At 39.8% G+C, this 109,636-nt stretch overlaps 8 protein-coding genes across 17 annotated transcripts; 4 read left to right on the top strand and 4 right to left on the bottom strand.

The window, feature by feature from the left end:
* Positions 1 to 12,023: 12,023 nt before the first annotated feature.
* Nt5b (5' nucleotidase B) lies at positions 12,024 to 31,696 on the top strand. Of its 4 annotated transcripts, XM_070288079.1 has the most exons (10): positions 12,024 to 12,510; positions 14,339 to 14,382; positions 14,600 to 14,881; positions 15,462 to 15,550; positions 28,532 to 28,605; positions 28,975 to 29,188; positions 29,252 to 29,398; positions 29,922 to 30,042; positions 30,116 to 31,090; positions 31,164 to 31,696. In XM_070288079.1, exons 3-10 carry the CDS (start codon positions 14,795 to 14,797, stop codon positions 31,302 to 31,304), a joined length of 1,848 nt encoding a protein of 615 aa, XP_070144180.1. In that variant the 5' UTR covers positions 12,024 to 12,510; positions 14,339 to 14,382; positions 14,600 to 14,794; the 3' UTR covers positions 31,305 to 31,696. The 4 variants fall into 4 exon arrangements, with proteins under 4 accessions (XP_070144180.1, XP_017034903.1, XP_017034900.3 ...); XM_017179414.3 differs by lacking the exon at positions 14,600 to 14,881 and having other exon boundaries at positions 12,025 to 12,510; XM_017179411.3 differs by lacking the exons at positions 12,024 to 12,510; positions 14,339 to 14,382 and having other exon boundaries at positions 14,549 to 14,881.
* Positions 31,697 to 31,986: 290 nt separating this feature from the next.
* Tsf1 (Transferrin 1) lies at positions 31,987 to 34,283 on the bottom strand. The gene is made up of 5 exons (XM_017179458.2): positions 34,134 to 34,283; positions 33,832 to 34,074; positions 32,673 to 33,768; positions 32,214 to 32,598; positions 31,987 to 32,136 (listed from the first exon to the last, which is right to left on the bottom strand). The coding sequence occupies exons 1-5, from the start codon at positions 34,228 to 34,230 to the stop codon at positions 32,035 to 32,037; spliced, it is 1,923 nt and encodes a 640-aa protein (XP_017034947.1). The 5' UTR covers positions 34,231 to 34,283; the 3' UTR covers positions 31,987 to 32,034.
* A 3,396-nt stretch (positions 34,284 to 37,679) lies between these two features.
* Positions 37,680 to 41,248, top strand: betaCOP (coatomer subunit beta). The gene is made up of 6 exons (XM_017179405.3): positions 37,680 to 39,463; positions 39,528 to 40,186; positions 40,256 to 40,417; positions 40,480 to 40,753; positions 40,829 to 40,934; positions 41,012 to 41,248. Exons 1-6 carry the CDS (start codon positions 37,845 to 37,847, stop codon positions 41,075 to 41,077), a joined length of 2,886 nt encoding a protein of 961 aa, XP_017034894.1. The 5' UTR covers positions 37,680 to 37,844; the 3' UTR covers positions 41,078 to 41,248.
* Positions 41,249 to 41,729: 481 nt separating this feature from the next.
* Positions 41,730 to 43,282, bottom strand: LOC108083353 (nitric oxide synthase-interacting protein homolog). Its single transcript, XM_017179097.3, has 3 exons — positions 42,468 to 43,282; positions 42,298 to 42,406; positions 41,730 to 42,238 (listed from the first exon to the last, which is right to left on the bottom strand). The coding sequence occupies exons 1-3, from the start codon at positions 43,205 to 43,207 to the stop codon at positions 42,167 to 42,169; spliced, it is 921 nt and encodes a 306-aa protein (XP_017034586.1). The 5' UTR covers positions 43,208 to 43,282; the 3' UTR covers positions 41,730 to 42,166.
* Positions 43,283 to 45,728: 2,446 nt separating this feature from the next.
* Positions 45,729 to 47,619, top strand: por (Protein-serine O-palmitoleoyltransferase por). Its single transcript, XM_017179471.3, has one exon. The coding sequence runs from the start codon at positions 45,841 to 45,843 to the stop codon at positions 47,434 to 47,436; it is 1,596 nt and encodes a 531-aa protein (XP_017034960.1). The 5' UTR covers positions 45,729 to 45,840; the 3' UTR covers positions 47,437 to 47,619.
* A 364-nt stretch (positions 47,620 to 47,983) lies between these two features.
* On the bottom strand, positions 47,984 to 58,486 carry CrebB (Cyclic-AMP response element binding protein B). 7 transcript variants are annotated; one of them, XM_017179328.3, is made up of 6 exons: positions 58,334 to 58,486; positions 53,139 to 53,528; positions 52,742 to 52,930; positions 52,505 to 52,676; positions 50,693 to 50,830; positions 47,984 to 50,301 (listed from the first exon to the last, which is right to left on the bottom strand). In XM_017179328.3, exons 2-6 carry the CDS (start codon positions 53,424 to 53,426, stop codon positions 50,093 to 50,095), a joined length of 996 nt encoding a protein of 331 aa, XP_017034817.1. In that variant the 5' UTR covers positions 53,427 to 53,528; positions 58,334 to 58,486; the 3' UTR covers positions 47,984 to 50,092. The 7 variants fall into 7 exon arrangements, with proteins under 7 accessions (XP_017034817.1, XP_017034819.1, XP_017034815.1 ...); XM_017179330.3 differs by lacking the exon at positions 58,334 to 58,486 and adding an exon at positions 57,815 to 58,317; XM_017179326.3 differs by lacking the exon at positions 58,334 to 58,486 and adding an exon at positions 53,934 to 54,618.
* A 3,775-nt stretch (positions 58,487 to 62,261) lies between these two features.
* LOC108083380 (allantoinase) lies at positions 62,262 to 64,616 on the bottom strand. Its single transcript, XM_017179127.3, has 4 exons — positions 64,418 to 64,616; positions 63,865 to 64,355; positions 63,280 to 63,805; positions 62,262 to 62,671 (listed from the first exon to the last, which is right to left on the bottom strand). Exons 1-4 carry the CDS (start codon positions 64,524 to 64,526, stop codon positions 62,337 to 62,339), a joined length of 1,461 nt encoding a protein of 486 aa, XP_017034616.1. The 5' UTR covers positions 64,527 to 64,616; the 3' UTR covers positions 62,262 to 62,336.
* A 6,269-nt stretch (positions 64,617 to 70,885) lies between these two features.
* kairos lies at positions 70,886 to 103,264 on the top strand. The gene is made up of 5 exons (XM_017179149.2): positions 70,886 to 70,961; positions 98,291 to 98,438; positions 98,566 to 99,091; positions 99,276 to 100,675; positions 102,591 to 103,264. The coding sequence occupies exons 2-4, from the start codon at positions 98,435 to 98,437 to the stop codon at positions 100,609 to 100,611; spliced, it is 1,866 nt and encodes a 621-aa protein (XP_017034638.1). The 5' UTR covers positions 70,886 to 70,961; positions 98,291 to 98,434; the 3' UTR covers positions 100,612 to 100,675; positions 102,591 to 103,264.
* Positions 103,265 to 109,636: the final 6,372 nt, after the last annotated feature.

Raw genomic sequence — 109,636 nt, 5'->3', positions numbered from 1 at the left:
TCGTTCGAATCAAAGCTCTTCGATTGTTTAATTGGAAATTTGTCGGCAGCGCCGGCACTTGTCCCCCGAATGCGGCAGAAGGAAGTACCTCCGATCCACTCCCATTGAACTCTTGGGTTAGGTTTTCAGTTAAGAGTTAACTATAGTTAGCTGACATTTTTAATAACAATGAAACACAGTTTGGAAGTCACTGTACTATGGCCTGAACTGGGAATTGAAAGCAGCAAAATTTTATGGAAGTTATTATATTAAATAGCTTTAGTTATTAAAGAAAATATGTTGCTATAGGTCCACGATTCTAGGCTAAAAAAAAAACTTTGGAAAGCCGAATTTTTATATAACCTTGCAGTGGGCCATAGGTTCAAGGCAATGAATCCAAAACTGATTATAACTAAGCCAAAAATGCATTCATTTTAATTTTGAATGCTTTTCTAAGTTAGTTTTTAGAAAAGTAAATCTAATCTTCATACTAAATTAAAAATTTTATTTTATATTTTTTTTATACCATTTTTTTTTTTTGACAAATGAAAATGTCAAAAAATCTTAACATCGTCAAAAAGCAATTCATTTCAATTCGGAAAGCTTTGTTATGTTAGTTTTTATTAGGCTAACAAATTTGCATACCAAATTTAAAATCTAAAACATTTTAAAACTAGCCAATTTTTGAGAATTTTAAATTTTGAAAAAATTTCAACAAATACAATATATTTATATATATTTTCCATTTTAATTATTTAATTTATTTATAAATCAGTAAATTTATAATCACATATATGATATATTATAGCTGTATATATTTTATTTATATTAATTTATTCCAGGACCCTTTAAACTTTTACTTTTTTTGTATTTCCCAGAGATTTAAACTCTATAGACTCTAGTTCTTGGATTATCGCTTCTCACAAAATATCATTCACGTGGCTCTTGTCAAGTGTTTTTATTAATGGCCCCGATTTTCAATTTTCTTTTTTTTTTTGCCATTTTCCGTTTTTCTACACCGCACCGCACCCTGGTGCGTGCACATTTTCCAAGCCCAGCCTGCACACATTTTTTTGCCCCAAACTTTTTTGGTGTTTTGGTTGGGGCCAAAAAATATACGGTTTTTGTGATACCCTGGAAATATGTAACTATGGTTTTGAAAGGGAATATATATTGCAGATTATTAGAAATACAGAATAAAAATAAGTTTTAATTAATAATGATTTATAAATATATAAAAAAAATTAATATAATTCTATATTCAATTCCTAAAATTAATTTTGGGGGATTTTTTAAATAAATTTATTAAGAAATGTATTATTTATTATTATTTTGAAAGAGAGAGGAAGAGAGTTTTTATTAAATTTCTAACAAAAATATATATATAAATTATATATTTATTATATTATATATTTATGATGTAAATTTATATTTTATATTCATGAAATCGTACATAAATTATTATTATAATTTGTTTACTATATTATATATTTATATTTATATTTTATTTAAAAAAAATATAAATCGTATATAAATTATTATTATTATTTTTTAGTATATTATATAATTATATTTATATTTTATATTAAAATAACATAAATACATATTTTTTAAGCTTTTAACTATTTTCTATTAATTTAGTAAAATAATATTTGGCTGAGACATTAATTTATAAATTCCAAACGTCTAACGTTGAACGAAAGCTTTTTATAATAAGAAGAAATCTATTTAGATTTATTTATTTATAAAAAAAAAGTTTATAAAAAACTATAAAATTTGTAAAGGCTTTTTAAAATATCTTATTTAATAAATAAATTATTTCCAAATAAATCCAAAGTCAATCTTCTTAATGTTATAAGTCTTAGAAGGTATCTCTTGAACCGAATATCATTTGTTATGTGTCTTTTTTTTGCTGGTTCTCACGCAGCCACCGCCGAATGGGCGCGGAAATTGGGCAGCCAGATCGGATTGGATCGCTGCGAGTGGGAGCTTGGAGCTCGGAGCTCGGAGCTCGGAGCTGAGGACTTGCAGACCTGGCTAAGCGTTTCGAAAGGCAGCTCCAGCTGAAGTGGGCCGCAGACTGGGAGGCCTTTTGGCGATTGTGTGTTTTTTGATTTGCGATTTCTGATCCATGGCCCAAAGGCTGGTTAACAATTTTTTGTTTGTGGGTCGCGCGAGCGATTTATGCGCACTTTGTGCGTTGTCGTGACGAGGGACACTGCTAGCATATCTCTTATGTAATGCCCCAGTCCCAGTCCCAGTCCCAGTCTCAGCTGTACCCATATACTTACACACAGATTTCGATATTGGTTTCAGTTTTGATTTGGTTTTCGATTTCGCAACCAAGGCAATGCTGCTGCCGGAGGGGAAGAGTGCAGCCAACCTTGGGAATGGCAGATCCTTGAAGGAGTTAAGGCACAAGGAGGAGGTCATGAAAGCATTGCCCAAGTGAAGATGGCGCCACTACTTTTGACACTGCCAATACACACAAAGGACACACAAAGACGCCGAAGGAGCGAAGAGTCCTGCTGGTGGCACCAAGCACAAACTGCACGGCAAATAAAAATGAAGGGTAAATTCAGTCATTTATCTTAATAATTACTATTATTTAAAAAAAAAAGTATTTACACTTAATCATAAAATAGCATAGAAATTATCTATATTATATCATATATGTATATGTTACCTAGACTATTGTAAAAATTGCTCCTGTACAGTAACAGAAGAGAATATTTTACTGCACTTTTATTAAAGTTAATAAAAAATCGATATGTGAAGCGAAAATCGATATATAAACCAATATTTTAACGTTAGAATGTGCGCTAAACTGAATATTCATATAATAAAAAAAAAAAAAATAAATTTGACAAAACTGGTTAATGTATTTTTTTGATTGAACTTTGATATTTTAATGTTAAATGCGATAATTTATGATATTTGAAATTTAAATGTAACCAAATTCATAATATATTCCATATTATACCTATTGCTGTTGATACAAACAAAAGAATAGATGATGCTTTAACGTTTCAATATAATTATAATTATTATTATATAATATAATTATCGTATAATCCTGTGTTTGCCTTTTTCGGGTGTTATTGAGAACCTTAAGTAGATGTTACGAACCCCTGTAATCACCTTCATTTTTATATTTTTTTTAATTTTAGTTAATTTCTATTTATTTTTATTTATTTATATTTGTTTTTAATTAATTTTTTATTAATTTTTTTTTATTTTAATTTATTTTTTTATTTATTATTTTTTGTTTTATATATTTTAATTTATTTTATATTTATTTATTTTTATTAATTTGTATTTATTATTATTTTTTTTAATAATAAAATTGACGATTTTTTTTTCTTCCAGCCGGATATATATTTTGTTCTATACATTTTTTTCTAAAACCAAATCCAGCTCACTTATGTATATAACAGATATAGTTACCAAATAAATTAAATATTTATATAAATTAAATAAATATGTATACTTCTAAATAAGTAACCGTAAACATACATACATACAGGGACACATTAAACTTAAAATTATACTCAAACAGGCAAGATAAGTGAAAGCTTTTATATTTTAATAATTTCAAGAATCGAAAACTGTATAGATATATAATAAAATGCCTTTAATTATCTTAACCGCAATGCATTTCTTTTTATATATATTTTTTTTTTTAAGTGAAGTCAATTCCCCGATGCAGCGGCAATCATCGATTGTCATTGTTGATGAGCTCGAGCTTCCCTGGGCACTGCTCTAAATGCAGTCGCCCCTCCTCCACTCTCCTGTTGTGGTGGTTGTTAATGTTGTGCCATTGTGTAATGGCGTGATGTTTCAATTACCCGCTCCCCGCGATAAATGCTTACACAATGCCAGCTAGCATCGCATCGCATCGCATCGCATTGGACAATCTGCAAGCTTTTTGTCTCCGACATTAATTTGTATAATTGCACAGCCAATACAGGACAAGCTGGCGGAGTGCAGCGAGCCAATTCCTTTTGCCAGAGGACCAGCCCAACCGAGCAACCAGGCAACCCGCAACGCGTAGCCCCCCCCAACTGCCATGTCACCCGTCACGCTGTGGCGTCCAGTCAGGCGCAGCATTTCACGTCTATGTGGGTCACAAAGGCGCAGGCAGCGTTCCAAACAAAGCGAAACAAAGCCATCCACAAAATTCGAGATGGTTCAATATAGAAAATGGTATATCCTTCAGACAAACCATAGGAAAATGCCCTAGGGGTAGTAGGTTGTTTAGGTTTTAGCCCAGGTTTTTTTTAGTAACCCTAGTTAACCGTTTTATATTTTTAAAAATATTTATAAAGACATAACAAAAAGCAACCATAGATGGATAGATGAAACTTTTCTCTTACTACTTTCATTTCTCAACATCCAAGAAGGGTTATTTCAAATTAAAGGGTATCCTTGTAACTGACAACTTGAGTCGCTGTGGCTGCTGGTAAAACTGCTGTCCAGTCCTGTCATTGTTTCCATTCTCATTGTGGCTGCTTTTTGGGTGCTCTGTGTTTTCAGGGTTTTTGAGCCGGCGACATTTGCCTAAATACTTTCCCACACACACACAGAGAGAGACACCGCCAGCCATTATCACACATGCTGTATGCCACTTTTGTACATAGTTTGTCCCTACACTGGGCCGCCTTTTGTTGGCACTTGACGTGGAATTTCTAAACACGGCGAAGATTAATGACCGACAGCGCCCTGACAGAGCCGCGTCAGCGTGCCATCGATATCAATACCGATACATGGTGGAGAGAGAGAGAGGGGGTAGGGGGTTGACTGACCCGCTGGATGCCAGGGATGATGGCAGTAAATCATACTTTAACTTCAGGTTATGCCTGTGATTAAAGAGGTGTCCTGAATGGATTGCTACAGAGTATCCGGCATAATTTTAAGTTGAAGTTATATCGAACCCTATTTAGTAGATAATCTTGGGCTGAACTATCGTTAAGTTTTATTTGTATTTACAGATTTTCTTAACGGGAGGTAAAGGCTAAGACTAAGCTAGCACCACGTTTAACTTACAGCTAACTATATTTTTGAATTAAACCTTTGGAAACAAATACAATGTCTTGTAGCTCCTTCATTGATAATTAGAGATTGTATTGCAAATGTAGTGTGCTTAACCTCAGGTTAACTTTTACCGTGAGCTTCTGTATCTTATGTTATCATTTACAGAAACACTATCTTGTAAGTACATAAAAAATAACCAAAGATTATAAAATACTGCCAGCTGAACATAACCGCTAGTTAACATTAAACGCGAGTTTTGTTATGATTTTTATTAAGTTTTCAACTAAAACACTATATGGTAACTGCATCCTTCATAATTAGCGTTAAAATAAAATATAGATACATAAATTTAGAGTGCTTAACCTGAGGTTACCATTTAACTTGGGCTTTAGTTTGATTTTTTATACGTTATTAAAAACAAAAACATCTTCTTGTGTTTATATCAATAATAACCATAAATAATAAAATACTGTCAGTTAATATTAAATATGAGTTTATATTATAATATATTATTTTAAATTGATTATAAATACTAATCAGTGAGCTTAACCAGATGTTAACAATTAACATAAGCTTCATTATGATTTTTTATAGTTTCAACAGTAAGAACAATATCTTATTGCTACATCAGTGATAACAAAAGATAATTAAAAAATGTGCAGGTGAAATTTAGTGAGCTTTAACCGAGGCTAGAACTTAACCTGAGCTTCTGTTTATTTTTATTATGTTTTCAGTGAGCTTCCCTATGATTTTCATTGCTTTTTTTAACAACGAGAACACTATCTGTTCGCTGCACATCTAAGATACTGCCTGATATATATATGGCAAATTTAGTGCGCTTAACCTGAGCTCCAACGCGATTTAACCGACAGATTAAGCGGAAATGGCTGCGTGCTGTGCACATGATGCTCGCTTTAAATACCAACTGGAGGTGTTGAAAATGCCACTTATCACCGGGGTGTGTAGCAATAAAGAGCAACGAGCACCCGCTCTCTAGCCATGGCTGTGTGCAATTTTTAATGGCCAATTCGACGTTCTCAGTTAGTGGGCACCTTGGCCGACAGATGGCGCACGCCATCCTATTCCTGCCCAAAAGGGGGCAACAAACTTGCACGAGGGCGTGGCCACCAGCCCCCAAGCACGAAACGAACCGAAACTGGAGCAACGTCCTGGCATTACGCGCTATTAAGTGCACTAGCCAAGGCGACGAGGGCATTAAAATGTAACCTTCAATTACAAAATCAATAAGCAAAAAGGCGGCTGCCACACCTCCGAGCAGCGAGATCTATAGGCCAGATCCGAGCCGCTTTTGTGTGTCTGTGTGCCACGAGTGTTTTCATATTTTCTGAGCATTTTTTGTTTTTCTTGGTTCTCGATGCCGCAGCTGCGATATGGAAACGCCTGACAAGTGGGCTGTGCCACACCCACACGCCGCCTGCGTTAATTTGTTGTGCAATCTGCGCATTTATTATCTGCCAAATTCTTTGTTATTATTCCATTTCGGTAATGAGAATATTCAGAAAAATAAGAAATAAAGCCAGAGAATAATAATAACCTGATTTTTATTATGTTTTTTATTATTTTTTTTTTTTTATCATGGGTAGGTTTTGCTGTCTTGAAATTGTTTATACACCTTCACTGAGAGTCTGTCTCCACTTTAATTAAGGCTTTTTTCTACTCAGTCTTCGACATCGTTTCATGAGCCCCGCCAGCAATTAAAAATCACCACAAATTGTGCCTAAGTGCTGCAATTATCCACTTGGCTTGGGCAACGCTGCGTATACGCAACGCGAGTAATGCTGGTAGTCAGGGCTGCTGTCTTATTCTTGAATATATGGGGTATGAGTAATTTACAATGGATTTACAATGAATTTAAATATCATTTCATAAAAATAAAATAAAATATTAAGAGATATATTTATAGTTACAGAAAAAAATCTGAAGTTTCCAAGCTTTAAATTCTCAACTAAATATTCTTTGTTTGTCTTGTTGTTATATTTGCTTTTTTGGTGAGTTTAGTTTAGTCTCGATTGCCTGCTACCCTGGATGAGGGTAACGCTCACCGTCATCTAGGCTGTCAGCGGGTTATGTAAACGACGCGAATTAAGCGACAAATCACTCGAAGCATAAATAATTCCCCCCACAGCTTTTTGCATTGCAATTCCGAGACAACTTTCGGCGAGCGATTTTCACAATTTCCCAACCCACAGCAGGCCCGATCCCCTTTGGCATTTTAATTAAATTAGTTCATTTTCATTTTATTGATATTTTGCGAACGCAGATTTTTTTCGGCGACAAAGGCAGCCGCAAAAGTGCAAAGGCCAAAACGCAAATGGGTCAATATAGATATATATGTAGATATATTCACCCTTGCTGATATCCTTGCGAAAAAATAGGAAAATAATTTTATTTAATACTAAAGCTGGAAATTTTCTAAGAAAAACCCTAGGTAATTTGTAGAGAAACCCCCTATATACATATATACATCTTAGCTAGCCACTTTCTTAGCCTGATTTGTGTTATTTTTTGGTCTCAGCAGCCGTCTAATTGAGTTGGTTTATTAGTTGGGACACTGGATGGTTACCGGGAAGCCCTCCACATGCAGTGTTGCCCGGGGCAACGGACGGAGGCGGAAGGTAATGATGTCCATCTGATGGAACTCAAGGAACTGGACACCGCTGGGATAACAGCTCCTGCTCCTGCTGAGTTATGGCCTTGACTGTGGCATTTCAAACAGAGGGGGGGTGGAATGAACTCCTCCTCCTTCTTCGGCAGCTGCCTAATTCGCATATTTCATGTGTACGTACAGCTTCATGTTGTATAATTTATGAAACCATTACCATTTCGCTGTAGAGCTAAGCTTGGGGGCACCTTCAACGAGCCCCGAAAGGGGGGAAATTGATTAAAATTAAATAAAATGAATACATACACTTCTTTATACAAATATATATCAACTAGAATGCTAAAAAACCTGCTAACTTTAACTATCCAAAAATTGTATCAATAAATATTTAATGGCTCCGCACACTCGTTTGTTCATCAAACAAAAACTGTTTGCTTAAATACCAAAAATATGCTCTTGCCTGGCATCCTTTGGCTTGTGTGTCTTTCAATTATCAATTGAATTTTCGAATTCCCGGAAAAGCCCTCCCCCCCCCTTCGCTTTGGGGTTCTCATTGGTATGCGTTGTGCGTGGGTCGAGGCTTGTTGCTTGTTTCTTGTTGCTTTTCCTTGCCCCCGCATGTATCCTGCCAGGATATGGGCAGCTCTATATACTCGCCGTATTCCCTGGGGGCCATTTTCTGGCCCTGGGCCCCCTCATGAGATTATTGTTATTTGGGGGACTGTGTTTTCCCACCTGCATGTTCGCGGCCTTGCGTTTAAGTTTGATTTTGAGCGTTAATTACGCATACGCAGTGCGGTCCACAGACCCAAAGTCGTCTCATTAAAGCCAAGCCATAGCTATAGCCCCGAAAGAGGGCCAAAAAGCAATTAAGCTGCAACGGGCCACTAGTGGCAATTTTGACCAAAAATTCGCCGGCACACACGGCACATTCGATTGCACACACCGCATTTGGGCATGGGCCTGGCCAACTGGTTAGGCCGGGCTTTGGACTTGGCTCGAATCTGGGTCTGGTTGCTGTCCGGGCAATTAAGGGGGGATATACATGTAAACCAAGATTTTTTTGTCAATTTTTTTTTTTTTGTTTAAAAAATAGTTTATTTATTAAAGAATATACTGTGTAAGTTTCATTATCAAATTCCAGCTTTAAGTGCCTCAAATCAAGTATGCTCCCAAAGTATACAAGTGTCAACGTGGGCGCATCAAAAACTTTAAACGTCTCAGCTTCTAATTTTTGCATTTCTACCTATGCTATGGACACGATTCACAAAAAACTACATAACATATCGGAGTGAATCAAAAATTATTATGATCAGCATGAAATTATCTTCTATTTGAACCTACATGGTTGTTATAAAACTGAGTATTACTATTTTTTAAGAGGGTGCGAAGTGAAAACTGATCACCTGAAAATGGAATTTTTTCCTTCAAATCAAAATTTAATTTTTTTGTCTTGATTTCTTTTTGGTTTTTTAGGTTCAAATAGAAGATACAGGTGTAATGAATACAAAAAAAATTTAGTTTACGGATTTTGGACAGGAATTACGAGCTCTATCGTGTCCATAGCACGGCAACTCAAAGCTCGAGGCGCTACGGCATATGTTCCATAGGTCCGCCATTTTGTAAAATATTGTTTATAACAAAATTTTTTTATTATCTCCGATTCCACTTTTAACTATCTCCAAAGTTCCGCGAAGATTGATTGACTATTTCCTACATTAAAAAATTCACGAAAAATGTCTAAATTTTGACCATTTACATGTATATCCCCCCTTAAGCACTTTTGGCCCACAAATCCGAAAAACAGGCAATGTCGGGCCCTGCCTTTATCTTTTCCCGATTTTAGTTGTTGTTTTTTTTTTTTTTGTTAACTAACAAGTGGAGGAGGCAATCTGAATTATGGCCACAAAATATTGTTTATTGAAATTAGATAGTAATATGGATACTTTGGTAATGAAATTCGCTCTGACATAAATTAAACTGCATTAAATCCTCTTTTTTTCGTGTATTTTACATTAGTTTTTATATATGATAATATGAATAAATTATATTAAAACATTTAAGCCTGATTTATTATGCAGCCAAGAGCTGCTGACCAGCCGTTTACAGTTTTTAAAGTGCGTTTAATGAGGTGAAAAATAGTTTTAAGTTTGCTAAATCATTTAAAATCGTTGTATATCAAGAGAGAATTTTGCTGTGATCTATAGAAGGAAATATAGAGCTCAAAATCGTGTTGAAAATATCTTAAACTTTTGAAACATATATCGGAAATATAAAATAATATTAACCCATTTTATTTTTTTCCGATTAAAATGGTTTTGTGTAGAATATCGATTTATTTCACATGCTTTTAAGGTGATAGAAATTTTTTAAATATCGATAAAGCATATGGAGCTCAAAAACATATCGAAAATATCTTAACTATTGATATATTGTAGTTCCATAAACCGATAACTATGACATTTAATTTGAAAATATCGATATTATAGTATAATATGCAAAAAAAGTATTTAAGCTATCAAACAGAAAATCGATTTATTTCACATATGTATATCGAAATGATAAAAATATCGAATTATATAAAATCGTATCAATATTACCGTAAAATATGCCAGAAATATTATTTTATTTATTAGTTTTATTTTTTGGTAAAAAAAGTGTTTAAAGTATCAAACAGAAAATCGATTTATTAAACATATGTATATCAAAATGTTACAATATCGAAATATATATATAAGAGTGATATAAAGTATCAATATTACCGTAAAATATGCCAAAAATATAATTTTATTTATATTAGTTTTATTTTCACGTTAGAAAAAGTGTTTAATATATCAAACAAAAAATCGATTTATTACATAAAAGTATATCGCACTATATAAATATCGCATAATATGTATACATATGTACAAATTATACATAAAATCGTATATATTTCCAAGATACTACCAACTACTACTCCTTAACTTATATCACCCGCACCAAGTCGAGTATGAATGAACCAAGATTGGACATCCGTGCTCTAATTAGTTAGCAAAGTGTATTTATGACTCGAACGGTGGAGCCTGGAACTGGCCAACAGACTTGGCAACTTGGACTTGGCAAGAGGGCCAGTTTGTGCAAAGTGGTTGCCAGTGTGCGTCGCTTCCAGGCCACTTCACTTTATTTACCGGCGGCATTAAGTGCCGAGCAAAGCGAAAACAAAGCCAAAGGCATCGAACCAACCCGCTCCTAACCCGGCTCCTAACCGGGCTCCTTGTTTTTATGGCTCTGCGTTTATTGAAAGGCCGCCAAGCGTCGCGACGTGCGGCTACCAAGTTGCAGCACCACCAGCAACATGCAACGTGCAACCTGCAACCTGCTACTAGCAGTGGCATTGCGTTGCGTAAGGCGTCGATGATGGTCAATGGCCATTGGCCAAGTAGGGAATCCTGCCCAGGGGGATGTGGGAATGGGTGGGGAGTGATGGTAACATCCATCCACTTCCCACCTGACCAACGCGGGAGCACACAGGAACTGCACGGGCTCAAATACGCGGAAATGCAGGACGGGAGCTCGGCCTGGAGGTGTGGGTAATCCGGCGAGCACTAAAAGCATTGAAAGCGCACAAATTTATTGGAGCAGCTTGAGCGGAAAGGTGAGAGCCAGACTTGAACATGAAAGAAAATAGAAAGAACTATATATAAAATTGTGCAGGGGAAGTCGAAAAGGAGATATGGTTGAAGCCAAGATTGCTGCCAAAGTTAGTCCTTAAGTTAAGGAGTCTCTGCTCCTAAATCGTTCATTAATATGTAACCATTTAAGGACAAGTCTTAAAGAAAAGTACATGAGTTTAAGATATGTTATTATAATTTTGTTCTTAAGTCCATAATATTATTTAAATTTAATAAGCTTCTAAATAAATAATCTTGTATATATATTTACTTTATCAGAGTAGGGAAAATATAAAAGATATGTAAATACGATAGGCAAAATAACAAGAAGGGTGATCCTTAAATAAGAATTGTTTATTGAACGATCTCATTATAAATTTTATATACATTTTAGGTATATTTATACCATAATTTTGCAATTAATTTATAATTAATAACAAGTTATACGGGAATTTTAAACATTTTTATGACGCTTACACATTTTTGAATTCTTTGCGATTTGCGCCATATTCTGGGGGCACAGCACTGCCAGCTGTCACGAAAGTTCCCCGTTGTTTACAAACAAAGGGGAGCTTTTACCGGCAACTGCAATTCTATTCTCTCTCTCTTAGTCGCCATTCCTCTCTCGCCCCATCTTCGCCGCCCCCAATTGTTGTTGCTATCTTTATCCGAACCCATTTTTATCAGAGAGGGAGCGAGAGAGATTCGAAAAGAGAGCAGGGCGCATGCGCTTGAACTGTCAGAATTGCAGGCCAAAATGTAAACGAAAACCAAAGTAAAGGCAAATTGTCGAAATGTAAATCGCATCATCCGGCAAACTGAAAAGCGTAGTGAAGAAATCCAGCAGAAAACAAAAGACAGCCCACACAGCAAGCAAAAACAGTCCACGGCGCCACAGAAATAGGAAAACAACGAGTTCTATCACAGAGAAAAGCCAAGAAGGAAGCCAATAAAGCTTGGCACACATTCTGCACACACAAAGCGAAAAGCAACAACACAACACACGCTCTCTTTGCTCTGCTTCAGATGGAAATTTTGGAAAAGTTTTGAAAACGTTGAAAATATCGGGCAGTGTGTTATGAAACCGTCGCCGCGTGCGTAAGTGCGAGTGCAAGTGCGTCTAGTTGCTGGAATTAGGAAAGCCAAAATTAAAAAAAAACCGAAACCAAATCAAAAATCCCAGAAAGCCCAAGTGATAATCGTGCATCCCAGAAACTTCAGGTAACTGCAGTTAACCCATTCCATAGTTGTAAAGTTCCGTCCGCAGGAACACTGAAATTTGGCCCTAATTGCTGTTGGCCAGCAGATGACTCATACGCGGTTAGACAGTGTTGCCAACTCTTGCTTGAAATTAGATAGCTACATTTTTATAAATCTATGTACTAAAACCAAAACAATTTAAATTTACATAAAATTTACGTATGTATGAAGATTTTCCTCTTAAAAAACAAGTTGTATTATTTGTTTTTGGTTTTCCATTCAGTTAGTATTTACAAATTTTATTTTTTTAACTTAAAATTTAAAACTGATAAAGAGAAACTCATTATTTAAGTTATTTTTAAGTTTTAATATATTATTATATTATTCGTTAAAACTGTTATACATTCTCTTTATAATTCTATTAACTTCAAACATGGATTCAAGTTTTAAGAAACCTTATGTTTTTCCTTAATACTGTTATACATTTTCCCTTATGATATATTGAAAAACGTAAATTTTTACTTCAGAAAAAATGCAAACTTAAGTTGTAAGCCAATTAAAATATTTTTGTAGACAAAAAAACAAAGAAATAATTGATAAAAACATAAACATCATATATTCTAACAGCAAGCCTATTTTTTAAAAATAATTAAATCTGTCTACACAATCACTAAATTGGCATCACTGTCGCATTGATGTTGCAATTGTTGTTTTTTTTTTTTGTTTTTGTTTGGTGTTGCTGCTCACGGACATGGGTATATTTTTAGGGCCACCTTTTAGAGGTTTACGCCGATGGTTAAAGGCATCGGCGGCGGCGTAGAGGTCAAAATGACTCGGCGGCGGCGGCGTAGTAGTCAGAAAGAACCGGCGGCGGCGGCGCGTCAAATAAGGCAAAAAGGCCATTTTAATGAGTTATTTATTTTTTTTTAAGTTTTATAAAGAACAATGACACTGAAGGCCGCGCTGAAGCTGCGCCGATGCCGCACCAGCGGCGCGCCGCGGCGCGCCGTTATTTTCATAATTTGGCGGCGGCGCGTCAAATAAGGCAAAAATCGGCGGCGGCGGCGGCGTGGCGCGGCGGCGTATATGTCTACCACCTTTCTCCACCTGCCACAGTAATACTCGTCTCACCTACACCCTCAATTGGCCGCTGATAGATCGATACGTGTGTTGTTTAGACACACCGACCAAAGGCTGAGGGCGTCATGTGATTTTGTTTGCCGGCAATGGCACAACAAACACAAAAACAACAACACACTCGCACACCACTGGCGCATACACTTATTTTCTGCAATTACGCAGCAAAAAACAACCTGAGTAACGACAAAAACAAAAACAACAACAACGGTCGAGGCAAAAACACGATAAATTAGCTTAATCAGCACTTGGGTACCTCTGCTGGCGTCGCAGTCGCAGTCGGTGTTCAGGCGCTTCGAAAAAAACAAAAAAAAGCACTGCCTACTTTTGGGCAATGTTAGTTATTATTTGGATTTATGTGAGCCTCCTTTTTAGAATCCTATTTCTTTGCTTTTATACCTGGTACTTAAAATATATTTTAAGAGAATGCATTACTTTTTGTGGGATCAATTTTTAATATTTCCTTTTTTTTAAGATATCTAATTAATTACGTTTTAAAATTATTTAAAAAAAACGCTTTACATGACTATAAAATATTTAATTTCCAAAATAATTAAGTTTGGAAATAGATACCAATCTTAAAGATATAGTTACATCGGGAATATTACTACTATATATTAAGCTTCCAAATATTTATAGTCTAGTAACACATTTTCCTAAAATCTAACCTTATTTAAAAAAGTATTTCTTCTATTTTTCTTTACATATTTAGCCACTGGAAACTAATTATACCCAAAGTAATCGTTCAAGTACCAGGTAAGTTTAAAATTTGTAGGCGGTTAGTTCGATTTTATGTCATCATCATTGCTGTTGTTCATCAATCCCCTATGTACAGTCCTGCTTGCTCTAACACACACACACACACCAAACACCCACACACAGGCATTTTAATTTCGCACACACACACGCACACTTATCCCTGTTGGTTATGTTGGAAATGAGAAACTTATCTCGTTTAACAAACACTTTGCAGTACCGCCAATTAACAAGCAGAATCCAAACAGCAGGCACCGTAAGATATCCAACTAACACTGCTCCACCAGCTGCTCACTTGCGACAATTGTCAAGGAGCCAGGATTGTATCTCCTTCGGGACCCGGATCCGCCCCATTCACATTCGAGGTCCGTCAAATTGCCAGCGGAACTGCTCCTATGCCAGTTTAGGCAAAATGCAGGACACGCCCAGCCAAGATGCACGGTCCCCGGATCTGCTCAAGTCCTTTGAGAGGGACTATTGCGACCTGCCGCCCTACCAAGTAAGTACACTGAACAAAACAGTCCAGGAAGACATCTGAATTTGAAGAGAATTCAAACACAAAGTGAATGTTTTTCTATATTTAAAAAGGGATTGTACTAAAAGAAATAGGAAACTCTATAATTGCAGTTTAATTTAATGTCAAATTATTTAATAAATTTCTATAAATATTTTTAGCACTGCATTAAAAGTGTGTGGGGGAGGGACTTTGGGATCCCGAGACAGCAGCATATCAATCAGTTGCAGCAAAACTCATTAAACTTGTGCCAATTGTGTCAGTCAAAAGAGGTTGGCCAGAGTTGCCATCCCCACTACCCTTCTTTTTATTTGTTTCTAGTATATTGTTTTTGTTCCACAAGAACTTTGATTGCTTTGCCTGCACTGCACTGCCTGCGTTCTCAATTTCTTCTCATCATGCCCCATTCCCATCCCCATTCCTCCATATTTTCATTTTCAATCTTCCCGGTTTATAATCCCAGCGTGTGTATATGCGTGTTTGTGCGTGTGTGTGGGGGGGGGGGAGGGGTGTATATAAGACCTGCTTATTAACTAGCCAATTTTCTATTCTCCTTTTCTTTCAGTGCGACATGAGTGATTCTGCACCCAACACCCCAGGGCCCTGCTCAGCATCGACCCTGCCCAAAAAGTATTACCGCCATGCGGCCCACAGGTGAGTTCATGAAAGCCATTTTTGGGGTTTGTTTTGTAATAGGTCGTGGTTTATATGGGTGTTATTTATGGGTGGCAAACTATATCAGATGTTACGCATAGTTCCCCAATATTTGTCTCAGTGTATGCCATATTTCCCCCCAAAGAAAAAATTTAAAAAGTGAGGTATACAGAGTGAGAGAGAGAGAGTCCATTCCACGGTCAATGGCAAGTGCGAAGCGCTTTTCCACCACAACCTTATCGTCTTATCTCGCACCGAAAACAACAACAACCGTAAAAACATCCACTAGCTAGTTAATCCACACGAACCGGCGACTGTCGGCTTGACAACCTGACGTTGCTAGCGCCGCCCCATTAAATCAAGGGTATATTAGTTGTCTTTAAGGTTTCTTTTTCTTTTAGAAAATATAACATTAAAAAAAACATCTCCCACATGGCGTATGAGTGATATGAATTTAAATTATTTAAATATAATGAAATAAAAACTCTATGGAAATGTATAAACAAACCGTTTAAAAAATATTACATTTTTTAGAAAATATATCATTAAAAATGAAAATTCTGAAGGCAAGCTTACGTGGCGTATGAGTGATGTGTCTTTAAATTATAAAAGAATGAGATAGAAATTCTATAAAAATATTGTTAAAAAAAAGTTTAAAAAAATAGTATTCCTTGGGAAAGTAAAATTTATTTAATTTATATATTTTAGAGGGTATGCAGCTTGTCTAGTCATTACTATGCACCCTCTCTCTTCTCTTTTGCCATTTTTGTTTCTGCTGATTACAATATTCTGTGACGCTGCCCATTATCACCCGGTTTTTAGTGGCCCCCAAGCCTTTAAGAGGAGGCTGAAAGAGGTAGGTGGGGCAGAGGGGCAACCTGAATTGCTTGTTAGGCGTAGATGCAAGTGAGTGGGCACTTTGAGGCACTCGAGTGTCAACTGCAACTGCAGACACGTACTGGCAAGTGTGTGCGTTTATCTGTTGTTGTTTTTGTTTTACACATACATATATATGTATATGTATATTTTATTTTATTTTTTTCATTGACATTGACACGCTGCAAAGTGCAAAAGAGAGAGGGCTATAGATTCCCATAATATTTAACTCTGGATTTGTCCACGACTCGAAAAGGTGTGAAGTGAGTGGGCAGAAAAAAGGTCGGTGCTCTGTTTGCTTATATAATACCCAACCAAAGTGATCGATAACGATCCCCATCTCTATATCTCTCTCTCTCTCTCAAGAGAGAGATGAAATATGGAATGTGTGTGCCGGGCAAATGAATATGCAAATGGCTGATGAAATATTTATGAACTCGCCGCTCCCATCGCCATTATAATTGGGCCCATAATTAATGCATGACCATAATATCCACAGAAACGTAGACCATATCATGCTGCTGCTGTCACTCTGAAGGTGTTGCTGATATTTGCATATCAAAAACTATATATAAATACATATATGTTTGTATATATACATACATATATATGTATCCAGATGAAGACCAAATTTATGGCCTGTCAATAGACAGGTGGCAAGTGGAGAGCATTCAATTTATAATCTCTGCGGTATCTCTTTGCTAGCGAAAACTTATGAAAAATTCCATTTAGCCATGTCGCGAACCCCCACGCATTTAAAGGTACACTGGAAAAATAAAGTATAATAATGTAAAACATTACAGAGGTGCCGCCTAGTAGACTTGGGCTCAAATCGTTGTGTTTTAATACAAATTTATAATTAAGAAAATCACAATGTCTTCTGAAAAAAATGTATAAAACAATTTATTATTGTTTATAATTACTTATTATTATTAATATAATTCATTTTCGTTTTCCATTTCCTAAAATTAATTTAAGACTAAATAGATAATAGATTTGCATTTCGAATTTTAACTATTTATTATTTTTTAACTTATACATATACATAGGCATTTTTCGCCGTGTATTTAACTCAATGGGACTTGTTGAATGACTGAGGGATTGTGGGCCGTATTGCCATAAATAGTAAGAGCGTGCCACATAAAACAGTGGACAAACTGGGCTATAAAAATATGAATTTGTAAGTTTAGAGTCCCCTAGCAGGATTGTAACTTAACTGATAACAATACATTATTCTTTAGTTACTAGTTTTAAAAAAGGTTTTATTAAACAGTGTCACAATATTGCTAAAAATCAAACACTTTATGGTTTATAAACACCAATATTACCATAACTCTCATTTTTTTAACTGTTTGATATACAAATTCATGAACATTCCGCGTTGTTAGAGACAATTGTATGTCAATAGGTAGGTGGCAAGTGGAGAGCATTAATTGTATCAATTCCCAATAAATTATTTCCAAGAAAACTATAATTCCCAAGTTGAAAGTTGGTGATGATGGACTTAAGTAAAATTATATTTTTTGTAAATTTCCCAATTCCTAATATATTAATTCCAATTCCCAAGTGGAAAGTTAGATGCTATTTCTTAAGATACAATTACAGATATTTGCATTTTTATCGCCAAATCCGTTGCTATTTTCCCAACCGCCGCTGTGTGCGTGCGTGTATTGATATGGTTTGTATGTACATAATTTCATTTCTTCGCCGCTTTCCAAGCATTTTCTGTCTGACACACTAAAATTTCCATGCGCACAAGTGGGTGTAACGGTGTACTCATTGTTGCTGCTGCTATTTTGTTATTGTTTTCATGCCCACTGTTGTTGTGGTTGCTGTCTGTTTGCTGTTTGGCCTTTTGTTTTTGGGAGCTATTTTCAAGTGAGCAGCAAGCAGGGCGTGAAGATAAAGCGGCGAAGAGAGAGCCAGCTAACACAAGAGGAGCCAGGAGAAAGAGCTCGCAGAAAGAGAGAGTGCCGTTTGGCCGGCGTCTGGAGGGAGCGTAGGTGATGGAACTACTGATACCCCGCACAAATTGCAGCCGCCGTCAGGTGTCACTGATCGATCATTCATCCGGCGCAAGTGGTGGGTAGCAAAACAAAGTAGAAAACATCTTGTGTTTTATTGCATAAAAGGCATCAAAACAACACAGGCCGAGCACGTCTACGTTGACACCTACAAAGTCTACAGCTAGGCAGGCAGGCAGGCAGAGAGATTAAAGCTTTCGACGACGACGACAACGCCTCTGCCGGCAGTGTGAAAACAGAGAGAGAATCAAGTCGGTGGCGCACGCTCTCCCGCTGCTTTGCCAGCGGCTCTGCCAACGGCGGCTCTGCGCCGCCGCTTCCTTCCTCCATTTCCACATTGCACTTTCAGTTGAAATTCGAACGTTGACCGAAATTGTCGAGGAAAACTGAACGAGCTCTCTCGCCTTTTTGTTTTCTCCCCCTTCTGTTTTTGTTTTGTTTTGATCGTTAGATCGCGCGCGCCTCAAAAAGTGTGCTGTGAAAACTTGAGGAGAAGAGAGACTCCAAGAACCAAATACTCTGCCACGCACAAGATCGTACGGATCATTCCAGCGCTGCGCTGCTAATTTGCGAACAGCTGATAAGAGATATTTATCGCCACTCTATTGAAACTTCCAATTTCACTCCCACTTCGCGCTACCCCCGCTCTTCACACCCCCAGCTCTTCGCTATCAGCGGCAGCAGCGACGCGGCGCAGCATTTGTGGCCTTGTAATCCGCGGCAGCGTCAAGATGCCCCAGCAGAAGCAACCGCTGCAGAAACATTCCGATTCCAATTCCATTTCCAATATGACATCCACTTCGAGGTCCACTTCCAAGTCCAGCCCAAGTCCCCCCAATTCCATTTTGAATTCCAAGCGGGAACGGGAGCGCACACAGACCATCGGCGAAACGGACATGGATCAGTCGGTGCTCAATGGACTGGCGGCGAGCATCGATGGCTCTGCCGGCTACCACGGGCACAAACGTGAGCTGGGTCACAGGTGAGCAAAGCTCTTCAAATTTCGTCAGGGGGGGGGGGGGGGGGGGGAGAATAAATAAATTATATATATTTTTTAAATATGTAATAATTAAGAAAATTTCAAATCAACTAGATTGTGTTTTTTCTCTTTTTAAATCCAACATATATTTGTCCAGAAACTAAAAGATAAACATTAAGTTTTTACGGACAGATTGGGCGTTCAAGTATTTTTTAGACAAAATAACCAAGCTATATAAATTTGTACAATATATTATTTGCATATTAATTTTCTTATCATTCCTATGCTAGCTTTATAATAAGACCTCTGATTTTTGTAAAATTAAAAATTTAATTTTAATTTTACCCTAATTTACTTTGAGATATGAGTGATGATTTAAAAACATAACTAATTTCGAAGTAGATAAAGGTGGATCTACTTATTGGATAGTTTCAACCAGTTAGTATAGAAACTGACCCTCAGATAAACGACATAGGAACATGGCTAGATCGGTTCGGCTGGTAATGCTGATCATTCAGTGTTTTAAGATCAAATAAGTCTTTTTCAATGTATTGCTAACTTTCAAAAATAAAACCATAAATATAAATATAATAAATCTATATAAGAAAATCTACAGATAATCCCTCTATAAGAGATTTTTGAAAAAAGTATCATTGGTCACTATTAAAACGAGTATGATGTATAGCAAATATTTCTAGAAGCCTATGACACATCATCGATTGCACTTGACGCCATATTGACAACATTCATGCATTACAACAAGTGTCTTTCAAAAGGTGTAAAATTATTCTATTCTATTTGTGAAATATGAATATGAATATTATGGGTAAGACCCATTTCCCCATACCATTCCTTTAACTAGCGGTATCTCCTCGCTCTAATCTTGATTGAATCATGCACTCTTATCGTCTCGCCACCGTCTCCCATTGACTCACTTGGGTTTGGGTTTGGGTTTGGAGGTTCGGGATTAGCAGTGATATATATATCACATGGTGAATTTATTAGCATAGCCATATACATATGTATATACTTGCTAGCCCGGAAACCGAGGCTGCTTATCGGCTCTCTCTCAACCTTTGTCATCTGCTAGTTTTCCAATCAGACTGCCGGGCCTCTTATCTCAATTGCTACAACTACTACTATTTTTAGGGCTGCTGTTTACAGTTATGAGCATGCCCTTGACCATGTCACTGTGTTTCCCCCCCGCGCCCCATTCTTTTGGCATTCTGCCTAATTGCTGCCACCCCTTTTTCCACCCTTCGCTCGATCATTTAATTTGTGTTTGTATTTGATTTCATTGCTTGTGTGTCAATTAATGCAAATTTCTGGCTGTCGGACTGCCAGGCATTTGGTTTAATGAGTCGTCGCCAAACTAATCTCCGCTTCCAATCAAAGCAGATTAGCCTTCCCAAACCCTATATACCCATAGCCATACCCATTTATATTTCCATTCCCACCACCCCAACGTCTCCCTTTTGTAATTCCTCAATCATCGTTGAGTTAAATTGGCATATTTATGTTACTCAAGGCACTCGCTTAACCCCCAGCCAAGACCAAGCTGGGGTTTAATTCAGCTGCAGCTACGTGACCTGCACACCTCTCCTTATTCTTAGCCTTTGACTCTGGGACCAACTGCATCCATTCCCATTCCCTTTGGCGTCTTCAAATGCAAACAATGTCTTCTTCATCTTTCATCTTTGTCCCGCTGTGCACCTTTTGCTTTGTCGAAGGACAAGCACAACCTGTACCGGTTAACTTTACCTTTGCCACCTCATTCCACGATTGTCTTAAATCAGACATGCAGCTCGGCTCCTCCTCTGACTCCTCTGCTTTTTTCCAGATCTGATCAGATCGGAACCCCTTGCCGGTGGTCACGTAGTTGGCAACTTTTATTGCGTAGCCGGAACCGGAAGCGCCGCGAACATTCACGACAACCGACAGGGTAGGGATTGGAATGGCGATGGCAGGAACAAGGAAGGAGCAAGGGCAGAAGGATATGGAAATGGGGCAAGAGAAGAGTGTAGTCACTGCTGCTGCAGTGGCAGCCACAGGCATGGCGGAAAAAACTTTAATGCAATTTGCATTTCATTGAAATTCACATGCTAAATTTATTTTAATGCGAGCTGTTCTCTCTTCTGTTTCCATACACGCCATCCCAGTGGTGGCTTTTCCCATTTAATTGTCGCAACTTTTTGGCCAAAAACCTATTATTATTATTATTTGGGTAATTTATGCGCATTTTCCGGGGCTCTGGCCACTTGAATCTGGAAAATATTATATATATTTAAAATTTGAGAATTTAAGTAAAAGACTGAGCAACAAAGATAATATATAAATTATTAGCACAAAGAACATTTCACTGGGCCAAAGAAATGCGAAAGAATGCAGCTGCAGAGAAAGAGAATAACATAAACAAAAGAGCCAAGAACAAGAATTAAAAAAAAAAAAAAGAATAACAATAAATAATAATAACATTGATTGGCATAACAATTTCATTTCCATCAGAAATATGCGCATTTCATTTGAACAAAAAAAAAAAGAAATATGTAAATAGAAGAGGCCTATCATCAGGAATATATAGACACAACCGTAAAATCCACTTACCAAAGTCAAGGTCGATTACCACCCACTTGGACCCCCTGCGGCTGATTATGTTTTGATTGGACGCTGGCTAAATTATTTGATTAATGGGAAAATGCCAGAAAGCACACAAAATTTGTGGCAAATGTCACATTGCAAATTGGAAAATCTCCCCCATATTTACACTTGCATATATTTGCATCTTTTTCGGACATTATTACAGCAAACATATAGTTCAAACATATATTTACGTATCTAAACAGCGCAGAGAGATACGCAATTTGTGGTCAATATGAAATTTAATTTGACATTTCGTTCTCGATTATTTCGCGACTCTTGTTTATGGCTGATAAGTGGGCGTGGCAGCGGGCCTTCCTTTGGCCTTTGGCAACCTTGAGTCGCTTGCCTTGACATTGCATCATTAAAATGCAAATAACATTTTGCTTCTGGTTTAAGCGATGGCAACGCGTGTGGTACGTGTGTGCCGGAGCTAGCAACTCGGGGATTCGGAGCAGCTTCATCATCGTCTTCCACTCTGGGTTCCTGGTTTCAGGTGCAAATACTTGTAGTTTCCCAACAGTTGACAGCAGCAACTTGGCATTTAACGGAGGTTGGACATGTCCTGGATGGGAATTTATTTTGGTTTATATGCTATGTTGAAGAACTTTAAAATTAGCTATGGTCACATTTTATTGTATTAAATTCTAGGCTGGGCACTCTGAAATAGGTTTTTTAAAGATTTGAAATATGCAAGGAAGAAACCATTTAATAGTTTTCAATAAATATAATAATATAAGGGTTGTATACAGGAAATAAATCTGAATTAGTTATTACATTTGTGAAGTTTAACACGTGTTGTTGTGCTAGCAAGTCGGCGATCCGGAGCCATTTCATCATCGTCTTGCATTTTGGTTTCCTGGTTTCAGGTGCAAATAGTTTTCACAACAGTTGTTAGCAAAATTTAATCAGATTTCTATGATGTGTTACAGGGCTTCAAAATGAGCGATGGTCACATTTGTTACATTTCACTGAATTAAATTTAATGCTGGTCACTTTGTTGTATTTATTTTTTACCTAGAAACTCCATTTAATGTTAGAATTTCATGTATTTAAGTACAAAACTAAAACAAATGGGTTGAGTGAAATTAGTTAATATATTTGTAATTAAACAAATTGCATTTATCATATTAAATTCTATGCTGGTCACACTAATGTATTTATTTTTTAGCTTGGAACTCCATTCAATGTTAGAATTCCATGACTCTAAGTACAAAATTTCAAAATATATATATATTTAAATATGAGAGAAATTAGTTAATAGATTTTTAATGGCATACAAATAAGCTTTACCTAAAAGAAATAGATATTTAACTCAAAAAAATTTACCTAAAAGAATTAGATATTTAACTCAAAAAAATGCGAAATTTTCACAAAAGAAAATGTGACACCCTGATGCGATGTTCATACTTTGCGTGGGCCGGCAGAGGCCGGTAGGTGGAATTCACCGACCCGCGACTGATCTAAAATAAAATCCCAATCTAAAACCAAATTCAAAAACCCCACTGGAGCTCTGGCGGCTGCTCTTTCATCGTCGTCGTAGTGGCCGCCCGTCGTGAGTGGCCCTCTGAATTGGATTAACCTCAGCACAATGCAATTTGATTAAGTTCGTTTAGATCAAATTGGACGCCACAGCATCCCCCTGCTTTCGGTTGGCCCTTGCCGCCTAATTAAAGCCCACGGTTCACATGCTAAGCCGCCCTCAATCAATTTTGGGTAGCTACTTTACTCAAACCCCGCAACCCTTCAGCGGGCTGTCAAGGTCGCACGCGATGTCCGCCCAGCGCCTGGTTCGACCCCTGACAATGAAATTGAAAGTGAAAGAGAAACATCGGCAGGAGAGCACACAAATTGTCCCACGCATGACCATGATAACTACTATGATGACGACGGTGTCGAGGAGGGAGGCTCAGAAACGCAAGTTCCAATGGACTATGGACATAGAACTCGACAATGCTGGGTTTGTTTTGGGTTACGCTTTTTGGGGGCTCAGTTCGTGTTTGCCTCGAGCGCAGTCCAGGCGATTTTACCTCTGCAATTTCTAGACAATTTGCAGGATTCGTGAGCTGAGATCCCCCATACCTTTATACCTCCTCCAACTTCTTCGTCTTCTTCAACTGAGTGTGGGTGTGTGTGTGCTGGGTTGTGTGTGAGTTCGTGTGGCTGGCAATTAAGGCCATAATTAGACGTAAACTCGTGTCGGAAGTGAACTGCGAATTGCTTTGTCACAGTGCTCCGGACAGCTTACACTGGTCACCAAAAATAAAGGGATTTATATCGAGATCCAAGAATGTTTATCTTTAAAAGTGGATTGGTAAAAACGGCTAATGATTATAGAAAAGCAAGCTAAGGATGTACACAATAGCGATGTTGATTGGTGTAGCTTTTGTTGTTGTTGGTGTTGTGTTGGTGTTAATTGGTGTAGTTGGCGTTGGTTTGTTGTTGAAAGTGATTAATAATCTTGTGTGTTTTTGGGGGGTAACGTTAATGTTATAAGCCTAGCTAAGGAACCAAGTATCATACATTAAATAGTAAAAAAAAAGGTAAGGATGTACACAATTTCAGTTGGTTTTGTTTATAAGGTAATGAACTTGATAGAAAGCTTAAGAAGTCACACAATGTAGAACCCTTTTTATAATTTAATTAAGTTAGATTTTTACTTGATCTGATATTAAATAAGCATCCTTAGTGGCTTGGCTCTCAGTTTCTTATACTTTAAAGGTCTTTACTCTGCCAGTCTTATTGGAAACCCTCCCAAATTTAATTTTCTTTTTTAATTCTCGATTTAATGCCTCTTAAATAACTTAAAGAAGTCCTTAAAGTGACTTAAAAACCATAGAAACCCAGGCTAAATACCTCTCCAGCTCTGTTCAACTTTTGTGTTATCCAGTGTAGTAACACCACCATGTGCTGCTCTTATGTGCGTGCTTGGTGCTGCTGCAAAGACTATTTGGTTTTGTGGTTATGCTTATTAAGTCAATTATCGCCCAATTGCGCCGCCCTGGACCGCATAGGTGACCGCTGTTCGTTGGTCGGAAGCTTTGATGATTCTGTGTATGTGTGTTCGTCGGGATTTAGGGGATGCTGGTTTACTGGGGCTTAGTACTGGCACACAAGGGAGCTGGAAACTGGAAGGAGGCAGCCTTGGCCACACCTCAATTGTTTTGGTTGCCATTTTGATTTTAATTGGAGCCCAAAACACCAAAGGACCCTTGAAAGATTCCGACACGACCTTGTATGGAAGGAAGGAGAGCAATATTATCTCCCTAATGAATAGTGAGGTGGGGATTGCTGCGGATATGCTTATAATTGAATTTAGAGAGCTCACTTATCAATTGAGAGCCTGGGATAAAAGAGCTTAACCGCAACAATGATTGCTGCCCTTGAGGGTGGACTGTTGATTGGTTTTGTTGTTGTTGTTGGTGTTGATTGGTGTTGCTGTTGGAGCTGTGTTGATGTTGATTGGTGTCGTTGACGTTGGTTTGTTGTTGAAACTGATTTATAGTCTTTGTGTGTTTTTGGGTGGTACTCGAAATGTTAATGCTAGCTAAGGAACCAATCATCATATATTTAATATTGAATAAAGATAATTTTATAGCAAAAATAAAATCTTGTAACGGTTTTTAAAAGAACAGACCTAGGAAATCCTTGTTGAAAGTTGTACTTTAATCTTCACTAATTAAAAAGCTAATAAATAAGCTTTACTTTTCAAGCTTTCTGTTATTTTATTATAAAAACAGCATTTTGTATAAAATTTCCTTTAAAAAACCTTCTTTAAATCAAAAATTTTCTATACTGGGTCCTTTAAAAAAAAGGCTTTCCATCTACCTAAAGGGAAAATCCACAACACTACTCCCATAGTTATATTCTGCAATTTAATAATAGTTTTCTCCTGATAAAACCCCCCACTGAACTTGCTCAAATATAAATGTTTATTGGTATACAATCAGTGCTTTTATGCAATTGATAATGATGAGTGCCCAAAGTATGCCATTGTTGATAGCCAGCTCTGTCCACGTGCATGCCTGTAGTCTGGCTGCCACTTGTTAGCACACCTCCTGATTGGCTGCCAATTGTTGTCGTGTTCACCTGCCCATCTGGAGAGCATTCTGGTCAGCTCGTTTACGCTTTGTTGGCTCTACTGAAAGGGCAGTGGCACGTGGCAGTTGCACCAGCATCCTCATCAGCATCAACACCAACGTCACTGAATGTCTCGCAGTCTCAATTGCAAAGCTGCAACGACAATAATGACGATGATTGTGATGGCCACGGGCACTCTAGCTGAACTGAAAGCGGAAAGGAACTGCTGGTTGTGTGTTTGCTGATGAGGTTCAAAATAGAACCTGGGGGGAAGCAGGGAATTACGTGGCATTACCCATACGCAACGTTGCCCCGCCAAATTGATAAACTTGCATTGGCATGATATGAATTTTGATTTTACCAGCGAGTGCAATTCGACCCTCGGTTTTGCGCTGAGAGTTATGGCCATTAAGTGCTTAGATGCAGCGTGAATCTAATCAAGAGATTCAGCAGGGACCAATGTCCTTCGATGGCTATGGAATAACAACTCCAAAACATGGCAATCCCACTGGCGGGTGGTGGGGTGGCAAAAGCGATAAGCATTCAGCCATAAATTCCCATTTTCGACGGTGACAGAAGACGAAGCAGAAGGAGAAGCTGGAAAAAAAGAGAGAAAATTCGGACTTGAGCTAAGCAATTTCCCCAACACAATTTTCATTGTCAGTGTCAGGAAGCGTAAACAAGTTAAGAATGCATAATAATACCAACTTTCTCGAGCACAATTGCCTCAATGGCAGTTTGCATGCAACTGCAATGTCTGTCAGTGGCAACACCAGGACAGCTGCCACTGGCACTAAGATCCCAGCAGGAGCAGGAGGAGGAAAAGGAGGAGGTGGAGGTGGAGGTGGAGGAGCAGCATCTCCGGCGGCCTTGTGGCTGCAGCCACAGAACGCGTAAGTGATCTCTCTATCAGCCAGTGTCAATGGACCGATTAAGAACGAAAAAATATCATCAAAACAAAAGTAAATTACATGTAAATCATGGTGACCTCTGGCTGGGGGAAATGTGTGTTGAGCAAAACACAAGCAATCAGTTCGTTGACGCACTTTGAGTATTTCGAGTTCAAATCGAGAGCTACAAATTTGTGAAATAAAACAGAAAAACAGCAGCACAAATTCGCAGTTTGTTATCAATGCAAATGAATAGCAAACACAGCTGCAGCAGAAAATGCAGAGACCCCCCCCTGTGTGTGTGTCTCTCTATCAATCAATAATCCTTATAGGGGGGGGGGGTAATCTAACATTTCCCGGGTGAAGATTTACGGACGCGGGGCAACCTATTTAAAGATTTGCTAAATCAGGGCCATTAATTGACGCGCAGTGACAATTAAGCCGTGCATGCAGCGGTTTAGTGACATTTTATTTATGCATTTATTAGATTATTTTTAGACAGCCGACGATTGCTAATTAATCAGATTGCTCAGCTCTCTCACTCTCTCTCTCTCTCTCTCTCTGCCTGAGTGTGCTTAAGGAACTTGAATATTTGCGCATTGAATCGATTAAGACTTGGTAGAAAAAACTATAATTATTTACCCTGCAGTGTCTCAGATTTATGCGAATTTTTGTATGGACAGGACAACGAAAAGGTCAGCAAGGACGATGTAAAAAGTGGGTGAAAGGACCTATGCAACTTTCCCGCTTATTTGGCAAATGTTCAAGTGAACCAAAATTGCCAAAAAAGAGAAGGCAGAATAAATAAACGCACAGCAAGGGGGATATACCACAAACCCCTACATAAAAAAAAAAAATTGAATCCAATATTTAAGGAAGCCAAAAGACAAGGTCAAAACCGAAACGGGAATACCCTTTCCTTTTAAATTTAACCAAAGCTTTAGCTTTATGGCAGCTAAGAGAGAGAGTATTCACCAAAACCTTTTTGTTCGCTCCGCTAATGAGTTTTTCCACAAAAAAGAAGAAGGCTGGCGACTGTCCAAAAGGGGCGTGGCCTACACACAACACACAGAGAGACTGCTGGGTCTTGCCGCCCACAACAAGTTTCCCTACACTAATTGCTGACCGCAAAGCACTGGGTGGGGCGGGGCGGGGCAGCGTCAATAACCAACGACAAAGTTGAAAATTGAATGTCCCACGATTTTCACGCCATTTCCCCTCTCGTTTTTCATGCCTTTTTCATTTCGGTTTCCATATTTAGCAGTTGTGCTGATAACCCATTGACTTGCTTTTCAGATCGAACGATCGATCGATGACATTGATTATTGCACAAAATGAATAAACAACATTTGAGAGGGATTTAATTAAAAAAAAAAAGAAAAATAAACCCTCTCTAGAAATAATATCTAAGATCTAGCCTCTTTTTGGCTAGTAAATATTTTTCTAAATTTATTAATTATTAAATTAATTGAATTTTCCATTTATTTAATTTCAGAGTGTTTGTAAACAGATCCCTGCATTTGGAAAACATCAAGTACTATGGCTTTGACATGGACTATACCTTGGCAGGTGAGTTACACCAAAAATATAAATAAAATCAATAAGATGCAAAGCGTCAAACGAATTTTTAAGAGTTTTTAAAGAGGTTGGAGAAAGGAAGAGAGAAAATTAGCTTGAGCGTCACTCATCTTACTCGTAAAGAGAACATCTTTTGTGAATGTAAAAAGAATCTACAAAATTTATATTTCCGTAAATATTATCTATAACTTATTTATATTTTGTTATTCTATGTTATCTCCTTTGTATTTCAAAAGAGGTTAGAATTTACAGGTGGTAGAAAAAAAAATCCTAAAAAACCCCTAAAAGTACACACTTGTAAGGGATGACCCCTTTAAATTTCAGCTCACTAATGACATACGTTTTTCTCTGTGTGCACAGAATACAAATCCCCACAGTATGAACAACTTGGCTTTAATCTCGTCAAAGAGCGTCTGGTCCAAATGGGCTATCCTAAGGAGATCCTACAGTTCGAGTATGATCCCACGTTCCCCGTCCGTGGCCTCTGGTTCGACACGCTCTACGGCAATCTGCTTAAAGTCGATGCATACGGCAATATTCTGGTCTGTGTGCATGGCTTTGAGTTTATCAAGCAGTAAGTAAACACTTAATATTCCCATTATTTAATAATTAATATTGTTCTGCCTTAAATATATAGTCACCAGGTGTACGAGCTGTATCCCAACAAGTTCTTGAAGCTGGACGAGTCGCGCGTGTATGTCCTAAATACGCTCTTCAATCTGCCGGAAACCTATCTCCTGGCCTGTCTCACCGACTTTTTCACCAACAGCAGCGAGTTTGTTCGGTAAGGGAATAAGTAGGAATGGTTTCTCTATGGCATATTTTTCATAGCTCTCATGTAGGGGATGTGAAAAAATATATTAAAATACAAAAAAAATTGATTACAATCAAAAATAAAAAAACAAAAAAAAAACGGTTTATTGACAAAAATATATAAAAAATGTATATATCGATATTTTTGACTGATAAATATTATACAAAAAATTTCGATATATTGATCAACCCAAAAATATATCGATTTTTTTTTTATATTTTTGATATTTTGTCGATATTATTATTATTTTTTTTTATATTTTTTATTTTAATTAATTTTTTTTTATATTTATCAATTTGATATTTTACTAAAAAAAATCGATACGATATTTTTTATATATTTTCGCAATCCTACACTTCATGAGATCCATTGAGATCCCTTCAGCTTAACCCTGCATTCCCTTGTTTTCCCCTTCTCTCTGCTCTATCTCCGTGACATCTGTTTTCCCTTTTTCTCTGCTCTATTCTCTATTCCTCTTCTTTCCCCTCGACAGCGTTGAGCGCGGCATCAAAGCTGGCGATTTCCTTTTCACGTACAAGTCGATTTTCCAGGACGTGCGTCGTGCCGTCGACTGGGTGCATTCCGATGGCGACCTCAAGCGTCGCACCACGCAGGTGAGAAGAACTTCTCCTCTTCCTTTCCATATTTGAAACTCCATCTTAAATATGTTGTTTCCTTTGTCCTTAGAACATGGCTCACTATGTGAAGAAGGACGAACGTCTACCCACAGTCTTGTCCCGCATCCGGGAGTCGGGTGCCAAGCTATTCATGCTGACTAACAGCGATTATACGTACACCAATGAGATCATGACCTACCTGTTTGACTTCCCGCACGGCGCCACGCCCGAGGAACCGCATCGCGACTGGAAGAGCTACTTCGATGTGATTGTGGTGGATGCCCGAAAGCCGCTGTTCTTCGACGAGGGTACCGTTTTGCGGCAGGTGGACACAAAGACGGGCGGGCTGAAGATCGGCACTCACATTGGTCCGCTGCAGCCGGGACAGGTGTATTCGGGCGGCTCCTGTGAGCTCTTCACCAAGTTCATCAATGCCAAGGGCAAGGATGTGCTATACGTGGGCGATCACATTTTTGGGGATATCCTCAAGTCGAAGAAGATCCGGGGCTGGCGCACATTCCTCATAGTACCCGAGCTGGTGCGGGAGCTGCATGTGTGGACGGATGAGTGCCAGCTGTTTGCGGAGCTGCAGAACCTGGACATCAAACTGGGCGATCTGTATCGGGATCTCGACTCGAGTGCCAAGGTCAAACCAGATATATCGCAGCTGCGCACCTGCATTCGGGATGTGACACACAAAATGGACATGTCCTACGGCATGATGGGCTCACTCTTCCGCTCCGGCTCGCGCCAGACCTTCTTCTCCAGCCAGGTGGTACGATATGCCGACGTCTACGCGGCCACTCTGCTCAATCTCATCTACTACCCCTTCTCGTACATGTTCCGAGCACCGGCCATGCTCCTGCCCCACGAGTCGACCGTGGCCCATGATCAGGCCCACCAGCCGCCCCCAGCTTTGGCTCCCGCTCCTGCTCCAGTTACTGGTTCCTCCTCGGTGGCAGCATCACCCGATGAGCCAGCGCGCTCGGTAGCCGGTACAGAGCAAGTGAAAGAGTCCAAGGATGCCAAGGATCTGCATCGTGCGGTAAGTCATTCAATCGTCTTTTTTGGTAATTACCTTTTGTTGGTTCATGTATTAACCCTTTCGGTCGTTGCAGAGCTCCATTGTACACACTCGACCCTCCACGCCCACTGTGGTCACTCACACCCATGACGAGGACTACTCCGAGGAGGAGGAGACGCCCAGCGGTGCCGAGTCCTCCACTGAGCAGCCGCTGCGCGATGCTTCCGAGGACTAGAAGAAGGGCTAGGAATAAAGTCACCGCCACAGGAATGTTAGGATCAACGAATTTTCTTCTCAATAAAATACCCCTCCCGCCCCCAAACCCTATACTCTGTAACCTTGACCTTGAACGCTCCCGAAAACTGAATACGCGGTCTAAGGAATTGTAAAACGTACGATTTTCCCTGGCGATTTTACCGAAGCACAGATATGTGAAACTATATATATATATATATACCATATATGATATATACATTATACATTATACATTTAGCTGGTTCCATACATATAATGTGTGTGTGTTTTTTTTTAATTAAAACCATAAATTGCTGTAATTGAAAGAGAAAAAGTGAGTGGCTTACTTAAAAAGAGCGCGTTAAATGGGATTAAAAACTCTCTTCTCTTCAACTTGGTTTTTCTTCTCTTTTGGGATTACGCTCAGTGTTTTTTCAGAGAGACCAAATTGCTAAGCTCTCTCAGAGTGCAGCTAAAGGAGAACTCTCTCATTTGCATTAACTCTCTCTCGCTCTCGCGTTCGCTATATAGTTAAACAGAGAGGGAGAGAGAGAGAACAGTTCCAAGCTTAAGTAAGAATTAGTGATCTAAAGAGAGCAAACACTGCTCTCTCACTCTCTCTTAGTAGCGAACGAGAGAGTTTTTTTTTAAACTCTCATGTAAATAAGGATTCAAAACTAGACTTGCTTGTAATATTCATCTTAAAGTTTATTTATATCGAAAGGAGCTAATCACTGCTTGGCAATCTTGTTGCCATCGCACTGTAGCTCTCCGTAGATCTGTTCATCTTGGATTTCGCTCTTGATCTCCGTGGCCAGCTCCACGGCCTTGTCCTGTAGAGACACAAATATATCAAAACATGATCTTAGCCCTAAAATCAATCTAAACAGAAATAATGTTGGACACTTACATCGAAGTACACGTTCTGCTTGCCCTTCTGGAACTCTCCGAACAAGGCAAAGACATCCACCAACTTGCCGCGGGCCCCAAACTTGTCCGAGATCAGGGAGAACAAATGCTTGACGGTCTCCTGCTCCACGGGCGTGGTATCGGTGCTAATGAAAATGGCACGCGGCAGCTGCACATCCACATTGCAGGCCCGGAAATCGGTGACTGGTCGTCGCTCCAAACTGGGGCACACCAGCTGGGCATCCTTGTGCTTCTCCAGCTCGGTGGCGGGCACAATCTGCACAGTTCCATCGGCTGTGGACGAGATGCGGCAGGTGTCCAGGCCACGTCGCTTGTTCAAGAAGGCGGCGGCCAGGCGGGCGCGTTCAGAACCCTCATCGAATTTGCTATAAAATGGGATTTAAATGGGATTATTGGGGATCAAGGATAAGGACTTTTCATTTCCTCCACTTTCACTTACATTTCGGCCTTTTGGAGCGCCTCCCGTCCCACATTGGGGGCTGCCACTGCCACCAAGACATCGTCCTGGGCCCTCTGCTCGTAGACCAACGGCTGCAGTTTGTAGCGACGCGCCTCAGCATAACCCGAGGCTGGCAGGATGACTAGATCTGCCTCCTTCTTGGACATGGACTCCAGGCAATCGGTGGACTGGACGCACTCAAGCTCGGGCCGAGCATCGCGGGCATAGGCTGCCTGATGCAGAGCCTGGCACTTGGCATACTCATCATCGCCCTGGGCACACAGCCTGATCTTCCGGATGGCACTGCCGTCACGCTCGATCACATCCTTGTAGCCAGCCCGCTCCAAATAAACCTTGGGATCAATGGCCGCATCCTTGCTATGATAGACGGCACTCGGCTGGATGAGCAAATGGGCGGCGGCATCCTTGTTCTGCGCCTGCAGGCCGTTGGCAAAGAAGCGCTCCAGACGCGACTGCAGCTGATGCAGCTGCTCCGTGTTGTGGACAGCCTTCTCGTTGGAGATATAGCCGCTCCAGGGTCGCTGGGCCCAGGAGCAGGCCGGTCCTGTGATGGGCCTACGGCTGCCATCCTCGCACAAATACTCAAAGTCATCGGGATTGCCCTCCGCCTTGGGTGCATCCGGACCAGCGCCTGGCAGACCAAAGTACTTCTTGATGTACTGCACCTTGGAGAAGGCCACCTCGCCCTGGCCCTTGTCCAGGCAGCGAATGGCGCCATCGTAGCCACTGAACTTATCCGGATAGTTGCACTGCTCCGGCTTCTCGCACAGGGCGCACAGATTCGAATACTTCTTCTTCAGCAGACGATCCGTGTCGGGATGCGCCGAATAGGTGCCCACCAGGCAGGACTGGGTGAAGAACTCGGACAGGGACTTGAGCTCGCGTTCCGTGGCAGAGATTTGCGGATCGGCGGACACCTTGAGAACATGTGAGTTCTTTAGCTTGGTGATGGGGATCTTGTAGCCCACATTGCGTCCGAAACCGGTGTGGCAGGACTTGGCGCCGCGCAGCTGCTCCAAGGTGCGTATAGGTGAGGTCTTCTTTACCAGGATAATGCCCTCGTAGCGGAAGGCGGCTAAAGGGAGGGTAAGGTATATTTATTTTCATTTTTTGGGGGATGAGAGAACCTTGGACCCACCATCTTTGTCCTGCTGGGTGCGAATCTCTGACACCACCCGGTAATCCTCGTTCTTGCGATGGTAAGCAATGTACATGTCCTCCGGCTCTGTGGCCAGCACATCGGCCTTTCGCTGCTCGATCAACTCCAGGCAGTCCACTCGATCCCTTCCAGCCACGCACTCCATACGGATGCCCGCCTCCGAGGGATCGGCCAGCAGCTGCTGGCACTCGGCCAAATAGATCTGGGGCACGCACAAGCGGTCTGTAGGGGAAGACTAGATGTAAGCTAGATTTATTTAAGATGGCTTTAGGGGTACCTACAGATGGGCTCCTCAGCTTGGGCAACTCCCATAAGGAGTAAAAGGGCGGTGGCCGCCAAGGGCAGCAGCCAGTTGGTGGTCTCTCGCGGCGACGTCATCTCAGGAACAGTTGAAGCTCGACTGTGGAGAGGGCTAAGCCGGCCGGCAGCTTTTATAGCCGTCGCCAGTCAATCTCTCTGTGGCTTTTTTTTGCTCGCTTTGTTCTCTGCGATTCTATGTACTGAAATAATAATAATAATAAATAAACACAAAAAAAAGAAAAAAACAGAAAGAAAGACACTCCAATGGGACCGGTTTTTTCCCCTAGGTTCCTTTGGGAACGTGACTAGACCTAGGGTCTATAAGCTAAGGCAAATCGCTGTGTATATAAACTTATTATCCATGATCTACCTTAAGATCCCCTGCCAAGACACACAAAAAAGTGATTGATTTAGATCTATAAATTATTATATCTTAAAGATACTTCTCTGAATATATAAGCAGACTTTACAGAGATCTAAAACCTATATTTTCCATTAACTAGGGCGATCATAGAATATTGATAGCTTAGATCTAAAAGAGATCTAAAACCTATATTATCCATTAACTAAGCTGATCATATAGTATAGATAGCACAGATAAAGAGATCTAAAACCTATATTACCATTAAATAAGCTGATCATAGAATATTGATAGCTTAGATAAAGAAATCTAAAACATCTATTTTTCATTAGCAAAAGCTGATCATATAATTTAGATAAATGATCTCGCCCACAGACTAAACAGATCTCTTAAAAAAATTCACCTAACGCCTCTCTCTTCAGTTAATTGTCTTGGCACTTGATCTCCCAATCGATTGCTGGCTATATAGTACATATACTTGTCTGATCTCGGGGACTTACTGCTTGTACTATATGGAAGTTGTATATGAATTAAATAACTGATAAACCGAGCTGTTTGTTTGTGGTACTTATATTTTCCAGGAATTATTGAACCCCTTTTGAGGGGTATACTTACTTTAAATTCAATTCGAACTCACTTTCGTAGATTTTAGTTGAATTATACCAGCCTCTAATGATATCTTTAAATTTAATTTGCATTTCTTGGAATTGTGTATTTTAAAGTGCCATTTTATACACTACAAAGTGAAGAGTTTTGGCTTGAACTTGGATATATGTATGAGGATTTTAAAGTCATGATTATTTAAAAAAACAAACAGAAATTAGTAATAAGCACTCACAAAGATAAAACAATTTTTGATATAATTTATTAATAAATTAAAATGATTAAAAGGTTTATATTTAAGCTACCAATATCTAACTAATTATTTTAACAAAATATTTGTAATAATTTTATATTTCGATTGATATATCGAACTAATTTATACAAATATAAGATATATATAATATAATATATCTATCCTACATTTTTGTTCTTTCCGAAATTAATTATATTTTGTGTATATAATATTTTAATTCCTTATAAATCGATAATTAATTGAAAAAACAAAACAAATTGATTAAATATCGACATTTAAAAGTTCAATACGATATACCTCGATATTTCAAATATCTATTAATCAAAGTTTTCAATACCTTTGATATGATATTTAGTGCTACAATATTTTCTTCTCCACATATGTACCTCCCTTAATTGTTAGAGTATCCCATAGTCATTGTAAAATTTCCCTTTAGCTTATATTTATGAGGTTTTCGCTTAGTTCTGCCTACTCAGGCACAGAACCTGTTCAACGGCCGGGATTTGATGGGATCACCTCTAGGCACTCACCCGCAATTTTGAGCAGTGGAGTGCAGTGAAGGGAGGGACACCGCCAAGTGAAATTGGCGGCGATCTGCTTAAAATGCAGGGGGCGTGGTTGGATAACGAATGGGCCACAATAGGGTGATGTGGCGGGCTGTGTGGGTGCGGCTGGGGGATCTTTTTTCTGGGCAAGAGCATCGCATCGCGAATCGAATTAGATCGTTTGTTATGCCGCATACACTTGCAGGCGCTGGAATTGAGTATGCAACACAGGGACGGTCCGGTCAGCACTCTGCAAGGTCAAAAGTTGGTCGGGAATCTCCCACTGGAATCGCAATGGGTTTGGGATTTTTCCCGCCAATTGGATCCCTTATCTGCGTTCCCTGGATCGGAGGCAGGTAACCACAACAAACACTGATTTAAATAATAATAATTAGTTTTAATGTGGCTGACTTAACAAAGCCAACTGCCCGAGGAATAATAAATTTTAAGTCATGGGTGCGAACAGAACCTAGAATAGTTGAAAAAATTAAGCCTAAGCTCAGGTATTCCAACTTTATATTACAGATTATAATTATACATTTTAAGATTACAGACTTTCAATTAGCATTCAATTGAATTGCTTTTTAATTATATTTTATTCGTAAACATCGTTAAATATGGTTTTATAGTAAACTTAGATATTGAGGCAACTAATGTAAGAAGAATTAGAGTTGCTTCTGATCCATCTTCTGTCTTCCTTGTGTCCTTTTTTCTTTGCTTTTTTTTCAAAACCACTTTATACCTGGTTGATTTCCATTTAATGACATTCCATTTATCAACAACCGATCGCCCTAAAATGTACCATTATGGGGTAACCTTAGAACTTAAGGGGCCTACGTGTGAACTTGTATAAATGAAACGGTCACGTAGTTATTGGAAACAAGAAAAGAAACTAACATTGGAAAGCGAAAGTTTAAATACCCTATTTTTTTTTTAATTTTTGGGAAAAATCAAAACTAAACAAAGTTATAACTTAACCAAAAAAAACATTAAATTCAATTCAGTAAGAGGCTTTGTTCAGTTTTTATAAATAATTAATTAATCTATTAACCTTATAAAAAGTTAAACAAAGACTCCATACTCCATTTAGCGGTTTTTCTAATTTAATTTTGTTATTTTTAGATAAAAATCCAAATTTAAAAATCTATAATCAGCCAAAAAATGCGTACTAAATTTAAGATTATATCAATTTTCGACAATTTTAACGATGTATACAAATATTTTTAAATCTGTGACTCTGTGAACTGTCTCAGTTTTTTTAAGATTAATAAATTTGCATACTGAATTTAGTCATTTGTTAAATTCTATTTTTAGCCAATTTTCAAAAATGTTAACAATTTAATACAATTTTGAAAATTTTTTGATATTTTTGTATTCTTTTTTCGAAAACAATCAAATTTAACAAATCTATAATTTTGCCAAAAAAAAAAAAAATATATTAAATTCTATTTTATGACATCTAAGGTCGTAAATGACTCTGTTGCTGCTTTTTAAATTTTCTTACTTAAATTATAGTACATCTTCAACGGGTATAAAAACTTTTTTAAAGAAAACTAAATTAAACGTCCCTTTATAAAACATTTTACTCCCAATCAAGAAAGGAGAAGTTCCTTGCACACTGAAAAAGGCCGAACTCCTACCAAAATGCAGCCAACGTGTGAACGCGCCATAGTTTTCAAATATCGCGCAATCGCCACTATCGCAGTTCAAAAATCAATCGATGTTGCCGCCCAAAGAGGAGCTTTCGATGCTATCGATAGAGTAATCGACGTTGCCCCACCACTGGTTCAAGTGACACGTCGGAAACACTGCGTGTAAATTGAGAAATATTGAGAAAATTAAGGAATTCCGGCCACGAAACGCACCCATTCTGTGGCACCACTGATCCCGCTATTGTGCCACCAGCCTTGGACAGCCAGAAACCGCCACGATGACGTCGCAAGTGCCGTGCTACACGATTATCAACTCGCCGGACATGGAGGTGCCGAACGAGATGCAGCTGAAGCAGGAGCTGGAGAAGGGCGACACGAACGTGAAGATCGAGACTCTGAAGAAGGTGATCAAGCTGCTGCTGAACGGCGAGCGCTACCCGGGCCTGATCATGACCATTATCCGGTTCGTGCTGCCCGTGCAGAACCACACGGTGAAGAAGCTGCTGCTGATCTTCTGGGAGGTTGTGCCAAAGACCTCGGCGGATGGGAAGCTGTTGCAGGAGATGATCCTAGTGTGCGATGCCTACCGCAAGGATCTGCAGCATCCCAACGAGTTCCTGCGCGGCTCCACGTTGCGTTTCCTGTGCAAGCTGAAGGAGCCGGAGCTCCTCGAGCCACTGATGCCGGCCATCCGTGCCTGCTTGGATCACCGGCACTCGTATGTGCGTCGCAACGCCGTCCTGGCCATCTTCACCATCTACAAGAACTTCGATTGGCTGGTGCCAGACGGACCAGAGCTGATCGCCAGCTTCCTGGACACGCAGCAGGACATGAGCTGCAAGCGCAACGCCTTCCTCATGCTGCTGCACGCCGACCAGGAGCGTGCGCTCAACTACTTGGCCTCGTGCATCGACCAGGTGCACAGCTTCGGCGATATACTGCAGCTGGTGATCGTGGAGCTCATCTACAAGGTGTGCCACGCCAATCCGGCCGAGCGTTCGCGGTTTATCCGCTGCATCTACAACCTGTTGAACTCCAGCTCGAATGCTGTGCGCTACGAGTCCGCCGGCACCCTGATTACGCTCTCGCTAGCTCCCACCGCCATTAAGGCGGCGGCCAGCTGCTACATCGAGCTGGTGGTCAAGGAGAGTGATAACAATGTCAAGCTGATTGTCCTGGACCGCCTGGTGGCGATGAAGGAGCACGAGGGCATGGAGAAGGTCATGCAGGACCTGGTAATGGATGTCCTTCGAGTGCTGGCCGCTCCCGACATTGAGGTGCGTCGCAAGACCCTAGCCCTGGCCCTGGATCTGGTCTATTCGCGCAATATTGGCGAAATGGTATTGGTACTCAAGAAGGAGGTGGCCAAGACGCACAATGTGGAGCACGAGGACACTGGCAAGTACAGACAGCTGCTCGTCCGCACCCTGCACACCTGCTCCATCAAGTTCCCCGATGTGGCGGCCACTGTAATACCCGTGCTGGTGGAATTCCTTTCGGACACCAATGAGCTGGCCGCCGCCGATGTGTTGATCTTTATACGCGAGGCCATCCAAAAGTTCCCCGCCCTGCGGGCCCTTATCATTGAGAATCTGATTGAGGCCTTCCCCCAAATCAAGTCATCGAAAATCCATCGTGCCGCTGTTTGGATTCTGGGCGAGTATGTTGAGGGACCGCAGATACTCGAGGTGATCACTGTCATCCAGCAGACGCTGGGCGATGTGCCCATGGTGGAGGCAGAGCAGCGTCGCCTTACCGGCGAACAGAGCACCGAGGAGCAGCAGCAGGGGAGTACCAATTCAGCTGGCGAGGGTTCAACCACGGGCTCTGGCAATGCCAGCAACAAGGTCACCTCCGATGGAACCTATGCCACCCAAAGCGCCTACAGTTTGGCCCCGTAAGTTGGATGTACATTTTTGAGATCTATAAGAATTCCAGGAACTAAAACATACTTCATGCAGAGTGGCCAAGGCCGAGAAGCGTCCGCCGCTGCGTCAATACCTGATGGATGGTGACTTCTTTATTGGCGCCGCTCTATCCGCCACCCTGACCAAGCTGGCCCTGCGCTATGCCGAGCTGGAGCCAGAGGCTCGCTCGCAGAACCGCCTCACCACGCAAGTGATGCTGATCATGAGCTCCATTCTGCATCTGGGCAAGTCGGGATTCCCCAGCAAGCCGATAACCAACGATGACACCGATCGCATCTTCGTCTGCCTGCGGGCACTGAGCGAACGCACACCGGAGGCGGTGTCCGTATTCACTTTGTATTGCCGCGAGGCTTTGGGCAAGATGCTGGACGCACAGGCCGATGAGGATCAGCGGGTGCTGAAGGAGAAGCAACGGGCCACAGCCAAGGTGCAGCCGGATGATCCGGTGCTATTTGCCCAGCTCTCCAATGGACGCGACAATCAGCTGGGCGAGAATGTGTTCGAGTCTAGTCTGAACCAGGCTTTGGCCGGCAGCAAGACTGCCCAGCAGCTGAGTGACGTGGCCTCGCCGAATAGCAAGCTCAACAAGGTCACCCAGCTGACGGGCTTCTCGGATCCCGTCTACGCCGAGGCCTATGTCAATGTCAACCAATATGACATTGTGCTGGACGTGCTCATCGTTAACCAGACCAGTGAGTGGAGGATGGAGGAGTCTCCTCTTTGGAGTGGTATTCCAGCCTAACTTGTTCGGCTTCTTGCAGATGACACATTGCAGAACTGCACCCTAGAGCTGGCCACGCTGGGGGATTTGAAGCTGGTGGAAAGACCGCATCCTGTGGTCCTTGCCCCTCACGACTTCTGCAACATCAAGGCCAACGTAAAGGTCTCCTCCACGGAGAATGGCATCATCTTTGGCAATATTGGTGAGTGTTGATCAGCATTAAGAGCCGATTGAATCTAGCCTTGTCTCTCTGTTTGTCAACAGTTTATGACACCGCCCTGAATACCAATGTGGTGGTTCTCAATACCATTCATATTGACATCATGGACTACATCATTCCGGCCAGCTGCACGGACACCGAGTTCCGACAGATGTGGCAGGACTTTGAGTGGGAGAACAAGGTGACGGTCAATACCAGCTTCACCGATCTGCACGAGTATCTCAGGCACCTGCTGAAGAGCACCAACATGAAGTGCCTGACGCCGGAGAAGGCGCTATCCGGCCAATGTGGCTTCATGGCCGCCAATATGTATGCCAAGTAAGTTGCTTCCACTTCTAATTGCTCGATGGAGCTCTCTCTCACACACACACTGACACCTTGTGCTGCTCCCAGGTCCATTTTCGGAGAGAATGCCTTGGCCAATCTGAGCATTGAGAAGCCCGTGGATGATCCCGATTCCAAGGTAACGGGACACATACGCATTCGCGCCAAAAGCCAGGTGAGCATGAGCATCTGTATATTTATAGCTTCCTTTAATTGTTTTTAATTTTTAATTAATTCATTTTTGTTAACTAGGGCATGGCCCTGAGTTTGGGTGACAAAATCAGCTCCTCGCAGAAGCAGTCTGTGCAGGCGGCCTAGTGGACGTGGAACTGGACGTGGACGACCAGCCACCGCCAAGAGCGACGTATTTGAACGACGTATTCGGCCACCCGCCCGCATTCCGCCAGCCGCAATTCTTCAATTTACATTACACGTTACACACACACACACTTATGCATAATGAATATATATTATACCTTAACCCAGGAATATTGTGTTTTGTTTTGCAAAATGAAGTGGGAACATTTTTTGAAATTTTTAAGTTTTTATTATATTTTAAATATATTTTTAGAATTATATATATATTTTTTTATTTTATTTAAAAGTTGAGTAATAACTTATATTTAATTTTTAAAATAATAATTCAATTCAATTTTTATTTTAGAAATTAAAAATATGAGTTGCCAAATAAAAAAAAAAAAAAAATTTACATATATACTAAGGCAATACCTTTTTTTTATTATATTTATTACAAAAATTATAATTGTTTTTAACAATTACTATTCAATTTTAACACAAAAATTGCATATATGATTATATATTTGTTTTTTTTTTTTAATATAAAAGTTGAGTTATAACTCTTAAATGTAACTTTTAAAATATTATATTTTTTTAGAAATTAAAAATAAGAGTTATCAATAAAACGAAATTATTGATTAATTGATACGTGTATCAATCTTTTAAACACACCGCTCCGCTAACACCTTTATTTTTACGAAAACTATGAAAAGTCCGATATTTTTGTACTTGAAATGCTTTATTATACTTTAAAAAACAGTTTAGTTTAAAATAACTCTGTTTAATTTGCTTATTAAATGTGATTTTGTTATACATTCGATTTAAATTAAAATTCGGTTTATAAAAAAAGGATATTACCGGGTTAAGAAAAATGGGTACAAGACAAAAGTAACTAAAGTCCAACTACTGAACTTGATATATATATGTTTTTGGGGATAATAAGCCTTGAAAAACTGTCAAAACAAAAAGGTAAGGATAAAAAAGATGTGCCTTTTCCAATTATTGGGGTTTTTAAAAATATAAACAGTATCTTAACAATTTAGGGCAAGGTGTCTAATCGAGTACACTGAGCGTACAATCATATATATAATATATATATATTTATGTATCTTAGACCTGCAGCATGGGCCTCTTCTCCTTGGCCTGTAGATTGTCGTTGGTGGTGGCATAGCCAGTGCCGCCCTAAAAGAAGCATAGAAGAAATTAACACAAATTAATTTAAAAAACTTTTTAAAACTTACTCGCTGCAGGGGAATAATGTCCTTGTCCTTGAGCTTGCGATCGGTCAAAGGATGGATCATGTCCTTTCTGATTAACCGCTCCACACACTCCATAGTCACCACATCGCCTCTAAAATAAAATATATCAAAATAAATAAATACTCCTTTCTAAATTTCTACAAGGAACTCACGTGGGTCGCAGCACAGCGCAGGGCACGGCATTGCTTAGCACATCGTGGGTAATGGGGCACATGTAGCGCGCCTCCTTGGCAATCAGAGAGCGCTTGGCATCGCCATCCTTGAGCAGCGTAAACTTCACATCGATCAGGTCCTTGACTCTCAGCGGCTGCTGCGATACGGGACAGTAGATGGCAGGATCTGGCTTTTTGGCCCTGGCCAAGCCAGCATTGGGACATTCCGATGGCAGCCAGAAACTGGGCAGCTTCTTCTCGTGCCCGTTGGTCATGTTGGAGATCGAGGTGGCACTGGAGGAGGAGGAGCCTGATGCAGCGGAGGCAGACGTTGAGGGCTTCTCACTATTTTTAGCTGCTGTGTGAGCGGGCGTCATTGCCGGCTTCTCGGCATTCACAAAACGATCCATTCGCGCCTGCTGCTGTGTGTTGGCCTCCTGGTTCAGCTGATCCTCCTCGGCGCGACGCAGTCGCTCGTACTCCTTAAGCCGGCGGCTATACTCGTTCTTCTTGGTCACAATGTACTGCAGGATGGCCTCCTTGTCGAATAGGTAGCCATCCTTGGTCACCACAGGCCGGCGGCAGGGCTGCAGTGTCAGGGAGCAGCAGTCGAAGGACTTCACCGAGTCCTTGCCCAGCCGCTGGGCGTTTGTTCCGTAGCCGGACTCTGCTGCATCCCGCTTCTTCTCGTTGTATGTATACACGGCTCCGGCCGTGCAGTTGCGGGCGTGGCGTGTCATTTTGGAGTTGTTTTCTTAAGTTTTACGAAGATTTTTATTTGCAGCAACAGCACAGTGTGACCGTAGCGCAGAGAGTGAAAAATACTAAAGGGATGTGCAGAAAAAAATACTGAAAATGAGTGTATTGAAAATTAAAGCCTAGTACTCTGACGAGAAAAAACCGCTGTATAAATTTAGACAGCGGCCAAACTCCATATAAAAAAAACGGTGTCGAAAAAAAAGAAGAAGAACTTTTAGACACGTCGTTTTTTTCGGTACTCTGACGACGAAAATGAAGCCTGCGAAAATTGAATGGCGTTGCCAGATCAAGATAGTAAACAGCTGATATCGCGCTGTCTAAATAATTCATTTGATTTATTTAGACACCCCTAATGGAGGGAAAGTTGAAGGAAAAAGGTGGCATTGATAGGGGCTGTCAAGGGGAAGCCCATAATATGGAATTTAACCCAAAAAGGACATTTTAATGCAATATTTATTAATATTTTTAATATTTTTTTTGAATATTTGTTTACAAACAGCTGTCCAGTGTGACCAAAGAAAATCCTTAAACGCCATAAAAAGTACATTTTCATGGCATTTCAGGACTTTTCTTAATTTTTTTTGGTCACACTAGCTCGGTAGCGAAATAAAGAGCGATTCCGCTGTATAATTTATACAGCGGATTTTTCTCGTCAGAGTACTAGGCTTAAACAATGAAATAAAAGTTCAGCGCACCGAAGCTTGTACACCCTGCAGTTTGCAATTGTATAAAATTTAAAACATTTTAAATTTTTAATAAAATATAAATAACTACGGGATTTTGTATATATGTTACATTAAAAAAAAAATTTTTTATACCCATTTACATCTATATTTCTTTTTACAGTTTTACAGCTACAGTTTACCGATTTCCTCTACATCTAATCATTTTTCCTTTGGTTCGTATTATAGTTCTTCGATTTGTATAAAATTAAAACCGAAAATTTGAAATAAAAATAAAAATATAAATATCTCGAAGTATATAAAAAGTATGATAAAAAATAGCAAGCCTTATTATTTTTTGCTATTAATTTCTTGATCTTTCCAAAGGAGCAAAATTATATAGATATCCGATTTGTATTCAATTGAAATCGAAATAAAATAATAAAAATTGATCACATCTTAAAGTAAAAGTTATAATTAGTTTCACGATTTTCATTAATAAAGCATTTCTTAATGGATAAAATATGGTCAAGTATATGAAAATATGTAAAAAACAAGGCAAATATAATTTATATCTAATCTTCTAAAATAAAAAAAAATTTATTTTAATTATATTTAGTTATTCTTAAATATATATTTTACTTTGATTGGAATTATAATACTCTGCAGGGTAAAAAATATATATAGGCAAAGTGTCCTCGTTAAATAAATGAATTGCCATAAAATGAATATCAAATTTCTAAATAAATAAAAAATTTGAAAATATGTTGAAAAACGCATATATAATTTTGTTTAAATTAAAATGAATAATAAATATAATTTTATTATGCTTCGACTTAAATTATATTATCATATTATATATTATATTATTTAGACAGCGCGATATCAGCTGTTTACTATCTTGATCTGGCAACGCCATTCAATTTTCGCAGGCTTCATTTTCGTCGTCAGAGTACCGAAAAAAACGACGTGTCTAAAAGTTCTTCTTCTTTTTTTTCGACACCGTTTTTTTTTATATGGAGTTTGGCCGCTGTCTAAATTTATACAGCGGTTTTTCCTCGTCAGAGTACTAGGCTTTAAAATGTAAATTATTCAAGGATAAAGCCTAGTACTCTGACGAGAAAAACCCGCTGTCTAAACTAGACAGCGGAATCGCTGTTTATTTCGCTACCGAGCTAGTGTGACCAAAAAAATTAAGGAAATTCCATGAAAATGTACTTTTTATGGCGTTTAAGGATTTTCCTTGGTCACACTGGACAGCTGTTTGTAAACAAATATTAAAAAAAAATATTAAAAATATTAATAAATATGGCATTAAAATGTCCTTTATGGGTTAAATTCCATATTATGGGCTTCCCCTTGACAGCCCCTATCAATGCCACCTTTTTCCTTCAACTTTCCCTCCATTAGGGGTGTCTAAATAAATCAAATGAATTATTTAGACAGCGCGATATCAGCTGTTTACTAGCTTGATCTGGCAACGCCATTCAATTTTCGCAGGCTTCATTTTCGTCGCAAGAGTACCGAAAAAAACGACGTGTCTAAAAGTTCTTCTTCTTTTTTTCGACACCGTTTTTTTTATATGGAGTTTGGCCGCTGTCTAAATTTATACAGCGGTTTTTTCTCGTCAGAGTACTAGGCTTTAATATTGGTGTTGAGAGCTAAACAACTGTGCAAACAATCTGCTCGAGTTGTCTTCTGATAACTTATAAACTGTGTGTATCTCTGACTTATATATCTGGTTATTTATATTAAATGACGTTGGCAAAAACGTGTAAATAAAGAAACAATAAATATTAAAAATACTAAAATCATAATGAACATGATCTGATACATTTTTTGGCGCTCTGCATGCGGTCACACTGCACCAATCGGCGACTTGCCGGATCCCAGCTTCCCGAATCCCCTCCTGGCTTGGAACGGAGCTACTGCCATTCCCCCTCCAACTGCCAATGGACTATCAGTATTACGACGAGGAGTCCGACTACATTGACGTGGACGAGGAGGAGCTGGCTGCGGCCGGCGGCCTGGACTACGGTTATGGGAAGCCGCTGGATGAGGAGGTGGAGGACTATTATCTTGGTGGAGGGGAGGACGAAGAGGCGGCATACCATAACGGCGGCCTAGTAGAAAGGCTCCCCCAGATCCTGCACAGTTGCGTTAAGCCCTCGCTGCTGCAGGTGCTCCAGTATATGGCGCCCATGTTGCTGCTATGCCTCGTGTGTCGCCTCCTGTGTCTGCTGTACGCCCGGCGAGGTCACCTCTCCCAGAACCAGTTCCAGTCCCTGCGGATGGCGCCCCTACACTTGATCCACCTCGGTTGTGGCCTAACCTTGCTGCACTTCTCCGTGGGCTATCGCCTTTGGCTGCTGTTGCTATTGGCCGTCGTGGGCTATCTGCTGCTCCAGCTACTGCGCCTGGGACGGCACGGTGCCCAGCTCCTGGCCATGCTCACCATTGGCAGCCAGTTTCTGTACGAGTTGCTGATTTGGCGGAACCGCAGCGACTGGCCCCAGCTGCGCGGCATCCAAATGGTGGTCAACATGAAGCTCATCTCGCTGGGCTTCGACCTGACCAGCGGCGGCGGCGGCAACCAGCTGACGAAGGGTATACCCAATCCGCTGGCCTATCTGGGCTATATATATAGCCCCGCCACCTGCGCCCTGGGACCCTGGGTGAGCTACGGCAGCTACAGCAACTGCCTGGTGCCCCGGAGCAGCTGGCTGCTCAGTCTGCGTCGAACGGTGGCCAACGCTGTGCTCTGCCTGCTGACCGTGACCGTTTCCAACTGTCTGGCACCGTTGCTGAGTGACCTGGCCGGCGGCTGGCACTTCCTGGCCATGTACACGGATGCTCTGAGTGTGCGCAGCAGCCACTACTTTGTGGGCTTCATAGCGCAGGCTCTGCTGGTGGTCACCGATCAGCGACTGGATGATGCTCGGGAATCTGAGCTATTGGGACCGTTGGTGGCGCAGCCCTGGCGCATAGAGTGGCCGCGCTCGATCAGTGCGTTGGTCCGGAGCTGGAACATTCCCATGCACGAGTGGCTGAAGCGGTACATTTACACGCCCTGCAAAACAACGGGCAGGCACTCTCGGATGCAGGGACTCCTGGCCATCTTCTGCACATATCTGGTGTCCAGCCTTCTGCATGGAATGGATCTTCGCATCTATCTGGTCCTCATCTCGTTGGCCGTTTTCGCCGCGGGCGAGTCTTTGCTGCGAAGACACCTCTCCAGCGTTTTAAATGCCTGCCTTTCGGCCAATCTCTGTCCGGGAGCGGAGCGTTGTCGCTACAGCAACTGTCCCAGCAAGCTGGGAAGCTGGGCCTCTGTTAGCGGCTGCCTGGTTCAGTTGGCCAATCTGGGCTTCACGGCGCTGGCCATCTTCCATCTGGCCTATCTGGGTGTGGTGCTAATGGGCGACAGTCTGGAAAGCGGAGTTGGCACAGCGGAAGAGGAGGGCTTTTTGTGGCACTGGAAGCAGGCCGGATACCTCAGCCACTACATTGGCGTGGGCACCATTGTGCTCTATCTGTTTATCTCGTAGGAACCGGAGAATAAGCCGGATCTATATAGTATCTACGACTGATTTACACGTATTTGTAACGGTGTTCGTCGCAACCATTTGTACTTTTGTATCTCGTATCTTGTAGTTTTTTGTGTGTGAATCTCTGTAAGTATTTCAACATTAAACGATTCTGTGAAACGGAATTATCTAAGTTTAATATAATTATTGCCTAATTATTGTAAACGGGCTCGGAAAAAGATTTGAATTTGTTTATCACTCGGTTTTTTTTCACTAAACGCTCGTTTTTGAGAGGGTTTACGAACGTTTAGTGAGACTTCTGTCCAAACTGGCGGATTAATATCGTTTCTAAGTGCGTTTACGAGCATTTTGCGATATTATTTCTATTATACCTCAACTTAACTACAAAAAATCGACATATCGACTGAGAAATAAGGCTAAAGGCCCATTGCATATTTGGTGATGATAATAAATAAAATACTAAAGATTAAAATTTAAACATTTCTAATATAAACTGTGATATGTTTGGCTAAAGTAAAGTTTCCTCTTTAATTAAAAAACCCAAGCGTTATTTTCAAATATTTTTATTAATTTTTTTTTATTTATTTTTTTTTTTTTGTTTTTTGTGTATATTTTCTTTGTTGTTGATTTTGTTTTGTTTTTGTTTGTTTTCTCATTGAGACAAATATTTATAACAATATTGTAATTTCTACTGATTTTTTTTTATTATTATTTTTCTTTTTTTTTGCATTTTCGCTTTTGCTTTTGTTTTGTTTTTTTTTTTCGTTTTCTGAATTACCTTTCTTCGGGCTGTGTGGCTTATACTTGTTTCCATTTACTTTGTTTTCCGCGCTTAAGATTTAAATATTAAAATTACTAGCTTAAGAATTATGCAATGACAATAAAAATATTTTATTTACTTTGTTGAATGCAACTTTTGTTGATTTTGTAATTATTTAATATTTTTGTCTGTATTTTTTATTGTTTTCCCTTCCTCCGTACAGGACAAAAAAAAAAAAAACATGCTTTTTGAATTCTCGTTCTCGTTTCGTTTTTGTTTTGTTCCGCAGAAAGCAGTTTTGATTTGGACATCAAAAATAGAGAGATATACATGATTTCTTATGCTTTTATTACCATTTCCGTTTCCGGTTGTTTTGTTACATTTAAAAAATAGTTCGTTCTGCCTGGCCTTGTGCCTCCGCTTGAACTTGAACTTGGTTTATCCATACATTTATCGTAATTGTCCCGCCATATCTACCATTCATAACAACAACTGAGTTGATCACAAGAGATAACGAGAGTGTTTAGCTTTCTATATATATATATATATATATATATATATATTATTTTTTTTTTACATATATATACGTGTGTTTTATACATACCAAAAAAGCCTTCTATTTTTGATGATTCAGGGGCAGGACCCTTTCCCTATTCCTCTCTTTCCCTCTCTCGCTCTCTCTCTCTCTCTCTCTCTCTTTCTATTCTCTGTCTCTATCTGATTGAAAACAAGATTCACAAATATTACAAATAGTGTACAAATATTCGCTAGCTACGTATATCTCATATATAATTTTACATATAAACTGTTTGTTTAAAGACAGGGGAGGTGTTCTGCTGCGATTTCGATTTTCGTTTCGTTTAAAATTATGTAACAAAGTGTTTGAATAATTGAATTCATCCTTGCCCAAGTGCGATTAAAACCTAATTTGAATCCTTTTATAGTTACACTTTTTGCGCTGCAACACGTACATACATAAAACATATATTCCCAGTGGATCAAAAGACAATAGCAAAACAAAACTATCGTAAAACGTTAGTAAATAAACTCAAAAAAGAGCTTCTAGCGAACCGAAAGCGAGTGACTTTTCTTTTATTATTTATGTCCAGTTTTTTTGTGTCGTTAAGATATTATAAATATTTCACATCAAACAATAGTTCAAGTATCGCTCACAATTTTTTGATCCACTAGGTATTTTGATCAAGAGAAAGTGATTTGATAAATTTTAAACAATTTTTTTAATGGGGGAGACTTCAGAAGACACCACACATCTCTTTCTCTCTCTTTGTATCTCTACCTATCTCGTGTGTTCCTCCTAAAATTCGCTAAGAAATAAAATATAACACTTTCGCTAGACTTGCATGTCCTGCAATAATTACGAATTAGATAAAACAAAATTTTTAATTACAATAGGCTTGGGGGGGGGGGAGGTGTGGTAGAATCATAGGGAGAATGGGAGTTTTTGGGCTTAGGCTATACACATTTTTTGTGGATATAACTTCAGTATCGTTAAATTAGCAAGTAAACTAAGGCATAATTCTAAATCATAAACATAATATTAAACTTTTAAATTATAAACATAATTACATTGTGTTCTCTCGTCCATCGTCAATCGTCCATCGTCCGTCTCCGTCTCTGTTCTAACAACAGCGCGATCCCACATTTAGCTCATACATGACCATTTCATGGAATGCCTTTCCATGAACTGAGCTTCGTATAAACGCAACAACACTTAATGTACACACTATCCACATATAGCGCTTTCTATACGTATATAAATCATGATGATATGCGGATCCATGCAGCGCTGCTGTCGGGCGGTTCGTGTTTGCGTTTTCCAGAATGGCGCAACCGTAGCCATAACCTTTGCTGGAGGCGGAGGCGCACGCCCCACATTCAATCGTTCTTGGTCTGACAGTAGAGCTCCTTGAGCGACTTGAGCTCCTCTATGAGCGCTTTGTTTTGGTTCTCTAGCACCGCCACGCGATTCTCCAGGCACTTGATGTACTCCTTCTTTTTGCGCCGGCACTCACGCGCCGCCTCCCTGTTCTTCTGCAGCCGGATCTCGCGTTTGCGCGTCTGATCCTCCGCTATCCCGCTATTGTCTGCAAGAAATAGGAATAAGAACAGATGATTAGTTATCCGATTAACCGATTGTGTGTGCTTTAATTTCCCCAAAAGTCGAACTCTCTGTAACTCGAAAGGGATTCGAATTAACTCTACTCGAACTTGGATAGCTTGGAATTCAAAAAGATTCATTCTTTTTATAAAAGCAATAGACAAAATAGTTACATGAAAAGTTTAATTTTAATAATTTTACGTTTAACTTTGAAATAAATTTAATTATACATATTTGGGATTACGAAAAGAACCATAATTTGATGTACAAATATAATACTATTTAAATCGATTGTATCAGCAAGTTCGAGTTGCAGGAGTTCAATTCTAGCGCTATTTAAGGTCTATAGATATAAGTTCTTTGGATGGGACTATTACTGGTGTTGTAAGATATCCGATTGGATAGGTAGTACGCCGGGTCCAACTGCATCAGTGAGCTGTTCGTCGCATTGCCCCCCGCACCGCTACCCGCCAGCTGAGAGTTGAGCACGCCATCGGACATGGTCAGCGATGCGCCTGCCAATTAGGATTCAATTCGATCAATTCCAATGCAGATGCAGGTTCGGGTTCGGTTTTTGGTTTTTGGTTTCAGTTTCGGAATTTGTCGGTTTGGGGGGAATTGTTGTTGAGTTGTTGTTGTTGTTGCGGTTGTTGTTCAGGACAGAATTAATTTTGATAGGTTTTTTTATATTTTTTTTGTGGAGTAGGAAGGCAGTCGAAAAGAAAACAATGGAAAAAAACAACAATAAAAATTATAAGAAAACATATTTTTCATTTCAGTTTTCAAACGCAATTTTAAAATTTTGAACAGATTTTATTTTTTTTTTAATTTCTTTTATGATCTTGAGTGGGTGAGTGCGAGCGAGCGGGCGAAATAGAGAGTTAGTCAAAGAGAGTGGAGAGAAGCTGGTTAACGGTTGAAGTACTGTTAGGTGAGGTTGGTTGTTTCTTTTTTTTTTTTCAGTTTTTCTTACATAGTTTGCATAATGAGCTGTGTAATAACAACAACGGCAACAACAACAGCGATTTTACAGCAACAACAACGACAGAGCGAAGTAAAGGGGGACAGTAGCAAATAGAAGAGAGAGGGGGAAAAGGTAGGGGTAGAGACAGGCAGCAACAACAGTTTTAATGAAGAAGTTTTAGTAAATCTTACTTGTTTTTAATTTGTTATTGTTGATATGCCTGTCTCTGTATATATACATTCATATACATATATATGTATGTATTTGTATATACATATTGTATGTATGTTTGTATTTGCACAGTTGTGGGTGTGTGTGGGTGCTAGTATGTGCGTGCAAGGGTGAGAGATTTATTTACAGGAATTTCAGAATTCTCTACAACGCCTTCTTAGCTTGTCCTTTCGCAATATTATTATTTCTATTATATTTATAACTATTATCGATTAAGCAACATCAACAACAACAGCAAAAAGGAAACGGACTGTCTCTAACAAAAAAGTAACAAGATGCGTAACGACATTTGCCCTAACAGTACTAGGTTGTGCGGGAGCAAAAGAATGCGAGTGAGCGAGCAACATGGACGGATACAACGGTACATGTATTCACAAAATACAGTTGTGAACAAAATAAGTCAAGTCTTATGACATAACTAAACATGCTATTTACAATGTCCTGGGAGTCTTCAATTGAAAGCCCGAAGGAAATGACTACGTTTTTTCAATATTTAAGGAAAAAATCGATTAATTTTTACAAAACTAATATTTAATGTTAAGTTTTGAAGGATTTTTGTTAAATGTCTTTACAAAACGTGAAGTTTTACACAAGCTCTAAATCAGTTACTGAATTACGCTAAATAAATCTGTAAACTTTATAGGCTCCTTATGCATTATAAGCTTCTGATCAAGGGTCCTGTCTGGGTCTCAAAATGTTCAAATGAATTTTTCACTACTGAATGCTATTTGCCCCAACCGCAACTGTACAAAACGAATGACCAATGTGAAATGTTGGGTTACAAACACTGCAAGAATGAATGGATTTTGATGGATCGACGGATCAGCAACCCTTTTGGGAGTGAGCCAAACGATTGCCAGGCGGCTCGGTTGCATCCTGGGATGACTAATGAGAGATCGGCTGGCGCGATGCGTTGGGTTAGCAATATAGAGAGTTGAAGAGCGACAGAGATGTGTTCGAGTGTTGTGGAGCTTACTCCCCTGGACTGACTTACCGCTTATGTCGGGTCCACTGATCTCGGTAAAGATCTTATTGTACGATGGCCGCCGCGTCAGCTCGCTGCGGTGATGCTGGGAGTCGTCATCCGACAGACTCTCGTCGCTGTCCTCCTGATGCTGCGTGTTCGGCTCTGGTTTGATTTTACACGTCGGAAAGGTTGGAGGGATCTTCGGAAATTCGAAAATGGTTAGTTCGTTCGGCTCCAACTTGGGGCGCTCGCTGAGCTACGCACTTTATTACGCACTTGCACTGCATTGCCGGAGGTCGTGTGTATGACCGTCGAGTTGGCCGGCTTGGCCACATAGACCACTCCCACGCCCTTGTGCATCGCTGTGGCGGCGGCCAGCGCCTGTTGCTGCTGCTGTGTTCCAGCCGCTGTCTGTATGACCCCCGAGGGATTGGCCTGTATCACGGATTGCACCTGTGGGAACGGAGTTTTTGTACAATTAGAATGGTACCGGGGAAAGGGCCTAAACTGGGAACTAACTGGATTCATAACTGCCTATAGAGCTGATCGTATAGCAGAGGGGAGTTAAAGGTAGCCCAGACGCAATAACCTGCCTAAAATAGAGTTAATATCCCAGCTCTTGGCTAGGAAATAACTCAACACTGGGCGCCTTGCCACTCACCTGCAGGCCGTGCTGCGCCAGCGCTTGGATGGGGTACTGTATGTTGCAGTTGGAGGTGGTGGTCAGCACGGAGGCCGCTCCCTGCGAATTGTTCGCCGCTCCAGCCGTTGTACTCTGTGGGTTCTGTTGCTGCTGCTGGGGGTTACCACCAGCACCGCCTCCTCCTCCGCCGCCACTACTTGCCGCCGCCGCTGCTGCTGCCGCTTGGGCGGCAACGACATCAACGACATCGTTGGAGGCCGAGGCCGCCGACGAATTGCCGTTTTCCTCGACGATGCTGTTGTCCATGTTGCCGATCCTGGCGATCTTCAGCAGCACCGAGACGCTCTCCGACAAGTGCTTCAGTTTGGCTTCCGTTTCCGCTTCAATTTGGCCAGCTTGAAGGGGTTGCTGGAAGGAAGATCGGATCGGGAGGAGGGCCGTTGTACAATATGTAGATTTATTTATTAAACCCGGATAAATCACTGATCACTGCTCTCTCTCTCTCTCTGTCTCTCACTGGTCAATGCTTGGCGGCTGCTGCTGTTCGACTGTCAACTGTTGTTGCGTTTGTTTTGTTTGGCGACAGCGACATACAGCGATGACGAGTGATGATGATTACGTTTATGTTGCTGACACCAGCAGCAAGAACAACAACAGCAGAAACAACATCGCGCAGTTGTGTATATTTCGGTGGAATGACGTCATGACAACGTTGTGTGTGCGAGAGGCAGCAAAGCAAAGAAAAAAAAAAAACAACGAAAAACACACACACAACGCACGGAACAGAACAGAACCAAAAAAAAATCAACTTACTTTCTGATGACATCACTAAAAACGTTGCCTCTTGTTGTTGTTGCTCGCTCTCGCTCGCTCTATCCCTTTCTTTTTCCCTCTCACTCGCCCTCTCTCCAGCGTGCGTGTCGTTTCCTTGTGTGTGTGTGTGTGCGTTTGTGCGCGCGTTGCACGCTGTGCTGGCAACTTGTTGAAAAATCCGCAGATATTTTTAAGGGGGATGCAATGTGTTTGTCTATAACCCGTGGCTGGGGGCTCGTAACTCCCGAAATCAACGATTCCTGTAGGGACTATAGCGCCAGGTATGGCATTTTGAAAGGCTCAAATCAGAGAGCCAATCACACGCACACAACACCAGCAGCACCACCGCAGCAGAGGGAACAACACCAACACCGAGTTGGTGCGACAAGTTGGCAGCACGCACACACACAACTCTGCTCGGAGCTCCGCACTGCTCTCTCTCTCTCTCCGCCTGTTGTTATCGTTGCCTACGTTCCTTTTAATTTTTTTCACACCCCCGAATCACGGAGCAGACGTCCAATTTTGGAGGTCGAAACACCGAATTAGAGTCTTCTGCACTCGCACTCACGCGTTTGCCTTATCCACTGCAATTGCACGAAACGATTTATTGATAAACTCCGTTTTTGCGCAAAAATCGTTCGCGTATTGCTGGCTCGCTCACTAGAGCTGGAAATAAAATCGATTCCGCACTCAACGGATCTCAATTTCCCATCTCTAGGAACATCGATTTCGTTGCGGACAATCGATTATATTCGAAAATTTTAAATACACTTAAAATTCAATAGATTAAAATAAATTGAATTGAATAATAATGTATTTCTATATATTGTTCACTCAAATTAAGTAACAAGAGCCATGCCTAAAAATTATTTTTGTTTCAATGAGCGTAGCTTGTTTTTATTTTCAGCGGCAAATAGTGCTTATCGTCGGCGGTGATGCCAGATTTTTCCGGCAGTATTGCCAGCTTTGCCTTTTTCCGTTAGATTATTTAAATAATTGTTTTTTGTCTTAAAAGTTATATATTTCAATTATGATTTTTAATATATTCCTTACAATATTATAAATATAAATGGTGTATTGTAATTTAATGTTTCACTTTCACAATATTGTCTGAAATTCTTTGTCAAATTGCATTTTTTATTTTTCCATTTTATAATAAATTTATAACATATATGAATTGCACACAAATCTTTCGAAATTCATATTTAATTCAAATATTTTTGTAGCCACAATATTTTATATAGACAAAAAATTACCTATTATTTACGCCCAAAAGTGGAAAAACAATTACAACAGATGACTTACTCCCGTCAGTCGCAATGAGGTTTTCCTCTAATTGCTGTACAGCTAATAGTTAGTGACTATACAAGTACATATGTACTATATGTAAGTTTAAAAGGGCATGACGTCATCATTGTCTGACATCTTCGCGGCAAATTGGTGAGAAAAAAACAGACCTGGAATAATTTGGGGTCCACAACAGCTTTAGTTTAATAGTAAATTAGTGCAACGGGGTGGCAAGTGGGCGGACTGCAAATGTCTGTGTCCAATGGTTCTTTTTTGTGGAATATTAATAACATCCATTCTATTTGCATTATTTTGGATGGTTTTTTAATCGACTTCCCTTTGAGTGACATAATAATTGCCATTAATTACGACCCATCACGAACCCTGTAACGCCCAGCGCCCACTTTTGGGGGTTCATTCTGACGAACACCGCGCTGTCTGAATGGCTAACTGACTGACTGACTGACTCACTGCCCCATGTGAGCCGTGGATACCTTTGCGCCGGCTGACATCACTGGCTAATGAAGTTTGCCCTGTTCCCCGCAAAGGGAACGGTAAATAACCCATTTTGTACTGCGTTCACACCTGCGGCCAGCGCAATAGCAGAGCAAAATATAACCAGAAATTGGCTAAAATATGCGGTTTCATCATTTCAGAAATTTTCGTACAAACCAAACATGCACAGCAAAAAATATAAAAATTAAGCTAGATAGCTTTGTATAGTAGGGTTTTGTATACCTTTGCAGTTGGCAATTTGACCCAACTGTTGCTAATATTGATATCATAAAAAATTTATTTATATAAAATGTACATTATTGCCCTATTCATTTTATGATCGTTTCGATGACAACTATTTTTATTTTGATTTTTCTAAAGTATTATTAAATCAAAATATAGATCGCACATATATTAAATATAACGATTCGACATTAAAATATTAATTGATTTTTAGTAAAATATTAAAATAAAGAAAACATTAAACATTATTCATTGCCATAAATTAAAAAAAAAATGTTATAATTAGAATTGCTAAAAAAAAAAACTAGTTGGAGATTCCCAATTCGATCGAATGATCCAGTTGCCAAATACAATGGTATACAAACTACGGCCTACCGAAGAAAGCTTCCCTTCAAGTTTTTGTTTTAAAAATTTGTTGCTTTTTGGCATTAGCAAACAAAACTCAGCAGCAGCGTCAGCGGCGATTTTGTTGCTTTTGCATTTCAATCAATTCCAATCAGAATGCATTTCGCATTTCGCTTTCGGCTTTTGATTTGCCCTAGCCGAACCGAAGCAGCCCCCCTTCTTCGGCCCGTTTTTTCTCACTGTGCACACGACGTACGCAAAATTGACGTCAGCATTTTTTATTTTTACTCGTTTCCATTGCGTTGGTGTTGGTTCGTGTTTGTGCTGGTTGGCTTTCTGTGAATCTCTGCTCTCCTCTCCCCAAACCCCACCGCCTCACCCCTCTCTTTCTAACGCTGTTTGCTTGGCTGAATTAATTAAAACTAAATGAATGTGCAATAACAAAAAACAAAGCCACAACAGTTATTACTTGTCATGCACAAGCTAAGAACAAGAAGAACAAGCAGAAGAAAGCAAAGGGAGTGGAAGTGAGTGAGACAAAGCCATTGACGACAGGTGCCGTTGTTTGGGGCACAGAGTGAGTGAGAATAAAGGAGTGCGAGGGGGAAGGTACAGAGGGAGAGGCCTACTGCATATGGCCCATAAACCCCCGTGGCTTAACGACTGGATTATCAACATATCCATAACCATTTTGATAATGCCCCCGAAGGACAACAGCTCAACCATTTATTTTAAATATTGTCTAGGCAGTTGGTATTACTAATTATTATTATTATAATTATTATTTTTAGTCTTTAAAGTTATTTAAAGGATTAAAAAATGAATGCAGCTCCCAGAAATATTAAAATATTACTTTAAAAATTGTACTTTAAATTTTGTTGTCATCTCATATTGTTTATACTTGAAATTAAAAAAAAAAACAAATATAGTAACAAGAAAATTTCAAGCCCTTAGAAAGCATTGCTTATTTGTCGCCGTGCACACAACGACACGGATATTTCTGTCCGTGTACGTTATCAGCTGAAAGGGGGAGCTTGTGTTATCAGCTCGTCGTAGTTGCCGGCTAATTATGCACGGTCCTAACCAGTTGAGCTCTTTAAATGTGCAAGATTAGCGGGAACGGTGTTCGTGAGTAGGGTGGGAGAGAGAGAGTTCATTCCAAAGTGGTTCCCCCAGGCAATAGTAAGCGATGGTAATTTACGACTTTGCTATCTAAGCGGCTCGACTCCACTATCGCAGTGTCAAGGCGAAGCGCTCTATCGCCTCGCCGCATTCCGCCCATAACTCATTGATTGATAAGTATAATCCGCTCCTCTCTCCCTCGCTTTTCATGCTCTTCCGCATCGTTCTCTCTCTTTTCACCCATTGATGATCGCGCCGTTATGGGTTTGTTGCCTTTGCACTTGCACTTGCACTCCCACTCCCACTCCGCACACTCACACTCTCTAACCCTCTCCCTCGCTCTTAAGCTTTCATGCATTCCCTCGTCATTTTTGGTGTTTATTGCTTACCCGCGCTTCGCTTGCTTGTTGCTATTGTTGTTGCTTTTGCCGCTGCTGCCTGTTGACGTTGCTGACTAATAACAATGAAATCTTTGCATAACGGCAAACACAAGCACTGCACAACAAAAACAAAAACAAAAAAGTAAACTAACACAACACAACACGCGAGTGTGTTTTCGCTCTATCTCTTTTCGTCAGTCGTAAGCGGCTTTCAAGTCGAGGGAGATGACAACAATGCAAATTTAAATCCGAAAACACAGCAAAAACGGAACAAAGAATATAAAATAGCTTTGTTATTGTTGCCCGTTGTCGTTGTCGCTGCTTTTGCCTCCTTTTTCGTGTCGTTTGCGATTACGTCAAGATTTTTGTTATTTTACTGATTTCTATTTGATTACACGCTCTCGCACACACACGCCCGCGCCTACATACAGCGAAGCTATAATTATTTACTTGCACACACTTGCACCGAAAGAAAAGAATGTTGTTACGGTTTTTGGCGCTCAAAATTCGCTGCTTTTGAATCGTCACCTTTGCTGTTCCCGCCGGCGCCTTGCTCTTCTATTGCTGCTTTGTTTTTGTTCTAACCACACCGCTCGTGTGTTCTGTGTGTGTGAGGTGGTGTCGTCTCTACGGTGGTGTGAGTGTGTGTATTTTTTTTTTTTTGGGAAGGCCGTCTGTTCTCTACGTAGTCAAACTGAAACTGAAAAGTAGCAGCGATGATGACTGACTAAGCGACGGCGCGGCAGCGGTGGCGGCAGCGGCAGCGCTGCGTGCGAGCGTGATAGCCAGCGAGAGATAGAGAGAGGCGCAGCGACACACGTCATCGCAGCGACGGCTACGCCGGCAGAGCACAGCTGAGTGAGCATATGATTGAGGGACGGCCACCCACTCTCCCTATTCCTTCTTATGAATTCTTCTTTCCCACCCACTCGCAATTATCTTTGTATATTGTTTCGTAATTTGCCGTTACTTCGGTGGAATAACTTGTGCAGGAACAACAAAGAGAACGGAGCGCCACGTCAACGTCGTTCTTTTTCCTCACCTTTACAGACATACACACACACACTCGCACTCAATAGGATGCATAAATATTTTAAAATAGCCAGAGCCAAGCAGCGGTTGCGGGAGCGAGATAGCTTCTGCCGTTATCGCCTTAGCGCACAGTTATGGCGTAGCAGCTTGCTTGCCGACTCGCTTGCGCGCCCGCAGTCCGTCACCCGGTCGCCCTTCTCGCTCGCACTTGCACGCCCCCACCCAGTGCTGCATACTTTTCGGTGTTGCCCTCCCCGTTTCCATGACAATTTCCTCAAAGAGAACTGCAATTGAAATGGAAAAGCAAGAAGTGCTGGCAGATTCTACCACCCACTGAATAACACTATCTGTTATCTAAGCAAAGGGAGGATTTAGTTGTGCTCAGTAACCTTTCCACTGCTTAACACTACCAATGTTTTAAAATGTTTAATCAGAAGTTTTAATTTATTCTTTAATTACCAAACTGTATTCAATAATGTAAACTATCTTAAATAATTACCTGGAACAAATAAGAGGAATTACCCAATTTTATAACGTTTCACTTTGGCAACGTTGCGTATGCGTTATGTGTGAGACTCCCCGTCTTTTCGGCTTCTTATCTCACCCCTTTGCTGGCAACTCGCCTCTTTTATCCCTTATGCCCTTCTCCCTTATTCCGTTCCCCCTCGCTTTGAAAGTTTAGGCTGTCGCGTGCGGCTCACATGGCGGATACGTTACGTGAGAGTTACCAGGCGTCGCGGCCACATCGAGCATACGCAGCGTTGCCTGGCCGTGACAGGTGAAATCCACTCAAAAGCAACGCGCGCTCACCTGGCCCCCGCGCGCGCAGCGTTTAATGTGATTTGAAACTGTGATCTGCTTGTGGCATTTATTTAATGGGAACGGAAGCTGCTGCTCGAAGCAACGAGGCGTTAAGCGAATTGCTTCAAAACAAAACAAAAAAAAAAGCGATAAACATGAGCCAGCGATAATAAGCCACAAATGGCAAGGAAACGGAAGTCCTAGAGGATTATTACTTAATTAGTTTAATAACCAACATAATTATTATCTCTATTTGCAGTTGAATTCGCTGGCAACTTACATTAAAAAGTTTTGCAGTTTAATTATGAAATTGAAACGTTTTTTCTGCAAACTGGGCTCCCTATATAATTCCATTTGAATATATATAGTATGCAAATACGTTTAGATATTTAGTTTTAAGTTACGTCACTTAATTGATTCATTAAAAGTTAGGATACTAAATGGGCACACAACATTTTCCGTAATTATTTTAGCAGCCACGCAAGTGCACAGACGCACTCTTGCTGTCTTTATTTATTTATTTATTTTATTTTATTTTTTGTGAATAATTCGCAAATTAGTTTGGCAAAAGTTTTCGCTCTGTAGGGCTAAAAATAGCGGCACCGCTGTGGGGTTAACGGCGCTGGGCGAGCCAAGCGTGGGCATCAATGACGCAGGCAACAGGCGGAATTCTGGCATTCAGTCAGGAAGCAACCAGAAACAGACTGTGGAAAAAAACAAAAGGAACGGCGAATCGCAACGTCACCAGACGCGCTGTGGCATATCAACAAGCTGAAGGTGTGTTTACGGGGCCAAGCCCCCGCCATCTTGCCATTCTGCCATCCTACCATCCTGTCTCCCCGTGGAAAAGCGGAAAAAGGACGCAGACAAAGCGGTTTATGCGTGGGTCGCTTCGTCTGCGTTGATTGACAGTTGTGCCGGTCGGTTATCCTTCTGTCTTTGTCCGCCGCCATCAATCTGTCTTACTCTTGCCCCCGGTTCATCTTTGCTATCACGATGCAGGCACACAGAAAAAAAATCGAATACAAACTACTTAATTCGAATAAATGAATTTCTTTCTGTTAAATAACAATGGCGAGCATTATCATATTATCATAATCATATATATTGCAGATCTTCTAAAATACAATTGGGAATATTAAGAATAGCTTTCGGATTCTAAAATCTTTGAAAAGGGTTTCTAAAAGTGCGCTACAAAATGTTTACCGTATGAAAAACGTATCATAAGTCCAGTTTCTTAAACATAACATTTTGTAGTAAAGTTTTTGGAATCTTTTAGATATCCCTGGTTGTATTTTAAAAGATTCCAATTTTAAAATACAACCAGGAATATTAAGAATATCTTACGGATTTTTAAAGTCTAAAAGTGTGCTACAAAATGTTCAAAGTATAAAAAACGTATCACAACATTAAGATATAACCTTTTGTAACAACGATTTTGGAATTTTTCGTATAATTCTGGAGTCTTTTAAAATACAATAAGGAACGTTATGAATATCTTACGGAATATCCTTGAAAAGGGTGTCTAAAAGTGTGCTACAAAATGTTCAAAGTCAAGTAACCACATTTTTAAAGGTGTGCAATTTGTAAGAGTAGCATTTTGTAGCAAAGATTTTGGCATCTTTCCGGTAAATTGTAAAACCTTTTTGATTTCTATAGCGCCTCCGAAAGTATAAGTTAATATATGATTCAGAATATTATGTACCTTTCTTACCCCTGAATGGCTTAATCCCAGGCAGATAATTCTAGAATCTTCAAGTTTAACTATAAGTAAATCACGGCATAAACCCGGCCCACAAGCGGACGCCGCTTAGGTAAACACGTCTCTTGGTCCACACCTACACAACACACACCACACACACTCTAAGCACATGAATACACACAAGTGTAGTGCAAAAATTGAGTTGACGCCTGGCAAGCAAACTTAAGCTGTCATCCGCATGCTTGGAAAAGCGGCGGAAAAGCGCGGGGCAAGCACATACACATACACACACACACACGAGGCAAAGGGGCGTGGTGCCGAGAGGTCGCCTGGTGTCATGTTTACTTAACGTTGCCACGCGACAACTTGTTGCACGTCCTCCTGTCTCCTGTCCTCTTGAAGGAAGCTCAAAGGAAGTCGGCAAAAGCAAGGAAAAACAGCAGTAAAAAGGCAACTTCCAGGAATGCCAGGATACTAAGGATCCGGGTTACTCTAACTAAGTTTGAGGAAAAAGGCTGAGAAAATAGTTTTTCTCAAGAAAAAATTAGTACCTTAACTATAAAAATTGTATAAAAATTATCTTATTTAATTTTAACAAAGAATGTGCAATTTTGTTCGGAAAATGTCTTTGTTTCAGTTTTTATAATAAGTTTTTATATATAAGGGTCAAAAGTAGTGCTAAAATATACTTAATTCAAAGAACTATAGCCAAAGGCTTTGGAGATTTAAAAAGAAATTGAAACATGTCTAAAAGTATGCACAAAAAAAAACGTAAAAGATAAAGACTTAATCAGAGCTTTTCACAATCATAAATCTAAGAAAATGATCTTTAAGTTATATATTTAATTTACTTTCGTATAAGCTTTTATTTAAAGACAAAATCATTTGACAAACTCATAGTTTAAGTGAACTCACCCTTGATTGAGGTATCGAAACGGAATATCAACGAGCACAGCCCCAAAATCTCTTAATGATTTTAATTAACAAAGTTTACCCTCACATGCGCACGAACTTGACCAGCTTGCGGCTGCTCTTCCGGAGCAGCACCTTGCCCAGCGGCTGGCCAAAGCCCTCGAACTGCTGATAGACATGCAGCCCACGGACCACCGTCGCATGGACAACGCCCCTCAGCCGGCGGCCCGCATACGGTGTGGCCTTGGTGGCGGTAAAAAGCTGCTCTGGACCGGCAGTGAACTCTTCCTCCGGGCACCACACGCAGAAGTCCGCATCGTAGCCCTCGGCAATACGTCCTTTGAAGGCGGCCAGGCCGCAAAGCTGAGCGGGTTCCAGGCACATCAGGCGATGGATATCGGCAATGCCTAGCGGTGATCCTGGAAAGGTAAAAGGATACAATATACAGATTTGGAATTCTTAAGATATAGGTCTAAGATATAGTCTAAAAAATAATACTTTCGTGTTTAAAATCTCTTTAAAATGTGTCTAAAAGTATGCAATAAAAGTTTAAAATTTAAGAAATTTAAAGTTTTTTTTTTCACTTTATTTAATAAGGCATACGGAGTGCTATTTACCCCTTTGTGACCTTTATATCTAATCATTCTGCCCTAAATTTAAAGTAAAATCAAAAGCCTAATAATTTTGTTTGTCAAGTCTTACAAAGGAAATTAAGATGCTTTTCCTCGAAGCCCACTTTTAAGTCACAAATAACTAGTCCTGAGTTCCGCAAAACTCCACAAACACGTATTGTTGTCCAAAGGATGTGGGCTTTCAATTAAAATACGTTAAAAATAGTCCCCAACTTCTAGAAATGCACTGGAAATCAGGACTCCTATCAAGTGGGATGATATATCCTACATGGCCTGACTGCGTTCCCGGAATACCACATCCTACAAAGACTCGTTCCCTCCCACTTTACACCCCGTCCACAGTCGTATGCTTGATATTCCTTGTAAAAACTAATATACACTAATGAGCTGTTTACCCCTCCGGTTGGATGCCGTCCAGACAACGGGCAGGCTGAGCTGCAGGGTATTAATGCCTGGCCAGGCTCTCAGGAAGTCACCACGCCCCCGGCCACAGGTTAGGGCCCGTGCACCAGGCGTTGCCGGTGAATGATCGCTGCCAATCATCCGGATAGCTCCGCCCATTCTCAATGCCGCCCACAGCCGCTCTTGATTGTCTTGCTCTCGAACTGGTGGCCATGTTTTGAACTCCGTTCCGCACTCGGGTACTTCCTCGGCGGCCAAAGCCAGATAGTGCGGACACGTCTCCATTGTCAGCTGGCCGCCCTGCTGGCGGCACTCCTCCTCCAGCGGCAGACACATGGCGCTGCTCAGGTTGAGGACATGAATGCGCCGCTTCGGGTGTCGTCTGGCCAGGCGGCAGAGCAACTGCAGAGCTGTGACCTCCATGGCATGAGGCCGGGTGGCCAAGAAGGTGGTGTACTCCCGAGGAGATGCATCCTCTGCTGGTTGGATCTCCATGGGAGGCGGTAACTCAGCGTGCACCTGAAAAATAAAATATAATATATTTTCGATCTTGTTTTATATAGTAAATAAAACCTTACCGCTATTACCGCTTCTCCCTCATCCTGTTCCTCGGCCAATCGAAGAAGAGCTTCCTCCAGTTGGGCCTCGTTAACGGCGGGAAATTCCTCAGAGACGGGCGCCGCTGAGCCATACAGTGTGCACTGTAGACCCATAACACCGGCGGCCAATAGGGGCAACAATTGATCGCCATTGCTGGGTATAAGGCCGCCCCAGAAACCCACATCCACATAGATCTTACCCCGGGCCGTTGTCGTCTTGGCCTTGAGACCTGTCACGCTCACAGTGGGGGGGCTGGCATTGGTGGGTCTGTCAATGATGGTAGTGAAGCCACCGGCGGCCGCCGCCTTGGTGGCCGACACAAATCCCTCCCAATCCTTTCGTCCCGGCTCGTTAATATGGACATTGGGATCGATAAGGCCCGGCATTAGGACCAAGTCTCCAAAGTCGTACACCGCCTCTGACTCCGTGTTGTATAGATAGGTGTTGACCTCCTGCGGCGACCGCAGCACTGGTGAAAAACTATATATTTTTCTTGTTTTTCAAAACAGTAAAAGAAAAAAGGATACGCACCACGCCGTATGATGCCCTCGGTATCCACAATAATTCCGCCATGGATCAGGACATCGTCAGGACTGCCATCGCCCAGGAAAATACGCCGGCTGAGGAACAACAGATCCATTATGGTAGCGTTTGTCTACTGAGAGCGCAAACTTTTGGATGTTTGTGTTTTTTTTCAGATCAGAGAAACTATATAATAATCTATTTTCGTAGATCTTGAGAGGGCTTTTGGGCGAGAGGAGCTCCTAACGGAAAGTCTCCGAGTTTGGCTCTCTACTTTTCAATTTATTTGTTTATTAATAAACAGCTAACTAAACTTTTTTGCAAATCTGGCATCTCTATGATTATGATATGTTAAATGACTATCTAACATTTACAGTTGAAGTATTCATGAATTCATGTTCAATATTCATAATAAATAAAATAAATTCAAGTATTAATGATTTCATAATTTATATTTTTATTGTCAAAATAAATACATAAACAAAAAATATTTAAGAAATCATGAATTCTAAAATGTAAATTATTCAAGGATAAAAATACATGCATTCAAGAATTCAAGAAATCAAGAAACCACCAATTTATATTCAATATTTTAAAAATTTATGAATATTTAAGAACTCAATAATTTAAGAATTAATATATTTAAAAAATTATTAATTCCAAAATCTATGTAAAATATTCAAAGATAAGAATTCATGCATTCAATAATTCACCTATTCATGAATTCACGTAATCAGAAATTCACCAATTCAAGAATTTATGTTTAATATTTTTAAAATTGATAAATATTTAAGAATTCACGTTTTCATGTTCAATATTTTAGAGTTCAATAGTTTAAGAAAACTATATAAAAATCACCCAAAATTTATTTAAAATATTCAAGGATAAGAATTCATGCATTCAAGAATTCAGGTAATCAAAAGTTCACAAATTCCAGAATTTATGTTAAATATTTGTTTTTAATTTATAAATATTGAAGAATTCACGTATTCACGTTCAATATTTTAGAATTCCATAATATAAGAATACATTCGATCCCTGATCCTGAACGGTTCTAAGTTCCAAATAATATATACTTCGCCTGTTGAGTAATTGAATTTGCTATGGAACTTTGCCATCGCTGGCTCGTCAGGGAAAATAGAGAAGAAAAACAAAAGTGGGAAAAACTTTGTTGACCCACAGCGAAAAAGGCCAAAATCTGCTTAATGAAAATCTCCGGCACCCCCCAGCATGTGTGCGTGTGCAAGAGTGTGCGAGTGTGTTGGTTATTTTTTGGGGGGGGGTTGGCCTCAACTTTATTTAAGTGCTGGACGGGTCGCCTCGTCTGGCTTTTCCCGAAGTCCGTAAGTTTTTGAGATTTATTTTGTGTTTGTTAAATTTGTGAAAAAATTTTTAATTGGTGGCGCCTCCCAGCGGAAGCTTAGCAAACCAAAAAAAAAAAAAAAAACGCGCCCGTACAGAGAGAGACAACAAGTGCCGACTGGTCGCTGGGTAGAAGGGAGTGGGTGGGGACAAGACAAGAGCAGGCGAAAGCGCAAAACGAAAGCGAAAACAAAAACGAAATCGAAAAAGCAACGGGACCCAAACCCAAAAACAAACTGAAACCGAAACCAATAACGAGGCGCAACGATACGCATACATACACACCGGCTCCCCACATGTGTGTGTGTGTGCTTGGACGGACGAAGGGGTGCGAGGGTGGGGTGGGGTGAAGAGAGAACGAACGGAGAAACGAATGCAGGCGGACGAGCCGAGTGCCGAAAAGTTCCACTTGTTGTTGCTGCTGCACGGCGAGAAATAGTCGAGTGCCTTTACCTGGCAAGATCAAGGGAATTTAATAACTTAAAATTTTAGATATGATATAGCTCATATGGATAAGCTGAATTTAAATCGATTTTGAAAAATTGATTTATTATATCGTTGAAGGGTAATATAAGTTTAGTCCGAAGCTTGCAAGAGCAGTGAAGGAGTAATTTCCGACCCTTTAAATTATATATATGTATATTCCCGACCAGCATCAATAGCCAAACCTTTTTAGTCGGGGCCGAAAGAAAAAATTTGTCTGTCAATATTTTTTAATTTTCTAGGGGGTCCATTCGCTAAAATTTTACGAAATTTTAAAATATTACGATTTCTTGAATTTAAAATGTAGTATAATGATTTGTTAACCTGGGAAAACTAGCTCAGAAAAGCTTTCCGAATTGATTGCTGTTATCCCCATGGCAAAATGTAAAGGTACACTAATTTCGGTTTCCCGAAGTATTTATTTTCTGTTTTTTCTTTCATTTCAACTGAAAACTTCTTAATAGCCTGTTTTACTGGTTTAATGTTTACGACGATTATTAATTAAATTTTGATTTATGTACAAGGATATAGTAGATATATTTTATTTTAATTTATTATTAGGTTAACAAATAAGTACTTTTAAAATTAAACTTTAAACAGTTAACACCTAATAACATTTTGAAAAAATTATGTATAAAACAGGATATGACTCCTTAACTGGATTGCCAAACTTCTAAGTAATATTTTAATACCCTGCAGGTGCATAACTATAACTTAAAATTCTTTTATTTTTAGCGATAAAATCTAACATAGTATCAATTATTGCTCATTTGTTGTCACTTAAAAATAAAGATTTTTATGAAAATATCGATACACTAACGATATATAGATATTTTCTGTACAAAATGATTGCAAGGCGATTTTAATTATAATTTATTTTTATAAATTTGTCTTAATTTTTACATATATTACATATTACATATATTATAAATGTTTATAAACTTATGTAAGCACTGCTTGTAATTTAAATTGAAAACAAATTTATTTAATTAAATTGTAATTATTACAAATAAAAATATCCATTTAATTATTTACAGTGTGGCCGTCGGACGCTGTTGCTGCTGCTGCTGTTGCTGCGTCTGCCGCTGCTGGCGGATACACACACGCACACACTTAACACGCACACCACCAGAGCGTTGATGAGGCTGCAGCGTTCCTGCCGCCAGGACCACCTTCTTGCTTGCCGTTATCCTGCTGCCGAGCTCGAGACGATGTCCTGCGGGGAACTCGTCGTGCTCGTGTCCTGTCGGCTGTTGCTGCTGCTGTTCGGCACCGAGACTCGCATTCATTCCTGTGCTCATCGTCGTCGCTGCTGGCCGCACATCCTCGGATCGAGTCGAGTTGTGTTGAGTGGAGTTGAGTCCTCGTCCATAGCCTCTGCGAGCCAGGATTCACTGCTCTTTGGGCAGCAACGCGACAACAAGTTGAGCTCGGCTCTAACAACCAGTGACCACCGAGCATCACGATTATCAGCATCAACCATCTAGAGCTAATCCGTCGGCCTTTTTTTTCAAAATTAAAACACCGAGAAACCGATAAACTACGTTTTCGATAAATAATTGCAAGTCAATCGAAAAAATTATAACAAAGCGAAGAAATCAAACAAATCGAGTAAATCGATTAAATCAAAATCATCGAACGAAAGCCAACATTTAACGGTAAATCGAAAGTCTTATTTTACGCAATAAAAAATAAATGCAAAAAGCATTTAGGCAATTTGTTTGTTTGTTTGTTGTCTCTGTTTTTCTTCATAAAAGTGAGCGTTAAAATGCTGCTAAAAGTTGTTGCCTTTTTTTTTATGTTGCGTATTAAAAGAGTGTAAAAGTCATGTTTGTTACTTTGCTTTATTTATTTATTTATCTGTTTTTTTTTTTTGGCAAAACATAAAAAGAAAACAAAGTCCTGTTAAATCATAAATTCGATTTGCCAATTCAGTTCGGTTGTTGTTCTCGCCTCCGTTAATTGAAAAGAATATATATATGTATATATATCAGAGCTTGCAAAAAACTGTCGACCGTTTCTAGTTGTCTGCATATATCTGTCTCTCTCTCACTCTTTACGAAAAGACTCAGAGAGCACCCGTTCATGAGTTCTTGGAATCAGCTCGCGCGCGTTCAGAGCAAACTCGTTTTTTTCTATTCTGTTTTGTTTTGGTTGTCCCATGAACCGTGGTCAGTGAACAAAAGTCTTTTGCGTATGTATTGGAATACATTCACACGCATAGGCAAGCAAATCCTTAAACGTTTAGTTGCGATTTAAAAACAAAATTGTCTAAAACTTTTCTATTCTTTTTAATAGCATTTTGTTATATGGACACTTGTTCACAAAAATAAATAAATAAAAAAAAAAACAAACAAAGGTGAAGACCGTTCGCGCTGAGCTGTTCGGTCCCTTGGTCTTTTGCTGGCTCTCTGTGTGCGAACGTTTCTCGTCCCGCTCTTTACGCACGGCTCATTGAAAGGCCGAAGCAAAAAGAGCTCAACGAAAAGCGTTCAACAAAAAACCGAAATGAAGACAGCAAAACTCCCTTGCTCTGAACGAGAGCGAGAGAGTATGATCTTTTTCGGTTTTACTCGCAACGAGAGCACAGGAAAAACCCCGTCAACAGTTACAGTTGCGGCAAAAAAAATAGCACCATGACATATATTTTTCATTATTGATTAATTGTTTTATAACTATTCATATATTTAACTTGTTTAAGGCTTTTATTTTTACTTTAGGCTCTAATTTATCGAAATACACTGCAAGTGTCGTCGATAATAACATGAAATTGAAATATTTACATTAAGAATGTGAACGTTGAACATTTTAGGCGGCAACAAAAATAGCACTATTTCAAAAATAACTTAAGAAAACGAAAAAAAACGAAAAAAAATACGGGAAGTTCTGGAATATTTGTATTCATTTGTATTCCTTATCGATATAGTGTATTAATATTTCGTTGTAAAAGCTTTGGCAGCAATGACAGCAGCACAACGTCTCGGCATAGAATTGACCAAGTTTTGACACCTTTCCCGTGGAATACTGCTCCATAATTCTTGAATGGTGGCCCAGAGCTCCTGATTAATCCTTGGTTTTGCATTGGAAACATATTTTTTTACATCAGACCAAAGATTCTCTATCGGGTTTAAGTCTGGAGACTGAGCAGGCCAATCCATTAGGTGAAGGGATCTGTCTTGAAACCACTTAGGAGCTTTCTTGCTGGTATGTTTAGGGTCGTTATCCTGTTGGAAGACCCACAACAACGGTATTTCGTATTCTGCATAAGACAGCATCACTGTTAGCAAAATATCGCAATAGACATGTTGATCCATAATACCTTTTATCCAATGTATTGGACCCACTCCGTAATAAGAAAAGCATGCCCAAACCATGATACTCGTTCCACCGTGTTTTATGGTCTTGCAGGTGAAACTTGGGCGGTATTCCGAATTGGGGGGTCGCCGTACATAGGATCGAGATCCTCTTCCTCCAAATAGCACGATTTTGCTTTCATCCGACCATAGGATGTTTGGGCATGCTTTTCTTATTACGGAGTGGGTCCAATACATTGGATAAAAGGTATTATGGATCAACATGTCTATTGCGATATTTTGCTAACAGTGATGCTGTCTTATGCAGAATACGAAATACCGTTGTTGTGGGTCTTCCAACAGGATAACGACCCTAAACATAGCAGCAAGAAAGCTCCTAAGTGGTTTCAAGACAGATCCCTTCACCTAATGGATTGGCCTGCTCAGTCTCCAGACTTAAACCCGATAGAGAATCTTTGGTCTGATGTAAAAAAATATGTTTCCAATGCAAAACCAAGGATTAATCAGGAGCTCTGGGCCACCATTCAAGAATCATGGAGCAGTATTCCACGGGAAAGGTGTCAAAACTTGGTCAATTCTATGCCGAGACGTTGTGCTGCTGTCATTGCTGCCAAAGCTTTTACAACGAAATATTAATACACTATATCGATAAGGAATACAAATGAATACAAATATTCCAGAACTTCCCGTATTTTTTTTCGTTTTTTTTCGTTTTCTTAAGTTATTTTTGAAATAGTGCTATTTTTGTTGCCGCCTAAAATGTTCAACGTTCACATTCATAATGTAAATATTTCAATTTCATGTTATTATCGACGACACTTGCAGTGTATTTCGATAAATTAGAGCCTAAAGTAAAAATAAAAGCCTTAAACAAGTTAAATATATGAATAGTTATAAAACAAATAATCAATGAAGAAAAATATATGTCATAGTGCTATTTTTTTTGCCGCAGCTGTATTTGCAAGCTCTGATATATATAGACCCCCCCCCCCTGATCCTGATTGATACCATTGTTGGTCAATGGCCAGGAACAGCGGCTATATAATCGAGTTTGGGACATCTTAATGCCAGCCTTTCAGCAGCAGCCGCACTTGTTTGCAGAATAACAGAAATAAATAATTGCAAGATTAATTTATCGAGTTTATTTTGCTTTACATTTATGAGTTTGAATAATGGAAATTTTCAATAAACAATAAACGCGTGTAGACTTTTCCCGATTCGATCGGCGGTATTAATTTTTTTGTCGTTCTTTTTTTTCCGGTGCAAAAAAAAAGAAAAATAAAATAAATAAAACGTAAAACTCAGCAGAAACCAATAAAACAGAGGCGGACACACGTCCAAGAAAATCCAAAGGAGGACGTCCCAGGACCTCGGAGTGGAAGCTAAAGTGTCAAGTAAGCAAACATTTAATTTTGATTTATTATTAATTTCCTCACGCACACCAAGCACACGTATATATATATATATACTTTATATACCTTATATAAGCATGAAAGGTGGAAAGCAACAGATAGCCCCCAACTTGACGGCTTAATGCTGGTTATTATTTTCACCACCTGCAGCTATGGCATAAATAATGCAAAAAGGCAACGGCGGCGAGCGGGCAAATTATTGTAATTACTATTTTCCATTAGCGGCGAATTTTCGGCATTTTCCGAGACAAGCCAGGCAAGAGGAAAAAAGGTACAAAGACACAAAACAAAAAGAAAAAAAAAGGGCGGACCGCGGACGATGTAAATGAAAATGAAAATGAAAGTGGCGCAAAGTTGTGAAAATACGTGCGTTTATTTGCGTAAAAACTTGCACTGTTTTTCTGCTGCCACCGCTTTCCCTTCGAATTTCCATCATTTTTTTTTTTTGGTTTTTTTCTTTGTTTTTCCCCAAGTCATAAAAGGCATCGCGCACTGGGGATTTAGTTGGCAAAAAGATAAAGGCAGAGCTCCAGCGGCATCCTTGTGTGCGGCTTAAATTTGGTTCCTAGAAAAAGTTTTAATCCAGCTTTCGCATCTCCCTCCGCTCTTCACTCTCCATTCTCCATTCTTCACCCTTCAATTTTCTTTTTGTTTTTCTCGGGGTCGCTTGGCACTACGGCAGCCTCCTAGTCTTTTTAAGATTTAATTCTTTTATAGGTTTAAAAATTATTTTTCTAAAATTTTTGATGTTTTAAAAACTCCAGAAAAGTGAGCTTCTAAATCTTTTTTCTTTCAAAAACTCCGGGGTATTTTAAAGTCGTATCCTTACGGTTTCTGCAAACTTTAGCGAGTCTTTTTCTTGCTGCCATTCATTGGACTGTTGCGTTTTTCTGCTTTTGGGTTGCTCGAATTGTTGCTTTGTTTTATGTTTATTTTTATATGACCGTTTGCCTTTGTAGAACCTCTCCCCACCCCGCACAACCCACCAAGGCTGCCCTTCTTTTAATGATGTTCGCTTGAGCCCAAGGCTTTAATTGTATTGATTAAATGCTTAATTGTGTTGCCAGGCAATGCTCGAGACAAAGCCAAAGCCAAGCCAGGGCTCAAGCCCAAGACGGTCGCAAAAAAAAAAGATAGCAGAAAAAAAAAGAAAAAGAAAAAAAAAACGGAAAACCGGAGAAAAAACGCATTTAATTGTTATTAACAAGCGCACATTAATTACAATGATTAAAACTGGACAGAGACGGAGACGCCGCTGTATCCCTTTCTTGCTCGGCGTCCCTGGCATTCACTATAATTAGTTGGCTCAGACGCTCAGCTGTTTAATTAAAACTAATAGAGTTCCTAGTCCCCCACTCCTGCTACCCGCCTCGGGCTTAGCCTTAGCCGCATCCTGACAATCCAAACCAATCCAATCCGAGTTGAGGACAATCCGAACGTGAAACAATTAACGTGCAGGACCAACAAGGACGCCGCCCAGATGACAATGACAATGCCAATCCAAGAACAATGCCAAGGCGACAGCAGCCAGCAAAGCACTAGCAACACCAACATCAACACCAACAGCAACACCAACAGCAACACCAACACTTATAGCATGGACCACCACTACCACCAACTAATGCAAACAATGCCAAACAACAACAGACGAAACAACAACCAAACTGAAGAGGAAGGCCACGGAATCGAAAGACAAGGAAGATGTGTCTTGAATACCCTTGAAGGCGTATCATTTCGATGCGTAGCCAGATTCCAACTGCGAACTTGAACTATCTAAGGAATTGAAAACAACTGAGAGTATGCCATGAATTGTTGGAGAATTGGAAGAATGAAAGCAACGAAAAGTGTGCTATGAATTGTTAAGATCCTTGGTATGCCCAAGGCAAGTTGTCCCCTTTCAGTGAAATACCCTAGTTTCCTGATACTGGTAATACTTGATCTGAGATTCCTATATACATACATATATATGAAAATCCTTGGAGAGATGACAGACTCGGTTTCAGCACACCAAAAGCCACTTGAAGCATTTATCGTTTGAAATGTTTGCAAAGCAGTAACCGACCTCCATCGTCACTTGTCAGGGCTGACTTACCCTTTTGCCCAGATAAGCGTGAAATTGGAATCCATATATTAAATATATTATATATATATATGTATATTAGATATATATAAAAACCTCCTAAATATCTGTAGATACTTGCTTTGGCTTCGATTTATCCTTGTTTCCTGTAGATATTAATTGCCTTTCTGGAACGATTATGCTTTCTCTTAGAGGATTACAGGGTAGCAAGGACTGAAGACAGCAATGGCAAGGTATAAACAGATGCGTTCTGCTGCCTCGCTGGCTGGGCAAGCTGTAGTTGGACCAAGATTTGCCGACAGATAGATATTTATGGACTTGCCACAGCCGCCCCTGGAAGCCCCAATCCCTGGCCCAGTCGCAGTCACCTCTGTGGCCGGGTGTGAACCGTCTGTCTGTGGTCTGCGCAGTTGGACAAGGTGTCCTGTCTGGCTAAAGAAAGGTGGCCAAGGATTCTGTTGGCGTTCTCTCTCACTCGCTCTCCATCTTTTGCTGTCTGGACTGGGCTGTCTTAGTTAACGTCTTTTGGCTTTAACGTAATTAGGCTTTAACTTTGGTCGCTGAGCGCATTAGCGTTAAGTAAATTTCCCGGCATTTATAATGGCGGACAAATGGAAATGGAAATGGAATGGCAGTTTCCACACTACTGAGAAGGATGGCAGCGGCCTTCAGAGGTTGAAGAGGAGTCCTCTTAATTGTTGTGGCCCCGAATTTGGCCGGTAATTGTCATGTCATGCGGATGTGTAAGCGTGTGATGATGAAAAATAATGCGAAGAGATAAACAAAAAATGGAACGACTTAATTGGGGTTAGGAACCGGACCCTGTAAACCAGACGAACGTTTCGGTTATATGGCATGATAATTTCTTTTTATTTAACCAGGCTTAGCATTTTGGGAATTTTAAATATTTTCGTGGATGTCATAAAAGTATTTATTCAGCTTAAGGTGGAAGGTTAAAGATATATTTAAATAATTAAAGTTTGATGTGAAATAAAACCTGGTTTTAAAAATATAATTTATACGAAAAAATACAGGGACTTGAAATCCCTTTTAAAAATGTGTCTAAAAGTATGCTATCATTTTAGAAACAAAAGCCGGTATAAACTTAGGTTTTTTGAAACTAAGCACAGTGGTCCAGCCCGTAGGCCAAAAATAAAAAAACCAAAGTCAAAATTTTGACTTTAAATGTACCAATTCTTATTTATAATTGGTCTAGCTATTTGAATTTATTCATCTTTTTGTTTTGCTCTGTCTGTCCGCTTCAAGAATAGCATCGAAAAGATAGCATGATATTCATTGTGTATTGCAGCGTAAGCAACATGCAAGGGAAGCTCTCCGCAAAAAAATTTTTAAAAATATTTAAAACAAGTGTTTGTGCCATGGTAGTGATTAATATTTTAAAGAAAGGTATTAACTTTCTTTTTACAATAAAAAGTATATGTAGTCTTTGTTGTGTTTTGTGTAAATCATTGCCGTTTTAGTACATAATTGTGAACGTTCTTAGTTTGTCTTTTCTGTGTTTGGATTGAGTTTTAGTTGTGATGGCACTCATTGGCATTCACAAATCTTTTTGTATAATATTCTTAAGCATTTTAAGAATATAAGAAAGTTTAGTTCAAGTGCCGTAAGGTGCCGTGCGGCTTACAAAATACAAAAAGGTAACCTAACCTCAATTTGAAAAAAAGTATTATAAAGTATTATTACATGGTCCTGCCATAATTAAAAATGGTTTAGTCTCAATTGGATAGCTTTCTGAGGAAGCTGCTGAGGCAAAAAATAAAGACGTTAAATTATTTAGGCTAATCCATACGCGGAAAATGTCAATTGTCCTGACGAATACCGATTTATTGAACAGATTACTTTTAAGTTCTGATCCTTTTATTGCGGACCAAAGAAAACTTCAAGATTTCACTGTTCACTGTTCACTTTCCAAAGTATTGTTGCATCAAAATAAAAAACAATAGTTTTTCATATAAAAACTGAATATCAGACCGATTGTTCATATGGCAGCTATATGATATAGTTGCCCGATCTGGCTGATTTTTACATATTATTTTAGGATAAATATAAAAAAATTTTGTGCAAAGTTTCAAGTCCCTACCTCAACTAGAAGTATTTTTGGCCGCTCTCCCCATACAAGCCGGACCACTAAACCTTTTTCAGGTATTTAAAAACTCTTTTTTAAATATTTTGGTTTAAAACCTATATTTTTTAGCACCCAAAAGTATACCCATTAAATCAGTAAAATCTTCACACGCATTGAAGGAACCTGATTAATTGGCCAGGACGTTGAACTCTTTGAAATAGGAAACTGAAAATAATTGAGAACGAAATATGTACAAATGTGGCTTCCTTTGACGCCTGGCCAGAAGGGGAAACCTTTAGCCTGGAACATGGTCTATGGGATTACGGAAACCGGAACATGGAACACGGTACCTATAACCTGGACCATGTAGCGTTGCTGCAATGCACAAAGCTGCCGCAAAATCTCATTACGTTACGTATAACGTGACGGGAGACGACGGGCCGAACAGCAACTACGTGTTTTGGGTTTTGGGAGGAGTCCTTTTTTCGGAGGACTCCCCGCCTTCGTTTGTTTGCCCCATGCGTCGTGTGCGTTCAGATTGCTGAGCTCATCAAAATTTGTAGCCAAGAGTTGTCCTGGTTTTGCCTCCTGTTCGCCTTTTCGCCTTTTTTTTTTTTTTTTTTGGAATGGCAGCTACCCAAAGCCAATAAGCTGGTATTAAAGTTGGCAGCAAAAACAAAGTGGGAGTGAGGGGGAATGTCTTTGTCTTCTCTCGGGGAGCCAAGTAAAATTTGTTAAATTTCATGCGATTTCCTCCAGCTTTGTGCGTGGTGTGTGTGTGTTGGACTATTAACTGCTCGCATTAAATTGAAAACCATAAAAGAGGGGCGGCAGACATTATTAATATGTTGCAATTATTTGTGCATGCGAGTTGGGTAGCCTGGATCCTGGATGCTGGATCCTTGCTCCTGCGCTGGCAGGTGGCGCATAAAAATTGCACATAAATGGTGAAATGCGTATAAAATAAAAGCCATTGAGGGTTGCGAGGAGTGTGTGTGTGCCAGGAAAGTGCCTCAAACAGACAACTGAAAACATTATGCGAAAAGCGGTCTCGTGTCTATCAAGCGGGGCAATATACACTTGACGATGGAATCGAAAGGTCAAAGTGTCCTTTTTAAATATATATATAACAGCGATTTCGTATATGGGATAAAATCATGTTAATTACAAGCCGTGTGACTTCTGAAAAAAGCTACATATATTTGTATGATCTGGCAAAAAGTCAAGGCATTTAGTCTGAAAATAATGTCGAAATTTTTGATACTGTTTTTCTCATATACATACTAGAGTTTATAGTATTTTTAGTACGATATCAAGCGTGATGTTATATCCTTGCAAGTTATTATAATTTTAGTCAAAATTTTAAAACATATTAATAATAACCCAGCATCAACAGGCGATTTTATAAGTTGTTAAGTTAAGTTTCTAATTTGTATTTAAAAAAAATAACGAGGGGAAAAAATAAATTTTGGAGTACTTGCATTTGTCTAGGATCCTCCTTTGCTCAATCTCCTTGATTTCTCTCTGATCTCAAACTCTCTCCGATGATATCTGCTAGTTTTTTATCTCTCTCACTCTTTGTTGCAGAAAGAAACAAAAACTTACACTCTTCCACGCAAAAAAAGCCAATACATCCTCTTCATGGGCTAAAAAAAAAACCAATAACAAATAAGCCCGTAGCACTAAGCTACAAAGGATAGATAGGCTACACTGAAACACAACAAGTACCAGCTCTTTTGGGAGAGAGTAACCTTTACCACACAACCACACTATACCACTCGACCTCAACATTCAGCTGGGTTACCACTCCGAAGATGCTAGAACTAGTTGGGAATCATATTGACAAGCTTGTGAATTTGTATTATTTTTTAAATTATAATGTTATTTACTTATTTATTTATATGTATATTTATTAATTCTTAATAATCATTAAAAAATTGTTATAGGTCTTTAAATTCCTTTTGATCAGTGTTTTAAAATTTGTTTGTTTCCATTAAAAATTTTTCCTTATTGGAACACCTTACCAAATTTCCGCTTTCAAGCTCTTCTTTTAGCTTGTTAGCTTCCGACAGAGATTTCCATAAATAAAAATAGTTAAAACACTTGGTGTAAATTACATATATCAGTCGCACGAGATCATTTGCAGTGAAGCATTTGTTATGTTTTCCCTTGGCTTCCCCGCCATGCCTTGCTTTTCTTAGATGAGGTGCCGCCGCATTAAAGGAACGCGTTAAGCGAAGGCGCACATACCCACACACTCATAAAACACACCCACACATACACACACACACACACACACACACACACACAGAGACGTGTGTGTTATATGCACATTAGCACACAGTTGGAAGCCATCTGCGTCGCCCCTTTCTGAGGACATTTTCTTCACCCCGCAGCTCATTTCCATTCCATTCCGACTTGTTGCGCGCTCTATTCAGCTTGCCTCACATCGTCCTTTTCGTCCCCCAAGCCGTATATCCTTCTGGTTTCTTTTCCTTTTCCTGGCAGACATCGAGACGCCGTTGCCGTGCACCCGCAGAAAATAAAACGTAGGCACTCGGGGGAATGTAGTGGGAGGGTCAGAGGGCTGGGCTTGCTGCAATGATTTTTTGTCGCGTTCTAATTACACAGTACATACAAACAGGACATGCAGGACACCCGGCTAATGGACCGAAGCACAAAAACAATTTACGGCCAGTTAAGGCTGCCTAATCGTCCAGCACAGTCGGTGCTTTAATACCGAGAACCACAAATAGGCAGAGATAGAGAGTCTCGAATAGGTGCTACCTATTTAATTCAGGCAAGGAGTTAAGCAGCTACTAACTCTCAGTTAAAGTTAACGACTAGTTAAACTAATTTTAGGGTTTTTCATTTGTGATATATTATGTGTGAAGTGAGATTATGAAGTATATCTTGAGACAACTATTCTTGGGATATAAAACTCATTTCCCAATGTCCAGTTAAAGTGTCAGTTGCTTAAGTGACAGTTAAAGTTAAAGGCTAGGCTAGTTAAACTAACGGATTCTGCTATTTTGTTTCATTAATATCTGAAGCTTAACTAAGGATAACAATGACTTATGACTTAACTATCGATTAAGGCTAATGACTAGTTACTCTGCCTATAAATATAATATGCATTTTAACCGGAGATTTAAATAAAAAGTCTTTTAATAAACTTCTTCCAAATTTCAGTTTTTCTTAAGGGGGGAGAGCAGCTTATTTATACAAAATTCGTTGACCGTAAAATATGGTTTATAATATATTTATGATTAAATTCTGTTAATGTTACTGTTTAAATTTGTAGGCTTTTTGGCCTGAGTATTAACGTGGTTCGTTGTGTGTGGCTTAGATAAACTTTTGTTAAATATTTAATGCGTTTTACAAACTGCATACAAAATTACTTTGGCAGTAGTTTTAACCAATGCCGGCAAGGATAATAATTGCCCGACCGCCGGACCCAATGCTCGACCGCCTTTCGTTTAATTTGAGCCAGAATTTGACAGTTATTGGACAGCTGAGCTGGGGCGAGAAGAAAGTTGGTAAATGGGAAACTGCACTCTCTGCTGTTTGAGGTTGGACAAGGCCACAGCTGCTGACGGGAGAAAGAAAGCCGCTGTGTGACCTTGACACACACAAACACAGAGACCCGCTCGATGGGTGGTGCGTTAATCCGATACTCGTGCAATTACATTCCACATGTGGCAGTCGTCAGTGTCACCATCCATTCGGGCAATCCATCAAAAATTCCTTTGTCTTTTGCCGAACCCTCTTTTTATTTGCATTCTTCTTTCCCCTTTCTGCTGCCTTTTGAGCAGTGTATCAAGTCTACGTCTGTCACAAGTTTCACAAAAAAAAGAAAACGAAAGAGGCGGAGGCACAAAATGGAAGAGGCAGAAAAGTTGGCAAAGCAACAAGCTGCGATGGCGACGATAAGAGAGCACACTCACACACACACACACACACACACACACACACACACACACACACAGGCAAACCCACCGCATCACTCATCTCCCCTTTGGCCCTTAGCTGGCCCCGGCTTCGAGCCTCTTTTGTGCGAGATTTTTTTTTTTGCTCTCGCTTCCTTGGACGGCAGCTGCCTGTTGCGCCTTTTGCGTGTTGCTTACAGTTGGTCCTGGTTTTGGTCCTGATCCTGGCCTCGTTACCCCTCCCCCATTTCACCGCCTTGGCTCCGCTCAATCAACAATGGGCATGCCAAAATGTCTCGTTCTGCCTTTTTAACAAGGCAACTGACGCCTGCCCCCTGCTTTTTTCTTTCTTTCCTTCTTTCCCTTTTTTTCCTGCTTTCTCCAACTCTGCTCCACACCTTTTTGTATGTTTTACCCTCGAGCAGCGCTTTATCAAAAAGAAAAAAAAAATTAAATACGAGAAGAGGAGAGGAGAGGAGAGATGCTACGCTCTGGAAAAAGTGTCTCTCTGCGTGCTCGTGTTTGCTGCTGTGGCAACAATTTATGAAATAACTTTGGCAATGTCGCTGCCTCAACACACACACACACACACACACACACACACACACACACAAGCATCGCACACACACGCACCAGAGCACATAAACAGATACACAAGGCAATGAGAAATAGAAACTCGCGTAACAGATACACAAACTCAACCAAACTCAACTTAACTGTAACTGAGTGTGTAAGCAATACAAGCGCAACAAGGACGAGCAGAAGCAGGGAGCGAGGAGCGAGGAGCGAGGAGCGAGGAGAGTTGTAGTCGAGGAAGTCAGATGCGAGCTTAAAAAGATTGTAAGAAAAAGCGAGTGAAAGGAGGCTGAACTCTAGCAAGCCGTTGTAGGGTATACCCTTTCCGCGAGCCACAACATGGACTGCAAGGCTACACCTAATAGTTAATTTTTTTAAATATGTATTTGCTGTCATTATCAGATCAATTATAAGCTCCAGATTTATTTCCCTAATTGGGAGAGAGAAAGAAAAATCTGATAAGTACATATGTACATAAATAAAATATCGGTCCTAATATCAAAATTTTTAATATACAAAAAATTACACTTTTAAAGTTAAAATAATTAAATATATTTAAAACACAAGATTATGTAATTTATTACATTTTCTAGTGATTGTAATGGGGAAATATATAAAACAGAAAATCGATTTAAATATCGACAAATATTGCAAATCTTAATATCGATTTTATTGCTATTTGTAATATAGTATAATATTAAAAAAAAAGATTATTTTGTTTAGTTGACTTTTTCTTATTGTATGGATTGGGTATATAAACAATAAACTAATTTCAACAAATATCCATTTAATGTTAAAGTATAGATAATATTGAAAAATACATTTTAACATTACCATTTTAACATTAAAATTACGATTTATATTGCGTCTCTTATCGATTTTTTTGCCATCCTAAATTAAACTTAAATCAAACTTAAATCAAACTTAAATCGATTTTAAATGAAAGACTCAAAGGAAAGATACATTTTTTTTAAGGATGTATAATAGTTTCTAGTATCTATCTTTAAATTTAATTGGAGATACTGTAGCTTGATTTGAGCGAATTGCAATTATAGTGCTTTCTGGGGTCGAAATTATCATCTTAGTTCCGTTATATATATTATACCCTCCTCTAGGGTATACATTAAAGTGTAATGCCCCAGTGTGGACGGAAATTGTGGCCCCAGGGGCGGGCAACGGTTCTTTTCGGGGGGCTACAGCCGGCAGGGTATTAGGTTTATTGAATCGAGGGAGGGGCAGGGCGTGAGCAAGAGGGAAACCTGATGGAGAAGGAGCCGAAGAAGGAGCAGAAGCCGCTGGCTCGAGGAAACCTTCTCCATTATCACGATGCGACTTCAGGGGCGTTCCTACTTAAGTAACATTCCACGTTTCCTGGGGTACACTCACCCCTGTTGGCTCCCATCCCCATTCCTATCCCATCTCGCCCTCACCCCTTGCCTTCACACGCCTCGTGCCTGTCCTTTAAGTTCTGTTATCTGAAAAGTTTGCATACAACGCGCAGAGCGCAGAAAAAGATACCAGATATACAAGGTATATAGTGCGGGACAATGGAATAGGAAAAGGACGCGGACGATGCCGAGGACAAGGACACGCGAAGGCAAACCAAATTCGATGGTATCAGTGAGGATTCGCTTTATGGCAAGTGAGTTTTTAAAACAAATCTTTTAAGAGATTGCCAAGGAGCAACATCATAGTAAAGTTGCCACGGCTCATTGGGTGGCAATTAAGTGATATTGCCGAAAAAACGGTCTTGATCCTACATCAAATAGTTTTCCAGCTAAAAAACAACTTTAGTTAATTGGAATTTACATGGATTTGGGATATTTCTTACTTTGGGAGGTTATTTTGGATTATTTAAAAAAATTGTGGTTTATTTTGAAGTTAAGAAAAAGTATTGGTAGCACTTTATAATTTAGATAGATTTTTGTGTAGCCTATATAAGCTCTAATAAAATCTGAAGACCATGCAAGACCAATGTAATACATTTAAAAGCAAAGAAATTGCTAAAAAAACATATTTAGAAACCACAAATAATTAATATTTTTAAAAAGTTAGTGTTAAACTATGGCTTAGAGTTAATCATAGTATGTAGACTTAAAATATTTAAGATTTAATTCAATTTTTAACTGGCAGTTTGGATTTATTGAAGATGTTTTCGTAGGGGCTTATTTAGATTTTTAGGAATTTTCAAATCCTAAATCAAACTTCTCCCGTCAAATCGTTCTTAATTTATAGTTAACGCTTTAAAAAGGCTTTATGTTTAAATTATCTTATATAAATATTTAAAAATAGAATTTCGCTGGTCTTTACAATGCACCGAATACCTTTATATTTAAACGGACTGTAGGCCCTTCTTTCCATTCAAGTTCAAGGCACCATTTCAAATTCAAATTCACGCTCACCGCTTGTAAGGGTTGGGAAAATGTGTCTTTGGCAGCTCTTCCTCTCCAGCAATCATCGAAATTTATAAGCAAAGTTCGGTAGCCGGGAAAAAGGGACAAGGGCAGGGACCAAGCAAATGGTAAAGGCAAATATTTTTGAAAAGTTTCCAGCCCCAAACCCTGGCTCCTCACCCAACCCCCTCAAAAAACTAAATCAACTCAAGAGGCGCCCGCGTCTCGCTGAATCCCGATGATGATGAATCCCAAATGATGATGACCATGATGGCGGCGGGTATGGTTTTTGGGTTAGCCTCCAAAGCTCTGTGGTTGCTTCATTATGCCCCCAGCGCCATGATGATGAAAAGGCAGGATGATGATGCTGATGGAAATGTGGATGCTGATGCTGATGGTGATGGGGAGTCCCGCACTAAACTAAAAATTCTTTGAGCAGATTTCTTTGGGGCGGCGGCAACGTGGTTTTTGTTGTTGTTGTTGTTGGTCTTTGCAATTATTTTAAGGGATCAATAAAACAAGTTTAAAAATAGCCTCGAAGGAGAGCCCAGGGGAGCGTGAGAGCAAAAATCAGCAAAAAAAAAAAAAAAAATGGAAAGTAATGTAAAAATGTTGCCAAACTTTAGGCCAACTTTGTTTACTCAATTAGTTTGTTGTTGTGTGTGTTATTTGCTGGTTCGTTGAAGACCATTTTTTTGTTGTGTATTTTATTTTTTATTTAAAAGGGAAGGGAGGGTTGGAACCGCACTAATTGGCTTAGAGCGACAAGCGAAAATGAACTTTTTTTTCTGAGCCAAAAAGCAGAGAGCGAAAAACCGAAAAACCGAAATAAAATGAAATACAATTTTCTATGGCCATCAACTTGGGAAAGTTAACAAAAGGGGGCGGCGCATTGGGCGAGTGAAATCGGTAAAATCAACAAAACACACGCAAGATAAACAGCCGCCGGGTCTGACAGGAGGAGCAGTAGCAGGTCCTGGTTAGCTTGGGGGTTGGTTAACAAAGACGAGCCCAGTTCTGGCCAGCATTACGCATTACCCGGTCCCTTCCCTTGGACATTGTTGGCTTCCCCCATCCACAAGTGGCACTTCAACAGGCCGCCACTTCTGCCTCTCCCTCAATCCCTTGTTTGGTCTGTCAAATTTATGTTGGCTAAATTGCAATATCAATAAGCTGAAGGAGGAGCAAAGGACTCCAAGAGCTGTAGGGGGAAAGACATAAAAAAAGAAATTATAAATAAAGGCAAAGAAAATGAAAGTCTGCAACTAAATCTTTTATTAAAACCAATGATATCAAAGATTATCGGCATATTTTTATTGGTTTAATTAGTATTATTATTATTATTATTATTATTATTATTATTATTATTATTATTATTATTATTATTATTATTATTATTATTATTATTATTATTATTGTTATTATTATTATTATTATTATTATTATTATTATTATTATTATTATTATTATTATTATTATTCAAAATTTAACTGATTTTGTTTTTATTATTTTATTTTATTTTATTTTATTTTATTTTATTTTATTTTATTTTATTTTATTTTATTTTATTTTATTTTATTTTATTTTATTTTATTTTATTTTATTTTATTTTATTTTATTTTATTTTATTTTATTTTATTTTATTTTATTTTATTTTATTTTATTTTATTTTATTTTATTTTATTTTATTTTATTTTATTTTATTTTATTTTATTTTATTTTATTTTATTTTATTTTATTTTATTTTATTTTATTTTATCTTATTTATTATTGTATTGTTATTTTATTATTATTGCCAACTAATTATTTAATGAAATCGAAAGCATTTATAATTTGTAAGCATAAATATATCTCATAGATACATTTTTATGCCAAACTTTTTGACTGAACTTCAAAGCTTCTAGAATGTTTTAGTGAGAAAAAGTGCTTGAACTTGATTTTTGGGGAAAACCTTTTTACTTTCTGGCTCCATTTTCAACGATGGAGAAAAATATCGATTGGTTGGGAGTTATTTTTGGTGCGGCATACACGGCGTATGCGTGATATGTGTAAGCAGAGAGTCAGAGGGTTATGTCGCCTGTGTATGTGTTTGTGAAGTTAGTGCAACTCCTTATTGGCGCTGAAAGTTGACGATCCGAACGAGTCCTTTAACAACTATCCATCAATATTTGCAAAGCCACCCAGAAGGCGTCTCCCCTGCAATTATGTGTCCTGCCTTCGAAGGAAGGAAGAGAGTGTGCTTGGTGCCTTGTTTGCCTCTTGGCGCCCAACAAGTGGCTGTGTGGCTGAAATCTGTTGCAATCTGTTTGATGTTTTGGGGGCGAATTTCCTTGGCCAGCGCACACAGTTAATAAGCTTAAAGAGATTCTCATGTAATTATAAACCAAGAGAAAGTGGTGTAAATCGGTGTAAGCGTAGCCCTCGGGCGAGTCCTTGCACGCAACACGCATCAGGCATTTGGGTCAAGGCCAATTGGCAGCTGCAGCTGTGCCGCCCTCCGTTCTGGCTTTCCTTTTGCCGCTCAATGCCAAACATCAAATTGGCATCAAGATCAAGGTTATAGGGGATGTTGGGGGTGTAGCCACTGCCAGCGGGAGTTGAAAGCTTAACAAGCGGAATTATAAGCATTCCGCTTTTGGTCCTTGTCCCGCAGGACCCAATTTATTTGGAGGGCTTAGACCTGGCAGGGCTTATCTGCCGGAAAGCAGTCATCACCCGTACAATCCTCCAGCTCTCTATTCCAGACACACACACACCTGCCACACTCAGTCGCTCATCCCGCACAAACGCAAAAACTTGGCTTAATGTTCGTTTAATGGCCAAGCGCGTCTCTTAGCTTGGTTAATTGTGCGATTTTTGGCCAGTTTATGTTGGCCAACGCTTTTTAATGTGGCCAAGGGGGGCAGCTGGCAGTTGTGCTGTGCGCTTTTATTGATGGCTTCGGGCCCGCGGCAATGCTCCTCTGGCCACATGTAATGGTCGTGTTTTTGTGGGGTCCTTAAAAGTTATGCGTCTGTGCGGGCATCTCCCCCATTATCCCCGTCAGTTTGTCAATTTGTCAGGCTGTCAGCTGGCCCAGAGTTGCTGCTGGTTTTTGTTTTTTTTTTTTTGTTTTTGGGGCGATACTCTGCAGGTTAACCAAGAAACTCTGATTAGAACTTTCGTTACGGCAACTATTTTGATGGCCTGGGGGGCCATGGAAATTATGAAAGGAGCAACTGCTTCAGGAGGATGTGGTGGCGCTTTGAGTTGAGGAATTTAGGTAATAATTTAATGTTTCTTTAGCCTGGGAACAACATATATGTATATACTTTGTAATTAAAGAGAGATACATATTTGTTACCTGTTAAAGTGAACTTTGGGTGAGTTAAAAATGGCATAATGGGAAGGATGGTAATAAAAATATATAGAAAAATAATTTTTTAACAGTTTAGAAAGTGATCAGAAAAGTATCTATTTAAGTTTTCCGATTTATGGTTTCAAGAACCAAAAAGGAATTAGTTAGCTAACTGACTAGCCTCAAAATAACCATTTATAATTTTATTATATTTGAATAATTTTGGTATTATATTTATATTTTATATTTATACATTTAAGGATAAATATATCCTATCTCTTTCAAGACCTTTAAAACCTAGCTTAGTAAGAGTATTTCTTTGTCTAATCAATTTACTCAAAGCAACTTTTTGTTTTGTTTTTGCCCCTATTATTCCAGCTTAATGTGGTCATAATATCAGCTCTTTAGAAAATCCTTGCCAGATGATCTTTGAGCTGGCATTAAGATATATTTTTCCTTTTCGCTCATCTCCAATGACTGATTAATTAAAAAATTTGTGGCCTGCTGTTTATATATTTTCTTGATTTGCTTTTTACTTTGGCTCGTTTAAGGGGGTCTTCTCATTGGGCAACATTTTTTTTTCGATTTTTTTTTTTTTGCATTTATTTATAGCTTGGTATGGTGTGTATATGTCCCCAAAAGGATTTTTAGAAATTCGAAATACTTTAGAAGCTACAGCCTTTTTTGTGAAGCAAGATCTCTGCAAAATGAGCTTTTTTTCAAACTTCAAACGCGTTTATCTCGAAACCACGTTTTTCGAACTGGCGGCCATGATATCTCCAGTTCAACTCAACCGATTTTCATGAAACGAAGTGGAATCGACGCAGAATTGTCACCATTCTCGGGTGACGGAACAGATTTTTTTTTAAATTTTTTTACACTAAACTACAAAAAAAATCCCGAAATCGAAATTTTTTTTTTGAAAAGCCGCCATTTTGTTTAAAAAAATTTAAAAAAAAATCTGTTCCGTCACCCGAAAATGACATCTATTCTGATTATAACCCCGTTTTTATTTTTCATTTCGGACGCTCTGGAGACCCTGAATCGTGGCCGCCAGGACGACACCTTTTTTTTCGACCACCAAGTTTGAAGTCTCATTACTCTTTGAACAACCCTCGTATCGAGGCAAGAACAACTTTTTTAGTTACTTTGAACATTTTTGAATACAATAAATAAAAAAAGTTTTCAATTATTCTTTGCGTTTTCAAATAAGAATTTTTTTAAAAAGGGTCCAAAAAACGGCTTTTGAATGAGAAGACCCCCTTAAAAGCCTTCAGGAAGTGCGACAGATGCTCAAGTTTCCACGGCAATCAAAGGCTCAGTTATTCAATTGGTTTAATGAAACGTTAATTGTGCGATTTTGACACGCTTCGACACGCCCCGGCTGCCCGTCCCCCAATTAGCATTCGATGCCAGAGCTTGCTCTCTAATCGCAATCATTTATCGATAAGTGCATAATTAACTATCAATAACTTTTCACACACACACACACACACTCGCACGCTCTCTTCCTCTAATTCTCTCATCTTACGGTTTAGTGTTTTTAGCCCTAATTCCAAATCACTTAAAACCCTTTTCGTTTATACAAATGAGAGCAGAGATACAGAGCGAAAAAGAGAGTGTCTGTGTGCGTGTCTGTTTGTGTGTGCGTGCGCGCGTGTGTCTGAGTGAGTTTTGCTTACATAATAGACACTTTATTACCATTAACTTAATTTACATTTTATACAAATGCGGCGCGCGAAAAGGGGTAAAGCGTGTGTGTGTGTGTGTGTGTGGAGAGCTTTTGTGGTGTTTCCTCAGTGCCTGCTCCTGCTGCTGCCTGTTGTTGCTGGTCTGGTTTTGGCACACTCACACTTAGGCCGCGCGCACACTACGAGCTGAAAGCGGAGCTGACGGCTGACGGCTTATCAGCTCTCTGAAACAAACACACTACTTGTATGAGAGCGCGCACACCGAGAGCGGAGCTGAGCTTAGAAATTTGCACTGAAATTATCAGCTCGCTTATCTCAGCTCTGCTTTCAGCTCGTAGTGTGCGCGCGGCCTAACACAAAAACACATACTCCCAGTCTCGCTTATACAGTCACACTTACTATACACACACACCCCGAAACAGAGAGAGTCGAAAAAAAAGAAAATAAAAATGGCGAGCTTGGCAGACTGCGTGAGATACCCTGTACAATAAAAAATAAATAAAAATTATATTAAAAGACTTGAGCTTTTGACATTTTTTGGATTTTAAATGAGCTCAAGTGTAACATACTACATATACATATGTATAAAAAGATGGGAGTATGGAATATTTACAAGGAAATGTAAGGCAAATAAGGTAAATTATTTACCTTTTTCAATGTTAAATGCTTGTTATAATTTTTTTAATTTACAATTTACATTTGTTTGTATTGGAAATTTAAGAGTCTAAAAACGGCTTTAAATCAGGGACCGTTGAGAATGATATTTTTTATTTTTACTTATACGGATAATGGTCCCTTCAAAGATTTTTTTTACTAATAAAAGATTTTTTTTTTAAGATTTTAAAGTAGGCAAGTTAGAAACTCCAACAAAAAAAAAAAAATACAACCATTTAAAAAAAATTTCTTTTAAGTTCATCTGATGTTCTAAGGACACTAGCCAGGATTTACAGGGTATCTCAATTGCAGTAATTCCATTCCGGATAAATTCAATTTGCGATTTCTCCGCCGGCGTTGTCGTTGTCGTTGTCGCCATTGCTGTTACCGTTCATTGTTGGCTGACTGCTCGCCAAATCTCTTAATGAGTGTGAATTTATGATTACATGCATTTAATGTGCTCCCTGGGCCTTTACCCCCCCCCCCCTGCTCTTCCCTGTTTTTCCCTACCCTGCCCGGCTTATGGCATGCAAATTGAGACACTCGCCGCCGCTGCCATTGGGGAAAAGTGTGGAAAAGTGTCTCTGTATGTGTGTGTGTGTGTATGGGATCGAGGGCCATGGGCTTTATGGCACACTACCCCCCGGCAGCAAGGACATTCGCCATTCGCGTTCCCTTTCGGCAGCCTCCAAAGCGATGATTCTGTCAATTTGAGTAAATCTTTTTAATGGATCGCAAAAATTAATCGTGTGGAATATTTTTAAAACTCTGTGCACGCCATGGCCGGCACTCGTGTGTGCATATGTGCTGTGCCACTTAAGTTATTTGTCAGGCGGAAATCGATTTTAGTTTTTTTTTTTGTTTTTGTTCAAGGAAAAGTCAGGGAAAACGACATTTTTATTTGATTTTATTGCGCAGCATAATAAATAAATTAATGTACTTATACGAGACAATTTACAATTCATTATTTTGCCATTCTCAATTTCAATTCTCACACAGAGATACTGTCATCATAATGTTTCATATTGTTTTCTCTCTTGTGTACCCTCAAGTGAGAGCTCCACAAGAGACAGAGATAGAGGCAAAGAGAGAGAGAGAGAGAGGTCCTGGCAGTTAAGGATGGGGAATGCCATGCCTCTGGGGTGCCCAGGCTTCCCAGCTTCCCAGCTTCCTAAGCTAATGAAAGCAAGCGAAACGAGGAATGAGTTCAAGTGGAATTTATGTCCACTAGGGTCCAGTGGAGAGCGCATTGGAAACCAGGGAGGGGTTAAGGGTTGCGCCAGAGCACAGAGTTTTATAATGTGCAAAACAATTGTTACACATTTTTGTTTTAATTGCAAAAACGTTGGCAACAGTATTTACTTGTTGGCATAACTTTTGCAGCAAACAATTTAAGCTGAAATTGGAAATATATCTCGTAAAGAGATAAATTATATTTTTGGTGATATCAAACGGTCAGGTTTGATTCGAGTTTAGCGAGGAAAATGTATACCCCAAGTCATGCAATTTTTCAACATATCTTAGATTTAAAATCTCCTTTTGCAGCAAACAATTTAATCTAAAAAATGTATTATATCTCCTAAAGAGACAATATAAATTTTTGGTGATATCAAACGGTCTTTAAAGACCCTTTAAAGTTTGATTCGATTTTAGGAAGAAAAATATAGACATAGACCAAGTCAAGATCTTAGATTTAAAATCCCCAAGGTTACCCGGCCAACTGATTAAACTTTCATATTATATTATGCCCTTAAAGAACTCCATTGATGTGGCCCAAGTTTATGGTTAGTCTTCCCCCTTTTTTTAAGAGGAAAAACATGGCTCTCTTTTTGCCTGGCTTCCAACTATCGATTGGCCTCCACTCATTTCTTATTAATGCCGCAGAGCCAAAAATTCTTTCGCAAAATTAATAACAATAATCGTGAGAGTCTGCAGGGGCGGGCAGCAAATCAAATTGAGTAAACTTGCGGTCTCCAGGGGGGTGGGGGGGAGGATAGAAGATGGTCCCCAGAAAGCCACAGAATGTATAGACTTTGCTGCTGCTTCTGCTGGTGGGTTTTTTTTTTAGAATTTTTTTTCCTGCGCTCCGTTTGGTTGTGTTTGCATTCTGCCATAAATCATTAAAAGCACATCAAGGCGGAGTTCGGAGCGAAGGATGGTCGGTGAAGGCCATGGCCATGGAAGGCCATGGGAGGAGCCTCTCCAAGGACCCAGCCGAGCAATATTCAACAATTTATTTATGTTTACGCACCACAAACAATTGAGAGTGTGCTGGAAGGGGGCGGACTTGACTTGGTCAGAGGGATTGGGGTAGCGAAATTGTTTAGAGGGATGTCCTCGTCGGGAGACACGAGGACATTCGCTATTATTATTTATTTGTTTTGCCAGCACGAAAGGAAGGAAGGAATGAAGGATCCCATATTATACAAAGGTAAATACTTCTGTCTGCTTCAATTTGAAGGAGTGCACTAGGACTCCACTCGAGCACATCGAATATCAAATGTCGCCTCAAGCTTGGATTTATATATAGAATCTATTTTAATGGAGATTTAATTATATTAAAGGAAATTATTTGAATAAATTATGAATAAATCAAGGCTAAGAGAGATAAAGAGACCTGATTATGTGAATTTATAAGGAATAACAAGAACGATTGTACTAATTGCTAATATCCTAGAAGTTTTCACTGGAAAGCGGGTTACCTTCATCGCTTTTCCTAGTAAAATGTTTAATTAAACAAACAAAATCAACAACAAATCTCACCCGCACCAATGTCAGCTGCACAACCGGAAGCTTTGCGGTTGAACAATACCCATGCCCAAAAACCCTATCCACATCCGGATCCGGGTCCGGATCAGGTGATGCCATAGCTGCATTAATTGCGGCAAACTCTGTTAAATAAACAATTAATTAATGGCAGAGAGGTGGGAGGAGCATGCCCGGGCATTATGAATGATAAATCATGCATGTGCTCTGCTGATTATTTCCCAATGATTCTATGAATATTTAATCCCAGGCGTGTGTTGTGTCTGTGTGTGTGCCTTTTGTTTGCCTCCTGGTTAATTGCGTTTCATTTCCACTTCCATTTGTCCGTTTTTCACTTTTCAATTGCATTCGCATTCGCAATTTATTTTCGCACATTGCAAGTGGGCGTCGCAAAAAGAAAAAAAAATAAAGTGCGCAAAAATAATTAACAAATTGTGGGCCCTTGCACAACTATTGTTATTTGTTCAACGTTGTCTATATATAGTCCCGACAAAGCTGTGAGCTGAATATCGATGTGCAAACTGAACCAACACACTAGCTAACAGAGAGCTAAGACTTCGTTTGGCGTTACGCATCTTATTGTATAATAAGATAAGTAGGGCCATGAGATCTTTTGGCTCTCTTGAATTTTTGTTGAAAAACGAGGAAGAGAGAGAAGTAGCTTTGGCTCTCTTGAAATGTAGTTGAAAAGTAAGGAAGAGAGAGAGAGAGCTTACTTGAAAAATAAGATACATAAGTAGCGCCATGAGATCCTTTGGCTCTCTTGAAGTTTTGTTGAAAACTAAGGAAGCGAGAGAAAGAGAGAAAGTTTTCTTGAAATTTTGGTGAAAGGTGGAGGAAAGGAAGAGAGAGCGTTTGAGAGCCAGTGTCTCTCTTAACTCTCACTTATCATCAAAAATTCTAGATCTGACTGCCTGTATATGTTTTTGCTAAATGCAAGGGCTATTTATAGATTAATGTTTGTGATATAACTTTTATCTTAGTTAAATTTAAAGTTTGGGTGTGTAAAATAAAGAAATGCATTTTGAAATAAAGCCCTACTTGGTGCTTTTTGATAATCCTTTCGCTTGTCAAGACCATTAATTTCCTTTGCAAAAGCCCAAGTTTTCTGAATAGACTCGAGTTGGGTCATATTGTGTCAGTTAGTGTTATTGGCACTATTTAATAACAGCTAAGTGCCGAGAGCTAGGGTATTATGTTTCGCTTAAATGGACTCTGTTCGATGGGCATTTGCAATTCCCAGTGTCGGCCCAATTCCCAGTCGCGTTCTTGACAACCTTTCTGGCCTTTGCCAGGGCTGGTTTGTTTAGTTTTTTATACCCTTGCAGGGTATTATAATTTCAGTCAGAAGTTTGCAACGCAGTGAAGGAGACGTTTCCGACCCTATAAAGTATATATATTCTTGATCAGCATCAACAGCCGAGTCGATCTAGCCATGTCCGTCTGTCCGTCTGTCCGTCTGTCCGTCTGTCTGTCTGTCTGTCTGTCTGTTTCTACGCAAACTAGTCCCTCAGTTTTAAAGCTATCTGAATGAAACTTTGCATATAGTCTTCTAAATGCTCTCACTGCTATATATGTCGGAACGGGCCGGATCGGACGACTATATCATATAGCTGCCATACAAATGCTCGATATATTTTTCGAAAAAAAATTATAACTTTGCTGTTTTTCAATATTTTTGCACCATTTTTTAGATGATGGCCATTTTATATTATTTCTGAATTTTGGTAAAAATTTTATGAAAATCGGACGACTATATGATATAGCTGCCATAGGAACGATCGGGAAATTAATAGGAAAAAAATTATAGCTTCGTTGTTTTTCAACGTATTTGTATCTACTCTGAGATACAGGCTTTTTTTATTGTTCTAGAATTTTGGTATAAATTTCATAAAAATCGGACAACTATATCATATAGCTGCCATATAAATCGGTCGGTAGATGTATACAAAATGTAAAGCTGGGAATGCAAAACTGTAACTGTCAAACTGTAAACATAATAAGTATAGGTAAAATGTAATGAAACTCTGTTTTGTGAGTGTTTTCAGCATTTAAATTTATAATATAAACATAAAAACCAATCTGCAAGGGTATACAAACTTCGGCGTGCCGAAGTTAGCTTCCTTTCTTGTTTTTTTTTTTTTTTCGCCAGCTCCATATGCAACAACAGAGTTTCTCCCCTCGTGTATCCTGCCATCACCAGAGAAGGGTATAATGTTCTGTTTCGTGTTATCTAAGCTAATTAGTTTTGCACATTTTGCTGATATTTTGCAACGCTTTTTGGGGGCGGCAGATTGGAAGCTGGGTGTCATGGATAATCATGTGGTTGCCAGCGAGTTCTCGTGTCGTTCAAATACTGCGCCTACGCCTGTGGCAGGCGGCATGTTGCATGTGGCATGTGGCGTGTGGCGTGTGGCGTGCGGCATGCGTAGTCACATCAAAACCGAACCGAATTCAATTAAATCCGAATTCCATTCAATCTGAGACGCATTTCAAAAACTTGATGCCAAATCCGACTTTCAAACTAAACTGAACACACACACCCCACACACTCGTTTCTTTTTCATAAAACAATGAAGGCCAAGGAACCAGCGGAGGCTCCATGGGATTAGTCCTGGCGAAAATATTACCATGAGCTTTTGTTCCATGGGCACAGAGAATGACAATGAATGCATTTCCCCACTCCTGCCACTCGACATTTCCCGGTTCCTGGACTCCGGCTTAGTTCCAGAATCATTTGTGGCTTTGTTAGAGGCCAGTAAGCAGCTTACACATCTCCAGTTTCCTAGGCACCAGCTACCGAGTTCACAGCTCCCAGGTGTGCGCCTGCTGCATTTTAATTACCTGACAACATTTAATTAACAGCCCCACAGGTGGATAGAGTTGGGGAGTCGAAGCAAGGACTAACCTGGGGTGTAACAAAAAAAATATATACAGAAACCGATGGAGTTTGAAATTGTTAGTAAAAAATGTAAAACATTTTTTTTTTAAAGATTTTGAAGTGGGTTTTTTAAATATTCTTCAAAGAAATATATATGGTTTCAAAGGCTTACTTTTAACTTAAACTTAAAATGAATATATATTTTAGATTAGGTTAGGTTACCAACAAATAAGCAAACAGTTTAAAAATCTTCATTTATTAAATTAAAAAAATAAAACAAAAAAAAAAAATTTATAATTTTTTTTTTTTTTTGCACTTCATTTAATAAGGTATACGGAGTGCTATTTACCCCTTTGTGACCTTTATATCTAATCATTCTGCCCTAAATCGGGCGCGCCGGCTAACCTTATCGGTTAGCATTTTCACAATATTACAAAAATAAAACTAAAGAAGATGTTATTGATATTCATGGAATTACACCAGGTTAAATACATCGAGCAGAAAACAACCTGTCGAGCTTTCAAGTACAATTGCTTAAAGTTCAATGGGGTAGTAGTTTTTCAAGTGAATAACTTTGTTAGCTAGTCACTCGATAAGTATTTGCCATGGCGCAAGGATATCAACAGCATGAAGGGACAGAGGACTTCGTAATACTCCTGTACACATTTTTTTCTGTAAAATTAAAATTGTATTTTAGCCATAATCTGTGCAATTCAATGAGCAACATGCGAATTCAATTGAATTCAATTTGATTCAATTGGAAGCAAAGCAAGAGCAGACAGCGCGGTCCGGGTCCTACTCCTCCTGTCTCCTCTCGTCCTTCTCGTCCTTGTTCAATGGCCAACGAATTTGTATGGGTCCATAAAAGAAGGGAGACAGAGAGAGGACGGGTTTGAGTGGGCGGTAATGGGCAGTGGGCGTAGCATATTTTACAGCAGCTTTGCCTTTCTTGCCTCTCTCACTTTTTGTGTGTGTGTGTTTTTTCTTTTTTACTTTTTTTTTTGCACATTTTCCAGGGCAACGCAAATTTTCTGGCATTTCCACTTGGCCCACTTTGGTACTTCGGTTCGATTCGATTAGGAGTAAAGGCTCTGCCTGCTCCTGCTCCTGCTACTGCTCCTGCTCGCCTTCTATCCTGTTGCTCAGCTGCAAATGCATTTATGTTTTAATTCGCTCACAGCCAACTTTGTAGGTGAGGAGGAGCAGGGAAAAGGAAGAGTAGGGTTGGGAGGTGCACCCACACCCCCAAAGGACCGTCATGTGCTGCAATTCAGTTAAGTTTTGATTGCTATTTTCGCTTCGCTTCCTGCTCGGCAGCGCGACACTGCTGCCACAATGTTGCCAGCGGCAGCAAATGTGTGACATTTCCGCTTCCACTTCCGCTTGACGCGTTAATGTATTGTGCCGCTCACACATACACATTGCACTTGCTTTTCCAACTTTTTAGTTGTACAAAAAATAAGCAAAAAGCAGGAGCAAAAAATGCAGCAGCTTCAAGCCTTGCATCTAGGCGATAACATTGTTATCAAAATGCCGAGCGAATCAAAGCCAAAAGCGGATGCTATCCCATCTCCCATGGAGGAAGTTCCTCCATCAATGGCAGGGCCATGACCATGACCATGACCAAGACCATACAGCATCTGCAAGTCCTTGTCGCTGTGCTGGCCGCATTTTCGTTGCATGTCATAAACAAGCCTGTCAAAGGACACAAAGCACGGGGAGAGGAAGCGAGAAAACTCAAGAGGAAAGCGGCAGGTACTACCAGGAGTAACGCACATAGGAAATGGACACATTTTTCACCTGTTGTCACCGAAATATCCTGAATGTTTAATGGCCTTAAATTTGTTCGATATTTTGAAGGGAACAGGTTGATATATATCTAGTACTCTACACGTCCTAGTCTCTTGTTTAAGTCAACGGAATTCTAGGAATTTAAAGTGCTACCACAATCTGGTTGGGTTGGGCTGTGTGAGTGTGTGCACTTCCGTTGCCAGGTGCAACTGCTGGTAACTGCAAGACTGCATGTCAAAGTCAGACGAGGAAAGCCGCAATCATGCTGTTCCTCTACGGAATCCCTCCCTCCTCCACCCTCCCAACCAGGCCAACCCAAGTTCTTTGACTGCTCCTGAAGCTTAGAGCCAGGACCTCCTGAATACCTCATGGGAATGGGGTATCGAAGAAATTGCACTCTCCACAATGGCATAATTCGGGTGGGGCTGAATTCACACCCAGGAAATCTAATTTCATGCAGAAACCAAGACTTGGTGTACTCTCAGAGAGAGAGGGAGAGAGAGCTGACCACAACTGGACATACCCTTGATGGGTATACGCTCGAGGTAATCCGGCAGGGAAAATGGTTGAAAGTTGTACTGACGGAAAACAAACAAATATTTTTCCTCGAGTCTGAATCTGAATGTGAATGCGAAGCTGTGTCTGGAACTTATGAAGCTGCCAGCGGCCATATGCGGTTTAACCCTTAACCTTTGGCTTTTCAAATGTCCACCTCGGAATCTAAAAATGGGTTTTCCACAGAATAAAAAAACAAGGCCCCCAACTACTTAACGCCACTTAAGCGGAGAAACACACACACAACCCCCAAAGAGGATTGAAGTAGAGATGTTAGGTAAGGCAGGATATTACTCGCACTCAACTAGGTCCCCGGGGCAATTAACAGCTATTGGCAAGACAATCCCCACAGTGCTTTTCATCGTCATCGAATGCTAAATGTTAATTCCCATTAATATGCAATGTTGCATTAAGCGAGATGGATGGACGATTCTCTGTCCATCATCCATTTGCTCGGATGCAAAGTGCTTTGTAAACTTTTTTGTGCAAGTCCATTAAACAAAGCTAAGCTGAAATTGAGCATGGCGACCGAGCAGGGACAGAGAGCTGTGTCCAGACACCATCCGTCTGTCACAGCGTCAATCTGTCGACTCTCGATTTGGGTTGTCGTCGAAACCGAGTCAATCAATCACCCACAAAATTGGTTCGAACAGAGGGGAGGAGGAGTCTGAGTGTTACTGAGTGGCGTGGAAAATGTGTGACTAACAAAATACACACATCTAGGGATTGGGATTGGTTGGACCAATTGAAAAGTCATTTTATTTGCCTTAAATATAGCTTTTTCTCTCTCTCAAATCAAAATTGAAGCTCCAGCTTGCTCCATAAATGATTCTCCATTACTCAGAGCCCCGAGTGGGTAGCCATCGTTGTGTGCCATAATTTGATCAAAGCCAACTTGATTTGATTCCTCAAAGAAGACATCCTTCCAACCTTTGCTCTTCTAACCCCCACATCCTGCAGTGGCTGAAACGCTTACTTAACTAGTTTCTGTTGCTCGCATTTCTGGTATTTCCCATTAGAAGGGAGAGGGAGAGGGAGAGAGCTGGAATCGGTTGGTTGCCTCCAGTTGCCACATTAGCTGCACAATTGGGTCGAGGGGTCCAGGGCCTAATATAGCCTGTCGGTGAAACCGCAAAATGGTAAAGGTACTGGGTCAAAAATGCCAAAAAAGGACATGCAATAAAGGGCCACCGAAAGCAACTGCAGAGCGCACAAAATTAAAACCAGAAAGGAAGTTCTTTCACCACACAAATGAAAAGGGGTTAACTCCCATCATAACAAGTGTTCTTTAATATATCCTCCTTAATTAGGAACTGATTATTTAACTTTTGAATTCTCAAATTCGGTAATGAGTGCCAATTGCACTTTGGTTTTTGATTTCTCTAATTAGTTCGTTCAGTGGTTGGTAGTCACCTCAGCATCTAACAATGAAAGCGTGGCACACAATTCCCGGAAGAATAATTCCAGCGGAGGAGCCAAGAAGCGGAAGCGGATGTTCGGGGCGTCCAAGCTCAGCGGCGGCGGCGGCGGTCCTGTCAATGGCATAGACAGGCTAATTAGCTCCAACACAAAGCCACAACTTTGGTGTTGATTGCCAATTTACAAGCTTAATGAACTTGCGACTCGGTCGGGGGGAGAGAGACTTGCGACTTGTGACTTTGTGCTGACCGCGTTGCAGCGACGTCCAAGGACTTCCGAGGGGGTTTCAAGTCCTTCTAATCAAATCATAGACGGGCTTCCTTCCGCTCAAAGTCCCAACCAGTGGCTGCTTATGTAATTTGGATTTGTTAAGTGCCGCGGTCAGGCAAGTTGGAAACGGAGATAGGAAACGGGCAGGAAGCAGTAAAAGTGTCATGGATCAGTCACCAGAAAGGTAACCTAGTACATCCAAATCAGAAATAAAATAAAATAAAATACTTACATAAATAGTACAGCTATTATCAGGGTTCCCAGTGTAGTTTTTCCAAGGAAAAGTTATCACTAGTCCCCACTTTCAACCAGATCCTGAATCCCAGATCCCAGATCCCTGTTACCAGTGGCCTCCGAGTTATGGCGAAATTTTATTTCAACTTTTGCATAATTTTATGCTCATTATGCTGCTTTTGCTGTCCCTATCACGGGGGAGAAGTCATCTCCAGCGAAGCGGAATGTCCCAGGACAGTGGCTTTAATTACTTTGATGCATGATTTTGCTGCCATTTGTGGCCAAGGATAATGAGCAGGAAAAGCAAGACTTTCCCCAAAACAACCCGAGAATATAAGGGGGGGAGGGGGGAGTGGGATTCACACATGGACTGAAGAGTAATATATCATATATTCTAAGTATTTTTTTTTAGAAACTCTACTACTAAACGCACTCAGCTTAAACAATTATCCTGGCAGGACTCTGGCTAGCACGTTTTGGCCTTTGAGTACTTAATTGGGCTTTGATTGGGAAGCAACAAGCTGTGGTTCAATTGCCTTCAATTGCTTGTTCTGAAAACTTCGATTTGTCTAGAGCTTATATCCTTTAATTTAAGATAAATATATACATAAATAGAATATATAGTAACTGCTCTTTCTCTCTTTTGCAGCTACGCATTTCAAGGAGCAGCAAACATCAGGGCGAGGGAGGAACCAGAAGCCAGGACCAGAACGTTTAGGATTTAAGAAGCTGAGGAATCCGGAAGAGTCCACGAGGAATTTCCCGCTGGCGAATAATTGAGAAATTAAGCAAAATGGGTAAGTGACTTGAGCCTCTGGAAAAGCAAGCTTCCTCTTCTTTTTACACTGCATTACAAATTAGCGAAGGAAGTTGCTTTGCTTTCCCCCAGTTCATCACCATCTTCTTCGTCTTCATCCCCTCTAGATGCTCTACGCTTTCGGGGCTCCCCTTTTGCCCGCTTTACGGGTCAGTCAACCGGACCGGGTCATCCTCGTCCACCCACACAGGCGGTACGCCCTCAGCCGCAGGGCAATCACAGCATCATCGCTCCCGAGCCGCTCATTGTCGTGGAGGAGTCCAACCTGCCCGAGGAGCAGGAGCCAGATAGCTCGGAGCCAACTATTTCGAATCGCGGCAGCTTGGATATCGATTCGCCTGTTAATCCTTATTTGCTCTCGCCATGGCGCGATCCTCGCGAGGCTCGGAAGCACTCGCTGCCCTCGCAACAGGTCACCGAGGGCATTACGGCCAGCCAGGTGCGTCGGTTGTCAGAGCGGGGCGGCGAGGGTTCAGGACCGACGCCCAAGGAGGCCGCCTTTCTGGCCACCCTGTCACAGGCGCCAGCTCCGACCGGAAGGCGTCATTCGGTGGTCACCATTTCAAAGGTGCCAACCACCATTTTTGGTCGGTCACGTCGGGAATCTGTAGCCGCCTATCCCAACAGTAATGGGTAAGTAAGTTTGGGTTAAGAAATATTTTGGCTCTCACCTCCTGTTAATGTATAGAGTTAAATATAATAAATAAATAACAATACATAATATGTGATAATACATTAAAATAAATAACAATAAATACTGATAAATATATATAATATATATGATGATATATATCTCCAACGCCTTTCGCTTCTGCAGGAGCAGCCGCATTCTAAACTCTCGCCGCGAGAGCAACACCGGCCCCCCTTCCACAGATCCCATCGGCAGCATCCACAACCTGCAGCTGGACATCATGGACGACATATACTTGCAGTCGCGGAAGGCGCGCTTGAAGCTGTGGACCTCCTCCAACGAGAAGGTGTGCGAGGTGCAGACAGTGGATGAGGCGGGCACTGGGCAGCCGGGAAGACGCTTCACCAATCGCCGGTACTCCGAATGCCCACAACCGGGACTGGCCAGCTCTTTTCGTCGCGCCTCCGAGTTCCCACAGCCGGGACAGCAGCAGCAGCAGCCACAACAGACTCCATCACAGAATCGCGCCTCGACGCGTCGCAAGAAATCGGGTAGCGGCTCTGGACTCCTGGGCAGTCGCACTGACATCGCTGGGATCTTCAGCTCTCTGACCAGCTCGGCTATGGACATGCATCGTCCGGAGCCGGAGGGCAGGGATAACAATAGCTCCAGTGCCAGCTCGTCGGCCACGGCCACGGCCACGGCCAGCAGTCCCTTTCTCAGCCAGACCTTCCAGGCGGCGGCTAGGGGCAGAGCCACTAGTGCCACACCAACACCGACGAATAATGTCTCACAGTGTGGAGCCACCGGTGGCGGTGGCAGTGGCTTTGGTACCACCGGCGGTCTACTCGATCCCAATGCCGGGCGCTCTACACGCTCCAATAGCTTCGATGTATCCTTGCTGAACAACGCCAAGCAGCTGGTGAGCGATGCCCAGGATAATGGATCGGCGGCGTTGTCCGGTTGGTTTGCCAAGCGCCATCAGCCGATGGCGCGCAAGAAGAGTGTACGCAGCAAGAGCTCTGCGGTGGCCTTGTCCAAGGATGTCCTGGAGCGGCTGCAAAAGAAGGATCCGCTGGGCGGTGATTCCGGCAAGCCGAAACTCAAGCCACGGGCCAAGCAGAAGAGCTGGGCAGATGCCACCAAGGCGAATATCGTGGATGCCACTATACTGGGCACCGCCATTGAGGGATTTCTGCGCAAGAGCTCCAATGCCAGCATGGCGGGAACCGGTACGAGTGGCTCGAGTGGAAGCGGTGGTGGTGGGGCCTCTACATCGGCGGCAGCAGCTGCTCGAGGTGCCACGCCCAAGGGCGGTAAAGATACGGGCAGCGCCAGTGGTAGTCCGGCCCATGGGGCACGTCGCAATCGGGCCTCAAACGCTGGCAGCTCGGCTCAGTCGCAGGCGGGTCGGGCGGTGCGCTCCACATTGAATTGGTTTGGAAAGGCGGACGAGGATGACTCCAAGGATACGTGCGATGCCTCGCTCTGTGCCACGCTCAAGGATCTGTTTGTCAAATAGGTCGGGGGCCGCAGAGGCAAGTAGAGCAGCCAAGGGTGGAGTCCCGGCTGAAGCAGCACCAACGGTGAGTGGATACTAAATGCTATATGCACTAAGTATATAAAGTAATAATGGTATTAATTATTTGTTGCATTATTAATACGAATATTATTGTTTATATAGTTAACAGTATTATTAATATTTATATTATTAATACAATTATATGCATATTAATGCTCACTTGCTCACTCACTTGAAAAAATCGTATGAGGTTACGCATCTTATTCTTTTATATTTTTGTTTAGTTCAACTTAATGAGAAAGCAACTGGGCATAAGCACAATACATGTTATAAAGCAACTTGGTATTGATTATTAATATTATTATTAATCTAATAATATTCCTATTTTACTCCTTATTTGGTGGCTCACTCACTTGAAAAAATCGTGTGCCGTTATGCATCTTAATAATTTATATTTTCCTGAAACAAACTGAATTAAGTGAGTGATTATTACAAATATTTGTAATACGATAATATGGCTTTCTTACTCTTAGCTTGTTTGCTCATCTACGCATCTTATTTTTATTTAGCTATGTAAATGAGAAGAGGCACCTAAAAATTATTTTTGATAATAATAATAATATAATATAATTGGTATTTTATTTATTTATTTTATTTATTGCATGAATGCTCACATTAATTTGCTATTTTTTTCTGAAAAATTCATGTAAAATCGTATTTTTATACCCTTGCAGGGTATTATAATTTCAGTCAGAAGTTTGCAACGCAGTGAAGGAGACCTTTCCGACCCTTTAAAGTATATATATTCTTGATCAGCATCAACAGCCGAGTCGATCTAGCCATGTCCGTCTGTCCGTCCGTCTGTCCGTCTGTCCGTCTGTCCGTCTGTCCGTCCGTCTGTCCGTCTGTCCGTTTCTACGCAAACTAGTCTCTCAGTTTTAAAGTTATCTGAATGAAACTTTGCATATAGTCTTCTATATATTCTCACTGCTATATATGTCGGAACGGGCCGGATCGGACAACTATATCATATAGCTGCCATACAAATGTTCGATAAATTTTTAGAAAAAAAATTATAACTTGTCTGTTTTTCAACATTTTTGCACCATTTTTTAGATATGACCATTGTATATTATTTCAGACTTTCAATAAAAATTTCATGAAAATCGGACGACTATATCTTATAGCTGCCATAGGAACGATCGGGAAATTAATATAAAAAACATTATAACTTCGTTGTTTTTCAACCTATTTTTATCTACTCTGAGTTATAAGCTTATTTTATTAGTTCAGAATTTTGGTATAAATTTCATGAAAATCGGACGACTATAACTTATAGCTGCCATAGGAACGATCGGGAAATTAATAGAAAAAACATTATAACTTCGTTGTTTTTCAACCTATTTTTATCTACTCTGAGTTATAAGCTTATTTTATTAGTTCAGAATTTTGGTATAAATTTCATGAAAATCGGACGACTATAACTTATAGCTGCCATAGGAACGATCGGGAAATTAATAGAAAAAACATTATAACTTCGTTGTTTTTCAACCTATTTTTATCTACTCTAAGATATAAGCTTATATTATTAGTTCAGATCTTTCGTATAAATTTTATGAAAATCGGACAACTATATGATATAACTGCCATATAAACCGATCGGTAGATGTAGAGAAAATGTAAAACTGGGAATGTAAAACTGTGACTGTCAAACTCTAAACAATAAGTATAGGTAAAATTTAATGAAATAATATCTGCAAGGGTATACAAACTTCGGCGTGCCGAAGTTAGCTTCCTTTCTTGTTCGTTTATATTTTTAGCCAAAATGATTAGAAAGCAATTAAACAAAAGCATAAAACAGCATACTCAATGTTTTAAGTCAATAGTATTTATAATTACTAGCTGATAGTGAAAATATTTTTTAATTATAATAAATTAATACATTTTGACATCGTTATTACCTATTTTCCGACTTGCAGCCAGCTACTTGCACCTCTGAGATCCAAGAAAATCCTTATCGAAAATCGGAAATGAAGCGAACGATAAAGTTTGAGGCTTACTACACACAAACACACACGCACCAGTGAACAATAAGCGCAGAGCAGCCATGGAATCACCACAACAATAATCGCACTCCGCAGGATGCAGGATGCACACACACTCACCTACACACCTAGGCACAATCTTCAGTTAACCAGGAAACAAATAACGACAACCGCAGAGAATCACTCACACAGCTAGCATTTTGCACATCATGTAATTCAAGTGGAACGAGACATTAGAACTGCAAAGTAAACCGTGTACCTAAGGCTCCACTTGGAACCAAAGCGGGATGGAACAGAGGCTAATGGTACCTGAAGTCAATGGGTTACAAGACAGATAATGATCGGATAGAGAAATAAGCACTAAAACAGCAATCGGAACAGCAATACACAGTAATTAGACCAAAAAAATAAAAAAAACAGGAACCGGAGAACTGTATCTGAGGAAGAGAGAAAGGCACAGTAAAGGCACAGTTAAATCACAGTTGAAGCACAGTAACGAGAACAGTAAAGGCAGAGTAGAGGTACAGTATTGGCACAGTAAAAGCACAGTAAAGAGTCAGAATCAGAATCAGAGTAACGGTGAACAATAAGAGTACAAGAGAGAAACTATAATGGTACAAGTAACTTTACGCATTACGGTAATGGTAAGTGGTAAGTGGTAAAACAATGCGAAACGATAAGCGATAAACGGTGATCGATAGGCAGATAGCTAAGCGATAAACGATAGAGATTAAGGCGATGCTGCAAGGGATTCAGGCCGAACAGAAATCAGAGATCAGGAAACAGATATGGGAGACTAGAGATCAGATATGGTAGATTAAAGGTCTGAGATCAAAGATCGGAGATCGGAGATCACAGATCAGGGAGCAGGAAATGCAAACTAGGACTCAACCTCAGCTCACCTCATCTTACCTGCATTAAGACAGGCCTCATATATAGATAAATCTACAGATAAATTTAAATATTTATATATATTCTCATACGTTTGCTTACCATTTGTAATCGAAAATCGAAAGTTGAAACTATCGAAAATGGAGAGCGTGCGATGACGAACGAAGAAATATTGAAATATCGAAATATTTTTCTACGTGCAAAGAGCAATTTAAGGGGGGAACCCAATCTGGAGGAGTTTGAATATATATATGAAGCATAGTATTTGTATATATTCTAATTTTTTTTTCGTGTGCCAATACACTGAGACAACAGTCTCGACTTTAATCGCACAAAAATCAAGGTAGACACAAACAATCGAGTGAATCAGGCCGTTTGCCACAAGAAATATCACAATAAATACACTCGATACTCTCAATGAAATCATACGTATACACATCACAATATACATATATATATATATATATATATATATATATATATATATATATATAGGAAATAAATGTCTACAGACTCCAAAGTTTTAATCAATGTAAACCACACAATAAATGTAATTTGTATGTACAATCTGAGCTTCATAACACACACAAGACACACAGAAGCGAATGCCAAACTAAATCGAGTCGAGCTGAATCGAAAATCGAATATAAATTAATGTTCGCGTTGAATATTTAATGTTAAACGTAAAATAATATGAATGCAAAAGCAGGAAAGCAGCAAAAGCTGAAAAGCAGCAAAAGCTGAAAAGCAGCAACACGCTGGTATGGTCCCATGGAAGAAGTTTGAAAATCAATTAACGAAGAAATTCAAATTGGAAATTCGCAATTCAAGAAATTGGCAAACAGAGTGGGCGAAAGACAGATAGATAGATGCAGAGATACAGAGGGGGGCAAGGCAAGGCGAGGCGAAACAAAAAAACAACAAACAAACAACAATCAGTCAATATTGCAATCAATCAAGTGCGTTTCTCTATGTGGCATTTGGCTTTGTCAATTTGTCAATTTGGTCAAAGGCAACTCCATGGCCTTGATGACGACAATGATTATGATGATGATGATGATTATGGGCATTGAGCCTGCTTGCTGTCATTGTTTCAAGTACATTTGGCAGCTACAGATGCAGATACATCCGATGGATACAGATACTACGCAGCTAGTAGGAACTTGAAGGAACTATTCAATATATTCGAATATATATATCCATATGTTATACCGATATATCCAGAATTGTATCTCAATGTGCCCGAAATGTGTGTGTATGTGTGAGTGTTTTCCCAATTTCCAATTTCCATAAGTGTGTGCGTGTGTGTGTGAGGAAAACCCAAAGTTAACTTTCACTTTCAGTGTGTTATATATTCATATATATAGAGAGCGATTTACCTTAATACTGATCTATATCTATACAAAACATTCGAATAATATATACAATATCTTCAAAACAAATATACACTTATACACACACACATCTATATATATATATATATATATATATAAATATATATATATATGTATATCAAAACTATTTACAAGTGCAATCCTTCTTGGTTGCAGCCAAAAACTAAAAGTAAAGTTGTACACGTTTTGCTCATCATCCTAACTGTTGTTCTATATCGTTGCTATTACCGATCTAAAAAAAACCTATGTAACAATAACTACTATATAAATGTGTACAAAACAGGGAGGGGGCGTGGCCAGTAAGGATTATGTCAAATGAAGGCCAAAGCAACTCTCAAGTTCTATTTGTCCTATTTTTGATAGTTGTATATATACCTAATATATATATATATATATACAGATATATCTATATACAATACGTGTATGCCATATACTATAAATGGATGCAATTTTTTTCGATTGATTTAGCATTGAATGTGCATAGGTTTATATGTGTATGTGTATGTGTAATGCAAAAGATACAAGATACCAGATACAAGATAATAATGCATCCATGAGAACTTTATCTTTAAGACAAAACAAACAAAATGGCAGCCATTGGTTTAATTAGCGAAGAAGTATACTATTTCGCTGATTTTTCTAATGAATGCTTTAATATATTTGTCATTATTGTTGACGTTGATGTTGATGTCGTGCAATTGTAATTACCGTTGTTCAATTGTTGTTAATGTTAATAATCAACATGCAGGCGGCTACCACCGAATAACAGTACTTTAGTAGTGTTACTGTTACTTCTTAGTCGAAGATCCATGGCATATCCGCAAAGAAACAGGATCAAAAGCGGAAACGTAAACAAAATAAACTACTAGAGACAATGTAATAAGTAAGATGCGTAACGCGTAGAAATACTTTAGCTGGCAAACAGAATTTAAGAGCGTAAAGAAATGTAGAATCCATCTTTTTCTCTCACTTTCGCTCTTTTTCTTTTCAACCAAGTTCCCAGAGAGCGAAGCAAGTCTTACGCAGGTAGGCAGAGATTTAGCTTACATAAGCTCTTTCTCTTTTTTTTACTGTCTTTCTGTTTAAGCAAGTTTGCAGAGAGATAAAATGTAAGAAAGAGAAGAAAATTATAAAGAGAATGCAAGAACGTATACGCGATTTATTTTGTTCTCTCACTCTCTGTCTTCTTCTTGCAACCAAGTTCCTAGAGAGCAAAACAAATCTTACACAGGTAGGCAGATCTAGCTTGCGAAAGCTCTCTCACTTTCTTTCTTTTTAACCAAGTTTGCAGAGAGAACAACATTTAAGAGCGTAAAAATGTATAGAGAAGGCAACAACATATACGTGATCGTTTTTTTTTTCTCTCTCTCTCTTCCTTTCTTTCCCACCAATTTTCTAAAAAATGCGAAAAAGTCTTAAGCAGGCAGGAAGTTATCTTTCTCTCTCTTACTATCTTCCTTTTCAACCAAACTTCAATAGAGCGAAAATCATATGTCGCTACGTATCTTATATTGCATTGTCTTTGGTCTCAAATATTAAATTTAACTACTAGTTGAGCAAGCGATCTGATCTAATGATTTTTTTTGGCTTTCGGGCCTTTTGCTGGGTCACACAGCGGATCCAGCATCCAGGGCAGGGGGAAAAGTGGGCAAAACTACGCATAATCTAGTGAGTAAACGGCAAGTGACAAGCTGGGCGAACGAAGCACATACTATATGGCCAAGGTCTATATATAAATATATATCTATGTAAATATCTGAGCAAAATAAAGAAATAATCGTGGGAATACGTTTGTACATAATTATGCGTATGCGAGCAAAGAGTTGAGAAGTGGAAAGTGGTTTGTTTGTTTTTTTTTGTTTCCTTTTTTTGTAAGCCAAAATCCAAATGCAACCAAATGTAAAACAATCAATTGATGACACATAATATGTAAAGAAACGATATCAAGTTAAAGCCGATGAAAAATAACTAAGAGACATGGGAGTGGAGATAATGGAGATATGTGTGCTCCAAGTAGGCCATACTCTTCGCCCTTCCACCACCCACAGTGCCAAAGAGATTCACTTAAAAAAGAGAGAAGAAGTCAGGAGGGAGAAGGAATGCAAAGATATTCTTTTAAAGAAAGAGAGGCTGTGGCTGGTGGAGGCGTGAGTGGGGATGTGCACCAGGCGAGAGTACTTTACCACACATACAATACCCAAATATACAGCTAAATGATATACACCCATATACATTATCTATATACATCTATATATACATATGGAAATATATATATATATAGTATATATATATGCGGAAATAAATAGTTTATGTGTACAGATTGGCGTTGCTTTAATTTCTGAAGGGTTTTTGGGGGGCTCCGATTGTGATTCCAATTCCATGATTGATGGGCATCCCTGCCAAGTGCACACAGCGAGAGAGAGAGAGAGAGAGGAGGGTCCTGGGTCCTGCCCAGCGGCAGGCAGTCATAAATCAAACATCCGTTCCACAGCCCCCTCGAAGTATGCAACGCAAATTCGGCAGCTACCTGGATGTAGCAGCCAAAAGCGAAGGACGACATGGCTATGGCCCCGGCCTTGGCCACGGCAACAGGCATTAAATGTTAATGCGCTTTATGCAACGCTTGACCGGCCAAAACAGCTCGCGGCCAGGACTTTGAGAGTGTGGCTTGGGGAATACCCTGGAAATAAAATAAGAAAACAAAAAAGTACAAAGTCCAGCCAAGCGTTTTAGATTTGGGTTGACAGGATGACTCTAAATCTTTTGGTTTATTATTTATGAATTCAAATGGGTAAAGTATTATAAAAGCAAAGCAAATAATAATAAACATGAGTCCCATATATTTTGTATATATTTACAATCTTTTTTTTTTATAAATAATATAATATATCCCCATAACCTGTTAGTCCTGGCATACCTCTTCTGATGCAGAGTACTCCCCTCTTCGAGATGACCTCTACTGCATGAGCCCCTGTCCGTCGGGTTGCCTGTCAAGCGTGAAATTCGAACGCTTCGATAGCTGCATGCGATGTCAGGACACCACAGAATGAGGGCAGCACAGGACACGGGTGAGAAAACCTTGGCCACAAGTGTGGCTAAGCTAAGCAGCTAGACATTCAGCTAATAATTATAAGCAAATTGCCGAGCAATCAAGATGGTAACTGGTAAATAAAAGGCAAATTTAAAAAATAAAAACAACAAATTTTAGGATTAATATTAAATATTATAACAATAATGTTTAACAAAATATAACAATACATTTTAAAGTTTTTATTAAAAATTAAATGATTTTTAATAAATAAAATGTATTATTTTATTTCCAAAATGCTTAAAATGACATAAGCTAGCTTATTTTGTTATAAACTTTTTCATATCCAGTAATTAAATACATTTTCCTTAGCTAGGATTAAAACCAAAAGGGCTTTTTTTAGCTGGTTACCTAACCGTCTTAGCAAAGACACAGCCCACACCACAGTGGCGGCCCTTACAGGTGGTATACCTAGCTCTTGAGCTGATTTTAATGTATAAAAAGGGGATTTTGGTAATTGTATTATACAAACTAGATAAGGCTAAGGCTAAGGCAGGTTATGATTCTGCCAGAATCTCTGCAAGGATCAGGGAAATTTGATCGATTTTAGGGAGACTTGCATTATACAAACAAACCGCAGCAGCTGCTGCGTCTTGACGGATTTTCCTGCTGCCGCTGTCATCATCATCATCATCAGCACCTCTCCAGCTGTCGATTTGGTGCGCCTCAGTTCTGTTTCAACATTCGACCTCGCCGGTTCGTTTCTGTTTCTGTTCCGCCACCGAAATTAAACCCTTACCTGTGTGCGTTTTATTATACCCTTGCAGGGTATTATAATTTCAGTCAGAAGTTTGCAACGCAGTGAAGGAGACGTTTCCGACCCTATAAAGTATATATATTCTTGATCAGCATCAACAGCCGAGTCGATCTAGCCATGTCCGTCTGTCCGTCTGTCCGTCTGTCCGTCTGTCTGTCTGTCTGTCTGTCTGTCTGTCCGTCTGTCTGTTTCTACGCAAACTAGTCCCTCAGTTTTAAAGCTATCTGAATGAAACTTTGCATATAGTCTTCTATATGCTCTCACTGCTATATATGTCGGAACGGGCCGGATCGGACGACTATATCATATAGCTGCCATACAAATGTTCGATAAATTTTTAGAAAAAAAATTATAACTTGGCTGTTTTTCAACATTTTTGCGCCTTTTTTTAGATATGACCATTGTATATTATTTCAGAATTTCAATAAAAATTTAATGAAAATCGGACGACTATATCTTATAGCTGCCATAGGAACGATCGGGAAATTAATATAAAAAACATTATAACTTCGTTGTTTTTCAACCTATTTTTATCTACTCTGAGATATAAGCTTATATTATTAGTTCAGATCTTTGGTATAAATTTTATGAAAATCGGACAACTATATGATATAGCTGCCATATAAACCGATCGGTAGATGTAGAGAAAATGTAAAACTGGGAATGTAAAACTGTAACTGTCAAACTCTAAACAATAAGTATAGGTAAAATTTAATGAAATAATATCTGCAAGGGTATACAAACTTCGGCGTGCCGAAGTTAGCTTCCTTTCTTGTTTTTTTTTAATTTTCTTGCACGCTTAATACCGTTGCCAATTCGGGGATTTTTCACGAGTTTCTTGTGTCGTCGC

Source organism: Drosophila kikkawai, chromosome X, assembly GCF_030179895.1.
Source record: "Drosophila kikkawai strain 14028-0561.14 chromosome X, DkikHiC1v2, whole genome shotgun sequence".
NCBI classification, from domain to species: domain Eukaryota; kingdom Metazoa; phylum Arthropoda; class Insecta; order Diptera; family Drosophilidae; genus Drosophila; species Drosophila kikkawai.
This window is presented reverse-complemented; position numbering and strand designations above follow the sequence as displayed.

Bases quoted from the DNA above. Each gene is read 5' to 3' on its own strand.
- CrebB (XM_017179328.3), bottom strand. From the start codon at position 53,426: ATGGACAACAGCATCGTCGAGGAAAACGGCAATTCGTCGGCGGCCTCG. The intron at 50,831-52,504 runs GTAAGTCAGTCC...CCTAATTGGCAG, and splicing joins CAGTGGACCCGACATAAGCG to GCGCATCGCTGACCATGTCC. The intron at 50,302-50,692 runs GTAATAGTCCCA...TATTTCTTGCAG, and splicing joins TCGGATATCTTACAACACCA to ACAATAGCGGGATAGCGGAG.
- betaCOP (XM_017179405.3), top strand. From the start codon at position 37,845: ATGACGTCGCAAGTGCCGTGCTACACGATTATCAACTCGCCGGACATG. The intron at 40,187-40,255 runs GTGAGTGGAGGA...GGCTTCTTGCAG, and splicing joins GCTCATCGTTAACCAGACCA to ATGACACATTGCAGAACTGC. The intron at 40,754-40,828 runs GTAAGTTGCTTC...TGCTGCTCCCAG, and splicing joins GCCGCCAATATGTATGCCAA to GTCCATTTTCGGAGAGAATG.
- por (XM_017179471.3), top strand. From the start codon at position 45,841: ATGGACTATCAGTATTACGACGAGGAGTCCGACTACATTGACGTGGAC.
- Nt5b (XM_017179411.3), top strand. From the start codon at position 14,555: ATGTTGGAAATGAGAAACTTATCTCGTTTAACAAACACTTTGCAGTAC. The intron at 14,882-15,461 runs GTAAGTACACTG...CTTTTCTTTCAG, and splicing joins GCGACCTGCCGCCCTACCAA to TGCGACATGAGTGATTCTGC. The intron at 29,189-29,251 runs GTAAGTAAACAC...TTAAATATATAG, and splicing joins GGCTTTGAGTTTATCAAGCA to TCACCAGGTGTACGAGCTGT.
- kairos (XM_017179149.2), top strand. The intron at 99,092-99,275 runs GTAAGTAAGTTT...TCGCTTCTGCAG, and splicing joins GCCTATCCCAACAGTAATGG to GAGCAGCCGCATTCTAAACT.
- LOC108083353 (XM_017179097.3), bottom strand. From the start codon at position 43,207: ATGACACGCCACGCCCGCAACTGCACGGCCGGAGCCGTGTATACATAC. The intron at 42,407-42,467 runs GTGAGTTCCTTG...ATTTTATTTTAG, and splicing joins TGCGCTGTGCTGCGACCCAC to AGGCGATGTGGTGACTATGG. The intron at 42,239-42,297 runs GTAAGTTTTAAA...TGCTTCTTTTAG, and splicing joins ACATTATTCCCCTGCAGCGA to GGCGGCACTGGCTATGCCAC.
- LOC108083380 (XM_017179127.3), bottom strand. From the start codon at position 64,526: ATGGATCTGTTGTTCCTCAGCCGGCGTATTTTCCTGGGCGATGGCAGT. The intron at 63,806-63,864 runs GTAAGGTTTTAT...TTTATTTTTCAG, and splicing joins AGGGAGAAGCGGTAATAGCG to GTGCACGCTGAGTTACCGCC. The intron at 62,672-63,279 runs GTAAACAGCTCA...TTACCTTTCCAG, and splicing joins GACGGCATCCAACCGGAGGG to GATCACCGCTAGGCATTGCC.
- Tsf1 (XM_017179458.2), bottom strand. From the start codon at position 34,230: ATGACGTCGCCGCGAGAGACCACCAACTGGCTGCTGCCCTTGGCGGCC. The intron at 33,769-33,831 runs GTGGGTCCAAGG...CCCTCCCTTTAG, and splicing joins CACCCAGCAGGACAAAGATG to CCGCCTTCCGCTACGAGGGC. The intron at 32,599-32,672 runs GTAAGTGAAAGT...CCCATTTTATAG, and splicing joins GCGCTCCAAAAGGCCGAAAT to CAAATTCGATGAGGGTTCTG.